The sequence below is a fragment of the Silurus meridionalis genome, chromosome 26, assembly GCF_014805685.1.
Source record: "Silurus meridionalis isolate SWU-2019-XX chromosome 26, ASM1480568v1, whole genome shotgun sequence".
NCBI lineage: Eukaryota > Metazoa > Chordata > Actinopteri > Siluriformes > Siluridae > Silurus > Silurus meridionalis.
The window spans coordinates 18,423,572-18,537,222 of record NC_060909.1 but is presented as its reverse complement, the minus strand read 5'-3'; the positions used below and the strand labels follow the sequence as shown (position 1 = coordinate 18,537,222).

Below are 113,651 nucleotides of genomic sequence, written 5' to 3'. Positions count from 1 at the left end.
CAACCTTACTGAATGCTAAAAACTATGTTCCCCTAGTGGTAACCGAGTGCTTTAACACATGATGTGAATTTGAATTTGAATGTATTGTATGTATTATCATCTGACACTGCAGGTGAAGGTAGAAATGATTAGTATTAGGTTTAAGTGTTAGGGTCAGGGTTAGGGTCAACGGTTATGGGTTATGGGTTATGGGTTAAGGGTGAAGGATATGGATTAAAGGTGATATGTTAAGGGTCAGTTTAAGTGGCAAGGTTTCGGGTTAGCAGTTAAGATTACGGGTAGGCGGTTAGGGTTAGGTTTAAGAGTCAAAGTCAGAGGTTAATGTTAAAGTTAGCAGCTAGACTTAGGGGTTAGGGTGATGTTTAGGATTAAGAGTCAAAGTCAGAGGTTAAGGTTAAAGTTAGCAGCTAGGGTAGGGGTTAGAGGGATGTTTAGGATTAAGAGTCAGAGTTAGAAGTTAGGAGTTAGGGTTAGGTTATATAATGTGGTTAATGAGTGAAACGAAGCAAGTGTGCAACATTAACTCAGGAAAAGGACGTGACAACAAAAGAAGAAATTCAAAATAGTGTACTAGGCTGCACTCCTACTCTCAGAAACAGTCAGAGACGGCTACAACAAGAAGGTGCCCTCTGGTAGTCTGGAGAGAAAATATCTAAAATATTTATAGCAGTTAGAGGTTATAAACTGGGGATTAGGGTCAAGATGAGAGACAGAGTCATGATTAAAAAATAGATGATTGTCTTAAAATAAAAAATTTTATTCACAACATTATTTTATGACATCGCTTTATTTTATGACATTACAAAATGTGTTCAATACGCCACGGTGACACTAAAGCAGTATGTGTGGTGGTGGTGTGTGTGTGTGTGTGTGTGTGTGCGTGTGTGTGCGTGTGTGTGTGTGTGTGTATTTTAGGCCTCATGAGAAAGCTGAGTAAAGATTACCAGGGTGAAGATGCTGTGGTCCTGCACTTGTGTGGAGTAGTTCTGCAGAAAAGCACAGAAGACATCAGGATGTGGGAGGAGTTTAAAGATCCTAATACATTTTATATATTTTTTTATATATAATAAAAAGAAAATTATACCTGTTTTGGAATCAGAACTGCTGATTGTTCTACTGCATTAAAAATAAAAAATTTAAAAAAGAGAAGAAGGAAGGATAAAAACAGGAGGAAACATTTTGATTGCTTTGTGCTGCTTTGCTCTTTTCATTTATTTAAGGTTGAAGCTTTTATTCAGGTGTTTATTTTGAATTATAGAATAGGTTCAGTTCACATATTAAACATATAACTAATTTAAACTGAAATATAATGTATAATCGTTAACGGTTATTAGGAAAAAGTCCAAATTAATCTTTTATTTTTTAATTATTTGAGCTTAACTTTCTTATTGAAGCGTTAGAACTGCAGTACCGAATACGACCACAAGGCGGCGAATCTCACGTTATTATATGTGATGTGCTGCTGGAGAAAGTCGCGGTCACTGTATTATCTATTAATGATTTTTTATAACAAAATAAACTGCGTTTCTCTACAACGCAGTACATATCGAGCAATAAAGGGTTTTATTTTATTTTTCCAGACACATGACACAACTACAGTAACACAAACGTTAGTACTATTAATAACCACATTCAGAGAGGACCAGTGCGATACAAACATCCGGAAAAAACCGTGGAGACAAGAGTCGTGTCCTGAATCACTGACTCGTTCACTTATTCACTATTCACTACATAGTGCACGAAAAGTGAGTTGAGTTTATGGGAAGAAGGGGATGAAAAGAAGTGAGCGAATTCGGACACGTAAAAATCCCGCGTCAGAGAGGAGAGACTGTCGCGGACAATATACGTCACCAATCCTGTATTAACATCTTCGGTGTCTCGTAAAACCTTTATGATATATATATTGATTTATATATTTAAAATTTATAATTTAATACAAACACACACACACACACACACACACACACACACACACATATATATATATATATATATTTTTTTTTTTTAAATGTAAACAAATATACATAAATGTATATTTTATAAAAGCTATATACAAATATCAAAAACCACAGTCACGTTTTATTTATTTATTAAAAATAGTTTCAAATCAACAACAATAGACGGGTATAAGAACATGGATTATGTTCACAGTAATTATAATCACTTCTGTCAGACAAGCTGCTTCATTTCGTTTCACACGCTCTTCATTAAACAAAAAGTTACACACCGATTTATAAAGTTGTTACGCCGAAAAAATGCGTAAAATAGATGTAAAAAAATGCTCTGTAAAGGAGCCCCCCACCGCCCCATGACAAGTGTACAAAATAATTAACGAGATACCACTTATGACCGCAAGAGGGCACAAAAACCTCTTTTTAAATATATTTATATTAATCCAGTGGTTCTTACCCTTTTTTTCTGTCATTCCCCACTATAGAGGGGGCGGGTTTTCAAGCCCCACCTGTCCTCCATCAACCCCCCAAAATGGTAATGAAATACTTCTGAATACTAACCGCATTCTGAATTGAATTGAATTAAATTGAACTGAATTGTGTCTAGCAGTACATCAGAATCAGAACCAGAAAGCTTTATTGCCAAGTATGTCTGAACTTACAAGGAATTTGCTTTGGTGACAGAAGCTTCCAGTTGCACATGAGAAAAAAAAAAGTATAAAGTTATTTCACATTTTTTATAAAGAAAATAGTGTATTACTGCACAAAAACGTACATAATCAGACTAATAGAAGTGGTATTGCACGTACGTTTAATTTTATTGCACAATGGGCAGAGTGTTTAAGTGTTCATAAAGTAGACTGCATGGGGAAGAAAATTTTTCCTATGCCTGCTGTCTTGATACTTGGTGCTCTGTAGACAGCAAAAGTTAGAAAAACATGGTTTAGATGCAAGGGATCCAGGGTGATTTTTTGGGACCTTTTTCTCACTCTGGATGTGTGCAGTTCCTGTAGTGTGGGCAGGGGATCATCAATAATCCTTTTTGCCATTCAAACCGTCCTCTGTAGTCTTCTGATGTCTGATTGTGTAGCTAAGCCCAAACCAGACAGTTACTGAAGTGCACAGGACACAGGACAGACTCCATGATGGCTATGTAGAACTGTTTAAGTAGCTCCTGTGGCAGGTTGAACTTCCTTAGTTGGCTTGAACCTGAATGATTCCACTGCTGCCACAGTGCTGTTCATGATGGTGAGTGGGGGGAGTGCAGTGGAGTTTCTCCTGAAATCCACGATCATCTCCACTTCTAAATGCAGATTCATCCCCATTGCTAATGAGGCCGATGACTGCAGTGCCCTCTTTTACTTCAGAAACTCAAGCCCGACATCAGAATGTCGGTTTGTCTAGAAAAGTGTGTTTGCTAACATAACATTATTGTGGTGGTTTTATTGTGTAATCGTTGCTCACCAAATTAACTGTTGAGAGAATTAAATGTAGTAACATTTGATTTTAAAATGTAGTTAACTACAATACTTCCTACAAAACATACTTAAGTACACAACAAAACTACTCAATTACAGTACATGTAACAGTAAATGTAATTTGTTACTTTCCACCACTGGAAATTACATGTGGTGTGAAACCAAACCAAATAATAGAAAAACCAAAAGGTGTCAATTTCACTATGAGTCAGATGAATAGGTGTGAAAGTGCTCGCAGACTCACACATATGAAGGTCTTTTTTTATTATTTAACTTTCTGTGTTTGAGGACCCCAATTATAATCTCATACCAGCTTTGCAGACTGGAAAACAATGGCTGCAGTGTTTAAACCTTGTCACAGTGTAATATTCAACTGACTTTATCTTCCTGACCACAAGAGTGTACTTTCCCCTAAAATGGTTTATTAATCATTTCCTCTTCAGCTAGTATCTAATAAGCTCCCTTAGTCCTTGACCTGTTTTACCTTGTTAGATATTTTGCTCTTGTTTGATACCTCTCTGACCGCTGGTATTTCTAACTCTGATCTGATTCTGATATATATTTGGATTTGCTTTGGATTTTCTTCTAATTGGCCTCTTAGTCTGTAATATTCACATACATGTAGCACCAATCCTTCACCATTTAATCCTACATTCTAAGGGTGGAAAGTATTGAGCAATGTATGTATGTATGTATGTAAGTGGTGGAATCAAAAAGTTTCAAAATTAGCTCTGTTTACAAAAAAGTGCTTGATTTATCTACGTTTACACACTACCACCTTCAAAATAGTCCCCTTTCACAGCAATACATCGCTTCCAGCATGCCTGACACTTCTGCAATGTGTCCTGGAAGTCTTCTTTACGAAGCAAGTCATGCACCAGATCTCCGTAATGGTGTCGAAACAGTGACCTTTGAGCTGAAACTTTATCTCTGGCAGGGGCGCGAAATCCATGGGAGCGAAATCTGCCGAGCAGAGTTGGTGTGGAAGTGAAATCATGTGGATTGTTTTCTAACAATCATTGACATTGTTGAGCTCGTTAAAGGTCTTCCTGATCTCTCGTCATCTTCCAGTAATGTTTTGCCGCTCAAAACACCTCGATTGACTCGTTGTCGCATCGCCGTATGTCACACGTATGTCATGTTAAACTCTTTGTTCTAACTTGCTGCATATGATAAAATCACAGATGTGGTAACGCACGCGGTCAGAATGCACCAGTTATCACCATTAGTCTCAAAACATTTTAATACCACCTCATACTTAGGGCTCGCATTAAGTTTGCTTGACTAGACTGTTTACCAAGTCTTCTGAACCAGTGAAACTAGGTTTCTAGCTCGTGTGGTCTTACAGAAGCGGTGAGTAAAGACTTTTCATGTCTGTCTGAAAGGTCTGAAAACTGCTGCTCACCACTGAGGGGGAATTTGTAACCATTATATAAGCCATTTTAGCCAACATGTTTATTTGTGGTTTTTATTATAGTGGAGTGCATATGCCAAACTGCTTTCACTGCTACGCTAAACAGCAAGACCCCAGAACTTCTCATACCTTCTATCACAGGTACATAAGTGACTTTAACCACATCTGTAATGCTTAAGTAATCAATGGCTCTTTTATAGCAATGAGTAAAAACAATGCATCACCAAACTTTTGGGTAATTTGCCCAGTCAGCTTTCATGGGAAGCTGAGCAGATAAAGTGCCATTTGAAAAACTTTAGCATTTCACAGGAGCAACGAAAATAGGAAGTGGCTGTTTAGTTGTAAATAGTTTACGCTCAGAGCAAAGCTAAGCCACAGTGAGCAGTCATCACACACAAACAAGCCAAGCATGCTTATATTTCTAGGCTTTTCGTCTACTACAAATATAAACGCTCATTTTTCTGTAAGACCCCAGCGCTTGCATCCATTTAGAGACCGGTTCACCATGTGCTGTTTTTAATTACAGATGCTTCTCCGATACGTGGTCACACTAGTTTTATTTTTTTTTATTATTGCAATAAGTTCTGCGCTCATAATTATAAGCCCCCTTTTTAAAAATCTCTGTCATAAAGCACACTGTTTCTATGTGGTAAATCTGAAGGGTGTTTTATTGGAAAAAGGCACACAGTAACCTGGAAAGCCCCAACAGTCTGGCCTACAAGTACAACTTTGATTACTTACCCCACTGTTCAGCAAACATTTTTTGACTTGAATTCTCCATTGTCCTTGTACATTCAACCTGAAAGACGTTTATCTCCGTCCATTATATGATAGCTGATAACTGTTTTAGTGTGAAAATGTGATTGATTCTGAGCAAAGTTCATGTATTGCCACATAAAGTCATATGTACTGTAATGTGAAAAAAGGAACTTGGGTGGTTATGGATAGCATGACTATAGCACCAAACCCACATTACCCTTTTACACACTGCTGTGGTTTTTTTTTGTTTTTTTTTTTAATTAAGCATAGATGGTGAAACTTTTCAACCAGTCATCACTTCTTAGGCATTTGTGTTTTGTCCATTATAAACATTTTTCTTAATTCTCAGAAACTGTTATCTTGCTTCATTATGTGTTTTTAGTGAATGTTGGCAGAAACAAATAAAGTGTCAAAGGTATGACCTACACACCCTGTCACTTTGGACACTGTGGTTGAATCACATGATTGCCAAGCTTTTCATGAGCATCAGGAAACCGCATGATCAAACATCTGCTTTCTGTGTCCCAATGAGAACACAAACATTTAACATTTATACATAAATAAAATAAAATACGAGAAAATAATTACATTTATTTGCAAAAAATAAAAAAGGGGTTGCTAGATGGCTTTTTGCCACAAATCAAACTATTTTTGCCACTTCCTCAAAGGTTTGCGTGCCTTCATTTTAAAAGTGTACACAGAGCTGGGAGAGCGCAAAAACCACACACACAAGAAAAAGATCATCTCGGAAAGAGCATGCTGCACAAACTGAATGTGTGATTTCTATTTTTTTAACAGCTGTGACCACCTTGTGTATAAAAAGCAATATGCTGAATGCTGTAGCTATTTTGAAAAATGCTAACACAGTTTGTTGTCATTCTTTTATCAGTTTTCTGCTCCCTCTTGGTTGGCAGAAGCAGCCCTTAAGGTGTCACTTAAATATTCAAGTAACCAAATGACTGGCCTTTTTTCATCATAGAAAAAAAAATCCAAGTTGTATAAAATAGACGCTTATATGAAGCTTCAGTTCTTCACCTGCACAGGTTGTACAAAATGTCCATTTACATGACACATTTTAGATGCACATTAAATTTCACTCTTGTACACTAAGGAGGAAATTTCATTGTGCCTTGAAACATGGCAATAAACGTGTTACATGAGTATTTCATATTTAGGGAACATTCAGGCTAAAGATATTATAAAACACTTTATTTCATTGCAATATCACACTTGTAAACTAGCTAATTATTTGTTTTTAAAGCAAAACATTATCAGGTCTTTATGAGAAACTCTCGGCCAGCGAGAGGCCAAACTATTTTTTTCCTTCTGCATTTGAAATGTTTTTTTTTTTTAAATAGCTGATGTTCATTTAAGAAAACACTGATTCAACCTTTTTTTTTGTTCCGTTTTAAACATGAATTATTTTAGTCCATTGATTTACATCAGTATTAACAACAGTGGTTTGATTCTTTTAAATCTATTATTTACTTTACTATAAAATACCAGACAGCACCTAGAAAGGCACTTTAGGTTATAAAGATTGGGCTTTAAAAAAAAAAAAAATCTAAATAAATTGAGACGAATCATTAGTGAATGATCCATCACAAATCCTTAAGGATATGATAGAACACTATATGAGTTCTATGTTTGGGGTTTGAAGCTACAGTACAGCTGTGTGAGGTCATATGGCTGTGCAGGATCACTCAGGGGTCAGTCAGGATGGCGGCCTCGCAGGCTGCAGCAGAGCATATGTGCTTGAGAGCATATTCATCCCGATGCTTCTGTCTGGCGGGCTGTTCAGCACAACGTCATACTGTAAAAATAACGTGATTAATGCTGCTGCTGTATTAATAGACCCAACTGTAACACATCCACTCATCGGTTTAAAATCCAACACAGTGATGCGATAAAAATGAATCCATTGTGCAATTTTGCACATGATTTGATTACAGATGTTAACCCTTTTTTCCTACACATCTTTGTCAAACATTCTGTAGAACATGATGGGACTTTCCATCTTTACATGTAGCAGACACCTTGACCACATTACAACACAAAACAAGTCATCTAATTGATGTTGTCTTGTGTGGGTGTGTGTGGGTGCGTGTGTGTTCACAGCTATATATATTTTATATATAGAAGAAGAACATATCTGGCAAGTTTTACAAGAGGCATAATAAAGTATTTCAGAATATTTGAAGAAACAAACTGTCTGGATGTTGAGAGTGTGTCAAGCTGTTGTTCATGCTAAGGGAGGATTTTAATGAAAATATAGTGGAAGAATGCATGGAAATGCATGTCTTTTATGTATATATAAAATAGATATATATTCACACACCTACGCATGCACACCCATATATATATATATATATATATATATATATATATATATATATATATATATATATGGGTGTGCATGCTTTTGATATATATATATATATATATATATATATATATATATATATATATATATGGGTGTGCATGCTTTTGATATATATATATATATATATATATATATATATATATATATATATATATATATATATATATATATATATCAAAAATATATATAAGTTCGCTTACTATATGGATGTTGTTTTCCTGTTGACTCTGCTGGATACCAGGATCTGAAGGTCGTGCTTGATGATTTGTAGATCTTTTGCGGCAAAGACGAACTGTTTAAACGTTAAAGACGAAAAGCTAGATGTAAGTACGTTTTGGAGCTGAGAATCAGATAGATATATAGATTGATAGATGGATTGTCTGTATAGTCTGTATTGTCTTGTATAGTTTAAGCTAAATGTATAGTGTTGTTATTTGTGTCTGTACTTTTGAGATTCACCAACATCTGGAACCAAATTCCTTGTGTGTATCAACACGCGTGGCCAATAAATGTGTAACAATAAACAATAAACGTGTATATAAGTGAAAATTTAAATATAAAAGAAATATTTTAGCATACAAAATATGAAATATGTCTATTTTATTTACATTCTGTAATATAATAGCAGTTACTAGAGTAAAAATTGACAATACATTCCTGTACTAAAATCCTGTTAATTCGGTAAACTTCGGTAAGTGCCAGGTTTTACAGTTGACATCACAAATGCTGTCAAAACTACATGCTGAGAAAGTATAGGGTTAGGGTTCAGATTAGGTGCTGGGATACTGCTCAGAATGTTGGGGTTTCAAGCCCCAGGATCGTCAATCTGCAACTATTGGGCCCTTGAGCAAGACCCCTAACCCTCTGTGCACCAATCCTGAACCTGTGCTCAGAACTCAGCTTTTGAAAAAGCTAGGCTATGTAAAGAAAAGAATTTCACTGTGCTGTAATATATATGTGGTAAATAAAGGCTATTCTATTGTTCTCTCTTATTTCATTTTGTGATTGCACCATGGGCATAATGTTATTTAATGCACTGAACAAAAATCTAGTTCACTCAAAAAAAAAAAAAAATCCTGATTAATCGCAACTCAATCGCACATTTTCTCTGATCTAAATGTACTTTAAATTTATACGTTTTTATTGCTATCAGATTTTTGCGAGTTACACTTGGTCCAGTTCCAAATGAAAAGTCGTGAACTATCGAGGTTCCACTGTGTGTGTGTGTGTATATATATATATATATATATATATATATATATATATATATATATATATATATATATATGTGTGTGTGTGTGTGTGTGTGTGTCCATGTAGATAAGTGAAGCTTAAAATATAAGAAAAATGTCAGCGTACAAAATATGAAATATGTGTATTCTATGTACATTCTGTAATATAATAGCAGTTGCTATTATAATATATTTGACATTACATTCCTGTACTAAAATCCTTTAAATTGTATCATATTTGATCATATTTACACTCACCGATTACCACAACAAGGACGAGACAATTCAGGATTCCGAGTGTGAAGAAGAGACTTCGCCAGAAATTGACTCCACATTTATATAATTCATTTAAATGTGTCTGGTTCTGGTGGTGAGTTTCTTTACTTGTAGAATTATCTGGAAAAGATATGAAATGCCTGAGTAATGTAGTTAAAGTTAATGTGATGTTTAAGGTAAACTTGTGTTATAAGATAAATAAATTTAGAAGTAAACAACAACAACAACAGTTTCAAAGAACAGTCTAAAATCTAAATGTTTTCTCTCAGTAAACTCACCAGCTGTGTAATTCCGGATGTAAAGTCTGATTTCATGGCTGATGTTAGGAGGTGAAACAGATGGAGTAGGACTACAATAATACACTCCTAATTCATTAGTACTGATATTGTGTATAAATAAACTGCTGTTGTGTTGCAGTGAGAAAGTTTTGTTGAAGGTCTGGTTGCTGTATTCTACACTCAGGGACCTGCTCGAGAAAGAGCGTAATATAAACACTGGAGGTTCTGACGGCTTCATCAGGAACCAGTACACATGTTTTACATCTACTTCACATTGTAGAGTCACATTTTGTCCCAAATTCACCAACTTCTCTGTGAAACTGTCTGTAGCACCACAGCACACAACCAGACCTAATTCAGGACAGAACACATACAGAGACACAACAAAAGGTTTGGCTCAACCAACATGTCATTCAATCAGAAATTAAACAAAGTATGATTATGGAAAGAATGCATGCTTGAAAGTGTGAAGCTACTCACAGAAATGAAGTTGTACTATCTTCATGCCGAACGCTGCACGCCGTACGTGAGCTCTGAGCACTCTGAGGCCAGCCTGCCTCAGACAGGAAATAATTCAGCTGAGCTTCAGAGGCTACAGTATACGGAAGTCTTAACTAATCCTTCTCTAACCACAAAGCTCGTTCTCTTATGATTTTTTGTGCACACACACACACACACACAAAAACATCAATCGGATCATCGCTGACCTTTCGAAAAATCACTTGCGATAAAGTTGTGTGACACAATTTTAACTTTTGTGTCCATTAAAAAAAACTGAATTCTGGAAGTAAAAGTGTATATGTTTGTGCTAACAGGCAGCAGAATAGGTTAGCTGTTGCTTCTTGCCTTATTAAAACAGTGACATTCGAACATCAATACCAATTCGTGACCCGAGGATGCCATTTCCACGGCTGCCCTGACCCACTTGGACAACCCCTACACTTATGCCAGGATGTTGTTTGTTGAATTCAGCTCAGCTTTTAACACTGTTAGCCCCTCCAAGCTAATCTTGAAGCTGAAACAGCTTGACATCAGCACACATGTTCTGCAGCTGGACCGTGGACTTCCTCACAAACAGACCACAGTCTGTCCGGCTGGACTCTCACTCTCAGCACTGGTGTTCCTCAGGGACGACGGAAGAGATTATTGTGGATTATAGACGAGCCATCAATCACGCTCATGCTCCTATTCACATCAACGGAACTGATGTTGATCGTGGACGCAGCTTTAAGTTCCTTGGAATCGACATCTCTGAGGATCTCACCTGGCCTCTGAACTCTTCTATCCCGATCAGGAAGGCACAACAGCACCTATTTTTTTCTGAGGAGACTTAAAAAAAATCCAGTCTGTGCTACATGATACTGGAGAGCATCCTCACTAACTGCATTTTAGTGTGGTACAGCAGCTGCACTGCTTCGGACTGAAAGCCCTTTAGAGGGTGGTGAAAACTGCCCAACAAATCATTAACACTCAGCTTTCCACCTTGGAGAACATTTACAGTAAACGCTTTCTGCAAAGGCTGAGGGGCATCATCAGAGGTCCCTCTTACCCCAACTATGGACTATTCACCCTTCTCCCTTCAGGCTATATCATATATGGACCTCATACACTATTTATCTACTGTTATTTATTGTAAATACGCACTTATGCACTTCTGGTTAAATGCTAACTGCATTTCATTGGCTATGTACATGTACCTTGCACAATGACAATAAAGTTAAATCTAATCTAATCTAATCTGATATAAAAGAGGTATAATTGTGAAATTCCAACAAGATATCGTGGTCGGGATTTAAATGAACAACTTACAAATAACTTTTAATCTGTGCAAATAACACAGCTTGTAGTTTTCATCATGAAAATAAACAAACAAAAAAGATCCCCTAGTGGTGGCCAAGTGTAATGGAAGTAATAAAACAAACAAACAAAAAAAAAGAATTTTAAATGGACTTTAATATTAATTGTATAAAAAATAACTAGAAAATATTCAAGAGATTATTGTGCACTACAAACTGTACACAAAAACACAGAATACACACTGTACACAAAAACACACTCTACACACTAACACAGTATACACACTGTACAGAATAACAATACACACTAACACAATAACACAGAATACACAATAACACACTCTACACACTGTACACACTAACACACTCAACACACTGTACACAATACACACTATACACACTAACACAGTATACACACTGTATACAATTACACAATACACACTAACACAGTATACACACTAACACACACTGTACAAATAAACACAGAATACACACTGTACACCCTAACACTGTATACCCACTGTAAACAATAACACACTCTACACACTAACACAGTATACACACTGTATACAATTACACAATACACACTAACACACTTACACTGTACAAATAAACACAGAATACACACTGTACACCCTAACACTGTATACCCACTGTAAACAATAACACACTCTACACACTAACACAGTATACACACTGTACACAATAACACACTGTAAAACTGACACACTCTACACACTATACGCACTAACACACTACACACTCGACACACTGTACACAATAACACAGTATACACACTAACACACTCGACACACTGTACACAATAACAAAGAATACACACTACACATTAACACATTATACACAGAATACACACTGTACACACTAACACGCCATACCCACTTTTTCGATGATGAAATAAACACCTCAGTAACATGAGAATAAAGTACTGATTTCTCACATTCATTTCCTGTAAATATAATAAATAAATTCACCAGCTGAATGATTCTGGGTGTAAAGTCTGAATCCACGGCTGATGTCAGGAGGTAAACCAGACCGAATATATTAATACACTCCTAATTCATTAGTACCGATATTGAGTATAAATAAATTGCTTCCTTAGAAAGAGCGTAATATAAACACTGGCGGTTCTAACGGTTTCTTCAGGAACCCCATGTCTTACAGCCACTTCACTTTACCTTCTATCTACTTCATACAAGTAGATCTTGAAAAAAAAGAAAACACAGACTCGTGGTGATTCGCTGTTCATTAAGAAATAATTCACAAATCTGTCCATTCAGGAATGTAATTATTAAATAAGATCAGTGATGTAGTCAAAGGAAAGCAAGTCACAGAAGTAAACATGGAGAACTGTCATGATGAGACTTAATCTCTTCTCACTCTTTCAGATATGAATACATCTAGAGCTACAGGTGTAAGGAGGAAGTGGCAGTTCAACTTGCTCTGACCACAACTGTTTTGTACTTTTCATGAAATCACTTGATAGTTGCAGAGAAACATCTTCTCATCTCCACAGACCACTGAGGTGAGATTTAAGGTCGCAAGGGCCTGATGACTTGCCTGCCGTTTCCGTAGCAGTTTTGTTACAGGGTACAGTTGCTAGCCTCCTCTTTTGCAGCCGGGCTTGGGACCATCCATGGCAGAGTACTTTATCCCCATTCCAACAACTGAGCGCCCATGGGGTTCAAGGGCCTTGCTCAAGGGCCAAAGAGTGGTATGGACTTGAACTCACAACCCCAGGATTCAAAGTCCAATGCCTTAAACACTAGGCTACCACCTCCCCCAGTGAATTATTTAGTGCTAGGTTCAGAGGCCAGGCAGAATTTTAATCAGTTTAATGAGCAAAAACACATGAAAAATACACACTGTTATACACACTGCATCTCCTACACAACATTTAAACACAATATATCTTCCACACCACCAGGGCCTTCAAAGCCTTCAGAATCACTGACTCTGAATATGAATCACTGAATATATATTTTTTTCAATGAATATGTATTTAATTATTCCCAAAAGTTTATTCTATTCATTTCATAGTGTTTCTCTCTGCTTCAATGAATGTCTGTTAACGTTGGAAAATCTATCCAATTAGATTCAAGTCATCATTTTACATGTCAGAGGAATCCTCTGCCTTCAGAGTCGGCACCTGCAGCTTTTGTAGCAGAAACTTTATGTTGCTTTAAACATTCAGACTGCCATTTGCTTACTCTGAGGCCTTCGAGAACAGTTCAAAACAGTGACACAGTGACAGTTTGTGTTAAATGTTGACCTTTGATGAATGAGGTCACCAGCACATTCTGTCTGTAGCCAAGGATCCAGCCCTGAGTTTATTGCTCCATGTTACCCCCTAGTGGAAGAACAGACACTCACACTCATAAAAAAAAAGACGTTTAATTTTTGCACTCCACAAACACCAGAAAAGTCAATGCTGTGTTTTCTACACACACTCCTGTGCTCCTTTTTTTAAATTCGGGTCTCTGTTCACAGACTAGAGGAGGAGAGGGATTTGCATGTTGTATGATGTACAGATGAAGACAATAAGACAGTGAGACAGGTCCAGGTATGAAAGTGGGCCTTTGCTTGAAGGAACACACTTCATTCAGTCCACATTGGATTCCCAATAATATTATGGCCTGGTGTTAAACATCTCCCAAGACAACAGGGAAAAATGTACAGTAAAGCTCCAGCCTCTTTCCAATCTAAAACATTGCAGCAGATCAAAAAGGAAGCAGAGAAATTGAAGGAACCTGAACAAAAGTTTGCTCAAGGAGAGAAAAATTACTGTGAGAGTTTTACTGCAGAAGATCACACAGTCTGAGAACAACAAGTGGAAGTTGGAGCTGTGCATCGTAGAAGTGTGTGAAATGTATTAGCGTGCAGACTTTAACCGCAATCATCTAGCACAATGTATGTGGGGAAAAACATTGACTTGTGTGTGTGTGTGGTTGTGTGTTACACTGCAGGTTCAAACTGAATAAACTGCACCACAGTGTAGCTACATTTATCACCTATTCTTAGAAACCGACCCAGTAAAAGAGCACAAACATTAGAGAAGTGCATAACACAAAACACACTAACACACACAAACACAATATACACACTAAGATACTATAGACACTGTTCACAATGTACACACTAACTCTCTATCCACCTCTACACAGTAAAACACTACACACACTGTACACAGTAACACACCGCACACACTGAAAGAAAATTCTTTTATCCCACTCAGCTCAAAATTAGGCTCACATGTCTGTATTAACCATGGTTCACTCTTCAAACACGAGCTAAAACAACACCAATGACAGATTTATCATTAAACACTGCAAAAACCAAAAGGACACAACTGGATGTCAAAGGGTTAAAAGATTGCAGAACAGCTCCCCTAGTGGTGGTCAATCTTTATGACATGTTGATGGAAATGAATCCACAAAGTGAACTGAAAAGAACACAGTGTCTCCTACACAACAGACGAACAAACATTAAATCTCCTACCAATGGCAGGACATCAGGTCCAGTAAGGCCTTCTCTGCTGGCCTAAACTCTAATAGAATCACTGACTTTGTGTTTTAATGAATAAGTATTAAATTATTCCCAATAGCTTTTCTCTTTGTTGCTCTGCTTCCAGTAGTGTGTTTATGTTAGAGTTTCTAACCAATCAGATTTCAGCCATTACCTGTTGTCAGGGTAAAATAAATCTACATTGAGCCTTCAGAATCAACAGTGCATGTGAGATTAAAATAAATGAGATTGGAGTTGTTTAATCTGCTCAGACCATAACCTTTCTTTCTTTCCCTCTTCATGAAAAGTCATTTTTAGGTCACTCAGCTCAAAACTGGAATCACATGTTCATATTTTATAAGTTTTTACTTATTAACTATGATCTAAGACAACTTTTATGATTACTAATTTACTACTGTATTTCTATTTGAGTAAACACTGCACAAGTCTACAGAAACTGACACAAATTGTTAATGAAGGGTTAAAAGTTCACGGAACAGCTCCACTAGTGGACAAAAAAAGATTTTTAACCAAAATGAGAACCTGACCAAATTACGACAAATGCACAACAGGGGGCAGCACTGAGCAACCACCGGAACGACCTCCCTGGAATTTTTTTTTATTGCACAATGATTTTATGTGGCATATAAATTGCTATATTAAAACATATTTGCTATATATATTTTTTTTTCATTTTAAATGTGAGATCTTAATGCTTGTAAGGGTTAAATACTTTCTTATGCTGTATTTTGGCCATTTTATTTGGACTTATGCTCAAACCCACATGCTGGCTTCACTTAAAACAGCACATTTGCTTGATTTGCAAGTATCTCCATTACCTCATATGCATGAACATTACATACACAATCTGAAAACAGCTTGAGTTGTCAAATTAGTAAGTGATTTAAGTGATGACTTATGTAAGTGATAAGTGATACTTTTTCATTCTACTGTGAAAGATGTTTAACTTCATTCTTAGCATTGAGGAATGTTTTTTTTTTTTACTGATTTATCCCACTAAATGTTACATGTAAATGTGATGTACTGTATAAAAGCATGAAGCAATAGATGTCCAGATACAGGAAGAGATACAGGAAGACACTGTAAAAACACATCCTGTGTAAAAACAGGATGTGGTTAACGAGTTCTTCACACTATAAAAGAACAGAGCGGCTTCAGCAATAACATCAAGGATGAGCAACAAAACAGTAAGTTCTTGACACTAATGTTTTATTTGTAATTGAATACTTACAGGCCAGTTTATTATCCAGAGATCACAGAAATGAAAGAAGGTTCTGTAGGTGAAAATAAAGCAAACTCTATTTCTGTATTGTTCAAAACTAAAAATTCGTAATGTTTCCTTTGACAAAAACGGTTGAACCAAATGATTATGAAACTTGGAATCTGAGTTTGAGGAATCTGAAAATGAGGAATCTGAGCTTGAGGAATTTGAGTTTGTTTTCTTATGAAAGGAAAAATGTATAGCAGATTCTATAATCAGTGGAAATGCACTGTGCAGTTGCTGCAGCTTGTGCTGATAAAAGCTTCGCATTCATACTGCCATTGCTCATGTTTATTGATGAGGATATACTGATGTTTATTCATTTATTCATGTTACTACCCTACTACTCTTAAAATAAACTGAATAGGATTTAAAGCTGATTTTGGGAATCATTTGATTAATCGGACTTCACTTTCCATTGCTCTTCGGTTTTGTTTGCTAAAATAGAGGAAGTAAAAGAGACGAGGCATGTGATCATCTTTAATGTTCAGGTTAAAGCCTTTTTCAATAAGGTATAAATATAAAAAGGTTAGACATACACTGTGTGGCAAAAGTATTGGAACAGTGGACTTCTCCAGTCACACATGCTTCTTCACCAAACTGTGTATATATATAAACTTACCACCATTCGACTTTACGACCACAATCGCTAGCCGCAGCGTACGACAGTGCGTACCAGCTTCCAGCATCATTTTACAGTACTGTACATATAGCCTACTCTACTTACGACCAAATCGTGTTATGACCGATTTGTCAGTCCCAATTGTGGTCGTAAGTCGACGACTACCTGTATGTATGTATGTATATATATATATATATATATATATATATATATATATATATATATATATATATATATATATATATATATATATATATATATATATATATATATATATATATATATATACACACACACACACACACACACACACACACACACACACACATAAATGATGATCCATGTTTGTTGATTTATGAGCATTATAAAGCATTATAACCTTATTCACACCATTTTATATCATTTTAAATTAAACGCATAAATAAACATACACAAAGGGATAAACATTGGGTCAAACAGATGAAATACTGACTACTCATGTACATAAAAGTCATAACCAGAAATAAATTCAAATATAAAATGGAATAAATAAGACAGTGGCAACATCAGTAATATATACTAATAATACTATTTTTTTTAAATATAAAGACAGAAATACCTTAAAGACTTATTACAGCTTTAATATGATCTTTCAGCAAACAAAAATCCTGAAAAAAAAAGAGATTTAATAAATATGGTGACTTATTATGAATTATGGCTTCCCACATCTATACTTTAGAATTTTCGATCCCACACTTCTTTACAAAAATGTTCAAATTCCTTTAAAATGTGTTAAAATCTCCTGCGTATGGTTCTTTCTAGGTGATTGAAGTCTGGGCTTTGGCTGGGCAATTCAGGGACTTTATCCTTTTCTGAAGGGTTGTAATTGTTCATTTTGATGTGTGATTTGGTGATTGTTGTGCTGAAATATGAAATGCCTCATTTCCATCTTTTTGAAAGGGAAGCAACAGAAATGTATGTGCCACAATATCTAATTTTCCTATCTATCGACAAGTACCCCTGACCCAGCTAAAGAAAACCATGCTTCTCCGTCAGTATGGTGTTCCTTGGATGATGATTAACGTGAACATCCCAAAAAATCTAAAAAAAAATCTAAGGAGAGGTCATTATGAAAGACTTATGGTATTAGTGCGTTGTAGGTTTTTTTAATTTTAAATATCCCCGAATATAATATATTTTTTCAGGATTTCGGTTTGCTGTAGGTTCACTTTCAAGTCTGACATACATGTTGTTATTTGTCTTTATATTTTAAAAACCTGCAATTTCCTAAAGGTGTGTAGACTTCGTAAACCCACATTACATCTTTTAAAACTATGTAAGCACTTGTGCCCTAACTGCATAGAACTTAGAACTTAGAACTAGTGTTGCATGACGGCACGATCTTTCCACACGTTTCACTTCCTTTCTTCTTTAGAGAGTGAATCCGAATAAGAGAACGCAGACGAGCTGAAACACTGCTACCCAGTCTGTGCTTGTCGTTATGCCGCTGTTACGGCCGCTTCCTGTTAAAAGGGTTGAGGATGTCAGTAAACAATATCGTGTGGCCTTTTTTTAGTTCCCTCCTTTATGCCCACTAAACTAGCAAGACAAAAGATAACTAAGTCAGGACAAGTGTGAGAATAAAATTCAGTTATGGAATCGAAGAATTCAGTGTGAACATACAGTCGTCTAAATACAAACAAATCACCAGCTTTCGTTTCTTTCTATTTAGAAGCTATTTATTGCCCTCCAGATGTCCCTCTGTGAGCAGTTTTAAATCAATTGCACTAATATAAGCCTTTAGAGCAAATCTACTACCAGAATTCCTTTTCTAGAAAGCAAATCTGGAAATAATGCTATGAAATAAGAGTTAAGGTTTAAAAAAACACCCACATTTACCTTTAATCCTCAGTTCTACATGGACAGTTTTGGAGTTTGGGATTTTGCAACTGTAATTTCCTGCATCACTGTAGATCACATCACTCAGTCTGATGCTGTAATTCCCTTCTGTGAACTTTGATGGAAAACCTTTGACTCTGCCCCTGAACACAGCATCCTGGTCATGAAAATCCTCTTTACCTTCGATGATGTCATACACTGTCTTAGTGTTATTGTGTCGCCAGAATACGTCCTTTTCATAGCCACGAGCTGAACACAGTAAAATCACAGAGTCTCCTTGAACAGCTTCAATTGTGATGCTCTGCAATGACACTGTGATGACAAAAAAAAAAAACAACAACACACAATTGTGGGTACAAAGAGCAAGTGAAATAGTCCTTGTCAGCATATTCAGTGTTGAAATGTAAGAGCGGATAAGTGCTTACCTTCATGAATTAGAAGAATCACAAGGGCAAACCGCAAATTACATCTGTGAAAAAACGGAAAGGTGAAATTTTAGGACATGTTTTTTAGAATGTAAACGCCATAGAATCTAAAGCTCAGTCCAGAGTTAGGGTCTGTACAGACATGTTTCTTGCTTGTGGATTAGAATCTTGTCACGGAAAGTTAAACCGGATGATGCATGTCAAAAATAAACACAGCATTTTACGTATCCAGAGCGACTTGCAAGTTTCTTATTTAGACACCTGAGCAGTGAGGGTTAAGGGCCTTGCCCAGGGGACCAGGTGCAGACCTTTGGATCATGAGTCACCACTTCCTTTATACACCGGGCTACTGCATTAACTGTCAATAACACAGTTCTTGCACACCCACAATTCCTGAACAATTCCTAGAAAGCTGTTTTACTACTGAAACACCACACAGGCTGATGGGAATCCCCATGGACAGCCAATGAAGCCTGTATTGAGAGGTTTGGGAGCTAGTTGCTAGTTAGGGCATTGGACTTTGGCTCTGAAGGTCATGAGTTAAAATCCCAGCCACACCAAGCTGCCAATCCTGGGCCCCTGAGCAAGGCCCTTAACCACACTGTTGCTTAGTGATTTGAATAAGATTAAAGACTTCTGGAAAAGTGCTACAGTTTTCGTAGCTAAATACAAAGAAACTGCGGCGGAAACAAAAGAAGCTAGCTACTTAGTTTAGCTGAATTCGTATTTCGCAGATGGAGATATATTTATGGAGATAGAGGATGTATTTATTTGAATATAAAGGTTAGAAATGGGTAAAACTGGTTAGACACAAATCCACTCACATCCCACGAGTTCTTGTGTAATACATTATAACGGTACATGCTAGCTTAGATTAGCTTAGATACCGAACATTACCGGAGCCCAGGCTTTATTTACAAACTCTTTCATTCTGTGCATTAATACATTTTCGTACACAATACACACCTGTTATCCATCATGTTTTAACTTGTAATGGAAAGAAAATATCCAAAAAAAAACCAATAATACTGAAGGCGTCCCGTTATTCCATAATATAAGAAACAGCGGAACTATAAACTGCGCATGCGCCGTGTGGTCCGCCTCTAAAATGTAAATATATAATATCCCCATTTTTATTAAATAGTATATGAAATAAAAGTATATTATTATTTCTATAATGTGTTCGTTTTGTTGCTTGTATATTCCTCTAAATTTAAAATCGGGATTTATCTTTAAGGTGCTGCTGTTTGTCCATGTGAACAATAAGTGATTAGATTAAAGAACAAAGCCATTTATAAATATTAATTATAAACTATATTTGAGGTTTTCTGTTTGGTTTTACATTGTGCCACTGACACAGCTTTTGCATTTATGTCATTTGGGAGACACCCTTATCCACTGTACCTTACACATGAACAGATGACGGTTAGGGGCCTTGCTCAAGGGCCCAAGAGTGGCAACATGGTTGTGCTGAGATCTGACTTCTTGACCTTTTAAATGCCATCATGTTAATCAATGAGTTCCTGCTACCTTCTAGTGCTATTTAAACAAGTCCATGGAATAACACATGAAAAGGTTATGAAAAATGTCAATGTTTGAATCTACCTTGTGTAGAGAAACACTTGTGGAAAACTTGTGGAAGACTGTGTTGCTCCAAAGTCCAGTGGCTTCTGACTGTTTCACAGGGTTCTATTTCTTTCATACTAAATCTAACAGCCAATTAAATTAGATTATGATCACTGGCTAACTGTTTACATTCCAATTTCATTTGCATCACAGGTTTTTCTCAGATTTTACAAAATAAACTCAAAATATTATCAATTCCATAGAAATGGCTTTAACAGAGGGTGTAACAAAAGAAGCTAGCTATTTAATTTAGCTGAATTTGTATTTCACAGATGAAGATATTTTTATGGTGCTAGAGGATGTATTTAATTAGATATAAAGGTTAGAAATAGGTCAAACTGGCCAGAAAGAAATATATTTTAATGTAGATTTTGCTCCAATATTATGTTTGAAATCAGCTGAGGTAAAGTGGAAAAACACTTCAATGAAAACATAACTTTCACCAAGTAAACTTAAATTTCATATAAAATAAATACCAAACACCCACACTCACCTCTAAGCTGCAACTTAAATTTGTACTGTAAATTCCTGCATCAGAAGGGAGTTATTCTCTTGTCTGAACTTTGATGGAAAACCTTCATACCTTCGATGATGTCATACACTGTCTTATCTACATTGTGTGGCCAGAACACCGCCTTTTCATTGGCAAAATCACAGAGCCTTGTTTTAAATCAGCTTCAATTGTGATGCTCTGCAATGACAGTGGGATGACAAAACACACACACACACACACACACACACACACACACACACACACACACACACACACACACACACACACACACTTGTGGGTATAAAGAGGAAGTGAAAGGGATGATAAATGCTTACCTTCATGTATTACTAATCAAAAGGGCAAATCGCGAAATGTGTCCGTTGAGAAACAGAGAAATGACATGCTAGGACACGTTTTTCAGAACGCCAGCGTCATAGTACAGTGCAATTAAGAAATAGTGTTTACACACAAGGCGTGCACACACTTTTAGGCTCAGAGGGGGGAACCAATAGAAACTACTTAGTTTCATTGAATTCGTATTTCACAGATGGAGATATATTTATGGAGATAGAGGATGTATTGATTTGGATATAAAGGTTAGAAATGGGTAAAACTGATTAGACACAAATCCACTCACATCCTACCAGGTCTTATGTAATACCTTATAACTGTACACGCTAGCTTAGATTAGTTTAGATACCAAACATTACGAGAAACTAGGCCTTATTTACAAACCCTTTCATTCTGTACACAGTACACACGTTGTACATGATGCTTAGTGCTCCCCATAAACACATAGAAAATTACTTAGAAAAGTTAAAGAAATGTGTCACCGGTAATATGATTAATTGCAGAACAAATTACTTATTTTAATGATCTTAATGCTAATAATATGGGTACAAAACAGATGAATGTTAAATGTGGAGTTAAACCATTGCACATTTACTACAGCGTTTTTGTGACTTGTAATAAAGTTTGCTGTTAGGACTTAATGGGAATGATAGAAACAGAAATTTGATTAGAATCAGAATCAAATGTTGACTAACAGACAGCAGAGAGCAATGCGCAAACAGATTAACCTTTCAGTGAGTGAAAAACAATGCAAAGTTGATGCTGAAAATCGTGTTTTTCTAAATGAATGGGTGGAAAAACCCACATTTATTCTTCATACATCGAGCCGTACGAGGCCTGTGTGACTCATTTGCTCGGACGAACAGATAAAAGATTTCTTGCACTTTTTAATTTTTCCAACACTGGCACTATATTTTTGCCTGTTGGTGTTTCTGAATGTTTTTGCTAATGCTATTTTATTAATCCAACTTGAAGCACAGAAGAGAGCAATGTTAAACATTACATACATTTAGTTAAGAGGAGACAAAACATGAAGTTAAAATGTGATATGAGATTTCCCAATTTTTTTTTTTTTTAATGCATTTATCACTTATGATCTGTAGGTGAAGGTTGGACTGCATCAAGGATCGGCTCTGAGCCCTTGGTGATGGACAGGTTGACGGACGAGGTCAGACTGGTCTCCATGGACTATGATGTTTGCGGATGATATTGTGATTAGTGGTGAGAGTAAGGAGCAGGTGGAGAAGAACCTGGAGAGGTGAAGGTACACGCTGGAGAGAAGGGGAATGAAAGTCAGTAGGAGTAAGACAGTACATGTGTGTGAATGAGAGGGAGGGCAGTGGAGGGGTGCGGTTGCAGGGAGAAGAGGAAGGCCAAGGAGAGTGTTGTGAGGCAAGACATGCAGGTAGTTGGTGTGAAAGAAAGGGGGGGGTTGGGGGGACAGATGAGCCGCTGCGGCACCCCATAATGGGAGAAGTCGAAAGAAGAAGATCACTTATGATCTTAGCAGAAACAAAAGCACTTTAGCTATTTTTTTTTATTGATCTTTCATTTTTCCTTTTATTTTTTTATTTATAATGTGCCCAATGAAAATGTCTACAATAAATTCATGTTTTTAGGGATATAATTGTCCTGAGCTTGGCTAGTAAGGAGGATTAATTTACTGGACCTCAAGCAATTTTAGTTTAAGATCCCTGCAGTAGAATTCTTACACACACACACACACACACACACACACACACACACACACTACAGAAGTGTGAGCTTTATTTGCAAGTATGTTTGCAAACAAAAGGAATTTGTTTTGGTGACAAGCTTTCAGTTCACAGAGACGACAACACACAATAAAAATGAATAAAGATATGTGAATAAAAAAATGTCGTATTGAAGTTAATTTGTAAATAAAAAAAATGAAAAGTAGAGAGAATGAGAAACATGGAGAGTTTTGCAGCAGAAGGTCAAACACTGAGAATAAGAAGCGGAAGTTGGAGCACCTTTGAAATGTGTGAAACGTGTAAATTTGCAGACTTTAACCACAGTAATAATCATCTCAGACTTTACCTGCATAGCTTATGAAAGCAAAAAACAATGACCAGCAAGTGTGTGTGTGTGTGTGTGTGTGTGTGTGTGTGTGTGTGTGTCACATGACAGGGTGGAACTGCACCGCAGTGTAAATGCTTTCGTAATGTGCTTCAGCCAAAAAACTCTGTAAAACAGCAAAAAAGTCATGAGGACGTTGTAAGACACAACACACTATACACACTATACACACAAATATTCTATGCACTGTTCATACTACACTAAAACCACACTATACACATTTACACACTGCACATACAACAGACACTGTACACAATATACACACTATACACTACAATATGTAAAAGTATAAAAATATTTAAGTATCCAAAGTAGTGATTTATTATAACTATAATGTTCCTATTATCATTTTTATCACAAGACTCTTTACTTAATCACCTCAGTTTATGTGTAAAGACTCGAATGTCTCTCAGCACACTGATATATTAATAGAATGATATTAATGACTTAATTGTAAAAGAAATCAATGAGTTTATCATAAACACAAAACCTTATTTTCAACTACTTTAATAAAAACGTGTAAATGAGGTCACGTGTGTTGTGGTGAGTTTGAGTCTGGAGTTTCTTCATAATTTATTCCTCTTTAAATGTTTTGCTTGATGTTGAACTGTATGTTGGTAATCAGTAAATACACTCAGTAACACACTACACACTACATACAGAAAAGCACTACACACACTGTACACAGTAACACACTACACACAGTAACACTACACACACTGTACACTACACACACTATATACAGGAAAACACTACACACTCTACACAGTAACACACTACACAGTAACACTACACACACTGTACACTACATACACTATGTACAGGAAAACACTACACACTGTACACAGAAAAATACCACACAAACTATCACACTACACATTGTACAAAGTAACACACTTTAAATACTGTACACACTACAAACACTGTACACAGTAACACTATAAATACTGTACACACTACATACTGTACACAGTAACACACTACACACACTGTACACAGTGACGGTGTGCAGTAACAGAGGGAGAAGTGGGTTTGTGTATGTAGTGAAGTTACCTGAGACTCAGTGACTTCTTGAAGTTTCCCATTCCAGTTTATAGATTTGGTTTTTCCACAGCAGCTCACGATCGAGACTGAAACATCACAATGCATAATGAATATTTCATTAACATTTCTACACAATGAACCGAGGAAGTGATGTCGAACTCACCTGTGACTGCAGCGAGCCCCATACAGTTCATCATTCCCAATATGATGAGGAAATTTCTCCACAGTCTGATCTCTTCACCTTTATTACACTCTCCAGGCCTAGATGTCTGATTCTCTGGAACTAGGACAGAGATCAGATAATTTTCTATGATGAAATAAACCCCTCAGTAACATGAGAATAAAGTATTGATTTCTCACATTCATTTCCTGTAAATATAATAAACAAACTCACCAGCTGCATGATTCTGGGTGTAAAGTCTGATTCCACGGCTGATGTTAGGAGGTGAACCACACTGAATACAATAATACACTCCTAATTCATTAGTACTGATATTGTGTATAAATAAACTGCTGTTGTATTGCAGTGAGAAAATCTTGCTGAAGGTCCGGTTACTGTATTCTGGATCCAGAGTTTTACTTGAGAAAGAGCGTAATATATACACTGGAGGTTCTGACGGCTTCATCAGGTACCAGGACATATGTTTTACAGCCACCTCACATTGTAGAGTCACATTTTGTCCCAAATCCACCAACTTCTCTGTGAAACCTTCTGCAGCTGAACAGCACACAAGTAAATCTAACAAAAGAAAACACAGACTTGTGGTAATTTGCTGTTCATTAAAAAAAATTATGCACATGTATTGTAATCATTAAATAAGATCAGTGATTTAGATAAAGGAAATCAACTCACAGAAATGAATGTGGAGGATCATCATGAAGACTCTTGATCTCGATTCACAAACTGTAAACTGCCAGTGAGGTCTTTTCAGACATGAACACATTCAGAGCTAAAGGACTGAGAAGGAAGTGGCATTTCATCCTGCTCTGACCACAACTTTTTTCTTCCCTCTTCAAGAAAATAAATCAGAAAATACTTATAGCTCATTCAGCTCAAGATTAGATTCACAGGTCCGTATTGAAGATATTTTTACTTTTTAAGCATAATCTAAAACAACAATGATGACAGATTTATCATTATATTTACCAGTGGCTAAACACTGCGTAAACCAAAGAAGACACAAATGGGTGTCAAAGGGTTAGAACTTTGCAGAACAGCTCCCCTAGTGGTGGTCAATTTTTAATGACATGATGTTTGAAATAAATGCACAAAGTGAACTGAACACACATTGTATCTCCTGCACAACAGATGAACACACATTAAATCTCCTACCAATGGCAGGCCATCAGGTCCAGTAAGGTCTTCTCTTTGGCCTTAACTCTAACAAAATCACTGGTCTGTAATTTAATATTTTTTATGAATATGTATTAAATTATTTCAGATAGATTCAACTTTTCTCTTTGTTCCTCTGCTTCCAGTAATGTGTGTTTGTTAGTTTTTCTATCTAATCATATTTCAGCTATTACCTGTTGTCAGTGTGAAATAAATCTAATTTACACTGCACAAGTCTTTAGTAACTGACACAAATAGTTAATAAAGGGTTAAAAGTTTACAGAACAGCTCCCCTAGTGGGCACAAAAGGTTTCGTAACAAAATGAGAACCTGACCGGACTACCGCAAATGCACAACAGGGGGCAGCACTAAGCAACAAACGGGAAGACATCTCCCTGGACAATTTTTTTTAATTGCAAATTGATTTTATGGCATATAAACTGTAATATTAAAATATTTGCTATATATGTTTAATTATTCTAAATGAGAGATCTAAATGCTTGTAAGAGTTAAATGCTTACTTATGCTGTATTTTGGCCATTTTGGTCCACATGCTGGCTTCACGTAAAACAGCACATTCGCTTGATTTGCAAGTATCTCCATTACCTTATAGGCATGAACATTATATGCACAATCTGAAAACAGCTTGAGTTGTCAAATTTTTGGTTTACATTTACCAGTCTGCTGGGTCAATTTAACAACTTTCTGTGGATTATAATTCATATTTTTAAATGAAAATAATTGAGTACATCTACATATTAAATTACTAGTTTAATACAGAAATCTCAGCCTCCGTGGTTTATAAAATGTCAGGATTTTGCACTTTTTTAATTTTCTCCAGTTCTTCAGCCCGTGCTGCTATGGCTCCCACATTGCTATGATTTTATTCTCGTAATCTTGGATTTTTTTTTTTTTGTGGCACTAAAACTCTGTCACACATATTACTGAACTATTCAGTTAACAAACACAAAAAACAACCTTTTTTTATTATTATTCTTTATTTAAAATTTGCCCAATATTTATCAAAAAATATTAAGAAAGATGTATAAAAATAGATTTTCCAATATCTAAAAGTTCACAACACCTAACCCATTAATACAATATTTAACAATTCAATAAGGTATAAAATGGAAATGATAGAAAGAGAAATTAAAGAAGAATCAGAATAAAATGCTGAATTAAACTGGAAGAAAAGAAAATGGAGGTGCAGTTTTCTGATTGTTTCAAATGGTCAAAAAAGCAAAATACTCAGTCCAAATAAAGCAGCAGAAAAACACCACAGATTTACAGGTTGAATATCGACTCCTGCGTTTTGCTGCAAAAAACGTTGTTGAGATCTCTTCGGATACACTGTGGGAACAGTTAACATTTAATAGTATTTCAAAGAAATCACATGAAATAAATACCAAACACCCACACTCACCTCTAAGCCTCAGTTCTACATGGTCAGTTTTGGCATTAGGGATGTGGCAATTGTAAATCCTGCATCACTGTGGATCACATCACTCAGTCTGATGGAGAAATTCCCTTCTCCGTACTTTGATGGAAAACCTTTGACTCTGCCCCTGTACGCAGCATCCTGGTCATGAAAATCCTCTTTACCTTCGATGATGTCATACACTGTCTTATCGTCATGGTGTCGCCAGAATACGTCCTTTTCATTGCCACCAGCTAAACACGGTAAAATCACAGAGTCTCCTGGATCAGCTTCAACTGCGATGCTCTCTGATGACCCTAAAAAAGGAAGAGAGATTTACACTCAGGGCAATGCACAGAACAGACAATGCACTTCATGTGGTTTATGACTGTGTGTAATATTCTTACCTTTTTCTACCAAAAAAATAAAGAACAAACTGAGACAAATTCTGCAAAAATAGAATAACAAATTTCCATTTACAGCAACCTTAAATTACTTAGACATCAGAAAATCATCCATAATAAATAAAGCAAAATAAATTCCCAGTCTAACAGTCTAAATAAAGTATTTTCATCACAAGCTCATTCACCCTCACAGACATTGTACATATAAGTAGCTATATAGAGTTTTCCAGATCATGCCCACATACCTGTAGTAGACAATGATGCAGTAGCAACTTCTTTCCATTTCTTCTGAGGTAAGTTCAAAATAAACACCCACTAAGGAAAAGAAAAAAAAATGAGATATAAACATATAAAACAAAATGCAACATTTAATTATATTCTCAGTGAAGAAAATCATTTAGTTTTTCATGATATCTAGAACTCGAAAACAGGATTTAGGAGAAAATTCATTACATTCTAAATATATGTATGTTATAATCCATTTCTTGCAATAAAAAAAATATTTTATAGATATATAAATACGATTTGTTGTGCACAAGCATGAACTTTGTCCATCTTTAGGAAAAAATCCTGAATTTTCCACATATTGAGAAGGTGAACAATTGATGGTAGAAGGAATTCGCTAAAGTTTGCTGAAAATAGGTAACAGTAAAGTAGATCACCTCTTTCAAAAAATAAAGATTAAATGTAAAACATTTACATTACATACACATCTGTATTACCTGAATGGGGTCTAAAAAATGTTAACTATTTAATTTTATTTTTCAATTTATTTCACTTTATTTAATCAATTACTCAATTTTGTAAATTACTTAAATTTGGTAAAAAATATTTACTGCATTTATTTGTATAAAATATAAAATATTTTATTTATATATATATATTTTTTTAAAGCAGGCATTTTATTCAAAATTGTTTAAAAATGTAAACTGTTCAGATGCTGATCACAAATGCTAATAATAATAATAATGCTAATAATAATAATAATGCTAATAATAATAATAAACTGCTGAAACAGTTCTACTTGGCCATCATTGAGTCAGTCCTGTGTAAATCAGACATCAAGAGGCTACAGTCTGATAGGATTATTGGTGCCCCACCGACCAATCTTCAAGATCGTCACTTATCCAGAGTGTAGAAAAAGAAAATCACTTTGGCTATGGAGCCCACACACTCAGCCCACTCTCTCTTCAAACTGTTGCCTTCTGGTCGGTGATACAGAGCTCCGTCCACCAGAACAGCCAGGCACAGAAACAATACAAAACCTCTACTCATCATGCACAATTCAAATTATCCATAACTACACATTGTCCATCATACCCGACACATTTATACATAGAATCCAATGGTCCATTTATATTCGGTCACATTATGTCTGTACTTCTCCTGCACTGGAAGAACCTGACGCCAAGTCAAATTACTTGTGTGTGTAAACCCATTTACTTGGTTTCAACATCTGTAATTGGATACACATGTCCCACAAGTCTGCGTGTCTAACCGACCATTATCTTTTGCAGTAAATTCTATTTTGCATGCATAACTTTAAATACTCTGAAATATCATTTTAAAAATTCAAATTAATTAAGTGTACCTGTGTAAAGCCGCCAGGTGATTCAAATTCTTCTTCTCCTACTTTGTGTTTATTTTCCAAGTCCCGCGCATTTCCACCTACTGGCTGGAGAGTGTAGTGCACATAATAACCCCGTTATCTTCAGTTATGGATTATATTCAGTACTATTCGAGCCTGAAACCATGACGTCATAATGCTAAGTGTTTCAGGTGTTGCTGAAGTGATGGAGGGAATTCATTTGGTGAGATTGGACCCTCCCCCCCACACACACACAAAGTTTCAGTTAGTCAGTCGTAAATAAAATGGATTCAGGGATTAAACTATCACCATACTTCATACAGACGTGGGAAAGTACTTGAATGTTTAGTAAAACTAGGACAGAAAAAGTTCAGCAATAACAGATGCATGGTTTTTTGCACTAAAATAAAAAGATTCATTTTCTGTTTGTGTACAGCAATTTGGCCTATAAATAAACCCTGTAAAACATCTAATAAAAACCTAATATTTCTTCGTAGATCTTGAACTTCAGCAACGAGATTCTCACACACACACACACACACACACACACACACACACACACACACACACACACACACTATATATATATATATATATATATACATATATACAAATAAATAAATAAATATAATATATGTAATGTGTGTGATTAGTACAGAATTAGAGGGGAAAAAGAGATTGAATACCTGATGACTATCTCACCAGGAACGATACTAAATAAACTTTATATAAAGCATTATACATTTACGGCATTTGGCAGACACTCTGAGCAATTTAGCAGTTGAGGGCAAAGGGCCTGGGGAGTGCCAGCTTGGGGGTGCTAGGATTTAAACTTGTGAACTTCTGATTCAACATGCAAGGTCTTAACCACTGAGTTGCCACCTTTCCCTAACACAGGTTAACTCACTGTGAATTGGCAAGAGATGTGGATATAAAAACATACATTTTATTAGAGATTAAAACGATTTTACAAAAACACAAAAAAATATTATTGCATAATAAAAGCAAATAGTGGTACCATCAACTGCCATGCGCCATGTGCTCCACCCTAAAACTTTTGAAATTAAAATATGTATTTTTGTACATTATTTAATGATTATTTTTTATTAATAATCGTCTTCTTTCGGCTTCTCCCATTAGGGGGCGCCACAGCAGATCATCCGTCTCCATACCCCCCCGTCCTCTACATCTGCCTCTTTCACACCAACTACCTGCATGTCTTCCCTCACCACATCCATAAACCTCCTCCTCGGTCTTCCTCTTTTCCTCCTTCCTGGTGTCTCCATCCTCAGCATTCTCCTACTGATATACCCCATGTCCCTCCTCTGCACATGTCCAAACCATCTCACCTCCCTCACCTTTTCTCCAAAACGTCCTACATGCGCTGTCCCTCTAATAAACTCATTTCTAATCCTGTCCCATCCTCGTCACTCCCAACGAAAACCTTAACATCTTCAGCTCTGCTACCTCCAGCGCCACCTCCTGTCTGTTACTCAATGCCACTGTCTCTAAACCATACATCATCTCAGGTCTCACCACAGTTCTATAATATTTGATATTATTATTTATGTAATGGTATGTTTGTTTTGCTGCTTTTGTCTCCCTATCTCATTAAAATTGGAATTTTATCTTTAAGGTGCTGCTGTTTGTCCCTGTGAACTAAGAGAGTCCTCAACCAGAGAAAATGTCTAAATAATAATTATAACAATAATCTATCTATCTATCTATCTATCTATCTATCTATCTATCTATCTATCTATCTATCTATCTATCTATCCAGGAGAAACATGTTAATATGAATAATGTTAAGGTTTATAATTGCAATAGACACATTCAACATCTTTAATTAAATAAACAAAAAACTATTCTCCTAAAGAAACAAGGATTCATTGATGTTTGTGTTTTATTTTCATGATGTTTGTTAATTAGATTGTTGATTTGGCTTATCTTTGGAACAGTCACTCTTTTAGCTACTCCTCCATCATTAGAACAGTCATCTTCAGTCATTGTGACCGGTGGTCATGTGGATCCAATCTATTTATCTGTGGCTTCCTCCTTGGTTTGTTGTTCTCTACAGTCATTTTTTATGTCTTTTGTATCTGTGAGGTTAAAAAGGGGGAAAACATGTTAATATGATTATTCCTTCTCTCACACACCCCTCTCACTCAAATGTATGTTAATGTAAAGCAGACCTGGGCAAACTACGGCCCGCGGGTCACACCCGGCCCTTTGTACGTCCCTATCTGGCCCGCGTGAGGCCAATCATAAATTACAGAGATGCACCGAAAATTTTCGGCCGAAATACCTAAATCACCGAAACAACACGGCAGAAACACAATTGTAATGACGAAAAATGGACCAGCACCATCTTACCTCAGTGACCTCATCACATCTCGCACTGCGCCACACTGTCTGAGATACCACTAGCAGTGGCGGCTGGCCAATAGAGGGCGCTAGGGCGCCGCCCTCCCTGAACCACACACGCAAAATTATAATCATAAAAATTATTTAAATGTATATTTGTATGATGTAATATATTAGAGATTCATCTGTTTAAAATATTTTTTTCACAATCACCATATGTCCTCTCTGTGTGCACCACTCAATTTTAGCTGAGGGGCAATCGAGAAATCGCCCAAAGGAGGCGGGTCTTTGTAGAATTTAGTCAAATGCCTATTCAATATATAAATATATTCAAGATGTGACAAAATTTAGCCAATCAGCCTCCTCAATTCTTATCTGCAATGGGCGATTTTTTTGTCGCCCCCAAACTGCTCAAATGAGGGCCTGGCCAGTAGTGGCACGATTTTCAATGAATGTTATGTGACAATGGCGGACTCAGGTGTAATTAGTTCCGGACACGAAAACTCTGTCAGAGACATTCCTGACTTCAATAAGAAAGTCATTGAGAAATTTGTCAATCAGAAGAAGAGGAGAGCAAAATTCCCGTACAAATAAGTAAATGCAGGTTTTTTCACCACATTGATTTTCTTCTATATGGTTATCCTCAGAGTCATGGAAGTATCCAGAATTTAACTGCGACTTGTAAATTAACTGTTCAGAGATGCTTTAACGAATAAACATGTGACCAGATGTTCTTAAACTGTGTCTGCATTTCAATAAATCATATTGCAGCGCTTGCTGAAATTGTTTGCTGTGCCAGTGTGCCACAGCCCCACTTAAGAAAATTTTCACCAGCCGCCACTGACCTCTAGTACTGCTCGACTGGTACCTCCAGAGGTAGGTACACTTCAAGGCTCTGCTCTGTTCTGGCACCGAGGTGGTGGAATGAACTTCCCCTAGATGTCCGTACAGCAGAGACCCTGACTATCTTCAAGCGACGACTGAAGACCTACCTCTTCCTGAAATACCTAAATGAGCACTTCCAAGCTTGTAGAATTTGAGTAATATTTATATTAAGTTTGTAATCTTGCGTACCAGTGTAGATTTATTCATTACTAGAGACTCAAAGCACTTTTGTACGTCGCTCTGGATAAGGGCGTCTGCTAAATGCCACAAATGTAAAATAAAAAAGCGCAGCAGCACACGGTTATCTGGATAAGAGCAACATGTCTGCGGTGTGCGGAGAGCAATGTGCAAAACATGCAATGCTGAAATTTCAAAAGGGGGTGTTTCTGCAAAGAGTTTCTCCACGTCGGGTTTAATTCATCACCTGAAATCCAAACATCCCGATTGCCATTCTAAATATGAGAAGAACGCGCCGCAGAAAAGTAAAGTCAATCCGAGCACGCGCACTCCGTCTGTAGAGGACGTATTTGAAAGGCAGGAAAGTTTTCCAGGGATGGTGCCAAGGCAAAAGGCATAACACAAAAAAATGAAACATTCCCGTGGATCCCAAAAATAATCATCATTATAATACAATATTATTTATTACAGGGCTCTTCTTAATGCTGTAGATTAGAACGTTCCGTTCAATTGAATGAGCTTCCAAACGTTCAGCGGTCAATTATTTTCGTTTAACAGACTGTTGCTAATAATAATCGACCCCTGCCTGTCTGTCAATACTATACATGGTAACAAATAAATAACAATAATTTATAATAGTAAATAAAATACTTTTCTAATTGATGTATTCCTTGAATTGCAATGCATTGATTTTAGTGAGGTTAGTACACACTCACAGCCATAAATGCAATGGTTCTAATAATTGACAATCTTTTCTTTCGGTTTTTCGGTTTTGGCCTTGGTTTCCTCATTTTTGGTTTTTGGTTTCGGCCAAGAATTTTCATTTCGGTGCATCCCTAAAATATTATCGTTGGTGTGGCCCTCTGACACAATTCAGGTATCTCATGTGGCCCCTTGTAAAAATTAATTGCCCACCCCTGGTGTCTCTGTTCATTTGTGCTCTAATATATATATATATATATATATATATATATATATATATATATATATATATATATATATATATATACTTTGAAACATCACTTTAATCGCACTGAATCTATATTTATTTAGATTACTTTTGTGTGACTGATTAACCATTTATTGTAGCTAGTATGAGTAACAAAATGTTTTTGTGTCCAGATTTGATTGAAATAATCATCCAAATATTAACAATCTTAACTTTGGCAAAAAGAAGTCTTTGATAATGTCTATATGCACACTATATTCCAAAAGAATTGGAAAATCTGCTGTTTCTAGCTATATGTGATTCTGCCCCAAATAGGTAGCACGAAGTTGGAGATCTTTAAATCTGGCAGCATTACATTTTTACTTCAACTAGGAGACCAAAATCTGTTCCAGCATAATCATTTTCCTGTGCTCAAAGCCAGCTATATAAATATATTGTTTGCATGGTTTGGGAAGATCTCCTGCTATAGAGCTCCAACATTATTGAACAACTTTGGGATGAATGTGAACACTGACTGCACCCCAGGAACCTCCTCACGTCACTTACATCACTACCTAACTTTATTAACCTTGTGGCTGAATGAACACAAATCCGACAGACTTGGAGAGAATTGTTGGTACCCTTCCATTAAAGAAGGAAACACCCACAAAGGTCGCTGAAACTGACAAAAATAAATAAATAAAATTAAAATTTGCTGAAAATTATCTAATAAAAATCAGACATTGCTTTAGAATTGTGGTTCAACATAAGCATTAAAAAACAAACTAATAAAATGTTTTGTCCCAATTTGCTCATATAATTGTTAGTCTTCTGTAAAGACTTTTGAGTGTGCTTGTGGAGATTTGTGCTCATTCAGACACAAGGTTGTTAATAAAGTCAGGTACTGATGTAGGTGAGGTGAGGAGGCCTGGGATGCAGTCAGCTTTCACATTCATCCCAAAGTTGTTTAGTAGGATTGGCTTCCACTCCAACTCATACTAAGCATATCCTCAAGCAGCTGGCTTTGTGCACAATGGAATTGTCGTGCTGGAACAGGTTTGGGTCTCCTAGATCAAGTGAAAGAAAAATGTAATTCTACTGCATCCAAAAGCATCAACTGTGTGCCTTCAGCTTTGTGATAACAGTTTGGGAACGAACTAAATGCTGGGAAAGTAAGGGGTCCCAAAACTTTTGTTTATACAGTGTAAATTTCAAAATAACCCACATTTTGATAAACTACATGTTATTTTAATTTATATTTTTTTCTTAGACACACGCTAAGATGCATGGGGAGGCAACAAGTCACATGTCCTCCTGTCAGAAACGGGGCCATTTAAACTTTTTTATTGGGACATTAATTAAGCTATCCATACCTTATTAACATTTATATACTCATTATTTACCTGCCTCAGGTGATCAATGCATAAATGGCCCACACAGTACACAAGCAGAGACAAAACAAAAAGGGACTTCACATCGATTTATTTGAAATGACACGTATATAGGAGGAAAGGGGCTCAAGAGTGAAGGCATTTGAATAGCTTTGTTTTGTTTTGTTTTTTTAAGTACTATAAATGACTCTTTTCTGAAAGGTAAATGGCGCAACCATCTGTTTCCCTGCAGACAGCAGACTATCCTCCAAGCGCGTGCACGGCGCTAGGCGCGTTCTCGCAATACTTATTGTCGAGCCCTTTATCATATTTCAGGTTTAGTGAAACACACTAACTAGGGTTTGTTTTTAAATAACATTTATTATTCAAAGAGTAATAAGAACATTTTTACCTGCTGACCCTTTCATGAATTTCTCCAAACGGCGCTTTGAGTTCGTTGTATTTTGTTCCCCAAGATTTTCACTAAACACGGTTTACAAATGATCTTGTTTTCCTTTACATCAAATGTAAAATCCAGATGACCGTTCTCTTTCTCCACGATATTTCAAAAGTTTAGTGCAGCATGTAGCAAGTGTGCGTGTAGCATTGCGGTTAAACCTCAGCTTGAAACTACAACTGCGGTTAAACCAGCCGCACTTTTATTTGTGTTGCGCGTCTAATCGTGCACTTACGGTATGGATGGTGGGCGCGTTCAAAATATAACGGCGTTTTCGTTATAAAAAAAAACAAAAAGACTTAAAAAAAGAAAAACCTCAGTGCATTTTGAATCATGTCCCACACACTTCAAACACTTACGAATTATTTAAAAGAATGAGCAAATCTATAAAAGAAAATGTTTTATATTTAGAGTGTTCTTATCTATTACTATATTAAATTGCAACTCATTTTATATTAGAGTTTTTGAGGAAAGTGAAAGCAAAATCACTCCAAACATCAGTGGATTTTTAACCATGTTCCACATTCAAACACTCATTAAACATTTTCTTTTACAGGTTTGCTCATTCTTGTAAATTATTTCATATGTAGAGTGTAAAATTGCATTTAGTTGATTCATGCACTGTATTTGATGGATAATCAAACAAACAAACAAACAAACAAACAAAAAAAACAGAATTCAGCTTTATTTTATTTTAAACGACGTAGTCAATTTATTATTATTAAATAAATATGTTGACTGAAAAAGAGATCATTCAGATTTTGTTCAAATGTTCAAAAAAGCAAAATACTCAGTCCCAACAAAGCAGCAGAGAAAACCAACAGATGGACTGGTTGAATATCGACTCCTCCGTTTTGCTGCAAATATGGATGTTGAGATCTCGGCGGATACACTGTGGGGGAAAAGTGTTTAAAATTTGCATCATCTACACAGTGTTGACTCTTTTTTTTTAAGTACTGTATTTAATTCTATTTTAAAGAAATCGTGTAACTGAGCCAGAAAGAAATACATTTTAATGTAGATATTATGTGTGAAATCAGCTGAGGGAAAGTAGAAAAACACTTCAATAACTTTCACCAAGTAAACTAAAATTTCACATAAAATAAATACCAAACAGCCACACTCACCTTTAATCCTCAGTTCTACATGGACAGTTTTGGAGTTTGGGATTTCACAACTGTAAAATCCTGCATCACTGTGAATCACATCACTCAGTTTGATGCTGTAATTCCCTTCTGTGAACTTTGATGGAAAACCTTCGACTCTGCCCCTGTACACATCATCCTGGTCATGAAAATCCTCTTTACCTTCGATGATGTCATACACTGTCTTGGTGGTATTGTGTCGCCAGAATACGTCCTTTTCATTGCCACCAGCTGAACACAGTAAAATCACAGAGTCTCCTGGATCAGCTTCAACTGTGATGCTCTCTGATGACCCTAAAAAAGCCAGAGAGATTTACACTCAGGGCAATGCACAGAAAAGACAATGTGGTTTATGTGTGTAATAATCTTACCTTTGTTTACCAGAAGCATGAAGAATCTAAAAAAAAAAAGTCTGACAATTTTATTCTTGAATAAAGTATTAAAACCACAACAAGCCACAGATATTTTACATATATGTAGCGATATAGAGTTTTCCAGATCATACACACATACCCATAGCAGACACAGAGGTAGAAGCAATTTCTTTCCATTTCTTCTGAGGCAAAATCAAGTAAAAAAAAACCTACTAAGGAGAAAATTACAATAAGATACATACATATACAACAGAAAAACAATGTTTTTATTTTTTATGCACCTCTTCTGCATATTCTAATATAAAAATGTAATGTTATTGCTTTTGTTTGTAAATAACAAAAAAAAACCACAAGCATGTGTCCCAAGTCATCCAATGTATGGAAACATTTTATATTAAACACAACACAGAAAACTGTACCTGGAAGTTATGTAAAGCAGAGTTTTTTTATTTTATTTTATTGTATTTTATTTATGCATATATCTTGTAATTATTATACAAAATTAAATAAACAAAAATTGCCAAACAATGATGTATTATATTTTATATTGATTTTTTAAGCATGGTTGTGTCACCTCGCATACACAAATGTATTATTTTATTTTATTTTTTACACAAAGAAAAATGCGTGAAATTGTTCACAGGAGAAATCCCTCATGCACTCCTCAACCAACAGCTACTATAAGCTTTAAACTTTCTAAATTAAAGATAGTTAAACTCAATACAGTATATGGCTTTTGCATTTTTTATGTAAACTTTAATATATCTAAATAACTGATTAACTGTAACAATTTGACCCACACTTTTAGAAAAACTGCCTTTAAAAAGGTGAATAAATTCCATTAAACAGTCCAAATCATTTGAAACATATTAAAAATTAATCTCAGTCACTGCTGGGAACCCACCGACACATAGAATGCAAATTCTTAGTCAGCTTTCCACTATTTTTCTTTTTTTGTCACCCACCCCTATTGCATTGAGTACTCGGTACATTGTTAATCTTTCCCCAAATTTGTGTTTTATTCTTACAAAGTCTGTTTTATGTTCCAAAGGAAAAGTTGTAGAAATGTGCACCCTCTGTAATAAAAATAATTTTTTGTGCTAATTCACAGTCTGGTTGATGTTCTGGAGCAGTGCTGTAGGCAGACCATTTTATTCAACAGTTCAGTTAATTAAATATTAAGTTGTTTCAACTTAAATCATTGTTTTTTAATTTAAAAGACATCAAATGTTGAGTTGACAGAACTTGTATTTACTTGGTAGATTTAACTGATTAATTTGATTAAAGTGTTCTAAATGTTTTAAGTAAAGAATCTTGAGTAAAATATTTATTTACATATGACAAAGGTTTTCTTGTTAATTTTACATGAATTTACTGAAAAAGTGTGACACAAAAGTATTCAAACTAAATCCGACACAATTTTTATTTTATCAGTGTAGCGACCCTGAACATATAATCAGTTTAATTACTGGGAGGACCACGACTACAGCATGGCTAACGAATGATGCATGAAAGAACCGGTTAATTATTATTTGAACTATAATACACAATATAATATAGTGTATATTCAAAAATTAAAATTTTCCCCACACTTCAGAATAAATTATTAAACAAATAATTCAAATGTAAGTAAGCTCAAATTATATACACATTTATCACTGTTTCGGTTTCAAGGTAAAATATTTGATACACGTGTCTCACACTCACATGTCTTGACAGAACATTTTCTAAGTCTGAACATTGATTTATTTATTTTTTAGTAAATTCCATTTTACATTTAATACAATTTATATTTTTGTTAAACGCTCTTACATATAACTCCAACATATAAAAATTTGCAGATTTGTAACAGCGTCTAATAATAAAAACACAAATCGAATCCAAATGAACCTAATTCAATTTACCTGCTTAAAGGCTGGGGTGTTGAAATAACCCTTTTCTTAATTATTTCGTATACTTTCCAAAACCTGCCCATTTCCGCCACCTACTGACTGGAGTGTGTAGTGTACAAATTAATTATACTTTAATAATCCAGTTATGTTCAGCTATATTCTACTTGTTCAGACTATATTCTACTTTGTCTGAAATAATAATATCTGTTTTAAACCAAAATGTACTCATGTCTCTAAATGTCTCAGGGGTTTGTGAACTGACTGAGGAAAGTTTAGACATTAGTCATTTATGAGTCTCTGTGTGTGGGGGGGTGCTTTTCTGGGTTTTTTTCCAGACATTTAAACATGACAGATACTTGGCACATTTTATGAAGTAAATAAAATAAATCTATTAATTGACAGTTCAGGACTGTTTTGTCAGCAAAACGGGGGCCAACACATTATTATGCAGGTGGCCATATAGTTATGCTTGATCGATGTATACGAGTGTGTGAATGTATATATATATATATATATATATATATATATATATATATATATATATATATATATATATATATAACAAAACAGAGTTGGATTATACCCCAAACCCAGAATTTCACAAAACAAACAATCAATATAACAAAACTAAGAAAACAATAATACAGAGGAAGTAAATAAATTAGAAAAAAAGCTCACTAACAATTCTTTACAATCTAACAAACACACTTTATAATAAAGAATAAAGAATAAACACACAACAAAACTTCAGTAACAAAAACCAAAAAAAGAAATTCTGAAAAAAACCAAAAGCATCTCCGGACTACAGCTCCCCAGCATCCCAAACGCACTGAAAGAAATCACACATGAAGACACAAGCAGACTGTGATTATAGCATCTGCAATTAAATTACAATTTGAACTGCCAAACTCTACATCAATTTCAAACTAACTATAAAATCTTTCTATCTTTAAAACATCAAGCCATTTAAAACACATACCATGTGAAATCCAATCAGTCAGGAAGAAGAACATACACACTGGGAGGCTAATGGCTCATTTAATCTGTCTGGAGAAAAACAAACACACAGTAGGACGGGTACATTTCTTTAATCCTCAGACAAACACTTTCACTCAAATCTCTGATGGCAGAAGTCAACCCCAAACAAACACCAGTCACAGGATCTCGTCCAAATCGTGACAAATAATTATGCGGGAAGTAAAGGGAGTGGTAACTCCTTAACTGAGCCAATGAGTTTATATTCTCTCTCCCTGCAAAATGAATTACATTTCATGTAATTACACATATATTGTGAAGAAGAAGAGGAGGAAAAAGAACACAGAAAATAAACCTTGGTATTGCACTTTTTTTTAAGTGGTATTGCACAAAAAACACAACAAAAATAAAAAGAGCAAATGATTAAGTTGGAAGAAAAATGCTGATACTTTAACAGCAGAAGCTCAACGAGAGCGGAAGATGGAGCTGTACATCTTTAAAATGTGTAAAATGTGTTCATTTGCAGACTTTAACCACAATGATAATCGTCTCAGACTTTACCAGCATTGCTTATAAAACAAGATACAATGAAGAGTGAGTGTGTGTGCATGTGTGTAGCAACTTCTTTCAATTACTTTAGAGGCAAGTTCAATTTAATCACATATTAATAAAAAACAAAGTAGTGAGGAATGGCATGTTTGTCTAAAAAGTACGTGTGTATGTGTACAAGATTACACATTCGAATGTAGTGAAGTAAAAGTTTCCCAGAATGAAAATACCCTCAATGTGCACATGAATAAAAATGTTATGTTCACCACGGATGACTTGAAAAATTGAAAAAATAAAGTGACTCACTGGTTGTTAGATGAAGGGAACTTGACTGCCAACCCACTTTATATAGATGAGAGAAACATGACACATTCTAAAATTCCAATATTAGAAGAAACAATTTGACTCCCATTGAAACAGAGAATTTGTCCCCCACACACTACAGACTATGTGTTATGATGAAGTGATATGATGTTTTACTCAGTGTGTGTGAACTACATTGTTTCAGCATGTTCCCATGAATACTGAATTAAATGAAGGTAAAAAAAAAAAAAACTCTTCCACATCTGATTTAAGTAAATGTACAAAGGCTCTCATGTTTGAATGGACTTAAGGATCAAAAGGAAAAGTACTGACCTATAAAGACTAATATTTTAATATTTTACTCACAAAAGGGTATCATTTCACACAAATTTTCATTATTTCCATCTTTTTTATTCAATTTAAACATTGTTTTTGTTATTTGGGTGCGTGGGTCTCTTGAACAACCTGTTTATAATATGACTGCAAAATAACATTCTGGTTTCACTCTGAGTAGTTCTTTTGGATCACTACATGCTTTTTAAAGTCCCACCTATGTCCTCTTCTTACAATGTTCTAATATGTGTTGGAGTAAGATGTTCTATTTCTTTCGGCTTCTCCCATTAGGGGTCGCCACAGCAGATCATCCGTCTCCATACCCCCCTGTCCTCTACATCTGCCTCTTTCAAACCAATTACCTGCATGTCTTCTCTCACCACATACATAAACCTAATTCTTGGTCTTCCTCTTTTCCTCCTTCCTGGCAGCTCCATCCTCAGCATTCTACTACCGATATTCCCCATGTCCCTCCTCTGCACCTGTTTAAACCATCTCAATCGGGCTTTTCTCACTTTGACCCCAAAACGTCTTAAATGCGCTGTCCCTCTAACATACTCATTTCTTCAGCTTTCCTACCTCCACCTCTAAACCATACAACACCACAGTCCTATAAACTTTCCCTTTCACTCTTACAGATTCCTTTCTATCACAAATCACTCCTGCCACTCTTTTCCCTCTTTTCACTTTCACTCTTCGTTCTCTTAATCGCTGCTCTCACTTCCTCCTTACTAATCCTATCTGCTTTCTGCTTCACCATCTCCACATCATCCAACCATCTCTTTTGATTTTCATTCATCAGTATTTCATTGCAGTAGTTGCCCAATCATCCAGCACCTTTCAGCACCACTGAGCCCCTGTCTGACCTCTTTCCTGAATCTCACACTACACTCTTCCTCCTTCAGTTTCCACCATCTTATTTTTCTTTCAGTTCTCACTCTTCTCTTTTCTTCACCTTCCACACCATGATAGAACAGTTTAAACCCACCTCCAATGTTCCTGGTCTTACTCCCTTTCCACTTGGTCTCCTGAACACACAACATATCTAACTTTCTCCTCTCCATCATATCAGCTCTCTCTCCCTTTACCAGTCATAGTACCAACATTTAAACTACAAACCTGTTGCCAATCGCTACAAATGCTTTTCTCCTTAATGTCCAACTTCTCCTACAGCTTCTCATATGCCTTTTTCTTGGCTTTTACCACATCCAGCACCTCTTCAGCACCACCGAGCCCCTGTCTGACCTATTCCCTGAATCTCACACTACAGTCTTTCTCTTTCAGTTTCCACCATCTTGTTCTTTTTTCAGCTCTCCCTCTCCTCCTCTTCTTCTTCACCTCCAAAACCATCCTACAGACCACCATCTGATGCTGTCCAGCTTCACTGTCCTCTGCCAACACCTTACAGTCTCCAATCTCTTTCAGGTTGCATCTCCTGCATAGAACAAAGTCCACCTGTGTTGAAAAGGTCAGCAGTACAGACTTTGAAGGCCCTGTGCAGATAAGATTGACATGGCAGCACATAGAGGCTGAAATCTGAATGGACAAACGAAATCTAACATCCACATACACGTACTGGATCAGTGCAGCCGAGAGAAACACTACGAAATGAAGAGAAAAAACTGTTGGAAATAAATTAATACAATTTCATGGAACAAATATTAGAATTTAGGTTGTAAATGTAGGTCAGTGCTTCTGATAGTGTTTAGGTAGCAGAGAAGGCTTTACTGGTCCTGATGGCACACCACTGGTTAGTGGGGACCAGTAATGAGGGTGATTTAATGGTTTAAACACCAAAAAGATTAAACACCAACAATATATTGTAAACTGCACATTGATGGTATGGATTGACTTCTTATTAACTCAGTCACCTTCAGTGAATGAAAGAGCTTTAATAGTAATGTGGGTTCAATGCACCCAATCACATTTGGGAACCCGAAATTGAAAGTTATATAAGTAGAAACATTTAAATAATTGTGAATGTATACAGAATAGAAATATAAATAGATAAAGAATTAAGGAATAAGTAAATAAAAATGTCGCTCATAGAATGCATCATTTTCTAAGTGCACGCTATACTATTTTTCTGATACTGAAAGGTTAAATTCAGAGCATAAATTGATGTGGGCAGGGGCGTAGATTACGCGGGGGACGACATGTCCCCCGCACTTTTTATAAAAAGTTAATTCGTCCCCCTCACCTTTTTAGTGGAGGAAAAAAAAAGGTAACACTACACATATCGTCCCCCCCTCTTTTGAAACGATGGCTACGCCCCTGGATGTGGGTTCTACATACCCTGAAAGTTACCTCCGTTTTTGGAAACGAAAGGAAAAACCTCCGCATAGTTACCCTCATACTTACCCAAGTAGTATGCTTTCTTAACATAGTTTTTTAATGGAACTAAAACAGAAAACGTGCGTCAGAAAAATTCCCAAGACTTGTGACAAAAAAAGATGTTTATCGCCACCATATATGTGACTTCTTGCACTGAAATAAACCCCCATCTGTATTTAGCGGAAGTATTCAGATTTTTTTTACAGCGGTGCTTAGTTTTGGCGATGTATATAAATGAGTAACAGAGCAACAGACTGCATCATCGGAATTTCCCCTTGTCTGGGTATACACACACTTTAAACTGTTCACGAAAGATACAAATCCCTACCTGTCCTCGGTAAAGAAATCATAAATTTTATTTTACTTTTTCAAGACATATAAAAGTTCAACAACAGGATCAGGGGGTGAAATTAATTATATTATAATTATATATCTATGTATAATAATTTGTCAGCATGAAGGCTGAGGTGACGTCAACCAAACCCCCACTGCTTCTTTCTGAATGTATGCATAGCAGAATTTCTCCGAACGGTGGGCGTGCACTCCGAGTCAGACCAGGGGGAATTACAGAAAGCAAGCTTCATTTATCGTCACATAGATAACATAAGTTTTGGTTGGTTAACCCCAAACTTGCTTACCTGTTATGAGTGAGGGTTGATCAACCTCCTAGAGTCCCAGTCACATGCTATCAAGAAGGAGATACAGGAACATACGCACCAGGACCAGCAGGTTAGTTTTTTCTATCCACCATCACCCTTCTGAACTCTACACTACACCGTTAGATCACTGTATTAACACCTTAATAGTATTCACTGTATTAACTTCTTTACAATTATACATACAATGTATATATATATATATATATATATATATATATATATATATATATATATATATATATATATAGTGTACTTGTTTATTCAGATTTTGCAAATTTTTTTTCAAAGCCATAGCCTTATAACCTTCTACTTTACCTTTACAACAGTGTCTGCACATTTTTCACTGCCATAGACTTGTAATTATTAATTTGTACTTTTCAACAGTGTCTACACATCTCTTTACTGCTATAGACTTTATATTTATTTACTGTACATATGTTTACATATATTTGTATATATACATGCTGTACATTTAACCCAGCCATTAGGGTTGCACAAGCCAGTGTATTCTTAGGGCCGGTCCCAAGTCCAGATAAATGTGGAGGGTTGCTTTAGGAAGGACATCCAGCGTAAAACATATGCCAAATCAAATATGCGGATCACGAACCAGAATTTCATACCAGATCGGTCGAGGCCTGGGTTACCAACGACCACCACAGGTATCGTCAAGCAAAACTGGGCTACTGTTGGCCGAAGGAGGAGAAGGAGAGGAGAAAGACGTCTACAGAGATGGCAGGGAAAGGAGAAGTGGAGGAGAGTGGAGGTTCAGGTTGGTACTTTAAATGTTGGTACTATGATGGGTAAAGGGAGAGAGGGAGCTGATATGATGGAGAGGACAAACGTAGATATGTTTTGTGTTCAGGAGACCAAGTGGAAAGGGAGTAAGACCAGGAACATTGGAGGTGTTTAAACTGTTCTATCATGGTGTGGAAGGTGAAGAAGAAGAGGAGGAGAGTGAGAACTGAAAGAAGAATAAGATGGGAGAAACTGAAGGAGGAAGACTGTAGTGTGAGATTCAGGGAAGAGGTCAGACAGGGGCTCAGTGGTTGTGAAGAGGGGCTGGATGATTGGGCAACAACTGCAGGAGAACAAGGCAGCAGGTGAAGAGGGATGTGGCAAAAGCCATATGAGGAGCTGTATGAGAAGTTGGACACTAAGCAAGGAGAAAAGGATTTGTACAGATTGGGCAGGCAGAGGAACCAAACTGGGGAGGATATGCTGCAAGTTAGAGCAATTAAGGATGGAGATGGAGATGGAAATGTGTTGACTAGTGAGGGGGGTATGGAGACGGATGATCCGCTGTGGCGACCCCTAATGGGAGAAGTCGAAAGAAGAAGAAGATACATGCTGTACATATACTTACATATTTATCTGCACTTGTCAGTTTGCACAGTTGTAAAAGTCTAACAATTCTTGACTTTTAACTAATTTTATTTAAAGGGAATTTGGCAAATCCTGTCTCATACCACCCTGCCATCTTTATGGTCTACTGGGTTTACTGGAGATTCTTCTTGGCCATCATCATCAAGAGGTGTTATGTTGTGGACTAAGGTCACAAAACACGATGGTCACAGAATCTGTTAACCAGTATCTCGTAACACCGGTACACCAGTTCTTCAGCCCGTGCTGCTACGACTTTATTCTCGAAATTTTAGCTTTATTCTCACAATGCTATGATTTTATTCTCGGAATCATTGATTTACTTTACGTGGCACTAAAACGCTGTTGTCAGGGTATCTGCAGGTTTCTAGATTAAACACCTTTTTAAGATCTTTTTAATCCGATGCAGAATAAAGACCAATTTTGTAGAAATAAAATAAAACATTACACAATTCAACCAATTACCTTAACACACTGTTTATTGATATACCGAAAGAGTAAAAGAACTGCAAAACATTGTCTTTGGACTGACTAATCATTGACAGCCTAAACCAGGGGTCACCAACAACCAGGACCACGCAAGGACCACATGAGTAGCCCGTGGGCCTTTTCTAAAAATAGCTGTTTCCTTACCTTCTTAAATCATTGTTGATGATTATTGTGAGAAATCATTAACCTAATTAGTGTCTTCATAGATGGATATCATTAATAATTAATAATAATATATAATTAAAGGTAAATTAAGCAAATTTGCTATTTCAGAAATGTATATCAAACTGGTAGCCCTTTACATTAATCAGTACCCAAGGAGTAGCTCTCAGTTTCAGAAAGGTCGGTGACCCCTGGCCTAAACCTTTAAGGAAAAATAAAAAAAAACACCGCAAAGTAACACGAGGCATGTACACTGAACGTCATTAACCTGAACATTTGGTTTTACTGCATTGATCTCATTTCTTATTTTTATATTATGAAATGTAAGACTTTTTAAGACTTTTTAAGGATCCGCGGACACCCTGAGTTGTACACATTACGGAACTTTTCAATGTAGAAACAAAAATAAAAACAAGATTCCTTTTCATTTAAATTCATTTAACACTAACCCTAACCCTAATTTCATAATATTTATAAATATATATGTAACCAGGTTAAAAAGATACCGTCATTCACGTTATTTAAGCTCTGGTTTAAATGTGCCCTTTTTCATGCATCGCTAAAAAGTATCGCTGGCCCTTTAAAAAACGGAACTGTAATGCTAAAGGGTTGTTTCCGTCCGGTGAACAGAGCGCTGCACAACGTGATCTAGTTGGTGCATTTTGGCCGTAAAGCACAAGGAGTGACGAAATAGGAAAGTGAGTTAAACACCTCCTGTGTGTTTCTGTTATTCGGATGATTGTGTATTTGGCGGATTGACAGCGATTTCTGTTGGGATATATCTCGTGTGGTGTGGAAAAGCACGAAATTGTTTCTCAAAGAAGCGTAAGTAATTAAATATAATCAATATTAGAAGAGTTTGAGACAGTTTTGTTTATAATTGTATGTGAACTAGTGATATTGATATGTGGTTATTTTGTTTTATCAAGAGGGGAGAAAGTGCTCCGTAAACCTCCTGTGTGTTTCTGGGTGAGTGTGAAACATCAAAGTAAGTGTTGTTTACTTTTAGTAATTTCACAAAAGGGGTTCATTTGTTATGTACATGAATTTTATTGAAATTATTGAAATTATAATAATGCTTTAATGTCACGTGTTACAAATGTAAAAGGAAAGTTCTGTATTCTGTTTCTTTAATATATGCAATATATTATGCTACCATATATCCTATGCTGTGACAGTGTGTGTGTGCGCATGTGCAAGAGTGGTGATAGAAAGTAAGTTGGGACATTGTAATTAATATCATTCTCTCTATAAACTCTTTCTGAATGTATTTACTGTGATGTAATACCCAGGTTTAAGTGTTACGTTGTGTAATGATACTTGTAATGTTTGAGCTGTATTATGCATACATAACACAACAATGTAACATGTTATGAAGGACAGTATTTTCATCTACTCATGTTACTTAAGCAGCTTTATTCAGTCTTCTGTGCATTCAGATGGCATGTGTCTGTCTGTTTTTTAACATCAGTAGCTGCTACCGTTGTCTGTTAGTTGGTTGAACAAAGAGTTTTGTCCCTCGCTGTTGTGACTTGGAAAAAATGATATGCGCACTGTGATAAGGGAAGCTGACTTTTTGACTGTCAACAATTCAATGCACTAGTCCTACCTTTCCAACTCCATCTTCCCTAATGTTTTCAGAATTAACGCTGCATCGCTTAACGTGCAGTATAAAATAAAAGATCCCCTTTAAATTCTATTTCCTGTGTCTGGTGTCATTACTGATCCATCTGCTGGGCTACATATATATTTAGATAGATGTATAAGAATAGATTTGCTTCAATATCTGATTAAAAAAGAAACAGAAATTGGAGTAGAATTAAAATAAAATGCTGAATTAAAAAGGAAAAAAAAATGGGGGTGCAATTTTCTGATTCTGTTTCAATATTTGATATGTAGAATGTAAAATTGCATTTAGTTGATCCATGCACAGTATTTGATGGATAATCAAACAAACAAACAAAAAAAACCTCAGAATTTTATTTTAAATGATTAAATTCTGATTTTTTTGAATAATAATAAATTGACCATGCCGACTGAAAAAGAGATCATTCAGATTTTGTTCAAATGGTCAAAAAAGCAAAACACTCAGTCCCAACAAAGCAGCAGAAAAACACAACAGATTGACAGGTTGAATATCGACTCCTCCGTTTTGCTGCATATCTGGATGTTGAGATCTCTTTGGATACACTGTGGGAACATTTTTTTAAATATTTGATTGGCCATGTGCATCATCTACACAGATTTTATAGTATTTAATAGTATTTTAAAGAAATTGTGTAACTGAGCCAGAAATAAATAAATTTGTATGTAGATTTTGCCTTAATATTATGTGTGAAATCAGCTGAGGTAAAGTGGAAAAACACTTCAATAAATTTCACCAAGTAAACTAAAATTTCACATAAAATACCAAACACCCACACTCACCTCTAAGCCTCAGTTCTACATGGACAGTTTTGGTGTTAGGGATGTGGCAACTGTAATTTCCTGCATCACTGTGGATCACATTCTTCAGTCTGATGGAGTAATTACCTTCTGTGAACTTTGATGGAAAACCTTCGACTCTGCCCCTGAATGCAGCATCCTGGTCATCAAAATCCTCTTTACTTTCGATGATGTCATACACTGTCTTTGTGTTATTGTGCCGCCAGAATATGTCTTTTTCATTGCCCCCAGCTGAACACGGTAAAATCACAGAGTCTCCTTGAACAACTTCAACTGTGATGCTCTCTGATGACCCTTAAAAATGCAGAGAGATTTACACTCAGGGCAATGCACAGAAAAGACAATGTGGTATATGTGTGTAATAATCTTACCTTTGTTTAACAGAAACATGAAGAATCTAAAAAAAGGGAAAAAAATGAGTCTCACACACCTTTTCTTAAAGCAACCTTTACTTTAACTTTACTTAAAGCAACCTTAAATTATTTATACCTAACACAATAATCCATAATAAATAAAGGAAAATAAATTCCCTTAACCAGTCTTCAATCAATTCCCTAAATTCCCTCAATCAGTTGCAGGGAGAAGAGCTGGAGAAGGTGGAGGAGTTCAGGTATCTGGGGTCAACAGTGCAGAGTAATAGAGAGTGTGTTTGAGAAGTGAAGAAAAGAGTGTGTGCAGGGTGGGTGGAGTGGGTGGAGAAGAGTGATCTGCAAGAATGAAAGGGAAAGTTTATAGGACTGTGGTGAGACCTGAGATGTTGTATGGATAAGAGACAGTGGCATTGAGTAAAAGACAGGAGGCGGAGCTGGATGCAGCAGAGCTGAAGATGTTGAGGTTTTCGTTGGGGTGATGACGATGGACAGGATTAGGAATGAGTTTATTAGAGGGACAGCGCATGTAGGACGTTTTGGTGACGGGGGGGGGGGAGATAGAGATGGTTTGGACATGTGCAGAGGAGGGACATGGGGTATATCAGTAGGAGAATGCTGAGGATGGAGCCACTAGGAAGGAGAAAAAGAGGAAGGCCAAGGAGAAGGTTTATGGATGTGGTGAGGGAAGACATGCAGGTAGTTGGTGTGAAAGAGGCAGATGTAGAGGACAGGGTGGTATGGAGACGGATGATCTGCTGTGGCGCCCCCTAATGGGAGCAGCCGAAAGAAAAAGAAGAATCTGACAAATTTATTCTAAAGTATTTTTACCACAAGCTCATTCACCCCACAGATATTACATATATGTAGCCAAATAGAGTTTTCCAGATCATACACACATACCCATAGCAGACACAGAGGTAATAGCAACTTCTTTCCATTTCTTCTGAGGCAAATTTCTATTTTAAAGACCTCCTCTTCTTTCTCCTGTGTATTTCAGCCACCTACTGACTGGAGTGTGTAGTGTACATATTATTTATACAATATAAATCCAGTTATGTTCAGTTATGAAATATATATTCTACTTTTCCTGAAATAATATTGTATGAGTAAAACCAAAATTTTGACGTCTCTGAGTGTCTCTGGTTTTTCTAAAATGACTTAAAAAATTAAGCCATTTCATTCGAGTTATTTGTGATTCACTGGGTGTCACAGGTTTGCCTGTTTTTTCCAGACATTTAAAGAAATCATTTAAACTACACTCTTTTTATGTAGTAAATAAAAAAAATCTATTATAAATGTATTATAAAATCTATTTTATAAAAACCTATACAGGGGAAAAATGGCCCAGATGGAGCTGGCTTTTGTAGCTCAAATTTGTTATTGCTTGACAGTTCAGGACTGTTTTGGCAGCAAAACCTGGGCCAACACAATATTAGGCAGGTTGCCATAAATTTATGCTCATGCTTTTTTTTGTTGCATGAATCCTATTGAGATGTTGTAGCATGACCTTAAAAAGGTGGTTCATGTTGGAAAACCCTCCAAAGTGGCTTACAGTGAATTGGTAGCAGACATGAATATAAAAATAACATAATAAATATACATTTTATTAGAGAAAAGATTTTACAAGAACACAAAAAGAAAGAACACATGTTACACATATGTAAAATAGCTACACAAATGTACAAAATACACAAAAGTGCAACCTGAGCAGTCTGAGATTCGGGGTACAGGAGCTGAGACGTGACAGCAAGGAATATAGTAAGACCTCTACAGCAAATCACCATTCCTTTACACCTGTGTATACAATCACACACACATACATACACCAGCACTCATACAACACTCGTGAAGGGAAAACCACTAACCAAAAACCCACCCCTGCCTTATACTCAGCCCCTGTAACAAAACAGAGTTGGATTATACCCCAAACCCAGAATTGGTGCTCATTAGAGCAGTTACTCCACAATAACCCCCCCCAACAATAACACAGAACAATCAATCAATATAACAAAACTAAGAAAACAATCATTTAGAGGAAATGAATACATTAGAAAAAAAGCACACTATTTATAATAAAGAATAGAAAATGCTTATATTAAACATTAAACACACAACAAAAATTCAGTAACAAACCCCAAAGAAAGAAATTATGAAAAAAAGGAAAAGTATAATATATATATATATATTATATATATAGTGTTAAACGCTCTTTCACATAACGCCAAAGTAAAAACAATTAGCAGATTTGTGACAGTGTCTAATAATAAAAACACAAATCAAATCCAAATGAACCTAATTAAATTTACCTGCTTAAAGACGCCGGAGGGGGAAGAAATATTCCCTTTCTTCATTCTTTCGTATACTTTCCAAAACCTGCCCATTTCCGCCACCTACTGACTGGAGTGTGTAGTGTACAAATTAATTATACTTTAATAAAGTAGTTATGTTCGGCTATATTTTACTTTTACGGACTATATTCTACTTTGTCTGAAATATCAATGTCTGTTTTAAACCAAAATGTACACACGTCTCTGAGTGCCTCAGGGGTTTGTGAACTGACTGAGGAAAGTTTAGACATTAGTCATTTATGAGTCACTGTGTGTGTGGGGGCTTTTCTGTTTTTTTTTCCAGACATCTAAACATGACAGATACTTGGCACATTTTATGAAGTGAATAAAATAAATCTGTTGCTTGACAGTTCAGGACTGTTTTGTCAGCAAAACGGGGGCCAACACATTATTATGCAGGTGGCCATAAAGATATGCTTGATCGATGTATATGAGTGTGTGGATGTTTAGAATATATATATAAATATATATATATATATATATATATATATATATATATATATATATAAATATATATATATAAAAGTGATGTATATGTATCATGTATATGTATCAATCAGTCAGACAGAATAACATACACACTGGGAGGCTGATGGATCATTTAATCTGTCTGGAGAACAATAAACACACAGGAAGGTACTCATCTTTAACCACAGGGAAACACTTTTACTCAAATCTCTGACTGCGGAAGTCAACCCCAAACAAACACCAGCCACAGGTTTTCATCTACAGTGATGTTTTCAGACTTTAATGTTTCAGATCTTTAAACTAATATAATATTAGTAAAAGACAACACAAGTGAACACTACATGCAGTTTTTAAATGGAGGTTTTTATTATTGAGGGAAAACAAAATTCAAAACTACATGGCCCTGTGTGAAAAAGTGTTTGCCCCCTGTTAAAACTGTGGTTTATCACACCTGAGTTGAATTTCTTTAGCCACACCTCCCAGGCCTAAATACTGCCACACCTGTTCACAATCAAGAAATCTCTTAAATAGGACCTGCCTGACACAGTGAAGTAGACCAAAAGATACTCAAAAGATAGACATCATGCCAAGATCCAAAGAAATTCAGACACAAATGAGAAAGAAAGTAGTTGAGATTCATCAGTCTGGAAAAGGTTATAAAGCCATTTCTAAAGCTTTGGGACTTCAGAGAACCACAGTGAGAGCTATTATTCACAAATGGCAAAACCAACAACACATAGATATTAAAAAATAATGATATGTGAATTAAAAACTTGGTATTGCGCTTTTTTAAAGTGGTATTGCACAAAAAATATTTTATTTAAACATTGTTTTTGTTATTTTGGGGGTGTGGGACTTGAACAACCTGTTAATAAAATAACTGCGAAATATCGATCACTTCATGTCCTCTTCTTACAATGTTCTGCTATGTGTTGGAGTAAAAAGTTAAGCATTAAAATACAAAACTTTCCCCAAAATTAAAAAAATACACTAATAAAGTACATGATCAATTTCTACCAAGACACCTTGACATTGTCTGTCCACAACTGATTATTGTAAAGAAAAAGAGAAAATCAATTGAACTCAAAATTTGCTTGTTTTCAAGATGACTTCACTGTCTATGTACCAAAAGTACATATATCTGTGTGGCCAATATTTGGATTTTTTTATTATTGACAATATGGGGTCATTTTCCGTTTTGAAAAACACTAGCCAAAGAAAGATTAATTGGCCATTGTTTTTCAAAACAGAAAATGACCCCATATTGTGCAGTAGAGTTTCTTCTTTAAGACAAGTCAGTTGGATGTGAAGTCAGCTTCTGACAGACAGTAAAAAATGACCGATCGCCATTCTCTTACTAACATAACACTATTTGTGTCACATAAAATAAAACTTTGGCACACAATAAAGTCTTATTTAAACTACCGGGAGGTGTCAGATTCACAGTCCAGTGATAGCTGAGATGGAGACATGGTGAGAGGATGGGTGAGGAATGGAGAAGAAGTTTGCTGGTACCGATCTTTAAGAACAAGGGAGATGTGCAGACCTTCAGATTCCCCTTCTTTCTCAGCCTGTTCCAATACCCTTTCCCATAACTTCATGGTACACACTATATCTCCTAGACAGCAAATGAACACACACTATATCTCCTACAGGACACATGAACACACACTATATCTCCTACAGGACACATGAACACACACTATATCTCCTACACAGCAAATGAACACACACTATATCTCCTACAGGACACATGAACACACACTATATCTCCTACAGGACACATGAACACACACTATATCTCCTACAGGACACATGAACACACACTATATCTCCTACAGGACACATGAACACACACTATATCTCCTACACTACAAATGAACACACACTGTATCTCCTACAGGACACATGAACACACACTATATCTCCTACAGGACACATGAACACACACTATATCTCCTACACGGCACATGAACACACACTATATCTCCCACTCTCTAATCAGTGGCTTAATGGTGTGTGACTGCTGTGAAAGCATTTATTTAGTTCATTCAGAGACACAGTAACAGTGGTAAATATCAGAATAATTACGTCATCAGCACATTACGTCTGTAGCTGAGCCCTGTTCCAACCATGAGTTTATTGCTCTTTGTTGCCCTCTAGTGGAAGAACAGACACACTCATTAAAAAAAGACATCTTTTATTATTGCACTCCACAAACACAAGAGAAGTCAGTTTTTTCTTTGGTTAGGGTTTTCTGTGTGTGTGTGTGTGTGCGTGCGTGGCGTGTTTGTGCATGCGTGCGTGTGTGTGCGTGCGTGGCGTGTGTGTGCATGTACATACGTGCTTCATAAAACACCCCATAACTGATTATCTCCCTCCTCACAGATGAAGACAATACAAGTTGTACAGAAAGATAAAAGAAACAAGGACACCTTTAGTTTGAATTTCAAACTAAAAAATGCAGCAGTTTTGTAGCAGGAGGTCAAACACTGAGAACAAGAAGCGGAAGTTGGAGCTGTGCACCTTCGAAACATGTGAAATGTGTTCGTTTGCAGGCTTTAACCACAATCACAATCTCAGACTTAGCTGCATAACTTATGAAAGCAAGAAAAATGACCAGTAAGTGTATATGTGTGTGTGTGTGTGTGTGTGTGTGTGTGTGTGTGTGTGTGTGTGTGTGTGTGTGTGTGTGTGTTGTGTGTTACATGACAGGGTGAAACTGCACCACATTGTAGATGCTTTGATAATGTGCTTCTGGTAAGCATACCTGTAAAAGAGCAAAAAAGTCATGACAATTTTGTAACACACTACACACACTAAATACTCGTTCTAACACACATAACAGACTCTTCTAGGTTCTAGGCATTTGGAGGTCCACCAGCCTCCTTCCCTTAACCTTCAGAATAAATTAAGGTTAGAGTTTAAGGTTTAAAGTTAGAACAGACTAAATCACCCAGGACACAGTAACACTACACAATGTACACAGTAACAGACTACACACACTATACACACTAACACGCTACACACTCTATATACACTAACACACTACACACAGTGTACACAGTAAAACACTACACACAGTGTACACAGTAACACTACACAATATACACAGTAACACACTACACACTCTATATACACTAACACACTACACACAGTGTACACAGTAACACTACACGATGTACACAGCAACAGACTACACACTCTATATACACTAACACAGTACACACAGTGTACACAGTAACACACTTCACACTGTGCACAGTAACACTCTACACACACTATATACACTAACACACTACACACACCATATACACTAACACACTATGCACAGTAATACACTACACACAGTGTACACAGTAACACTACACAATGTACACAGTAACACACTACACACTATATACACTAAAACACTACGCACAGTAACACACTACACACAGTGTACACAGTAACACTACACTATGTACACAGTAACAGACTGCACACACTGTACACAGTAACACACTACACACACTATATACACTACACACACTATACACTAACACACTATGCACAGTAACACACTACACACTGTACATATTAACACACTACATACACTATATACATAACACACTACACACACTGTACACAGTAACACACTACACACTATATACACTAACACAGTATACACAGTAACACTACGATGTACACAGTAACAGACTACACACTCTATATACACTAACACACTACACACAGTGTACACAGTAACACTACATAATGTACACAGTAACAGACTACACAATCTATATACACTAACACACACACAGTGTACACAGTAACACTACACACACTATATACACTAACACACTGTACATAGTAACACACTACACACACTATATACATAACACACTACACATTCTATACACAATAAAACACTATACACACCACACACACTGTAAACAGTAACACACTGCACACACTGTACAAAGTAACACACTATACAGTATATACACTAACACACTACACACAGTGTACACAGTAACACTACACGATATACACAGTAACAGCCTACACATTCTATATACACTAAAACACTACACACACTGTACACAGTAACACTACACAATGTACACAGTAACACTACACAATGTACACAGTAACACACTACACACACTATATACACTAACACACTAAACACTGTATACAGTAACACTAAACAATGTATACAGTGACACACTACACACACTATATACATAACACACTACACACACTGTATACACTAACACACTACACACAGTGTACACAGTAACACAATACGATGTACACAGTAACAGACTACACAATCTATATACACTAACACACTACACACACTGTACACAGTTTCTCTCGGCTGCACTGCTCCAGTACGTGTATGTGGATGTTAGATTTTTTTGTTCATTCAGATTTCAGCCTCTATGTGCTGCCATGTCAATCTAATCTGCACAGGGCCTTCAAAGTCACTACTGCTGGCCTTTTAACCATAGTCTCCTTAAGAAATAGCTCTGTTTCTTTAGCCAATTAGATTTCATATTCGCCTCACAGGGCAGCTAGCTGGCCCAGAATAGCGTCAGCATTTATCCATCCTCTGATTAGTTGGTCAGAGGGAAACTGTTACAGCTAAGTTCGACTGTTAAAACACGTGTGTAGCTCTGCACACATTAATACGTCTGAGTTAGACTTTTTTTATGCCTACGGAGGAAGAGAAATTGATTTGGTTTGAGACGTGAGGAGGTTGGCCAACCCCGAAACTAGCTAGCTTGTCTCAGCCCGGGAAAGGGTTTGTTCACCACTTCCAGACAAGTGAAAATGAGCGGTACCACTGGAATACAGCCTCTAGGGGGCGCTGCACATTGAGTCTGCATCTCTGGTGAGTAGGTTGTATTTTATTTACATTTAAAAGTTTTTGTCATGTTATTAGACAAGTATTGATTCTGAACTGCTCCAGATGGTGTAGGAGCACAGTTGCAGTTGTAGTGTAGAGGTTTGTAGTCTTAACTGGGTTTCTTGCTTTAGTAAATTGTTTTCACCGTCCATATGTGAAATGTCTCTCTCTTTCTCTCTCTCTGTAATATGCGCACTGTTATATTGGGTTTTTGTATTGTATGGATGGTTTCTATAATTGTGTTGTGATAGTGGTGGATTAAGTTGGGTAAGTCCTCACTGAAGGCCCAGGTACCAAATGCACGGCCCGCCACTGGTTTACAGAAACACACTACACACTCTGTACACCGTAACACACATCACACAATGTACACAGTAAAACACTAGACACACTGTACACAGTAAAACATTAGACACACTGTACACAGTAAAACACTACACACACTACACACAAAACATTCTGTACACAGTGACGGTGTTCAGTAACAGAGGGAGAAGTGGGTTTGTGTATGTAGTGAAGTTACCTGAGATCCAGTGACTTCTTCAAGTTTTCCATCCCTGTTTATTGGTTTGTTTTTTCCACAGCAGCTCACGATCGAGACTGAAACATCACAATGCAGTGGGAATAAACCGAGCTGAGTGCAATTGTGGGATTCAAGTCAGTGATCTAATGTTGAAATGAGATTTATAAAATGCCTTCAAGTTGATTCTTACAATCTTCCAGCAAAAGTGATGAAAGCTGTGCTGAATTCAGTCAGTGTAGAAGATAAGAGCATTTCTACACACTGAACAGAGGAAGTGATGTCGAACTCACCTGTGACTGCAGCGATCCCCATACAGATCATCATTCCCAATATGATGAGGAAATTTCTCCACAGTCTGATCTCTTCACCTTTATCAATTGTCTGATGCTGGCACTGTCTAGTCATAGATGTCTGATTCTCTGGAACTATGACATGAGCTATTTTTATTATGAAATAAACCCCTCAATAACATGAAAATAAAGTACTGAGTTTTAAAATTCATTTCCTGTAAATATAATAAATAAACTCACCAGCTGAATGATTCTGGATGTAAAGTTTGAATCCATGGCTGATGTTAGGAGGTGAACCAGCTGGAGTTTTACTACAATAATACACTCCTAATACATTAGTACTGATATTGTGTATGAATAAACTGCTGTTGTATTGCACTGAGAAAGTCTTCCTGAAGGTCGGGTTACTGTATTCTGCCCTCAGAGATCTTCCAGAGAAAGAGCGTAATATAAACACTGGTGGTTCTGACGGCTTTATCAGGAACCAGTACACATCTTTTATATCTACTTCACAATGTAGAGTCACATTTCGTCCAAAATCCACCAACTTCTCCGTGAAACTGTCTGCAGCTCCATAGCACACAAGTAGATCTAACAAAAAAAAAAAATCACTTGTGGTAATTCACTGTTCATTAAGAAAAAATCCACAAATCTGTATATTAAGGAAACCAACTTACAGAAGTTAATGTGAAGGATCTTCATGATGAGACTGAGATCTCTGTCACTGCTTTAGACATGTGAGGAGGAAATGGCAACTCACTCTGACCACAACTTTTTCCCCTCATGTCCTCTTCATGTAAAGACCAGAGATCACTTTATAGTTGCAGAGAAACATCGTTTCATTTACCCAGAATACTCAGGTGCGATTTCACAAAAATACTGAATTTGTTTAGTTATAACAAAAATTGTATTCACACAGTTAATTTTTGCTGCTGTAGAGGGTTGGGGTCTCGCAGTTTAATTTCAAAGAAATTGGCCGAGTGGGGGGACCTGTTTAATATGCAACAGGACACCAACAATTCTTATAAACCTGTTAATTTATCTTAAGATAAAGAGACACATTTCTAAATCCACCAACTGAACAGTGACCCATTGACAGTGAATATATGTAGCCCCCTAGTGGAATTATAGAGAATCATTCTCCAGGGACACTACTGCACTGTTTTTTACACACACTCTTGCGTTCCTCTCTTTTTCTTTCCTACTGTTTAAAGATTAGACTAGAAAGGAAAAAAAAACTACTCTGTAGGTCAACTGGCTGAGAGAATCTGACCCAATATATGAATGTGTGTGTGTCTAATTGCACTTGTGTTTGTACGTGCTTAATCATACCATCACAAATTATTTCGCTATAACAGCACTGCATAATTTCATGTATATTTTTGATCCACATATTTGATTTGGCACGTTTTACGCTGGATGGCCATTTAATAACGCAACCCTCCCAAACACTCCCCATTTATCCAGGCTTGGGACTGACTTGTGCAACCCTAATGGCTGGGTTAAATGATCTGTTGGGCAACCCCTATTGGGAGCTGCTGAAAGAAGAAGAAGAAGAAAAGAAAGAAGAAGAACAGCACCACACTGTTTTATTCCTAACAAATGAATATGATACATTGACACAGATTCGAAAGTGATTTGCTTTTGCTTAAAAGAACATTGTGGAGAGTCTGATGGCTCAGGGAGAAGACATTTTTGTGAGGTCACCTAGGGTTGCCTCATCTTCATTTTGGTCTTGGGTCTCTGGCAGGCAACAGACACTGGCAAAAAATGTCCACCCACTCAACTTCTTTTTGGGGTTAGCCGTGAGACCCATCTCTCTTGATGCTGGAGGTGATGTTACCAATCTTTATTATAGGTAAAATGCCACCCTGGTAATAAAAATCCACTTCACCATTGATGATGACATGCACTGTCGGTGGTTTTGTTTCATCAGAAAATATCTGTTTAATAGCTAAACATAACCTTTACAATCTTACATAATACATTGTAATGGTACTAGCTTGCTTACTTGCTTAAATTAGCTTAGCTACCGAACCTGATCCAAGGACTTATTTACAAATCCTGTACAGAAGAACAAAATTTGCTACCAAGTTGTTTTTCTGGTCATCTGTTTCTGAGGCAGTGAGTAGTCTAGGATGGAGCAGAGAAACACTGCTTTAACCCTGTAGAAATTTGTGTAATTTAGAAAAGCCTAAAGAAATGTGTCACTGATAATATGATCAATTTCAAAACAATTTATATCCTAAAACAAAAAATATTGGTATACATATGAATATATGATGATTCAGCATGAACATTGTGTGACGAGCTCTCCAGAATTTACTGAGACACACACGTAGGGGACACCCCTGTAGCCAATGTATATATGAATGAGAAAGTCTCTATGTCACTGTCCTGTAGAAGGCTGTAAATAAGGCTGATGAATTTGTTTTTGATAATGTGACATTATCATTATCCAACAAAAGAAAAACCATGAGGGAGTAAAAATGAGATGTCCATTAGTCTTTGGCATGACTAAGAATTCCACACGCAATGAATATGCACACAATTGATGTCTCAAATTGCCATAAATGGCCTGACCTGTTTCAGGTAAATTGAATTGAATTGAATAAATTTATTTGTATAGCACTTTTAACAATGAACATTGTCTCAAAGCAGCTTTACACAGAAAATGTGGTAATAAAAATGAATAAGATTATCTTTATAAGTGTAGGTTTGTCCCTGATGAGCGAGCCGGTGGCGACTGTGGCAAGGAAAAACTCCCTGAGATGGCATAAGGAAGAAACCTTGAGAGGAACCAGACTCAAGAGGGAACCCATCCTCATCTGGGTGACACTGAATGTCCATTTATTACTGATAAACGATGTTGCGGGGTGCAGTGATGGTAATCAGAAGCGAACTGCAGTCCTGAGTCAGTGTAGCAAACTGTTGACATTAACTACAGTCCAAATCCATCCTCAGCGCTCCCGTTCTTACTCCGAAATTTCATGGAACCCCAGGGCGTTGATGAGAAACTATTCCCAGCTACACAGAGTGGCCTCCAATCGAAGAGAACACTATCCAGAGGCAGGCCAGGACGAAGTGGGAAGATCCACAGAGGGGAGAGGGGCAGGAACAGTGGTCACTGGAACCTCAGGAGCATGTTTAACTCGACCGAGAGAGAGAGAGAGAGAGAGAGAGAGAGAGAGAAGAGGGGTGACAGGAAGAGATGGATATGAATTATTATGTATCCTTATTGTTGTATAGAAGTTAAGGACATTGTGCATTTGGGGACTCTGGCAAGACTCGCTATGGCAGCATAACTTAAAGGGAGAACCAAAAGTTAACACAGACATGAGGGATCACTGGGATAATTAAAGTCCCACCACACCACCATCAACAAACCTGAGTGAACGTGTGAGAGTGAGGGGACGACAGCATACAAATATCCCAGTTCACCAAACAATCCTTTTCCTAAGAAAAATATATCAAATAAATGTGTATTTAGCCTCGACTGAACATTGATTGGAAGGCTGTTCCATAACTGTGGGGCTTTATAAGAGAAAGCCTCCTGCTGTAGTCTTTGTTATTTGAAGAACCAAAAAATTGCCTACACCTTTTGATCTATGTAGGCGTGGGGGATCATGACGGTACAGAAGTTCTCTCAGATACTGTAAGGTGAGACCATTAATTGCTTTATACGGTAATATTATTCACGTGAGCCTCAAAGGAAAGACTAGGGTCAATAATCACACCAAGGTCTTTGACTGCTGTACACACTCAGACAGAAACACAATCCAGAGATGCTACGTAATCGGAAAGTTTACCTCTAGCTGCATGTGGTCCTAGTAAAAGTACTTCCATCTTATCCGAGTTAAGCATAAGAAAGTTATCAAGCATCCACTGTCTAATGTCCTTTACACACTCCTCAACATTGTTAAGCTGATCTCTCTCATCTGGCTTTGCTGAAATATACAGCTGTGTATCATCAGCATAGCAATGGAAGCAAATACCATGTTTATGTATAATTTCACCTAGAGGCAGCATATATAAAGAGAAAAGCAGTGGGCCTAAGACAGATCCTTGCAGAACACCAAACTTTACCTCAGAGAGTGTGGAGAACTTACCTTTTCCATCAGTCAAATAAAACCTAAGCCAGGAGAGAGTTGTTCCCTTTATTCCATCAATATTCTCTAGTCTTTTTTTGTCACATTCAAGAAGTAATAAGTCTGATATTAATGTTTCATCTTTTTTTAATCCACTGTAGTTATTTTATAACTATGTAAGCACTTGTTTATTTTATAACTTTAGCATTATGGCCTATTAGTGCTTAGAACCCTAAGCAGTGTTGCATGACAGCATGATCCTTCCACACATTTCACTTCTTGTCCTCTTCAGAGAGCAAATCCGAATAACAACGCAGATGAGCTAAAACAATGAGTAGCGTTCTGTTATTCGGATTCACTCTCTGTGCTTGTCCTGATGCCGCTGTTATGGTCACTTCCTGTTAAAAGAGTTAAAGATGTCAGTAAACAATATGGTAGAATAGCACATGTTCAACATAGACCCTTTACAAATGGCTTTGTCTAATACATCTGAAAGAAATTGTGTCATGTGTCAGAGAGAAACTGAATAAAGCAATCAAATTAAATTAAAACAACACAGCAAAAATTAAGTATAGATTAATCCTTGCTACAAAAAATTGCAAAGAAAGTTAAGAAAGTTATTCAGTGTGGAGCAGTAAGAGATTTTATCCCGAGAGGCTTCGGGTAATCAAGCAAAACTTGTCGAGCCCTGTATCATATTTCAGGTTTAGCAAAACACACTAACTAGGGTAAGCTTTCAAATAACATTTATAAACCAAAGAGTAAAAAAAAATGTTTAGCTGCTCACCCTTTCATGAATTTCTCCGAATGGCGCTTCAAGAGATTTTCACTAAACACCGTTTACAAATGAATTTCCGTTACATCGAATGTAAAATTAATCCAGATGTCTGTTCTCTTTCTCCACGATGTTGACATTTTGAAAGTTTAGTGCAGCTGTCAAGTTCTTGCATCTGTGTCTCAGTTTTCTTCTTCCTCCAGGCATGAAATAAATGTGTCTCTGTGATTGGTCAGGTTTTGCCCAAAAAATTTTTTAACAGTAATTTGATTTACAGTAAATGAAAAATACTGTTTTTTAATGCCGCCAAGGGGAACTTTCCCATAATGCATCTATACAATACAGTAACATACTGTACTATAATTGTCCTACAGTAAAATACAGTTTATTTTACAGTTAAACACTGTGTAATTTTTGAAAAATTGTTAACAGTGACAACAGAAAATTCAGCACAAGGCTACTCATACAGGAAAGGAGTTGTTGGCATTGTACCCTTTGTATACTAGGTATTTTAGATGGTTAAAGCTGTACTTTACATCACTTTCAGACTTCTAAATGCGAGTTTCCCTGGAAGTAAAGGAAGTTAAATTGACGGGGCATGCGATCGTCTTTAACATTGAAAAACCTTAGTAAATACAGACGGTTAGAAGACATACACAACCTAAAATAATTAACAAAAACAAAGCAGGAATAAATGAGAATACAATGAATTTAAAAAGTCTACAACCCCTTACGAAACTGCAGGTATTAAAAAATGGAAAGACAGAAATAACTGATGATAATGATTTCCTGCAGACAAAAATCTCAAGGAAAAAGATATTAAATAAAAAAAGCAACACACCCTAGTTGATTTTCACTACTTATTGATGATTTTTTTGACAGTGTTCCATGGTGCAGTTAGTGCCTTCAATCTTCTTTTTCTTCTTTCGGCTTCTCCCATTAGATGTCACCACAGCGGACCATCCGTCTCCATACCCCCCTGTCCTCTACATCTGCCTCTTTTAAACCAACTACCTGCATGTCTATCCTCACCACATCCATAAACCTCCTCCTTGGTCTTTCTCTTTTCCTCCTTTCTGGCAGCTCCATCCTCAGCATTCTCCTACTGATATACCCAATGTCCCTCCTCTGCACATGTCCAAACCATCTCAATCTCATCTCCCTCACCTTGTCTCTAAAATGTCCTACAAGTGCTGTCCCTCTAATAAACTCATTTCTAATCCTGTCCATCGTCCATTCCCAACAGAAACCTCAACATCAACTCTGCTACCTCCAGCTCCACCTCCTGTCTTTTATTCAATGCCACTGTCTCTAAACCGTCAATATTTTTTAATATCCCTCTCCTGGTTGGTACCTTTGAGCAATTAAGTCTCTTAGTTTCTTTGGCAACGTTTTGTGGCCCATGGCTCTCAGTAGAATGCAACTCCAAATATTCAAGAAGTTTCTACAGCAACAGCTGACATTTATCTGGATTTTAATCAGAATCACTGTAGTTAATGGCAGGTGTGTCATTTACCTACAGGCCTTATTTTAAATGTGACTGTACAGGAGTCAGAGCCCCCATTATAAAAGGGTGTGCAGGTTTTTTTTTTAATTAAAATATTCCCAATTATTAAATATTTATTTTCATTATGGGCTCTTGTTTGCTGGAAGATCACATTCAAGAAGTATTAAGTCTGATATTTATAATGGTATTTTTGTTTTTATATTTTAAAAACCTGCAATTTCATAAAAGGTGTGTAGACTTTTTAAGTCCACTGTAGTTATTTTATAACTATGTAAACACTAAGTAGTGCTCAATCTTTCCACACGTTTCAATTCCAGTCCTCTTTAGAGAGCGAATCTGTACTACAGAAGGCAGATGAGCAGAAACACTGCTACCCAGTCTGTGCTTGTCGTGATGCCGCTGTTACGGCCACGTCCTGTTAAAAGAGTTGAGAATGATATGGTAGAATAAAACATGTTCACTAATGACCCTTTAAAAATGTCTGTCTAATACAGATGAAAGAAATCGTGTCATGTGTCCACACGGTTGATATTTTCCTCTTTCAACTGCTTAAACAAATCTGCACTAGCACACTCCAAAGTCTAGTGAAGCATCTTTCCAGAAGAGTGGAGGCTGTTATAACAGCAAATGGGGATTAAATATGGAATAGGATGTTAAAAAAAATGTCTACAATTATTGATCTTTTTTTCATTGGCCTTTTCAGTGCTGCTGGGTTCTAACCTGCTCAACTATATAAATGAGATATCTGGATAAGAACCTCTGCCAAATGCCTGAATGTACTAAACACACGGCCGTCTGAACACAAACGCTGGAGCGTTTGGAGCTGCTCTACTGCCAGTTTCTGTTCTAGAAAACGAGCTGTCTGTCTATTAGAATCTGGAAATAATGCTATAAAATAAGAGTTAAGGTTTAAAAAAAGAAAAACACCCATACTCACCGTTAAGCCTCAGTTCTACATGGACAGTATTGGTGTAAGGGATCTTACAACTGTAATTTCCTGCATCACTGTAGATCACATCACTCAGTCTGATGGAGTAATTACCTTCTGTGAACTTTGATGGAAAACTTTTGACTCTGCCCCTGAACACAGCATCCTGTTCATATAAATCCTCTTTACCTTCAATTATGTCATACACTGTCTTGGTGGTATTGCATCGCCAGAACACGTCCTTTTCATAGCCACGAGCTGAACACGGTAAAATCACAGAGTCTCCTTGAACAGCTTCAATTGTGATGCTCTGTGCTGAAATTAAAAATACAAAACAGCAGATATGCACAGAGAAATTTACATAAAAAAACTGCAATTCATGTCCTTAATGATGTATGTGTTATGCTCTTACCTTTATCTCCCAGAACTGGAAAGCAATCTGAGACAAGTTCAGCAATAAGTTAAATAAAAAAAATAAAAACACATATTTACAGCAACAATCTATCACTCAAACAAGCAGAAAAAATCCCATTAAACTCCCCTCAACCAGTCTGACAATTTTCTATCGATTCTGTACATCATTTACACACATACCCAAAGTAGAAAATAAATCTGTAGCATCTTCTTTCCATTTCTTCAAAGGCAAATCCAATTTAATCACCTATTGATAAAAACAGAGAATTGAGGAATGGCATGTTTACTGTCCACCACTGAAGAACAAAAAACGAGCTCTAATCAAATACTGTACACATGTTTATCATGTTAGTGATCTTTAGTGCTTTGATGCCCCTGTCCCAAAAGTCCCCATGTCTTAACTGACCACCATGCAGGGACACCACAAAATAGAGAACACATTTTTTATCCATAATAAAAGTGAACAAACCAACAAACAATGGCATTTATATTTTAATAAGTGCTTGAACACTGGGGAGGTCATGAGTTCATACAATAAATAAATAAACAGACTAAACACCCACCCCTTTTATTTTTATATTAATCCTGAGCTGTGTGTGTGTGTGCAACAACAAAGCTAAGTATGAACACTGATTTCTTTTGTAGTAAATTCCATTCTACATACATAACTTTGTTAAACTGCAACACGAATCCAAATCAAATCGACTGGTTGCAATCAAGGGAAAGATAAATTCGGCCAAGTACAGGAATTTCCTGGACGCAAACCTTCTCCAGAGTGCTCTGGACCTCAGACTGGGCTGAAGTTTTACCTTCCAACAAGACAATTACCCTAAGCACACAGCTAAAATAACGAAGGAGTGGCTTTACAACAACTCCGTGACTGTTCTTGAATGGCCCAGCCAGAGCCCTGACTTAAACCCAATTGAGCATCTCTGGAGAGACCTAAAAATGGCTGTCCACCAACATTTACCATCCAACCTGACAGAACTGGAGAGGATCTGCAAGGAGGAATGGCAGAGGATCCCCAAATCCAGGTGTGAAAAACTTGTTGCATCTTTCCCAAAAAGACTCCTGGCTGTATTAGATCAACAGGGTGCTTTTACTAAATACTGAGCAAAAAGTATGCAATATTTCATAGTTTTTCTTTTTTTTAAATCTGCAAAAATGTCAACAATTCTGTGTTTTTCTGTCAATATGGGGTGCTATGTGTACATTAATGAGGAAGAAAAATGAACTTAAATGATTTTAGCAAATGGCTGCAGTATAACAGAGTGAAAAAATTTAAGGGGGTCTGAATACTTTCTGTACCCACTGTATATACACACATACAGGTGCATCTTAATAAATTCAATAAAAATGTTTGGATTTAATGAGCTGATAAGAGTGTGACACCATGAGCCTCCGATATTAAAATTTTTCACAATATTCTTATTTTCTGAAATACTGAATTTTCATTAGCTGTAAGCCATAATCATCAAAATATATCAGTGTTTGTGATTAGTCTATATAATATACGAGTTTCACTTTTTGTATTGAATTACTAAAATAAATCACATTTTGAATGATATTTTAATTTATTGCGATGCACCTATATATATGTTTTAGGGCTGTAAAAATGAACGCTTTCATTCATTTTATAAACGCATGATTAATGCAGCACCCATTTGTTTGTTCGTTTTTTTTAATAAAAATATAAAAAATAAATATAAAAGAGGCAAAATGAAAACTTTAAACGCAACACACATTTATTCATCGTGTTCTTTCTTTACTCGGATATAAACAAATTTTTAAAAATCAACTCCACCGAACAATACATTTTGATCAACAAACATTTGTTCTACTGATGCACCAAGTCTCAAATCAAGCCCCAAAATCTGCCATGATGTGCACGTCCGACAAATAAAACCGTCCATGTGGAAACTCAGCAAAAGTTCCATTTGGTGTCCTGATTTTTTTATGTAATTTAAAACACCATAATTACTTAAAAACATTTACAAGAATATTTGGTCTTCATGCTCTAATGTTTCACTAATAATAAGCATACATTGCATAAAGCATCTATATTTGTCCATGACCATGTTGAGTATTAAAAATGTGAAAAGTATTTATTTAAGGTGCATTTAGAACAAAGTAAAATGTGTGATTAAGCACAAGTTAACACATGGAAATCATACATTTAATTAAGATTAAATATTTTTAAGGATTGACAGACCAAATATATTTATATTTAATACTTACTGAGAAGTAGTGAGATGCATCATGTTGGGTTTTTCATCAGTGCAGATAAACTAATAAGGAGCACATTTATAGTCCCTCTTATCTCCTCTATAGGCTCCTCCTCCTTTTTCTGTTTAGATTTATATCAAAATATTAGGTTTGCCATCAAAGTCCTAACCCTAATTTAAGTAAGATCTTATTTACCAGAATGAATTAAAAAAATATTTAGAAATAATTGTGATATAAATGTTAAAATATTTTCTAGTTAAGATGCATACACACACACACACACACACACACACACACACACACACACACACACACACACACACACATATTCGAATCTCTTCCTTCTTGGTCACGTGTTCATAGTACAGCGAATCAACGACCGCATATTTTAAATGTAAATAACTGTAGTTTGATTTAAAAAAATGCGATATGAACACGTGACACACGCCGTTGCGTCCCTCTGTCCAATAGCGCGCTGCCAAATGGGTTTGAATTTACTTTTAATTTCTCATCCGTTAACATTCAGACCAATTTTATTTTATTCAAAATGTAAAGTATGCAAATGAAGAAGGTGCAAATGCAAAAAACTAAAACTAATAAATATTCGTGTTTGACTTTCAAATCTTAGATTTGCACACTGTACACTTGTACAAAGTCAGGGATTTTGTGGGATCAGAGTCAGGTGTATGATTAACCAAATATACCAAGCAGGTGCTAAAGATCATTCATTCATATGTACTTTGCAACACGTTCATTAACTCAAAAATAAAACAGCTGCAGAGGTTTTAAAACTGGAGGTTTAAAACTGGGTGAAAAAGGAAAACTCTGTCACTAAGGTAAAGTTGTGGAGGACAATCACGAGTCAAGTCGAGTCAAGTCAAGTCAAGTTTATTTATATAGCGCTTTTCACAACAGACATTGTCTCAAAGCAGCTTTACAGAATTTAACAGTGAAGGTGAATGGTGTGCATTTACCCCTGATGAGCAGCCATGGTGACTGTGGCAAGGAAAAACTCCCTTAGATGTTATGAGGAAGAAACCTTGAGAGGAACCAGACTGAAAAGGGGACCCCATCCTCATTTAGGTGACATCAAGAGTTTGATCATAAATCTTTCCACAGTACAGAACACTGGAGAGTGAGAACTAACATGAGCACTAGAGTATAAGATTATAATTAAATGTTCTTTCTACAGTCTTTGGTATAAAAGTAGGAGCTACTGAGCTCAACATTTGTGATCATCACAGATCCAGCAACAGCTTCTCCATGCCAGAGCCTTTAAACACTCCAGGAGGTCCAATGTGAAAGTCATACACCATACACAGTTAAATGCCATGTAGAAGCCAATCAGCAGTTAAGATTATTTTTTCCGGATAAATAACGTGATCTGGCTGCAAGCATGTTTGTTACCAGGCAACAAGGCCTAAAAGGTTTCCAGATCAGAGAAGGAGATGGTGGAAGAGTGGTGGAGAAGACATCAAGAGAGACAGAAGGGGAGAAAGTAGAAGAGACCATAGAGGAGACAGTGGAGGAGTCAATGGACAAAACAGAGAAAAAGAAGGCATTAAATGGGAGCCCCATACCACATTAATCACGGTTTCAAAATGTGCAACAAACATTTACAACACAAAACACTATTCATAAGATGAAATGTGTACTTTCTCTCTCTCTCTCTCTCTCTCTCTCTCTCTCTCACACTCACAACTTGATCTACCTGCTCAGGGCTCAAGTTCTGCAGACCTAAGGTATGTGTATAGTACGTACACTGCTGTTCAGTGAACTTGTTTGGGGCCAAATTTCTTTTTATTTTTGATTCATTTGTATTTTTTTGTATAAATTTATCTGCCTTTTATCAGATTTACCAATTGTTATCATTTATATTGACACTGGTCAATTATGAACAGAAGGTAAAATTGATCCGCTAGCAAAATATTGAGAGAATTAGTTTAGGACAGGGGGGCTGCTGTTGCAAATGTTTACATCGTTCCTCCCTAACAGATGTAATCTCATTCCAAAATCTGAAACTTAAAAGCCCTCCACATATTTACTGTCTGTAGAAGTCTGGCCAGAAATGGCCTTCATGGAGCCATATTTTTTTTTAAGTTGATATATAAATATATACCATTCAAAAAAAGCTGTCAGTGTTGATGACCTACAAAAGAACATAAATGGAAAACAAAACAACAAGAAAACAAGACATAATAAAGTTGAACAAACCGACAATCATAATGGCATTTATTTTATTTTATTTATTTTAATAAGCTGCATTGATTGTACCCCCTTAAAAGAGTCACTAAAATGGGTCTGATACACTTCCCATTAAAAAAACGATATTTTCAAATATATTTTGAAGCTATATACAAAAAAAGGCCAACAAAATCTATTTCAAAATATATTTACAATAATTTACATATCCAGAAATACTCATATTTTATATATATATATATATATATATATATATATATATATATATATATATATATATATATATATATATAAAATTATTATTTTTTTTTATTAATTAATTAATTTATAATTTTATTATGCACCTACACAAGTAATAATGTATATGTAAAAGACTACATTTCATTCTATCACAGTGAAACGTTGTAAATGTAATCAATCAACAGACAAATCTTTTAACTCTCACTTTTTTATAAGTTTTTTATTTGTGTGTTGTCTCAGTTTGCAAATCGTTAAATATGATTGATCTATGTGATGCCACCTACAGGAAACTAGTTTTTGAACGTTTGATATAAGGATCAGAAAAGAGCTTGAGCGAACTTTCCGTGTTTCGAGTGCCACCTACAGGAAACACGGCGGTACTGTCCGCGTGCACGCGAAGGGGAGGTAGACTTCAGGCATGGGGTCGGAATTTGGCACAACACCGCCACTGACTTGATTTTATGAGCGTTAAAATCAAGCAGCACTTGTGGTCCTCCGCGCCACAAGGTGTCAGTAGTTAATTCTCTCTGCTCGCTGGGAGAAAGACGGAGAAGAAGGAGGAGCCGGAACAACATTAGCATTAGCTTTGCGTAGCTAAGCATTAAATCCTGGTGTCTGCTGTATACAAACTAGTTATTAAACCCCCTTTTTTAGAGGCGTTTTATTTTTGCTAATCGGGTTTTTAGTGTAACAGTACAAGTAATTGCGTTATAATGAGATTATAGCTCCGTTTAATTTAGTTAGCTACGTGCTGATATATACAACTCCTACGTAATGAACGTTAGCCAGCTAGCTAGCTCAGGGCTGTAAATAGGTTTTAATCTGAGCAGTGCGGATTCGGTTTTCGGATAAATGTCTGGAAGTGAAGAAGAAGGACGTGTTTTATAAAACGAGACCAGGAGTAACGTTATCATCTGCTGCGTTTTGACATTTATTTACGGTTTTACTCACGTCAGCCTAGAAAATATCTCGCTTTTTAAACAGTGTGCATTATGCATTCATAAAAGTTAAATTTTTCCCCTGTGTAATGACGCATTATAAAGATGGGGAGTCCGTTTAAAATCCCGAAGATGAAGCAACCTTCGGCTTCCTCTGGCATTCGCATGACGTCACCACTGGCGAAGCTTCAGGATGACGTCACACCCAAAGTAGGACACCTTGAATAATTATGTGGTTGTCTACGAATTGTTCGACGAATTGTTTTCCACTCACAGACGAATGGGTAGCGGGGAAAAGAAAACATTCCCGGATTATTCTCAGAATATTCCCCGATTATAGGTGTACGGTATTCCCTCGATGCACTGTAGATGGGTATTGTCTTTATAGGGATTAGTGTTTGGTGCTTTTGGACTCTTTAGTAGAGGAGGAGATGATGAGTGGAACGGTTGTCACTTGGTTGAAGTTCACCCGTACTTGTTGGAAACATACCAAAGCAAATAAGGTCATGAAGATCAAGCAGATATCAAAGCAGGTCTAAGAGAAAGTTCTGGAAAACTTTAATCATTAACCCAGGGATTTTGGCCCAGTTGTGGGTCTGACAGAAAGACAGTGATCAGGAAAAAAAAAAGATTATTTGGAAGGGAAAACAAGTGGTTACAGAATGTGATGCTACCACCCCCATGCTTCACTTTAGAGATGATGCATTTTTAGTTTTGCAAGATCAGAAATGTTTCACGCTGTGGTGGTCCTGAGTCGTCTTTACGGATGTTTCAGTGTCTTTAAACTCGCTGTTTTTATCGATTTTCGATTTGTGCGTACCAGATATGTGTATATGTGCCTCAGCCTTTAACTTTCGCCCAGATTGTTCTGTAGCTTTTTGGATGTCCGAGATCCTGTTTTTTTATCGTTTAAGTCAAATGCCTTAATTAAGAGCCAGTCGTAATGTTCGGATGCTTCCTTGGTTTACAGTCACCCTGGAATCGAGTCCCTTTTAACAAGCAGAAGCCGAACGGAAGCAGCTGCGTGAACGGAAGGAGAGAAACGAAGCCTGGATTCATTGGAGCAGAGCGGTGAGATACAGAACTCACAACATGGACAACATGAACAGCGTGCCTAGGGTGTGGTAATTAAATAAAATAAAAGTAATAAACAAAACCAATCTGATCTTGTGCTTAATTTAGAGCTGAATTTCTGTAGGCTACCACTACGGGGCAGTGTTGGACTGGACACTACGGTTGCATACGCTATTCCTTTATATTATTTGTTAATGCAAATTTAAAAACAGCCACCTGATGGCGCTGCTATCTTACATTTTTTAATAAAAATACACATGACGAGTGTATCAGAATTTATTGAGCATTCGGTAAGAAAAATGACGTTTTTTCCATGCAGTGTGTGTGTGTGTGTGTGTGTGTGTGTTACTAACCCAGTCAACATTTAAATTACTATCCCATCCTGTCTTTCTTTTAATTAATAAAGGATAAAACTAAGAAATGAATGAAATGTGAAAGCCATCAATACACAAATATATATGTGTGTGTGTGTGTGTGTGTGTGTGTGTATGTATGTATGTATGTGTGTGTGTGTGTGTGTGTGTGTGTGTGTGTGTGTTGCAGATGGAGACCCAAGAGAGCGTCAGACAAGCTGCGTCAGCGTGAGGACGACAAACACACCCCCGCAGCTAAAAAGCAATGTGGTGAGGACGAAAACACCCAAGGTCAAAGGTTACGTTCGGACCAGGGTGCGGTTCAGGTTTTCAGATGCTAACGAGGGAAACTTGCTTACACGCGCATTAATTAGCTCTTAAAGTCCAAAATTTGCTCTCCTTTAGTTTTTCCTCATTTCCTTCATTATTCATTTCTTACTCCTTTTTCCTTCTCTGTCCTCGTTTCTCGCCACTTCTGCTGGAAGACCATTTTCCTGGCCTCATAACGCCGATAAAGAAACAAGTTTCACTTTATAGAGCTTTAAAACGAACATCCTGCTGTTTTTTTTTTTTTTTCCTCATCTTTTCTAATCTTTTTCTTCTCCCGCTCGCTTGCTTCAGTCTCAAAGGCAAAGACTTTCTCTAGAAAGTTCTAAAAAAAATTTTAATTTTTGCTTCAAAATATGTCCGAAATAAGGACACCTGAGCATGACTGGGTTGTGCTTTTTGAACATCCTGTCACTTCTAATATATCTGCATCTTATCTGCTGGAACAGGTTTAAGTCTGGTATAGCATCCAAACAAGTCCTGTACAATTGTGTGCCTTGAGTTTGTGGAAGTTTCACACATGCCGGGAAAAGTCTGGTGTCCTAATACTTTTGCTCACTTGCACTTTGATCTTCGGTGCGTAATCTCTTCTCTTTTCTTTCCTGTCCTTTAGAACCCAGGCTCAGTGAGAACCTCCATCCTTCACAGCCCGAAGACACAGAGACGAAGACGACGGCGTCTCCGGTCCGAGACACACAACAATCTGTGGTGAGATTTGTGCTTTTTATAGTTACTACTAAAAATACTGAATATGGAATATACAGGGGCATTGTCATGCTCTAGATTTGGGTTGCCTGGTGCCTCCAAGATTCAGGAAGAACATGCATTTGACTGGAAAGTACTGACAGGTTTTTAATGTGATTCAGAAGAACGAGTCGACTCATTGAGTGATTCGTTAATTTTCTACCGGACTCGCATGAGCAAAGCATCGCGAAATCTTCGTAGGTTATGTACAGGACACAAAATTGAGTTGTTTACCTCTCGACTCTTCTAATCCGAGATGTTTGTTCTTTTGTCATGTGACTCCAATATACGCTATGAAGGCAATTAAAGGAACGACATTCATAGTCACTAAAATGATCCGATCTTCCCGTCACTACTGGAAAAGACAAGTGTCCCAATACTTTTGGCTATGCACACGTATACTGTGGGGTACTCATTTGTAAAAAAAAAAAAAAAAGATGACTCGTTGAAGTAACTATATTTCTTTCTATGCTGAAGAACACGGGGGTAAAGGACAAGCCGAACGGACGGCTCACACCCGAGCCCACCGAAGACGGAGTGCGTGCGACGCTAGCGGGGACGCCCGCGGACGCCGACTCTCCAAACACCAGGAAACTCCGCCTCAGACTTTCGCTTAAAACGAACAAGCGAGGCAGAGCGAGCTGCGCAGAACCCAGTGCGTACACGACTCTGCATGATCGTGATTACAATTACTTTCTTTTTTTTTTCTATCTGTATGCACACCAGCGACCGCAATCTACCACTCAAACGTCGCTCACAACTCAAACCAATAGACACCAGTTTAGCATTGTGATTGTGTATTGGGATCGTTTGTTCATAAAGGATTCGTTCTTGTGAACGAGTCTTCAATGTGACTCAGTTATTTACAGAAAACAATTGAGTCGTTCTTCTCAAGAGTCCTCTGGTCCGAGTCGTTCGTTCTTTTGTCACGTTCTTTTCTCCCGTAGACACAACGCGATGGATCGGGTTTTCGGGGTCGGATCTTCTCATTATTGTTATAATAACTATGGGAGTCACATGATGAAAGAACTAACGACACGGATCAGAAGATATATGAGGTGAATCGACTCATTCTGTTTATCACAATTTGTCATGTTTACATATTTAGAAGTGTGTGTTTAGGTGTTAGGGATCTGCTTTAGAGCCTGATAAATGAGTCAAAAAAGGATTTGTACATTTTGAAGAACGAGATTCGAAGAACCAAGTCGCTCAAATGACCCGATCTTTTCTTCTTTATCTTGAGGCAGTTTCCATGGAAGGAGGTGTGGCCTAAAGTTTGAAGGCGGAGCTTAGCATTCACCAATCGATTAAATTTTTTTCGAAGCCTGTCTGCAGTTTTGCAAACCGGTTGACATCTAATGCAAAATCCTAATAAAGTGGATCGATTTTTGACAGATATTCGGCGCGCGGTCGGTTCTATTCGCTCCAGCGTTCTGTCCTGTAGAATCGCTTTTATACACTTTCCTGGAAGTGCGACTGGGAAAAAGTGTTTCAGTTCTCATTTTGGGACGCTTTTTATTTTTTTCCGTGTTTTTTTCCAACATCGGCCCTCAGGAACTGGAGAAGGTGCGAGGGCTGAGCGTGGCTAGTGTGCAAAGCGAACTGATACAAACCGAAACCCTGAAATCTCATTTCTTCTCGTAAAATTGGAGTGTAATTTCTTCGTCGTATCGCTACGCCTTCATTTTCTTCCTCAGTGTCAGCGTTTGCGTATTTTCCGACCAGCTTCCCAATATCGTTCCCAACGTTTTTTTATCCCGCTATAACCGGATAATTAAAAGCACATTCAATAATCTCCTAATGCTCGTGGCAGCGATGTACCTCTGAGCTCAGCGTTTTCGCAAAAAAATACATCAGAACTGTGGCTTTTTCTAATCCACAAACTTTTTTTTTTTTTACAGCCATTAACCATTTTGTTTTGGCTTCTGTTTTTTTTTTTTTTGTTTTAGGTTTTTTCCTGACCCATATTTCCCGCCAGCTCTCAAAAAATAATCACTTTACTTTTCCACCCAACCCTGGATCTTACACCACGCCACTGATGTGTGTCTTTGAGTCGAAACAACACTATGTAGACAAAAGTTTGTGGACACCTGGGCATGATAGGATTTCACGTCTTTTTGAACGTCCCATTTGCACTCCACTTGCTGTTATAATATCTTCCACTTTTCAGGGAAAGATGGAGATTTGTGAATGTTCATCTGTGTGTGTGTGTGTGTGTGTGTGTGTGTGTGTGTGCGTGCGTGCGCGTACAGTTGTGCTATCCAGTGGTGATGAAGATGAGGGAGAGGATGAAGCACACAGAGGTGCTCAAATAAACCCTGATGTACAGGTGTGTGTGAATGTCAGTCAGATTCTCTCTCTCTCTCTCTCTCTCTCTCTCTCTCTCTCTTTCTCTCCCTTACCCTGTTTCTTTTTCTGTCTGTCTTTCTACATTTTTGCTCTCTGTTTATGTCTCTGTCTTTATCTCTGATCTTAAGTGTCTCTTTCAAATTTTGTATCTTTTTTCCCCTATGTTTCTTCATTGGTCTTCTTTCTTTGTCTATGTCTCTCCCTCTTATGTCTCACTTTGTTTTTGTCTTACTGCATTTTCTCTCTCATACACAGAAGAGCCAAAATGTCCTTTCCGGAGGTCAGAGTTCATCTTCTCCTGCCACCATGGAACTCGCTTTCTCCACTCTGTACTTTGGCATGACGCGGAGTTACGCCAATGGACCAGTCATGGTGTGTGTGTCCTTATTTTTGCATTCCTCAGTTTTAGCTGTTTTTCCCGCTGTTCCACTGCATGGTTTGTGAGGAAATGTGTAACACCAAGAACACAAGAAACGAGCGAATGTTCAGAGACACCAAACACAAGCTGCATGTTCTCACAATTAAGCAAAGAATGTACAATGTGCACATCTGGTATTATTCCAGCTGTGGCACAATGTCCATCGGCAGGACGCTCCTCAGATGCATCATGTAAGGCCAAGTAGTACGTCTTGTAGTGTGCTGTAATATCTGACGCACGCACACCCACGCACACCCACACACACACAGTAAATGTTTTTTTTTTTTGTTTTAGGTTTTTCCTGACCCATATTTCCGCCAGCTCTCAAAAATAATCACTTTACTTTTCCACCCAACCCTGGATCTTACACCACGCCACTGATGTGTGTCTTTGAGTCGAAACAACACTATGTAGACAAAAGTTTGTGGACACCTGGGCATGATAGGATTTCACGTCTTTTGAACGTCCCATTTGCACTCCACTTGCTGTTATAATATCTTCCACTTTTAGGAAAGATGGAGATTTGTGAATGTTCATCTGTGTGTGTGTGTGTGTGTGTGTGTGTGCGTGCGTGCGTACAGTTGTGCTATCCAGTGGTGATGAAGATGAGGAGAGGATGAAGCACACAGAGGTGCTCAAATAAACCCTGATGTACAGGTGTGTGTGAATGTCAGTCAGATTCTCTCTCTCTCTCTCTCTCTCTCTCTCTCTCTCTTTCTCTCCCTTACCCTGTTTCTTTTTCTGTCTGTCTTTCTACATTTTGTGCTCTCTGTTTATGTCTCTGTCTTTATCTCTGATCTTAAGTGTCTCTTTCAAATTTTGTATCTTTTTTCCCCTATGTTTCTTCATTGGTCTTCTTTCTTTGTCTATGTCTCTCCCTCTTATGTCTCACTTTGTTTTTGTCTTACTGCATTTTCTCTCTCTCATACACAGAAGAGCCAAAATGTCCTTTCCGGAGGTCAGAGTTCATCTTCTCCTGCCACCATGGAACTCGCTTTCTCCACTCTGTACTTTGGCATGACGCGGAGTTACGCCAATGGACCAGTCATGGTGTGTGTGTCCTTATTTTTGCATTCCTCAGTTTTAGCTGTTTTTCCCGCTGTTCCACTGCATGGTTTGTGAGGAAATGTGTAACACCAAGAACACAAGAAACGAGCGAATGTTCAGAGACACCAAACACAAGCTGCATGTTCTCACAATTAAGCAAAGAATGTACAATGTGCACATCTGGTATTATTCCAGCTGTGGCACAATGTCCATCGGCAGGACGCTCCTCAGATGCATCATGTAAGGCCAAGTAGTACGTCTTGTAGTGTGCTGTAATATCTGACGCACGCACACCCACGCACACCCACACACACACAGTAAATGGTTTTTTTTTTTTTGGCTTTTATTGACTGTGATAAACAGTTACAGCCTGGTGCAGAACATCTCACACACACACACACACACACACAGACACACACACAGAACGTTCTGTCTGAAATACAAGCCATATCAAGCACCAATAAACAGGAGTAAGACTGTGTAAACCTTGCGTGTCACCCCATGTTCTCTGACATCAGGTCATCTCGCTCTCTCTCTCGCTATCTCTCTCTCTCTCGCTCTCTTTCTCTCTCTCTCTATTTTTTTTCTTCTCTCTCTCTTTTTTTGTAGATCACAGAAGAGAGCATCTCCATCCAGCTGAAAGGTAAAGCCCACACAAACACACACACACACACACACAGAAAAAAAGTCATGTCAGGAATACAAAACGTTCCATTTTTATGTACGGTGAAAAATAGGAAGTGACATCAGCATGCTGTCGTTTCTCAGAGTTGAAGAGCAGATGAAGAAATCTGGTTTTGAATATGTCTTTGGGTCAGGGGCAGAGGCAGACGGCGGTGACGGCGAGTGTGTATCGGTGTGTGTGGTTCCTTCGGAGCTGCAAGCATATGGCGTGTGGGACCCTCGCGGCTTCGAGTCGACGGAGCTGCGTGGCTCTTCATCCTCCCTCCTCTTCTTCAGTTTGAGCGACGCTCAGGCCCGACTGATACACACCGAACTCTCGGCGCTGCACAAACACACATCGGGTGCGTTTACAATAGTGCGGCGGAGTCTAAACAAACTTGCGGTCCGCCACTTAATACGTTCATGTAGGAACTCAGATTGTGACTTTGTTCCACAAGTAAAAAGGACTGCAATATATGTATGTATATTTACATACATACACACACTTTTTTTTTTAGCCCCGCCCTGCCCGTTTGTATTGGTGCACCTGATTGGTCGGTTGGACGAGCTGCAGGAGGCCACATTAGCATCTCTGATGGACATGATGGCTTTAAGGAGAGGACAGCCATCCTTAGGGACACCTCTGTCCCAAGAGGACGGGCTGAAGCGGGTCCTGAGGCACCCCCGTGGTGCACACTTCCTCAATCTGCTGGGGAGGAAAGTAACCAGTCAGGTGAGCCCTTTGCCTTGTCCCCACCTCCTATAACCTCAGCTTTAGATTTCTGATTGAGTTCTAATTCACCTGTGCTTGTTTGCAGGAGAGTACCAATGGGACCAAAAGTACCAAAGTTCCAGAGGTTACATGTACCAGACACACACTTCGCAGCCATACAAGGCAACCAAACATGCCCAGAAGGTACACTAGGACTTTTTTGTTTATTTTTTATTTTTTTATATTAACAAATCACTCCTCCAGTTTTCAGTCTGGCGTTTCCTATTCCTGAGCTTCTCTGCATTCTTTTCAATTCCTTGGTTTCTTGCGCTTCCTTCTTGCTGTGTGTTTCTTGTTTCCTTACTTGTGTTAGTTTTCTCGCTTCCCTCGTTACCTTGTTTCACAAATTACCCTCGGTTCTCTCCGTCTGTTGCTGGTGGCATCTTTTGCTGCCTCATTTCCCCAGGTGCCTTTTTTCCCCTTGATTGCTCGATTGCCTTGTTTTAAACAAAGTCCTTGATTCTCTGGTTTCAATTTCTTTGCTTGGTTCTTTGGGTTTTGTTCCTCTCGGTTCTTGGCTGCATCATTTACTGTGTTCGCTCATTTCTCTTGTTTCTTTGGCTGCCTTGATTTCCGAGGGTCCTGGGTTCTCTTGTTTCGTCATTGTTCTTTGGCCCTCTCATTTTCCTAAGATTGTGTTTATTTGTCTGCCTCTTTTCCTGAACTTCTCTGGTTCTCCTGGTTCTATTGGTTCTAGGGTTAGAGCTCCCTCATTTCCTTTTAGCCCTCCTTGTTCTTGCTATGTTTTTCCCATGTTTTCTGTCTGTTTGATCTCAATCCTGCTCTGGCCCTGGTTCTTGTTTGTGTTCTTGTGATATGAGCTGCATTGTAGCCTTTCATGATGATTACCGGAGCAGAAACACCCCCGTCTCCTTCCTCTCACTCCCGTACTGGTTGATAATTGTGATTAAGCTGATTCAGCACTTTGTGCTTTGCTTGGCGGCGATTCGCTGGGCTCTTTTGGAAACTTGTTTGTGTCACTGCTTTAGGTTTTTTCCATCAAGTTTCCACGAAACCTTTTGAAGTTGGGCTTTGATTAGTAAACCAAGACTGCCATGCACGAGCCTCGCAGAGCAATTTCGTAAAAAACTTTCCAAAACAGTTGCCCAGAATATGACAAGTTGGTGTTTTGTAATTGCTCAATGTTTGTATGTGTTTCTTTTTCCACAACATCCCATCAGGTTAATCCAATACCCCCCTCCACCCTGTAAAGGCGGCATCACCGTGACAACCGAAGACCTGGAGTGCCTTAGGGACGGCGAGTTCCTCAACGACGTCATCATCGACTTCTACCTCAAGTGAGTGCCGCGATCCGACCCGTGTCGATGTTTATTAATTAAAATGTTGTTTTATTTACATTCTAATTAATTGTATGACCTCAAGGGAAGTAAAATTGATACTCTGTAGGTACCTGCAGCTGGAAAGAGCGGATCGGGACGTGGCCGAAAGGTCGCACATCTTCAGCAGCTTCTTCTACAAGCAGCTCACACGCAAACCAAACAGCAGCGAGGAGGAGGCCGGCGGCACGTAAGCACCGCACACATACTCTCTCTCTTTCTCTCTCACACACACACACACACGCTTCGACACGCGTACTGTGTACAATAAATGTAAACTAGACATAACACATAAATCTAAACCTACACGCATAATATATATGAAACACATAAACCCTTGCAGTCTGAATGTATACACATGATGTTTGTGTGTGTGTGTGTGTGTCTTTCGCAGAGCCCAGTACAGACGACACGGCAGAGTGAGAACGTGGACCAGAAATGTCGACATCTTCAGCAAGGACTACCTCTTCATACCTGTCAATCAAGAGTAAGTTTTTTTGTTTCCCCTTTTGGACACACACACACACACACACACACACACACACACACACACACACTTTTCATGGAGAAAAGGTGTGTTTGATGAAGTCATGTCGTTGCTTAGAGACTGAAGGGGCAAATGAGACAAACAACATTGAGAGGGAAACATGTACTTAACAATCTCATACACACATACACAAGTTTGTCCAGATGTTTGAGCCACAGACTCGACTTTAGTATGGTTTGCGAGAATGCAGGTGTCTGGTGAGATAGAGCAGACATTGTGTGTGTGTGTGTGTGTGTGTGTGTGTGTGTGTGTAAGATATTTCTATCTTTCAACCACCATCTCTGTCTCTCTCTCTTTCTCTCTAGAGCCCACTGGTACCTGGTGGTGATCTGTTTCCCGGGTCTGCTGCAGCCCGAATGTGTGTCGTGGAAGAAAAGCCAAACAGGTGCTCTACACACACACACACACACACACACACACACACACACACACACACACACACGTGCGCTCACACTCCCACACGTCTAATCGAATTACTTCCAGCAGTACTTGTTCCCTGCATGTGGTTTGGATGTCTCCCGGAGGTGTAAGAACAACTCGTTTCGGGTCTAAAATGACACGATGATGTAAACACACGCAGTCACGGAGAAACTGATCACACACTCCGTCTGACGCTCATTTATTCCGTTTGTTTTGAAAAATCCGTACATTTTGACTTGATTTTTTCTTTTCACAGCTTTTACAGCTCGGATAAACAACATATTATAATGCAAAGAAACTCTGCTCTTCTGGGAAGATGTTCCACTAGATTTTGTGCAGAGTTCTTCGAGCTTTCATTCAGACACAAGGGTGTTCATAAAATTAGGCACAGATGTATGTGAAGTGAGTAGGCCTGGAGCTCTATAGCAGGAGATCTTCCACACATCTTTCCAACCCATGGAAAGCAGATGTTCCTGGCTTTGTGCATCGTCATGCTGGAACATGTTTGGGTCTCCTAGTTCATGTAAAAGGGGAACATTTCATACAATTGTGTGTTTCTCAAGAGTTTGAGGAAGAACCACATATGGCTGGAAAAATCTTGCTAGTTTCATCCCAAGGACATTCAGTACAATTGTTTGTCTCAAACTCACACACACACAAATACACAGTAGGTCAAAAGTACTGGGACACCTGAATTGTATTGAGATCGGATGCTTTAGAATGTCATTTTTCCTACATTTAAACTAGGAGACCCAAACCTCTTCCATAATACTCCTGTGTACAAAGCTGCTCGTGGAAGATCTGCATGGGTTAGAGTGGAACATCTGCTATAGAGCTCCAACCCTACTGAATGAATGTGAACGTCTGTCTATCTGTCTATCTGTCTATCTGTCTATCTATCTATCTATCTATCTATCTATCTATCTATCTATCTATCTATCTATCTATCTATCTATCTATCAGATCAAAGTACACTAACCATGACTTGTCAAGTTGAGTGATAATTCACAGACTCATAAACATAACCAAATAAATAATGTGTGTGTGTTTGCAGGAAATTCGGCTGATCCAAAGGGCAATTCAAAGGGCAGCGCTCTTAAATCCAGCGATCTTTGGTAACACACACGCACACATACACACATATACACAAGACCTTTGCCTTTGAAAACCTTGGACAGTTCCCAAATCTCTGCTCTTTACCGAGAAGAGCAAATCAAATACACAGCAATAAATATTGATCTTATGATCAGACGCGTTAAGGCTAAGAGGCACTGGCGCACTTCACCAGGCTGTATTTACAGGAGGATGTCAGCGCTAAGCCGGGGAAAACGCCGGGTGTTTTGCCAAACGTGTTTATAAAGTTTTGGGACATTTTCCAAATGGCCTCGTTGGCTAAACACTCGACATGCCTAAACCCCCCATCTGGATGTTGCTTGTGCTTTCTATGTATAACTTAGCAAAAACTTAAACACAACCCTCATTATGCTTTTTTTTATTTGTATTCAAAAGTATTCATTGGATATAAATGATATAATCGCAGTAATCATCAATGGACAACATGTGGGTGTGTTTCAGGACTGCACTGTGCTCACCTGCCAGAGGAACATGGTCACCAGGAGGTAGGAGAGCTTCTGAGAACTGTTTCAATTCAGCTTATTAAAATGTATTTCATTTGTGTGTGTGTGTGAGAGAGAGAGAGAGAGAGAGAGAGAGAGAACTAAAGAAAAAGAATGAAAGAAAGTGGTGTTAAAGAAAGAAGGAATGAAAGAAAAAAGTGGTATTAAAAAAGAAAGAAAGGAAGGTGGTATGAAATAATTGTGGAAGAAAGAAAAATAAAGATAGCATGCATGAAATACTTATGCATCAGAAATAATTAAATAAATAAATGACTGTACTGGTACTGGCTGTTACCATGGTAACTAAGGCAAGTCATCATGTATGTTACTACGTGCCCTGGAGCACATGCTGGAGTTCCACACACACTAAACAAACAACAGAGAGAGGGGCATGTAGGGTGAGTGCTGATCTGATTATTCTCTCTCCTCTCTCTCTAGGCCTTGCATTCTAATCATGGATTCTCTGAAGCTCTCCAACCACTGTCACATCTGCACGCTGTTACAAGAGTGAGTTTAACACAACTTTACTGTAGATATTGATATTATTAGGTATTATGTTGCCTTGTAGTTATGAAAGATGATGAAGCCTTTAACGTAAAGTTAAATGGGGAAATTCTTGTTTTTAAAGCTAAAGTGAAGTTGATGTAGCAGAAACTTGCATAACTAAAATAAATGAGTGATGGTAAAGGTGAAGAGCCCTGGAGTCTTGATGGAACATGTAATGGTCTCAGCCTAGTTCTTTCTATCGAACGATAAATTTGAAATAATGTGGAGATGACCTTATAACCCATCCCAGATGTAGAAATGCCTTTTCTCTGTTTGGCATGATGTGGAGTTTCAGAGGTTCTAAATTTTGATTTGATTGATTGATTGATTGATTGATTGATTGATTGATTGATTGATTGATTGATTGATTGATTGATTGATTGATAGAAAGAAAGAAAGAAAGAAAGAAAGAGAAAGAAATATAAGTGGTATTAGAAAGAAAGAACAGGTGGTTGGTGAGCTGAATGTGGGAAGTTCATTAGTAACATTAGGCTGTTGATGACTGAAAGTAGGAGGGGTCTAGATGTTTTCCCATTTTTCCCCCTGGAGAGGACGACATAACTTTTGTTAGCTTTGTGCTCGTTGTACACACCCAGGATCTGCCTGTTACTGTAGCATGAGAGTATTATTTATGGACGGCTTTTCCTGGGACAATAAAAGGCAGAACAGCACAATTTGTCTGTTACAATAAAAATGCCTTTAGACTGCAAACGACTCATTTTGTTTTCGCTGTAGGAGCGTTTCTGATTTGGATTTTACCCAAGATGCACGTGCACGCACACACACACACACACACACACACACACACACACACACACAGAGAGAGTTTTGAGATATGATGAACACGGTAAAAAGCATGGTGGTACAATACTTCAGACTGTTGGATATATATATAAAAAAAAGCACTATTTAGGAAAACAAACAGCTGTAAAAACAGGCGATCTGGCAGGAGATACGCTGTCCAAGGTGGTGGGTGGGGTTAATTGGAGCACATGTGCTTCTCTGAGGAATCGCTGTGACGTTGCCGGAGGAAGCGCACTCAAATTGACCCGTCCTTTTGCTCCACCCCTTTTCAGGTACCTCCAGGTGGAGTGGGAGGTACGAAGAGGAACTCCACGAGTGTTCAACAAGGACAGCATTAAAAGGAGCCATTGCAAAGTGCCTCTGCAGGACAACAGCAGCGACTGTGGCCTTTACCTCCTGCAGTATGTCGAGAGCTTTCTACAGGTACACATACGTTTGGTACATTGTGGCGTCGTGCTGCCATGAAAGAGAATCGTCATGTCCGTATAGAATTTTGAGACGTGACTCGAATCTTTTCTGTCCCCGTCAGAACCCGATCGTCCACTTCGACCTTCCGCTCCGTCTCGAGCTCTGGTTTCCGCGGCAACAGGTCCGCCGAAAGCGAGCCGAGCTCCGTGAGCTGGTACTCCAACTGTATCAGGAGCAAGTGGGCGAAGTCGTGCGGGGCAGCCGCTGACGCGACCGGGGGGCGGCTTTACACAGACGTCCGTTGCCTCCTCATAATGGGACGAGCTCCAATCCCAAGAGCGACTCCGGTGCTGCACGGACACGTGAAAACACGACTCATCATTAAAATTGTAATATCATGTTTCTTTAATTCCACGACGTGAAATCACCTCGACGAGGTTTTAGTGTGAGAGAACACAACGCTGTGCAAACAGAACTTAGAGTGACACCGTTTTACAAAGATATGAAGATTATTTGTGTTTCCTGTTTATTTATTGTTATTTTATATTTGTATAATTGGTGTTTTAATATATGAAGAAATAAACAAATAAAACCAGAGATGTATCGCTTGTAAAAACATGTGACTCTATTTATTATTATTATTATTATTATTATTATTATTATTGTGTGTGAGGGTCTCCCAGTTCCAGAAACTTCCAGAAACCTAATGCATGTTGCTGTGCTTTCAGATCGCTTGTGCAGCTGCAAACAATAACAGCCGGCGTTTGTTCCATGCTGGAGCTCCTTCTGCTTTTTGTCCCTCACGGGAGTGTGTATGGGCTGGATGTTAAAAATGAATCCCTCGAGGCAATGCAATGTGTGTTTGTGTGTGAGCGCGAGCCGTTCATAAACTGCAACCCCACACATGATACATGCTCCTCTTTTCATGCCCTTATCCAGAGTGACTTACATTTTTCTCATTCATGCAACCGAACAGCTATAGGGTTAGGGCCTTGCTCAGGGACTCGACTAGTGTGGCTGGAATTTGAACTCACGAGCTTCAGATGCAATGTCCAACCACTAAGCTACCACCTCCCATTTTGGCAGATGCCCATATCCTGACCGACTTATTTTATTCTTCAGACGGAGCAGTTAAGGGGCCTGCTCAAGGGCCCAGCTTAGCGCTGATGGAATTGAAACTCATGACCTTCTCATCAGACGTCAGCATCTTAACCACTGAGCTACAACCTCCTTCCGCACGTAAATGCTCCGTATTAACAAGCAAAGCAACGTTATGGCGTGTCCCGAGGTTGCTTTGATGCTAATTGTTACATCGTGGCTGTGCTAAAACATGTCCTTCTAGTAGATGGAGACGTGCAGCATATTTCCCTTATGGCTTTATTAGTAGGCGCTTTAATCACAGCACAACTCCAAGCACCGGGAATCCGAAGCCTATGCCGGGAATTCACCCTGGAACACCAGGGTGGGATGCCGGTGCATGAACAATCCTACTGGAATGAATTTCAGACGATATGGAGTCAGAACCCTGGACCTCAAAGATATTTGCAAAACATTTGCAGTTCTGCACTTCATGCACACCTAGACATGCGTTTGTGTATTCCTGCACCTTCTACGACTTCTGTAGTAGAGGGATTGAGCTGGGATTGGAGCGTCATGGCTATAATTAGATGTGACGTTGCATGGAGTTCTGGTGCCGCAGATTTGCTAATCCGGGCTAGGCTGGGAGATTAGCACCAAATTAGGTCCTCAGGCAGGCACAGATGGGGTGGGATGCGACCCTCCCCCGTGTCTCTGCCCTAATCCAGAATTACCGCAAAAAGGCTCTCATGATGATGATGATGGCTCTCCAAGTTTCCGGGCACTGAGGCTATGGATAGGGCTCTGTCCTTTCAGATAATCCTCATGATAAGTGGTTCTGTTAAAATAAAAGGTATTTGGTGCACCACAGGAATCTCCACAGCGATTGGAAGAAGAGGTTCTTTTTAAGAAAAGGGTTCATGTAGAACCCCATCGATCGAGTCAGAAACCCCCAGAAAACGATTGTGTCTTGTTGGTTGCTTAGTGACGTTTCTTCAATCCTTTGCTGGGAAATCTTAAAGGATCTACACAGAATCTTCGAACGTCTGTTTTTCCTTTGACCCAAGCGGCACCCTCCCCACCCCAAAACTAATTTTAAAAGATTGGCCCTTTTAATAATAGAATTTGGGTTTGAATAGTCCTGGGGCCTGTTTTCCAGCAGTCTGTAGGAGATCAGCTCTGTTTCAGGTTTCTCAGGTGAGCTGTTCAGTAGCATCTGTGACTCCTGCCCCCTGTTTATCTCGGAGGACTTGAAACAAATAGGATTAACAGTGCAAAACCCCAGATAAAGAGCCGTGTTGAGCAGAGCCACGGCATCTCTGAGACCTGTAACCATGCACTAACCCAGGTGCCATGCTTTTCGGGGACTTGGGTTATCACGTGTATCATCTGCTTGATTTGAATTTATATTCAACAATCAAAGTTTTTGTAAAAGAGGTCGCACTCGGGTTACGAAACTCTAATGGCGGACATGCAGAGGAAATGCATCTGTTCGATGTTGATGCTCTTACTTTTGAACGGACACTTCTACTGTGACGCAGGTGTGTATTCCATTACTGTATAATAAATGTGCATTTATAAGTTTATTCAGTCAAGGAAAAACTGATTGAAATTGTTTCTTAATATCTGTTTCATTAGTATTAATTTTGACAAAATAATCCTTTCTTTCGACTTAAACCATCTTTCGACTTAAACAATTGACCATCCAATTCCAGAATTAGTCCTCATTCGCTCTTATGATAAATAACCTCCAGTCTTCTGGGAAGATGTTCCACCAGATTTTATGGAACTTTTTGGAGATTCATTCAGCCATAAGTGTGTTAGTAAATTCAGGTACTAATGTAGCTGAGGTAAGGAGGCCTGGGGTGTTCGCGTTCATCTCAGTAGGGTTTGAGCTGTATAGCAGGAGATCTTCCAACCTTCCACTGAAAAAGTTATTGGTGTCTTAATACTTGCATGTAATACATCTTGGTGGTTTCTAGATTGCTTGCTATTTTGACTTAGCAGTACCATTTCAACATCATTTGATTTTGAATGATCTTGTTAATCGCGACTAAATGCATTTGTCAAAAGTATAAAGAGGTCTTTATTTTGACTTCATGGCTCATTGTTTCGAGTTTGAAATGTTCACAGTAGGAGAAAGGACAAAGGATGGGATGTGTCAATTGTAGCACTTACTTTCTTTTGGGGCCAACTTCAAATCAATGAATGTGAAATTCTAAGGCTAGTTTTTGCAGTCTAGTAAAGAAAAAAACAAAAAAAAACATGTAGGTCCATGGTCATTTACATCATTTGATAAAGGGCATTATCAAGGTCAAATTGCCATTTTACTTATTCAGCTGGACAGGTAAAGTTTAAGAGCCTTGTTTAAGGACATTGGAGCACTTAGGGATCAGAGGTCCAACATCTTAACCACTGAGCTACCACTTAACACTGTGGCTTGTGATTATGTTATGCCATTAGCATTTAGTTGTCAAAGTACCCATGGGGTTTTGTGGTAGAACTCCGAAAAACTGTTCTTCTGTTCAGATTTTCCCATGATTAGCACCGTTAAACACTTCAGAACCAGATGCAGATGTTTACCCCAAACACGGCTTGTTAACATGACTAACAGCTCATTTTGACCAATTAACACCAAACAAATACACTTTTTGGACTTATTTCTCTGTCCATGTTAAGATGGACCTGGCGATGGCGCTGAGCTGGAAGAGTGGCATTTGGACAACGGTAAAAATTCCAGCGATTCACAAAATCAAACGATGGACAGCTTGATTTTGGCTTCAAGATCTGTAGAGGTGAACGATTCCCTGTCCAGGATGAAGCGAGGCGTCCTATTTCCGAGTGGAGTCAAGATGTGCTCTCAGGAGACGGTGAAGCAGGCGGTCCAGAACCATCTGGATTACTTCCACCTGAGAGGTAAGACATCGTGGGTGCTGAATTCTAGATTCTGATTCAGTGTGCTTGTTGTGATGTTATTGTTCGCAGGTTCCCTTAATAGCCGAGGCTTCATACAAACAAATGTTTATTATGCAAACATTTTTTTCTTTGGCGGTTCTTTAACGTTGGAACAGGTCTCCAGTTTTAGCGAATTGTTTTCAGAGCATTTGCTTTGTGGTTTCTCATGGCAAGTGTTTTTGGTCTTTATCCTCTTGTTAATTTCCTCATAATTTGTGAGCTTGTGAAAGAGAACGAAACAACAAGCATCTCTCCATCTTTCCTTTTCTCTTTCGCTGCCACTACCACTAATTCATTACATACAAAAGATCGGTCTTCTCAGCCTGCCAGGAAAAAGTGTGTTTTCTGTCACAGAATCCAATTTGGTGGGTCAAAAGTTTGAAGGATATTCCCTGCAACCAAAAAAAATGCTATCCAGGATCTTGCGCTAGGCCTGTTTATTTTTCTAACACAGAACAACATTGAGAAGAACAAAAACTCTTACTCCTTTACTTTTGATTTCTAAATAATGATCCGCTTGCACCAGCGCTTAGCGAAAGGCAGTGGATTGGAACTGACGTGTGTGGGAGAGAGTGGATCGACGGAAATGTTTTCATTATGACAGGCTTCGCTTTCATTGTTGGTCTTTTTCCCCTCTGAAATAGCGATTTATCGTACGGGTTTGTGTCCCGTTACGCGGCTTCAGTAATGACTCGGTTTCATCCATCGGCGGATTTGATTGCGTAAAAACGGGCTAACCTGAGCGCTTACGTTTTTGGGAAAAAACGAGGTGTTGGAAATGAGGCAACTTTTGCCATCACTAACAGAATGACTCTAATCCAAACTCTGACACGTTTTCTCATTCTGTGTTGTGATTCAGTGTGTCAGGAGGCCGTCTGGGAGGCGTTTAAGATCTTCCTGGACAGGCTTCCCAAACGAGATGAATACGAGTTGTGGATTAACCGCTGCCTGAATAGCAGCATTTGCATCTTTGACATTGGCAGGAGCTTCAGCGAGTCACCTGAGCATCTCGCCATCGTCACCAGCGTAAGCATTTCCCACATATTCCCCCGTATGTCAGGAATACATGCTACGATCTGCATTAATCCTTGTTTGTGCAATGCTAATACAGGTAGTCCCCGACTTACGACGGAGATGAGTTTCCGATGACCCCATCATAACTTGAAAACATTGTAAGTCGAGACGTGGCCTGGCCTACCCAGGAGTCTTAAAAAATGGTGATCAGTATGGGGTTGTATACTATAATTTGTTAATAATTTAACAAATTACAATGCATAATCTAGCAATACAGAGCAATGTACAGTACTGCACTGGATAAACACGAGTGGAGGGCAGAGCATACGCTGCGACGTTTGCCTGCTACACAAAACGTAAAATATTTGTACAATTTCTTCGTATATCAATCATCATCATTAGATCGAAAAATCGTAAGTCGAACCATCGTTACTCGGGGACCATCTGTACTAGTATTACTACTGTCCATACATGACTTGAGTATTCGAATCTGTACTATTACTACTAATATTACTAACTTGATTATATGTGTCTTTGGTTGTCGTTTTAGAGGGTGAATATGGCTTCAACAATGGGGTGAGTTTCAGGTTTGCGAAGTCACAAATACAAAAAAATACACCTATAGATTTGGCCACTCAAAGTGTCCTAGAAAGTGCTAGGCCACTAAAAACCACCACAACAGCTTTAACAATCGGGATGATTTTAAAATAGTTTCGTCACAGGAATTTCTAATAGGACGTTTGGATCCAAAGTCAGAGAGAATTTTTGACATTTTAAAACCAAAATAAGACTAACTGATCTCCACTAGCTCTTATGTGCTAATATTTTGTATGTTGGGTGGAATGGTTAAAATATCAAGGCTGGATAGTTAGGGATAGTCTTCTTGGGTTCTAAAAACTTATTTAGAAATAAAACCTCTGGCTTTGTTTTTGTTTAAAAGTACATTGAAAGATCTTGATGTTGATTTCCAAATTGTCTTTTTCTTGGTACCTTCTAATTTTTCTTGGTTAAGCATTGTGCTTTAATGACAACATTTTCCTTTCCAGGCAACAGACTACAGCTGATCCTGCAAAAGCTGAAAACATCTCGGCCACTGATGGAGGTTGGTTTGCTTACCCTTCACAACAGATTACTAATCTAACAAGGAGTATCTGATTAAATTGGAAAAATTACAGTTGGAACAACTGATTTCTCTGTTTTTTGTCCATATTGGTATGTTCGGAGTCATCCTGTTTGATCAGGTTCACTGAAGCAGTTACAGGCACAAGACATTGCAGCAGTTCTTAAAATGTACTCCCCACAGAATAGCCTCTAATCCCTCTTAATTACTCAGAAACACCTGACAAAAGGACCGTAGCAGTGTTAGCATGCTGTGCCTGGTCTTTTAAACTGCTTGAACATGACTAAACATGACACCTGATTTAAGGGACCAAATGAAAGCCAAAAACACTAATGGTACAGTGTCACATTTAGTTTATTGGTTTCCATTGAAGACATGCAGCATTGTTTTTGTACATAATCAAGACCAGTGTTCTGAAATGTACCTAATTTTCAAACGTCCCTAATCTCTCTACAGTTACCAGTGTGACTTCTCGTCTAGTAGATCTCAGTCCAATAGAATCAACAGATACAGAGGCTTTACTTAATCCAAAGGAACCTAGAGTAATCACAGAAGAGCCTGGGGTTGCTCGGATGGAATTAACAGTGACCACAGAACAGTCTTTGGATGCACCAATTAAAGTGATGGCATCCACACAGCAGTCTACAGTTAGACCAAACATAGCTATGGTAACTAATGGAGAGTATTTGAATGCTCCAGAAGAATTAGTAGTAACCACCAAACAGTTTATGAGAATTGCAACAGAAGTGATAGCAACTGCAGAGCGGTCTACAGATACTTCAACAGAATCAAAAGTAACCAGAGAGCCACTGTCTTTAAACACTCCAACAAAAGAAATACTAACTACACAATGGCCTATGGATATTTCAAAGGAAGCAATAGTAACCACAGGACAGTCTACAGATATTGCAACAGAAGTGAGGGCAACTGCGTATTCAAATGAAGCAACGTTAATCGCACAGTCTATGGGAACTCCAAAGGGAACAATAGCAACCATACAACCACTGTCTATGGCCACTCCAACAGAAGAGATCTTAACCGCCGAATGGTCTACGGATCCTCCAGCAAAAGCAATAGTAACAACGGCATTGCTGTCTGCAGATACTACATCAGAAGCAATATCAGCCACAGAACAATCTATGGACACAGAAGAAGTAACCACACAACAGTCTGTAATTACTCCGATTGTAGCTATGGCAACTATTGAGGGGTCTACATTTACTCCAACAGAAAAGATATTAACCACAGAACAGTCAAATGTTGTTCCAACAAAAACTACGCCAACCAAGTTGATTAATACTCCAATACAAGCGATATTTGAGATATACCAGTCTAAAGAGAAAGAAGTGATAACAATGTCCAGACAGTCTATTGTTACTACAAATAAAGCTATAGTCTCGACAACACAGATTACAGAAGATTTATTCCAGGTCCCCAGTATGGCCACACAGCTGGATGACACTCCAGTGGTCAGTGCAAAACCTGCTTTTGATTTGACCACTGAAGATTCAGGGGTAAATCCTGATTCTCTGACAGAAGTAACTGGTCAGACGACTGAGCAGATAAGCCTAGAATTTGACTTGGAAGTGAACCATAATATCCCTAAAATACCTACTACTACTACAACTACTACTACTACTACTACTACTACTACTATTAAAGTTGCCTTTGAGAATAGTAAGAATGGCATTACTGTCAATTCTGGATTAGAGAAAACCCCAGTAGACACAGAGGAGGCATTACCTGAAGAAGCCATGCAGGTGGACGATAATGAAGGTGTTGGAAAAGAACTACAATCCTCACCCAGCGCTTCTGTAATCACCACAAATAAACCTAGTGAAAACCAGCAAACAGAATGGGATACACTTGAAAACACCCTACCTGGTGACTCTTTAGACGCATCTCCAGATGAACCGCCACGTTCTGTTAGTGATGACACACGTGAAGAAGGGTCCGTTATTGTAGAAGAGGTATCAGGTGGTGAGGCCACCAAATTCAATGTTTCTGAAAAGATGGAAATCCTTCCAGGAGCTGAAGTTTTAATTGAGGCCCCTACAAGCAAGCTGTCCATAGCAAAGAATACACCAGTAAATGAAGATGTCTCTGTCAGTGCAGAAGTTTCATTTGATTATACAGCAGAGGACAACCCAGGAGATTTATCTGAAGATACTAGGCATAAACTTGACATTGTGTTTGGTGGGACGCCTACAAATATACCAGAAGATGCCGCTGAAGCAGTACCTTCTGTTGAGAATGCAGGCGTAGTCAACGAGGTGCCACCCAGCACTATTATACCTGTTGAAAGTAACGAACCTGACAGTAAAGTGACGCCATCTGTGGTTATTCCAGACACTAACAGTAAAGATGTCACTAATGCATTTACGCTTGACCCTAGTGTCATCATTCTGGATGTGGATGATTTCACACCTAATGCCGGACTTACCACTGGGGATTACACATCTGGAACCCATCACATGGAAATCAATATTAATCAACAAGAAGAAACACTTGAAGAGAATGCAGTTGAAGGAAAGATGTCGGAAGTTTTACAGGACACTACCTCACCCTTACCTGGAAGAACAGCGTTGGAAGTAACTGGCATTTTCAAAGATACAAAAGATCTTGAAGCCATAACTTTACACATACCTGAGATTGAACGACATACCGTGGTCCTTGATGTTCAGCCATCAGAGTTTCCTGGAACTCTAGACAAATCGACTGGGACCCCAGAAGAGGATGACATACCTGTACCACTAGTTGAGGTTAAGAAATCTACAGTTGGCCTAAATGAACCGACAACCAACATACAGCAAAACACAGGCTCATCGATGTTACAAGCATCCACAAATATCTCAAATACCATAATAGACAAGGGGAACATGGTGCGTAGCAACAGTCAATAATATTATCTATAGAATCAATTCCAAAAACCTTATCCAATGTCTTTGCTGTCCGTTGTCCAGATTGGCAATGAAATCGACGAGATCTTGCCGCGGCCTGCGCGATCGAAAACGGATCAAGTGGTGGAGCTGAGCATTAAACTCCGAGGAGAGTCATACGATGATGCTCTCAGAGATCCAACAAGCTTTTACTACCAACATCTGTCTGAAGAGTTCATTGAAAAGGTGCATTATAGGCTTCCTGCAGGGTTAATGGCATCAGCATGTGAAAATAAAAAAAGTTAGCAAGCCGGCTTGTATTATACAATGTCCGAAAAAAACTCCTTGTCAACGGGGCAGTACCCTTAAAGATACACCCACTGGACACATTAGTATAGGTACATATTAGTACCAGGGTAGACAAAAATGTAACTTGTACCTTAACTGGTGACTAATTAGCATCTCTTTGGTCACATTTTTGGGGATGAAATGGTAAAAAAAAATGACTTAATGAAAGTTGGAAACATATTTCTACCTTAATTTTCCCCCGGAAAGGTTTGAATTAGTACCTTAAGATGTAACTATGAACCTTGGCGTGTACAACCACATCAATTGTATCCTACATATGTACCCCAACTGAACCGCTTTTTCAGACCGTCTGTCAAAACAGCTTCTCTCAAATGGAAATCAAATGGAATTTTCAGATTCAGGGTCTGGAAACTGTTTTGCAGCCGCTGTTTTCTTGTTTAAAAAGCCATCTGCTTGATCACTAGCCAAAAATACAGCATCCTGATATTCTGGAGATCCCGAGCTGAAATTCTGACTACAAACACATTCTCTGTAGCATTTTCCCCTCTTTTTGTCAATTTAAAAAAATACTATTTTTCTTTCACATTGACAATTGTTTTGTTCCAGGAACAACCTCTAGAAGTATATAAAGGGCGTACCCCTGTGCTAAAAACCGAATTGGCCTTATAGGAAATGCACAGTAAAATTTACATCGCCGTGTTTGGTGTAGTGATGCCTTTGGAAATCTGTCAGCTCGTGCTAGGGAAAGACCAAGCTCATTCCCAGATGCATTCTCATTTATTGGGATTTCATTATTTCATGCGAGTCCTGTCTCCTGGAAATTCCCTAATATCCCATTTTACATTGCCCCCGCTCTTTCTTTCCCTTTTTTCCTTTTCTAAAGATTGAAGATGCCTATAAAAAACTTCCAGGCTTCCAGAGGGTTTTTATTCGTGAATTCAGGTGAGGCTTGACTAATATACTCCTAAAAAAAAACGACTGCAAGGTCTATCATTTGAGATGTTGCTAAGAACTTTGTTCCCTTCTTCTCTCCATGACAACAAAACTAGGCCACAAAAAGACATCCAAGGGTGAGTAGTTTTCCTATTTTCCACTTGAACTCGTACTCTGACCTAACAGCTATATATCTCTATTTTTCATATGGGCATTTATGGCTCACGGTTTACATGCGACGAACACAAAACAGATTTTTCTGATGCTAATCGCGAGACTGCTGAGTCATCACTTTATAATACCTGCATGAAAATTACCCACAAGACTGATAAATCTTATAAACTGGCAGCAAAGTGTTTCCCTCCGCTGCCATATCGCACAAGCAGCTGCAGGATTTGGGAACTTTTGACTCCTCCCAAACCAACTAATGGGAATTTCATGTCCGTGCGGGTTTTTTTTTTTTTTTTGTTGTGTTTTTTTTTTATACGCTGCAGGACGTTGGAACCTGCGGCATTTTAGTGTTTACATTCTATGTTGTTTTACGGACTCTCCATCTCTGATCTCAAGACTCGGTGGTGTTTATGGTTTAGACTTAGCTTTTACCAGCTAGCGTTTGTGTTTTTGTTGCATTACCCAACCTGACTTTTCAGATTTCTCAAAAATGGATTTAGGTTCTAATTCCACTCCCATTATTTTTTTTCCAAAACAGAAAAAAGAAACAAGCCCACCAACACAGCATGTATTAGCAGCTCAATTGAAATAATTTTCACCAATTGTAAAACATTTTTTAGTTACACATTGTGAGCTCTTTGAGACCTCTAAAGCACCTAAGAATAGGGTGTTGAGGTGTATTAGCATCCTGGCTTTGCCTCTTAGCCTGCAGGGGTAAAGATATAAGATGTAAAGGAGATTATAGATGTCAGGGGAGAGAAAATTAATCTGAGTCATCACTTTATAATGCCTTGTACAAAATCTGTAATCTGTAACCTGGCAATGTTGCCTTATTGTAATAGAAAATAAGGGGCAATAATAAAAATAAAGCGCTACCTCAGTGATTTTTGTTGTTGTCATTTAAATTCAATAGATGTCATATCTCAATGCTAGATGTCCCAGGGGGGTTTTGGTATGCATCAAGACATTTTAAACAAGGCAGCTAACAATTTTTGCTCATAAATGCTATAAATTGTTTAATGATATATAACATAATATACAACATAATAGCACATACACACCATTTTGTTGAAACTATTTAAATCAGGTTACATTTAGGTGTTCTGCAAGTATGACTGTGAGGAAAGACAACCTGAAATGAATAGCAAATGAATGACCTTGAGCCTGACCTTAAGCACACAGGAAATGCTTTTCTAAAAAGAACACGCATTCTTGCATAGTTTAAAAAAAGCATCTGGTCTGCTTTGCAACATTACTCTAATTTTAAGATTAGACAAAAAAAATCCCAACATGGAAATGATTTGAAGTATTAATGCGAAGACAATTACAAAAAAAGTTGGGACACTGTGCAAAATGTAAACGAAAACAATGCAATGATTTGCATAACTTATAAATCTGTTTTCTATTCTTAATAAAACAAAAAACCCCAAACACATCAAATGTTTAAACTGAAAATATTTAGCATTTTAAGGAAAAATATCTTTTTATATTTTGAATTGCTGAAACGTGTAACAAAAAAGTTGGGACATTGCCATGTTTAGCACTGTGCAGCATCACGTTTTCTGTCCGTTTACATCTATAAACTTAGGAAACCAGTTCCTGAAGTTTTAGGTATATAATTTGGTTTCATATGATTCAGATACAGGACTCTAGTTGCTTAACAGTTCTGGGTTTCCTTTGTTGTGTTTTTCATTTCATGATGCGCCAAATGTTTTCCAAACGATGCCAGAAATGGTGAAAGGTCTTTCAACTTCTTTTGAAATTGGGGTTGTAAAGAATTTACTTTTTATAACCAGCGAATCCATTTTTAGAACTTCCAAAGAACTTGAGAGATGTTCTTCTTGGAAAAAGTCTTGTCTGTAGAACATTGCTAGCTTGATCTATAGGACTTTTTGCCTTCTGTTTCTCAGAGGCCTTGCGGTGGTGGTACATTACGCCATCATGCTGGAAGGAGACGTAGTTGGCATCAGCAACGAGACCATGAGCGACATCACCCTTCAGTTCAATCAGGTGGAGAAATCCTATACGGACCCGGAGGAGCTGCCCACCGTGGTCTACACTGTCACAGACTTACGCCATTACATCAGTCAGGCGCTGCACAAAGAGAGCCTGGGGAACAATGGAAACGCCAGTTTGGATGTGGACCCTGACTCTCTGCAGCTGGAAAATGGTATGAAGCACTCCAAAAAAAAAAAGAGTTCCAGTTACATACACATGTCGATGGCTGAAAGCCAATTGAATTATGGGTCTGATGAGAGCTTTATACCCGGTTATACTCACAAGGACGCTTGGCTTTGTTTTGAAATAGAACCAGAAAGCCATTTTCAACTTCTAATCCTAATTATGAATATTTCAACACACTAGGGATGGAACCAATGACAGATCGAACAAATGATGTGTTCTAAACAGATATAAATACATTGTTTCCTTTTCAACAACTTAATATCTTCTTCTTCTGGCCACGGTCGAGATCTGAATGGTTGGACCTTTAAAGGACCTTTTCCACTCTTGTTGCATCTGCAAAGGTTCTTATCTCCAGCTGGAGAAGCCCCCCATTCCCCAAGTCTCAAAACTGATGCCATGGTCGTTATAAGTTATGCTCAGCATTTCCCCGGTACATAATCCCATCTTATTTGTCTCTATTTTTACTTTCTTAGTGGAGACGTTGCCGATTTCCAAACCGACCAGCAGACCGCTCGACTCCAATAACATGATGGTGAGTTAGGGGTCATTGCAAAGACCACCTAGTTATTAGAAAACCATGCCTCTTTTTGTATTTTTCTTTCTTATTTCAGCTGGCCACATTTTCATGTGCAAATAGTTTCTGAGAATTCTAATTTTTTTGTTTTGTACCTTGGATTGCAAACTCTATGCTAAATGCCAAAAGATACCCAGTAATGGCAATCATTAGAACTAGCACAAGTCATTTTAACAGCAGCACACTTTTACCCCCCTCTGACACTCATTACTCAAACTTTTTATTTATTTTTTTTATTCATTTTTACTATTTTCTTCTCGTATGCCGTTTTGCCTTGCTATGACATTGAGCATGTTTTTTTTTAATCACTGGAAAGATGCAGCTGAGAACCAAACGATTGAGATTTGACATGTTTCTGAGCCTTTGAGTCTCATTCATACATACTCGCTTGCTTAGATGGATGTGTGTGTTCACATGCGTTTATGTATTTTCACTGTGTTTCCCCTTTGTTGTTTGCATACTGTTAATTGCCCCTCGAGGTACACCACAGGGACCTCAAGAATCAAGGAATCGAGGAACGCTGGCTCGCAGGCTGTAAAAAAACTGCTATTTAATGGCTGCTTGGTGTCACCCTGTGGTCCGCCTGCTGCAGTGACAGTCCATTTATTGCCTCGTTGATCTTGCAGCTCGTAAATAAAGTAACATCATGTGCTTGCCAGAATGAACTGCAGATGGGCGACAAATTAACAGGAGGAACGAAATGTGTCTGTGTTGCAATGTTTATTTATTTTTGTGCTAGCAGGCGTTTGATTTACTTGTGTGCCTCTGCAAAGTCAATTAGAATTATTAAATTTACCCAATGATGGATGTTATGTCTTCCAAGGATGACCCTGCCCCCTGCTTTCATAACCCCTGGCTACTGTAATGGTTTGTTCTGAATCATGTGCTATGGCCTCCGTTCTCAACCTATGAGAGATTTTTTCAATTTTCTCCATCTCATCATCATCATCATCAGAACACCAGCGGAGCGGAAAATCTTTCGTAAAACTGGAGTTAAATTTTCACAGAGATGTAGAACAAACTCCAGAGAGCACTGGAAGCTGTTCTGGCGGCTCACGGTGGCCCGACACCTTTCGAAACACCCTCGACAGCATGTTGAGTAATGGAAGAACTAAAGCATTACAGTTACGATTTGAACTTGTCCTGCTTGGCACCTGCGGTCGTAGAGAATCGCTATTGATATAGTTAATGGCGATTCAGGTTTCACTTTGGCTGCACATTCGAAATTCTTTACAGTTAAATGTGTATTTTCCACAGTGACTCCAGGAAAGCTATCTTTCCACCAAGGAGATTAAGGAAAAATTTTCTTCTACTTTGATTTGGAGAGCAGTGAGTTTCCTTGCTATGGGCTGGGATTTATAGAAGATATTTTCAGAAAATATTGCTGCTGATTTGTATTTTTAGCAAGCACCTGTGTTGATCAAAAGATAGTTGGTAGCAGCATAGACCAGGCTTTAAAGGTGTTAATTGAATTTTGCTTGAATTGACACTGCAGCTATATTCTTTTTGCCTCTTCAGGACAATGTGCTGACTGCAGAAAAGCCACCTGACATTCCAGGGCTTGAATTTCCCAGTAATGATGTCTTCATCAACAATGAGGACTTCCTGTTTGACACTGTGCACCCGCATCACCCCTGGATAGGCCCGGAGACTGGGGTGCTTAGTGAAAATGACATCATTACCGAAGACAATCCACCAAAATCACGTACAAACAGTGTGGGTCTAGAAGGTGGGGTTACATCAAAGTCTTTGTTGTAATAATCAAATGAATCCATACAAATTTGTTTCTAATTTAACAATAAGTTCCTTAAACAGATTGTAGAATAGCACCTGATCCAGTTAAGTATGCACTTGATGCTGCATTGAGGTCATGCACATAGCTTAATTAGGTTCAAAACAACATGCCACTGAGACTCCTGCTTGCTGATTACTGTTGTGCATGTTTCTTCCTCCATTACAGATGAAATTAGCATCAAAGAAGAAAGCTTTCATGAAACCACAACCTCTGCAAACCCCAATCCTGTTACTGTGCTTCAGGAATCCCTATCTACCCAGTTTGAAGCTAAGAGTACTGTTACAGAAATGTTTTCTATAAAAACTCCAGGGGATAAAGATTCAATAAAAGATGAGAATCCAGACATGGGATCTGGATCGGGCTTCTCCATCAATTACCTAATCTCTGACAAGTGGCCATGGGTAACACAGCGGACTGCGGTACACTTAGAAAAAGCCAAAGACCGGGAAGAGCATGAAATGAAATTAGTCGGAGAAAACGAGAAATCTGAGGTTCTTGTCTTGCAGACATCTACAGTGTCATTATTAGACAATGTTATTATATCTCAAGATGTTAACGTTCATGACACAACTACAGAAATGACCCCAGTGTACTTTAACATGAAAACCCAGAGGGAGCTTTCAATGCAGACTACAGAAAATTTTGAGAGTTCTGATTTCCACCCAGGTGAACTGTTCACTCCTGTTGCTGCTTTAACTGATCTGCCCAGGCCGGTCTTTGCTACTACAATCGAAGGTTCAACAGTCCAGGTCTCAGAGGTTAATCCTTCAAATGAAAATTCCCAGAGTGCCACTAGTCCCACAAAACTAACAGTCACATTGGTCACAAAAGCCCTCAAGGCATCTATCAATGTTAACCCAGAGGACACTACAACAGAAACAAGTTCTGTCCTGGTTGCCACAGAACCTCCCTTTGTCGACATTGAGTTTGAAACCGTCAAAGAGTCTTCCGTTTTTTATGGTCCTAATGAGCAACTTTTAATAAAAATGTGACCCGTTTGCCAGCGATCTTTGACTTTGAGACATCAAATGCTGACTTGGAGATTATCGAAGACATTGCATTTGAACTCACACAAGCTCCCACTGTAGAACTTCCAGACGAAGACCTTGTCAAAGATGAAATCATTGTGGTGACCGCTGAACCTGTGGAATCAGTCACTGTAGTGGCCACAACTCGAGCGCTCTCAACCAATTCTTACAGTCATACATCTGACACACTTATTCCTACAGAGGTGAAATCGCAGACGTATGGTCACTTAGTTGTAGATATAGACACTAAAAATGATGCAATCGGACCCACGGAAGCAGGCACCAATGAAGTCAAACTATCCACAGCAACTTACCCTTTCACAACTTTAGTCACCCCCAATGGCACCAACATCTCTGAGAGAGACCGCCCATCTACAACCATACCCCCAGTCTTTGAAACGACCTTTCAATCTACTGATAGTATAATGGGGACCGAAGGTGATCATCTAGCCACGAACGGTCATATATCAACCCCTAGTATTTCAGACCGGATTCTTTTACATGAAAACAGCAATAATGACAGCAGCACAGCGCAGTCTCGCATTCCAGGCAACCCCAGCATAACCGACCTTGATGTGTCTTTTGACATTATCCAGTATGATGACGAGAATGGCAGTGGATTCATACATGGTAATGACATGGCCAGTGTTGCCATGCCAGTGAGTCCTGGCCGGGCTCTGATGGTATTTTTCAGTCTGCGAGTCACCAACATGATGTTCTCGCAGGACCTCTTCAATAAGAGCTCCTCTGAATACAAATCTCTGGAACGGCAGTTTTTAGATTTGGTAAGAAATCACCCAATGAGCCAATTTGTGTGGCAAATCTTGGTGCAATTTTTAAAATATGCATTCTCCCTTTATGTTTGTTTGTCCCTCCAGCTGGTCCCATATCTACAGTCTAATCTTAGCAACTTCCAACGCCTGGAGATCTTAAACTTCCGGAACGGTAGCATTGTCGTGAACAGCAGGATGAAATTCAGGAAGCCGGTTCCCCGTGAAGTGACGTCTGCGGTGTACCTTATTCTCGAGAACTTCTGCAACACGGCATACCAGACCATGAACCTCGCCATAGACAAGCAATCCCTGGATGTCGAATCGGGTATGATTTTAAAAGCAAAGCAAGTGTTAGAAGAATTAGGGAAGCGTTTTCTAAAGCTGACACATTTTTTACACTCGTCTGTCCTGCTCAAGTGCTAGACAGTCTCTGTCACTGACATGGGAGGTGATCCTTCTTGGGAATCCTGGCCCTTGATCAGAACATTCCACTTGTACCAATTTTCACCCACTTCTGAAGGTAACAGGAGTATTCTGGAAAATCTTGTGTAGTCGAATTGCTCAACCCCAAATCACGAGTTGTTTTTATGCCCCGCAGCAGGCGCAGTGTAATTGGAAGCAGATGCCTTTGTTATCAGACGGAGCCTTGATATTAAAAAGTGTTTTTGTTTCGTACAATAAACACGCATCTAATTTGGTATGGTCAGTTAGATGGTCAAGGGAAATGGGCTTGGATTGAGTTAGTCTGATGTTGATTTTTTTGACACCATTGTATTTTGGTTCCTCTTGCCCATGTATGTATCTGATTCCATTTTTTACACCCTGGAGGAGGTGTTGTTTAGACCTTGTTGCTTTTTCCATGTCATTTTTGCTGTATTTTGCCTGTAATTCTATGCTGGCATTGGATATTGTATTTTTGCGTGAGTCCTCCAAGTACCTGGCTTGGTTTCTACCCTGCTACCCTGCAATGGCTGCTTCCCCTGACTGATTGATGACTGTTTATTTAATCTGGACTCCACTGACCACTCTCAACGATGTATTGTTTATGTGCCAAACATTGAATTGTGGTATAAAAAAACCCCAAATCACCACATTACAACAGGAACCACAACCCCCCACCCCCAAAAAAACCAATGAGAGCGTTTAGATTTGAGTCAAATAGTCAGATGCTAAATAGAGTCAGACCTGAGTTGTTTATCAGTAAACACCTTTGACACCGTTGTCTTGGCTTAGCCGCGTTTTGTTTGTGTTCTTGCTGAGCTCGGACCACATATAATCTGTCTGAGCCCTTTGTGCTTAGCACACGCTTTACCAAACAGTGGGTCATTTCCCTTCAGTTGATAATCTTATAGCTTTGCCCTTTGTTTATAGAGCTCTGTGCTACTTCAAAGTGATCCTTTGATTAAATTGATATACACAATAAAGTTTGTCACCTAACCATTAGATTGCTTTGTTCTTGTTTTTTAATGTCCCATTTCACATTTAGTCCCGTTTGCTGTTAAAATAATCACTCTTCTGGGAAGATGTTCCATTTCATTTTTTGGAGATTTGTCGAGATTCATTCAACCACAAGGGCGTTAGTGTAGGTAAGGCAGGCCCGTGGTGCACTCAGCGTTCCAGTTCATCACAAGGGTGTTCCATAGGGTTGAGGTTCTGAAAGATAAATGGTGACACGGGTACTCCTCTCTCTCGCACGTCTATAGGTGACAGGGCAGACCCATGTAAGTTCCAAGCGTGCAACGCGTTCTCGAAGTGTATGGTGAACCGCTGGAGCAGCGAGGCAGAGTGTGTATGCGACGCCGGCTATTTTAGCGTAGATGGCCTGCCGTGTCGGAGCATCTGCGACATACAGGAGGACTTCTGCCTCAACGATGGCAAGTGCGACATCATACCTGGCAAAGGTGCCATATGCAGGTGAGAGGGTGGGAGAATGTTGTGTGTGTGTTAGGTGGTGTAACGGTACACAAAATTCACGGTTTGGTACATACCTTAGTTTTTAAGTCCCGGTTCAGTTCAGTTTAAGTACAATTACAGGGAAAGAAATGCAAAACATAAATGCGTGTAATGTTACACCCTTAGTATGTGTGTGTGTGTTTGACTCCTAGATGAACACTGTCTGTGTGCAGGTGTCGTGTTGGGGAGAATTGGTGGTATCGCGGGGAACGCTGTGAAGAGTACGTCTCAGAGCCTCTGGTGGTCGGCATCGCCATCAGCTCGGTGGCTGGCTTTCTGCTCTTCGCCTGGGGTGGTGTTCTGCTTGACCCGGATGCTGCGAGAGCAATACGACAAAGACGATTCGGAGGATCCGCTGCGGTAATCAAAGCGGGATTTTGAGTTGTCAAATAAGGGGGTGCAGGACCATGACCATGATATCTTACCACCCATTTCACATTGCATTCTTATGGTAGAGGTGGTAGATCACTAGTTAAAGCTTAGGGTTACTGATTTGAAGGTTGGGGGTTCAAGCACTGGTATTGCCAAGCTGCAACTCTTGGGCCCTTGAGCAAGACCTTTAACTCTATATGCTCCAGGAGTGCCGTATTATGTCTGACCCCCAGCTTCCTAACATAATTAGGGTATGCTAAGAAAAGAAGGTGGGAAGATGTTCCATTAGATTTTGTGGAGATTTGTGTGAGTCATTCAGCCGCAAGGATGTAAGTAGGTCACAAGTCAGGCTCTGATGTAGGTGAGGTGAGGTGAGGAAGCCTGGGGTGCAGTCAGCGTTCACATTGATGAATGTTCAATAGGTTTGGAGCTCTATAGCAGGAGATCTTCCACTCCAACCCATGGAAAGCATGTCTTCATGGAGCTGGCTTTGTGCACAGGCATTTGGCATTGTCATGCTAGAACAAGTTTGGATCTCCTAGTTCAAGTGAAGATTTCATGCTAAGGCATTCAAAGACGTCTTACAATTGTGTATCTCCAACTGTGTGTGTGTGTCAGTAGCAGCCGTGATGTTATAACAGTGTGCTAATCGATTTCTTTGCAAATCATTTCAGCCTTAGAGAAGATTTCAAGTTGGACCATGAATAAATGTGTCTTTTTTTTTTCTGCTTGCTTATTTTTCCGTTCTACTTGCCTAGTTTTAATGGTGTATAATTGTTCCCAGCAGACATGTGAAGGTTGTTTTGTTTTATTCCGAATAGATAAAACAGGACATCATGCTATTTTTTTTAATGAACAACAATAAAACATTTGGTTTGGTGTTTTTTTCTTCAACATCGTCATGTATTGACGTTTTACTCCTCAATAATTGTTTCTTTCTCAGGCATGAAGACAGAGTACCATCTTTGGAACGGGGGAGCGGGTTGAGCTCCGTGTATGGGAGTGACGTAGCATCAGGATGCGGACGATATCGACAGACGTACTTTGATACTGGCAACGAGATGCGGCATGTCTACGAGAATGCTCAGCTTACTCCTGAGGTGTGCACTGTGTGTGTGTTGTGTGGGTGTGGGTGTGTGTGTGGTGTTTGTGTGTGTTTCCGCTACTGAATGAATAAAAAAAAAAAAGGTAATTGCTGACTGATATAAACTCGCCAAATGTGGGAAAAAGTCAAAATTGTGAGACATAAAGTCAGAATTGTGAGTTTGCATCATGCAATTCTGAGATAAAAAGCAGCAATACCCTTTTTGTATTTTTTATTCAGTGTCGGAAACGGGCTTCCACGGGAAACTAAGCTTTTTGTTGTGTGGTTATTCCAATAAAATTAACATTTTATTGGAATAACCAGAAGATTAGTGAACAGAAGATTAGTGAAATCGTGCCTAAAATAATCCTCTACAATCATTTCTATTTTTATCAAGTCCATAGAATATGCAATTCCACCCTCTGTGAACACGTCTTTGACGTCTTTTGTATGTATCTCTCAATTGCGAGTTTATATATCACAATTCTGACTCTTTTTTTTTTTTTTTTTTTTTTTTTTTGCAATTACAAGTTTATATTTATTTAAAAAAAAAAAAACAGCAGCACAAAAAAATATACAGTGGAATCCGCTTATCTCGACCTCGGTTACCTCGACAACCCTATTAAGTCGACGTTTTTGAAGTGGAACCGCCAAATTCTCGCTTTTTCTAAGCATTTTTTATCGGTTATGTCGACTTTTTTTATGTCACCGAACCCTGATATCTCGAGCACAAGGGGGGAAAAATTTGCCATTTAACGTCGGTTATCTCGGTGCAGCCACAGAAGAACTCGCGGAAGTGGCGGAAAAATCAAGGCTTACAGCTGCTACAGGTGTTGTATTGTATACTGGTGAATCTCTGCTGTTAGTTAGTGCACATATGCCTTTTGTTGTTAAATGTTATGCGATGAACGGGAGGCGAAAGCCGCGATTGGCGGCGCGGAACGTGGGATGACCAGCAAAATCATAGAATGAACTGGGATCGAGGGGGGAAACCGCGATGCGCTTTGGGAGGAAAAGCGCAGCCGTTGAGAGAGTGCCGGTGGGAAGGCACGTACCGGGATATGCATGCGCGATAACAACGACCGCCGTGAACCAACATATACCAACAATAACGGACAGTGAGAGTGTGGAAGTTTAAATAGGAGCTGGTGATGATGCTAAACGAGCACCATATGTTCGCGATTGAAGCGGAGCTTCAGAGAAAGCGGCCGAGAAAGCACCTGACACGCTGAAGGGGGCTGAAGGGGGAGTGGCAGGTGGATTCCTGACAGATAAACATGTACTGTATGTATTTTTATAGCATGCCTTCATCAAACAAATCGCGGCAACGCTGTTGTGTAAAAAACCCCTCCAAAAACACGTGCATGCACATTCTCATTTATTAACGCACATCATGTACATAAAGAAATTTTAAGCACGTTAATATATTGCCGCCATTTTGATTTTCGTTTATCTCGATCATCGGTTACCTCGATGCTTTTTGACGACCCCCTAGAACATCGACATAACCGGGTTCCACTGTATAATTATTATTTTTTTAATTCGGTGGCGGAAACAGGCTGCGGGGTTGCGGCCAAAATTCGTGGATTTTCAGAATTTGCTTAATAAAAGTAAATACAAAGAAAGAAAACAAAAATGCGATACAAAATGTATAAATACATTAAAAAACCAAAAAAACAATGCAAATAAATAAATAAACATTATGAGAAAATGTATGAATAAATAATAAATGCAATACAAATAACAAATGAACAAATACAATAAAATGCAAAAAAATTTTTTAAATGAAACAGAAAAACTAATAATAACAAGCAATAAAAAAAAAGAATAACTACAATAAAAATCAAATAAATAAACCAACCTAACTCTAGATAAATAAATAAATAGATTAATGAAAAAAATTATATAGTTTGCTGTAAAAAAAACTTGTATGGAGCAGCAAAATACCTGCCCCAATGTACCGTTATTAGTGTTTGTTGCAGTTCCTGTTTGTGACCACTAGGATCAATACTAACTCAATCAGCATGCTGTATTATGATTTTTCAAAATCAAGCATTGATGTAAAGGTTAAAAAGGCCTGTGGTTCTCTCTCTTTCTCTCTTTTTCACCCACACTTTCTCTTCCTGCAGGAAATCCCGGATCATGTTCGGATCCTCGATCTCTCCGCCAAAGACCACCGGTTTTCCCATTTTGCACCGCAGCTTAGAGTCTGAGATTTCCCAAGGTTTATCGGTTTTCTTTACTTTTTTTTTTCTCGAGCAATATATTCTGTTCCAGAACGTTATTATTGTTAATTTCCACCCGAAAACTCCAGAAGATTTAAAATGCAGGCTGTCATCAGGCATTATCTAACATCCTGAGTTTACATTTCGCATTCAATTTTTTATTATCTATTTTTTTTTTTTTTACCAGAACACTGCTCAAAATGTGGGTCTTGATTGGTCAGGAGGGGGCGGCCTCATTTTTTGAAGGTTTGATTTCTTTCGATTCCCAAGGACGCTCATGATGAACGCTATACACATGTACCTCATTTGGTTCTACATATAGAAAAATATATTTTAGTATTTATTTGTTTGTTTTTCTGGACTCGTTTTCCAAACACTTTTTTTTTGGGGTTTGTCGGTGCCTTCGATTTTTTGGGTCGTTAGTTATTACAATTGTAGCGTGAGATGCTAAAACAGTGAGGCATTTAGACAAATGTTGACTCGTATATGAAAACAATACCGAACCTTTGTCTCATGTTTTTCCTACAGGACGTGTGTTTATAGGTGAGTGTGAAGCGATGCAACGCTGAACGATCAAGTTTTGCTTTTAAACGAATCGCTTTTTATTCATGTGTATATGGATGAAATAAATTCAGATTTTAGTGTAGATTGTGATTTTTCAAAAACATACATCGGTTGGCTAAAAGTATCGGGACACCTGAATTTTCCCTCCGTATGTGGTTCTTCCTTAAATGGTTAGCACAGTGTTCGAGCCACACAATTGTATAGGACATCTTCGGACTTGCTAGCGTTAATTCTTTTATTTGAGCTAGGAGATTTAAACCTATTCCAGCATGGCAAAACCTGTGTGCACAAAGTCAGCTCCATGAATATATACGATTTAAATGGATTAGACACCCCAGGCCTCCTCACCTCACCTTCATCACTATCTACATTTACTAACAGCCTTGATGAGTCTCTACAAATCACTCCGCAATCTTGTGAAACATCTCCAAGAGTGGAGGTTATTCTAACAGCAGATGGGAACTAAATATGGAATGGGAGGTTCAAAAAGAAGCATATACCAACCTTATGCTCAGGTGTCCACAAACTTTTGTCTATGCAGTGTATATTAGAACCTACACAATGCAACCCAATGGCTTTTTAGCAAAATCTTTTATTTTTTTTTTTATTTTATTTTTTTTTAAAGAATTAATTAAACACAGAACGCTTGATAAAATGTCTAATAAAAGAAAAGGAATATTTCTGCAGGACAAACACTTCAACAACGCGGCAATAAAAGTTTGTTGGGTTGTTGGGCTTAGTCGTTGGCAAATCGTGAATTTTTTTTTCGTAACACCCGTTCAGTTCCTCGCTTCTGGCCTGCGATATGTTATTTTTTTTCCCCTTTTTGAACAGCTCAAGATGTTTATCTGTCAAGTATCAAGCTTTATGTATTCCTTATTTCAGTGTAGATGCAGTGTAATGTGGTAACATGCAGGTTTTTATTGTCTAATAAAGTAAGGTTTATTAGCATCTGTGCTTTTTTTCTGTGCTTTTTTTCCTGATTCCTTTCCATCCTGGTTTGCTCGGGTCATGCTTCACTGCCTGGTATACAAACACCGACGTAGGTCTTTTGTGAAACACATTCTCTGGACACCACGAAAGCAATTAATGTGTTCTCCGGATTGTATGCGCCATTGTGCTCCGCCGTCTGGCGTTTCCGGCAATGTTCGTTTTTTTTGCTGGGCAGGTGTCTAGGGCTAATTTTATCCTAGCCCAGACTGTAGATTCATGCAGCCACAAGTGGCTAGACAACCTGCAAACAAACAAACAATTTCCCCACATTTTTGTTTTCCACACTTGACTGTTGACATTTCTTTATAAAGATTATCAAACTCTTTTCAGATTTACAAAGAAACTAGTACACGTATTCATTCGCTGGTCTACGCACCACGTCTTCGGAAGCAGGATTGGGAAACGTCATTGTACAGTAACAAGCTAGTGAGGTCATTTGGCTTATGCTTAAAAATATTATGCCTTATGTAATTTATACATGTTTTCAATTATGAAAGAAAATATATAGCTGTTTTTCTTCAGGCATTAGGCAGCCCACACACACACACACACACACACACACACACACACACACACACACACACACACACACAAACGAGTCCAGGAACATACTTCTGACCACAAGGAAGCAAATGACAAAAGCAGATTACGAATGTTTCCTCCTCGGCAGTAGAAAACCATCTTTAATATATATTTATATATATTAGGTAAAATTCCAGTCCCTCTACAGTGGCTCTAGCATATAGCGTTGTCCCTTTCCAGCTGCTGGCAGGAGTGGACGATTATTCCCTCAGGCGCTTCCACAGAAGCTTACATAATACAGATAGTGGTTAGAACCTGGAGGAAACCCACACGTACAGTAACCTGAGCTCGGTGTCAAACTCCGGATCCTGGAGCTGTAAGGCGGCAGAACTGCGATTCAAGGTAATAAGAGGTATTAGCAAGGTGCTGAGGAGATGATGGAGATCTTCTCAGACCCAACACTGAAGTCAAATTCTTCCAAAAAATAACTTTCAGCTACATATTATTTGTTTCTTACAAATAAAACTAATATGACTGAATGCTAACAACACTGACACGGTCTGAAATGGTCCATAAACTCGTACAAATCTTGTTTAAAATCTTTTCTGAAATCATTTGTTACTTAAAGTTTACAAGCTGTCCATGGACTGCATCAAATTTTGATAGTACTGGAAGTTGTTAGTTATTTTGGAAAGGTTTCTGAAATTGTCCTGGAGTTGTGTAATTCTTGTTGAGGATAAGTCTGGAGCTTGTTTGTTATCCAGAAGGTTCAGAAACTGTTGTGTCCATTTTTGTGTCGTTCTTGTTAAATTCTCAATAGGTCTGGACCTGTAAGGCTCCTTAGAGAATTCAAAAGCTATCCAGTGTGCATTTTGTGCTCTGGAGAATTCTGTTTCATTGCTTGAAATGTTTAGAAAAAACGAAGGTGTTAAACATCACCATATAGTATAGAGTGCGGGGGGTTCAAGCCCCGGCGTCACTAAGCTGCCACTCCTGGGCTCTTGAGCAAGGCCATTAACCCTCTTTGCTCCAGCGGCGCTGTATCATGGCTGACCCTGCACCTGGACCCCAGCTGTGAAGCAAGTTGGGATAAGCGAAGGATGAATTTCACCTTGCTGTAATGTACTGTATATGTCACAAATAAAATGGCTAATCATCTTTTAAAATCTTCTTTTAGTAGTTCCAGAAATTTTTTTCCAGAAGAACACAGTAAACTTTCCAAGAAATGTGTAATTTATATCAATTGCTTACTGATATTTCTCAGGGTAGTACTGGATAGTATGGTAATTACGTGGTCAAGTTAATTCCATACCAGTACATTGATACATACTATAAAACCATTCATTTGTAGGACTGGGAGTTTAATAGTTGAAGCTCTGTGTTAGTGATTTGAAGGTCAGGGGTTTGTGCACCAGCACTGCCATGTTACCACTGTTGCCCTTAAATGAGGTCAATAATGGTATTGCCAAATGCCAAAAATGTAAATGTGTCCCCAGCTGACCCCAGTTTCCTAGCAAGCTTTGATACTTTATGTGAAGAAACAATTTCTCTTTGATGTAATGTTCATGTGGTAAGTAAAAGCCTTTCCTTATACAGATTTAATTATTTTTATTATTTTAAAATCTGTCATTTTTATTCCAGTGAAGTTCTGGACCTCTAATTATTTAGAACTTGTAAAGCAACTGTGTAAATGTCTTTTTCATGATATTTTCAGCAACCTTTTAGTTTTCAAAAGAGTCCAATGAGTTTAGGAACTGTTTTCTTCAGCATGGTTTTGCAAAAGGTTCAGGTGTAAATCTTGTTCATAATACTTCTGATCAATGATCTGATCCAGTCCAGAAACTGTGCAAAAGTGTTTTGAAAGAGTCCAGGAATTGCTTAATGCTCATTTGGGATAGTTATGGAAATGTTAAGAACCTTTAAAAGGTTCTGAACTCAATAGCAACTATTTCGTTTTTGTTCAGGGCGGTTCTGAAAAGAACTTTGGAACATAGATGGAAAATTAATTAGTTTGTTTGGAGCCATTCCTGCCACTAGGGGTGTGTGTGTGCTGAGCAAAATTTCAAGGTCAGGGGTCAAGGAGAACATAGCATGTGTAGTGTTCTGTCCTAAGGTAAGTGAGAAAGAGAGAGTAAATGTAAGTGAATGTAAACCATGTCTGGATGTTTTTCCTTTTTTAGGCATCTGAAGAAAGGGCACAATTCTGTTTATGACATGTTAACCTACAGCACCTGGTGTGGTCTGTGTGTGTGTGTGTGTGTGTGTGTGTGTAGCATTGACATGCATTGTATCTTGTTTTGGAAGAACTTACATCTGCATTAAGTTTAAGCTCTATAGAGTTATTAAGTCAGTGTGTAGATGTGTGTTTGTGTGGATGCATGCAAACTTGTGATGTGGTCGATGTCTTCGTTCTTTCTGCATCACTGACCAAGAATCTCTTCATTCCTTAATGAGGGAAAGAGAGAGAGAGAGAGAGAGAGAGAGAGAGAGAGAAAGAAAGAGGCGATTGCACAAAAGGCCATGTGTAGCTAGACTTCCCTTGTTGCCTCCAGCTGAGTGAAACTGTAAAAAAATTTTGAAAGTATCTTTCAGAAATACAGACTCTAATCTTCTAAAGTCCTTTGGGAGACTCACACGCCAAACAAGACCCACTCAAAGGAAAGACTTTTAAAAAACAAAAACACATGTTCACAACAGGATCCATACTTTGCACTTATTACAGGGCTGTGTAAAACTCTGAGGCCGCTGTGTTGCGTTGTTTGATAAGGAGCACTGGTTTACGTTATGCATATAAGCATGATTCTCTGAGGTCCAGGGTATGGCCACTTTGAACTCAGGGGGCACCCTACAAAACATTACTGCAATGAGTGCACTTACCCCTTCTTGTAAATGTGAATGCCAGCAAAAAAAATAAGCTTTTGTAAATGGTACCATATTAGCAACCTGTATGGAGAGGAATTAAGGATTTCTAACTTGAGGGGGCTTAGTGGCTCCCTAACCGTAACCCTTAAAGGTCTTGCTTAAGGATCAAACATAGGCAGCTTGGTAATGCCCAAATTTAATCTGAGCATTAGTGTAGTCCAGTGGTCTCCAATCGTTTCCACAAGGGCCAGTATGGGAAATTGGTTGGAATGAAAACCTGCACCCACACCGGCCCATTGTGGAAAAGATTGGACACCCTCTGGTGTAGACGTAGCCTCAGCCACCATTCCTTCCAATACTGACAGGTCCTCTTAATGAAGCTAGTCATCAGTGTGCCCACTTGAGTAGCTTTCAAGCTGATGCTTCCTGTTGGATAAAAAACAAACCGCAGCAAGAGGTGTAGGAAAAAATTCAGGAGATTTCTTATGCCTTCTGTGCCTCTAGGTGACCACGTTGCTCTACTTTGTAAGAAAGAGGTCTTCCGGTTCATGCCGTGTGAATCCATGCATGTTTGTGTGATTACTGGTTAATGACCCTGCTCTATAAGTCCCTTAGCTCCAACAATTCCAGGGGTACCACCTCCCCATGGTAGTGTTATGATGTCTGTCAAGGTACTCTCTTAGATACCCCAGAGAACAAGCTTGCAGACATGCATGAGGAGAATGTTCTGAATTGCTTGCTGTCTGGTAGAGACACACAAGAGTCTTGAAATCACAGGTGACAAGGCAGCTTACATACATTGTAAAACCACCTTAGTATCTAGAGAATAAATCTATAAACTGCTCTGCCTGCACCAGGAAGTTAAACCTCAAGCACCCATGTTCTGGGAAAAAAGAAACATAAAATTATACCTGCACTTACTTTCAGCTTCTTGAACTTCACTTGTTCCTATAAAACATTGAAGTTATGGCTGTCTGCGAAACTACCATTATCAAGTCCAAAACCAGACTAGCCAAGATCGAGTCAGGACCAAGTCTTAACGGAGTCTAAGCCATGGTCAAGTCCAAATGAATGCAAGAGCCAAAAGCTCTTAAATATGTATCAAAGCCAAATCTTCGCTTCAACTAGTTGGTTTCATTTGTACATTGTTACATTGATTATGGTGGGTTTTTTTTTTTTTTTAGAAACCCTTGTTCAAGATCAACAACAAAGCCCATGACAAGTAAATACAAAGACTAGACTGAGAACGATAGCACTAACCCATATATTTCAGTACACTGAACTTCTGAAAACCTTAATACTCTGAAGTGTAGGTGTTTAGACAGTTTTTATAGTTATATATTGTGGACATCCAGAAAGTTTGGCTAAAGAATAAAATTACCCAAAATTAAAGATGAAGAAGGACAGTGACAGCAACTGGCATCCAAATAGGAAGTTGCACTCTGTCTGTTTTACATCAGTTTAAATCTTGAAGGAAGCCTGCAAGGGCCTCGGGCATTTCAGAAGGAGTGTTGCTACAGTTCTTATAAACAGTTCAGTATACAGAGGAAACAGGAGACCAATGGAGGCATCTGACTTGCACTTTAACTAAATATGGCACATATGTCTGAGGAGTGTCCATGAAGGATATTGGTTTTAATGTCAAGGTGATGGGGTTACTGAGAATTCATATAAAGTTCTAGAAAATGACAATTAGTTGCAGGCAATGGGACTGAGCCACACTCACACACACACACACACACACACA

General features: G+C 38.3%; 8 protein-coding genes and 2 long non-coding RNA genes across 15 annotated transcripts; 2 read left to right on the top strand and 8 right to left on the bottom strand.

The window, feature by feature from the left end:
* Window positions 1–5,927: 5,927 nt before the first annotated feature.
* On the bottom strand, window positions 5,928–11,445 carry LOC124379998. Its single transcript, XM_046840670.1, has 5 exons — window positions 10,253–11,445; window positions 9,773–10,123; window positions 9,477–9,614; window positions 8,187–8,278; window positions 5,928–7,416 (listed from the first exon to the last, which is right to left on the bottom strand). Exons 1-5 carry the CDS (start codon window positions 10,275–10,277, stop codon window positions 7,318–7,320), a joined length of 705 nt encoding a protein of 234 aa, XP_046696626.1. The 5' UTR covers window positions 10,278–11,445; the 3' UTR covers window positions 5,928–7,317.
* Window positions 11,446–16,303: 4,858 nt separating this feature from the next.
* LOC124380008 (V-set domain-containing T-cell activation inhibitor 1-like) lies at window positions 16,304–20,409 on the bottom strand. The gene is made up of 4 exons (XM_046840685.1): window positions 20,264–20,409; window positions 19,298–19,341; window positions 18,873–19,184; window positions 16,304–18,496 (listed from the first exon to the last, which is right to left on the bottom strand). The coding sequence occupies exons 1-4, from the start codon at window positions 20,275–20,277 to the stop codon at window positions 18,405–18,407; spliced, it is 462 nt and encodes a 153-aa protein (XP_046696641.1). The 5' UTR covers window positions 20,278–20,409; the 3' UTR covers window positions 16,304–18,404.
* A 2,722-nt stretch (window positions 20,410–23,131) lies between these two features.
* On the bottom strand, window positions 23,132–26,343 carry LOC124380000. Its single transcript, XM_046840674.1, has 6 exons — window positions 26,059–26,343; window positions 25,765–25,922; window positions 25,306–25,650; window positions 25,075–25,194; window positions 24,921–24,997; window positions 23,132–23,973 (listed from the first exon to the last, which is right to left on the bottom strand). Exons 2-6 carry the CDS (start codon window positions 25,853–25,855, stop codon window positions 23,908–23,910), a joined length of 699 nt encoding a protein of 232 aa, XP_046696630.1. The 5' UTR covers window positions 25,856–25,922; window positions 26,059–26,343; the 3' UTR covers window positions 23,132–23,907.
* Window positions 26,344–31,538: 5,195 nt separating this feature from the next.
* Window positions 31,539–36,054, bottom strand: LOC124380012. 2 transcript variants are annotated; one of them, XR_006924572.1, is made up of 3 exons: window positions 32,231–32,854; window positions 32,027–32,123; window positions 31,539–31,752 (listed from the first exon to the last, which is right to left on the bottom strand). It is a non-coding gene; the product is annotated as an uncharacterized LOC124380012 (long non-coding RNA). The 2 variants fall into 2 exon arrangements; XR_006924571.1 differs by lacking the exons at window positions 32,027–32,123; window positions 32,231–32,854 and adding an exon at window positions 35,790–36,054.
* Window positions 36,055–39,864: 3,810 nt separating this feature from the next.
* On the bottom strand, window positions 39,865–43,899 carry LOC124380019. Its single transcript, XR_006924578.1, has 3 exons — window positions 43,767–43,899; window positions 40,225–40,292; window positions 39,865–40,074 (listed from the first exon to the last, which is right to left on the bottom strand). It is a non-coding gene; the product is annotated as an uncharacterized LOC124380019 (long non-coding RNA).
* Window positions 43,900–48,305: 4,406 nt separating this feature from the next.
* On the bottom strand, window positions 48,306–51,601 carry LOC124380006 (V-set domain-containing T-cell activation inhibitor 1-like). Of its 5 annotated transcripts, XM_046840681.1 has the most exons (6): window positions 51,552–51,601; window positions 50,949–51,039; window positions 50,146–50,253; window positions 49,246–49,271; window positions 48,857–49,168; window positions 48,306–48,619 (listed from the first exon to the last, which is right to left on the bottom strand). In XM_046840681.1, exons 3-6 carry the CDS (start codon window positions 50,181–50,183, stop codon window positions 48,501–48,503), a joined length of 495 nt encoding a protein of 164 aa, XP_046696637.1. In that variant the 5' UTR covers window positions 50,184–50,253; window positions 50,949–51,039; window positions 51,552–51,601; the 3' UTR covers window positions 48,306–48,500. The 5 variants fall into 5 exon arrangements, 4 of the variants coding, with proteins under 4 accessions (XP_046696637.1, XP_046696636.1, XP_046696639.1 ...); XR_006924565.1 differs by lacking the exon at window positions 50,146–50,253; XM_046840680.1 differs by lacking the exon at window positions 51,552–51,601 and having other exon boundaries at window positions 50,949–51,303.
* Window positions 51,602–54,729: 3,128 nt separating this feature from the next.
* LOC124380004 lies at window positions 54,730–58,552 on the bottom strand. The gene is made up of 5 exons (XM_046840679.1): window positions 58,452–58,552; window positions 58,015–58,365; window positions 57,775–57,909; window positions 57,485–57,561; window positions 54,730–54,831 (listed from the first exon to the last, which is right to left on the bottom strand). Exons 1-5 carry the CDS (start codon window positions 58,474–58,476, stop codon window positions 54,766–54,768), a joined length of 654 nt encoding a protein of 217 aa, XP_046696635.1. The 5' UTR covers window positions 58,477–58,552; the 3' UTR covers window positions 54,730–54,765.
* A 3,209-nt stretch (window positions 58,553–61,761) lies between these two features.
* LOC124379819 (programmed cell death 1 ligand 1-like) lies at window positions 61,762–65,833 on the bottom strand. The gene is made up of 4 exons (XM_046840398.1): window positions 65,821–65,833; window positions 65,485–65,511; window positions 65,082–65,387; window positions 61,762–62,834 (listed from the first exon to the last, which is right to left on the bottom strand). The coding sequence occupies exons 1-4, from the start codon at window positions 65,831–65,833 to the stop codon at window positions 62,737–62,739; spliced, it is 444 nt and encodes a 147-aa protein (XP_046696354.1). The 3' UTR covers window positions 61,762–62,736.
* Window positions 65,834–70,676: 4,843 nt separating this feature from the next.
* On the top strand, window positions 70,677–85,128 carry senp7b (SUMO specific peptidase 7b). The gene is made up of 23 exons (XM_046840397.1): window positions 70,677–71,302; window positions 72,063–72,163; window positions 72,710–72,789; window positions 73,460–73,554; window positions 74,068–74,245; window positions 75,843–75,919; window positions 76,195–76,311; window positions 76,973–77,014; window positions 77,291–77,407; window positions 78,014–78,047; window positions 78,223–78,429; window positions 78,586–78,800; window positions 78,886–78,983; window positions 80,021–80,137; window positions 80,247–80,366; window positions 80,571–80,663; window positions 81,029–81,108; window positions 82,198–82,258; window positions 82,719–82,762; window positions 83,068–83,071; window positions 83,198–83,266; window positions 84,382–84,532; window positions 84,639–85,128. The coding sequence occupies exons 1-23, from the start codon at window positions 71,198–71,200 to the stop codon at window positions 84,783–84,785; spliced, it is 2,352 nt and encodes a 783-aa protein (XP_046696353.1). The 5' UTR covers window positions 70,677–71,197; the 3' UTR covers window positions 84,786–85,128.
* Window positions 85,129–86,362: 1,234 nt separating this feature from the next.
* On the top strand, window positions 86,363–108,478 carry impg2b (interphotoreceptor matrix proteoglycan 2b). The gene is given in 20 exon segments (XM_046840395.1): window positions 86,363–87,135; window positions 88,274–88,510; window positions 89,409–89,575; window positions 90,114–90,139; window positions 90,610–90,665; window positions 91,140–93,565; window positions 93,647–93,808; window positions 94,755–94,813; window positions 94,921–94,941; window positions 96,886–97,145; window positions 97,633–97,691; window positions 99,252–99,462; window positions 99,694–100,518; window positions 100,521–101,341; window positions 101,435–101,654; window positions 103,033–103,243; window positions 103,456–103,569; window positions 103,571–103,642; window positions 104,598–104,754; window positions 106,868–108,478. Coding segments are annotated over 20 exon segments (6,267 nt in total). The 5' UTR covers window positions 86,363–87,056; the 3' UTR covers window positions 106,952–108,478.
* Window positions 108,479–113,651: the final 5,173 nt, after the last annotated feature.

Excerpts from the sequence above, each read along its gene's own strand:
- LOC124379998 (XM_046840670.1), bottom strand. The coding sequence starts at position 10,277 with ATGAAGATAGTACAACTTCATTTCT. Across the intron at positions 10,124-10,252 it reads GATAGTACAACTTCATTTCT|GTCTGGTTGTGTGCTGTGGT; the intron begins GTGAGTAGCTTC and ends GTCCTGAATTAG. Across the intron at positions 9,615-9,772 it reads CATCCGGAATTACACAGCTG|ATAATTCTACAAGTAAAGAA; the intron begins GTGAGTTTACTG and ends TATCTTTTCCAG.
- LOC124380008 (XM_046840685.1), bottom strand. Across the intron at positions 19,185-19,297 it reads GATTCTTCTAATTCATGAAG|TGTCATTGCAGAGCATCACA; the intron begins GTAAGCACTTAT and ends TTGTCATCACAG. Across the intron at positions 18,497-18,872 it reads TGTAGAACTGAGGATTAAAG|GAAGCGGCCGTAACAGCGGC; the intron begins GTAAATGTGGGT and ends CCCTTTTAACAG.
- LOC124380000 (XM_046840674.1), bottom strand. The coding sequence starts at position 25,855 with ATGTGTTCATGTCTGAAAAGACCTCACTGGCAGTTTACAGTTTGTGAA. Across the intron at positions 25,195-25,305 it reads CACCCAGAATCATGCAGCTG|TTCCAGAGAATCAGACATCT; the intron begins GTGAGTTTGTTT and ends TCTCTGTCCTAG. Across the intron at positions 23,974-24,920 it reads AAGAAGTCACTGAGTCTCAG|AGTTTTTTGGCTGAAGCACA; the intron begins GTAACTTCACTA and ends GCTGTTTTACAG.
- LOC124380006 (XM_046840681.1), bottom strand. The coding sequence starts at position 50,183 with ATGGAAAGAAGTTGCTATTACCTCTGTGTCTGCTATGG. Across the intron at positions 49,272-50,145 it reads TACCTCTGTGTCTGCTATGG|ATTCTTCATGTTTCTGTTAA; the intron begins GTATGTGTGTAT and ends CCCTTTTTTTAG. Across the intron at positions 49,169-49,245 it reads CATGTTTCTGTTAAACAAAG|GGTCATCAGAGAGCATCACA; the intron begins GTAAGATTATTA and ends TGCATTTTTAAG.
- LOC124380004 (XM_046840679.1), bottom strand. The coding sequence starts at position 58,476 with ATGAAGATCCTTCACATTAACTTCT. Across the intron at positions 58,366-58,451 it reads GATCCTTCACATTAACTTCT|ATCTACTTGTGTGCTATGGA; the intron begins GTAAGTTGGTTT and ends TTTTTTTGTTAG. Across the intron at positions 57,910-58,014 it reads CATCCAGAATCATTCAGCTG|TTCCAGAGAATCAGACATCT; the intron begins GTGAGTTTATTT and ends CTCATGTCATAG.
- LOC124379819 (XM_046840398.1), bottom strand. Across the intron at positions 65,388-65,484 it reads TCCAGTTCTGGGAGATAAAG|CACAGAGCATCACAATTGAA; the intron begins GTAAGAGCATAA and ends TTTTAATTTCAG. Across the intron at positions 62,835-65,081 it reads TGTAGAACTGAGGCTTAACG|GAAGAAGAAAACTGAGACAC; the intron begins GTGAGTATGGGT and ends TCATGCCTGGAG.
- senp7b (XM_046840397.1), top strand. The coding sequence starts at position 71,198 with ATGGGGAGTCCGTTTAAAATCCCGAAGATGAAGCAACCTTCGGCTTCC. Across the intron at positions 71,303-72,062 it reads AGGATGACGTCACACCCAAA|TCACCCTGGAATCGAGTCCC; the intron begins GTAGGACACCTT and ends CTTGGTTTACAG. Across the intron at positions 73,555-74,067 it reads GAGACACACAACAATCTGTG|AACACGGGGGTAAAGGACAA; the intron begins GTGAGATTTGTG and ends TCTATGCTGAAG.